Source organism: Artibeus jamaicensis, unplaced genomic scaffold, assembly GCF_021234435.1.
Source record: "Artibeus jamaicensis isolate MK-2021 breed Jamaican fruit bat unplaced genomic scaffold, CSHL_Jam_final contig_525, whole genome shotgun sequence".
Classification (NCBI taxonomy): domain Eukaryota; kingdom Metazoa; phylum Chordata; class Mammalia; order Chiroptera; family Phyllostomidae; genus Artibeus; species Artibeus jamaicensis.
In genome coordinates, this window is record NW_026521874.1 from 10,470,092 (window position 1) to 10,580,909 (window position 110,818).

Genomic DNA, 110,818 nt, shown 5'->3' on the forward strand with positions numbered 1-110,818 from the left:
GACATTGCTTTTTCTCCTACGTCGTTCCTTCCCAGTTCCAGTTTCAGATCCCATGTGAACCGTGGGAGCCGCAAACACGCAGGCAACCTGGCAGGAAGCTCTAGGACAGAACAGACGTCTCGAACGTGCCCTCATTCTTCTAAACCCCATGCAGCTGCCCAGGAAGAATCAGGCAAGGCTGACCCTGAAGGAGTCACGGCTGGAGGCTGGCTGCTGACCACACTCTTAGCAGCGGAGTAACAAATGCTGCCTTGAAGAGGGATCTGAAGGGCACATCTCCCGGGTCTGCCAGAGCCTACTTGAAGCTCTTCTTGGATCCACGCCTCTACTGACGCTCAGGGACCGGCTGCTCCAGGGCTCCAACGGGCCACTCTTCTGGAGGGAGAGCTCAGGGCTGGAGGAGTGGGGTGAGCCACAGCCCCTACAGCCCCTCCCGTTGCAGCTGGTCTCCAGGCTGCAACTGATAATTCATCAGTTCCCTTGTCCACTACACATTCTGGATTCATCTCAGCCTCAGCTACCACCTCTGCTGGCGTTGGTATCTCAGCTGATGTGATCCAGACCCTAGTTGCTATAGCTGAGCATGCAGGAAGTTGATTAGAGAGAGCTCGCAGCATCCACACCCCCGGGGAGGCAAAGGCAGCCAGCTGGGAGGGATGGAGAAGTTGTGATTGATACAGTTGCAACGAGATTTCAGAGCTGAGCTCTGAAGTTGGGCGCACCCTTCAGAGCTGTCTCTGACTGGGGTGAGAGGACCGCACCTTTTTTGCCCCTGACTTGACATCTTCTTGGATGCAGGCTGCCCTGAGGAAGTGGGTATGACGCTGAGCAAGATGGCTTTCTTCAGCAGAGGGCAATTCCCGCAAAGAACTGACAGCTGAGGGCTTGTGACTGTGGGATTGTGGCGTGTCAGCCAGGAGCAGTCGCAGAAGCTGGGGCAGGCGTCCTTCAGTCCCCAAGGGGGGATGGGGCAGCACCAACCACAACATCCCCATCTGTATCGAGGGCCCAACTTGTTCCTCCCTGTCACAGTCTCAAATTCATCAGCAGACTTGCTTCTCACGGACTCCTCTTTCCAGGATTTCTTTTTTCCCGATTGCAGTAAAATACATATAACATAAAACCTGCCATCTTTACCATTTTTGAGAGTACGATTCAGCATAGTTAAGTATATCCAGTGTTATACAACCAGTCTCTAGAACGTCTGCATTTTATATGATTGAAACACTATAGCTGGCCATTAAACAACTTTTCACTCTTCCCTCTCCTCCGAAGCCCCTGACAACCGCCATTCTACTTTCTGTCTCTAGAAATTCGATTATTCTGGGTACCTCACATAAGTGGAATCATACAATAGTTGTCTTTTTGAGACTGGCTTCTTTCACTAAACGGAAGTCCTCAAGTTTCACCTATGTTATAGTATATATCAAAATGTCCTTCCTTTATAAGGCTGACTAACACTCCACTGTGTGAATATATCACATTTGTTTACCCATTCATCCATCAATAGACACCAGGGTTGCTTCCACCATTTGGCTATTGTGAATAATGCTGCTATGAACATGGATATACAAATATAGCTTTATACCTTGCTTTTAATTCTTTTGGATACAAAGCCAGATCTAGGATGTTTTAGCCAAGCTGTTTTTGTCCAAGATGGGCTTCTCTCTCGCTGGCTGGATTCCTTCTAGGCTCAGAGAGAAGCGAGGATGCACTACCTACTATCTTCGGCAGGAGATAACTCTTCCAAATCAGAACACTGTGGTAGGGTCCGGTTGACATCCACCAAACCTGGCCCATGATTAATTATAAGCAAATGTATGCCATCCAAGAGTTTCTGGTTTTCCCACCAAAGAGAAATAAACCATCTGTAAAGGAAATTTCCCACATGCTGCTTAAACTGCTCCACCGTTTGTTATCCTAACCACCAAGGTTAGTTAATCACAAACAGGACTTTGAAAAACAGTCTCTATGATGGAAAAAAAAAAGCTAAGAGACTAGCAGGGTGCCAGCTCATTTCTGCATGCTGAAGGTTGTGGGGGTATCCGTGATGATGAGGGAAAGGTAGGGGTCGACAAAGGAGGGGGAGGCACTCAAAGGTGGAGGTTGGGTGGAGTTGAAGAAAACTGCCCAGAATCTAACGGGACATCATTCTGTTGGCCTGGCGGGAGACTTGGGATAAGCAATGCCTGAGCTCTCAAGCAGCAAGAATGAAAAGTGCATTCTCTACTAATTTTGAAGGACAACCTGGGCTTCTTGTCTACAAATTACAAATTCGGACCAACGCATACACCCAAGGGTTCGTTTCTTCTATGTTTATTAAAGTTAAATCCAATCTGCACAACTCAAATTAAAAGTCAAAGGCGGCATCATATGTCTTTTGAGCTTTTCCTCACCCCAGGTAGCCAGCTAAAACGGGAAAGTGATCAAAGGAAACTTAAAATTCAGAATTCGTTTTCTTAAGGAAGTTCTCAAATCTGCAACTCACCCACACAGAACTGCCTGCGAGCAGATAATTGAAACTGAATACGTTAATGGCAAAATTGTATGCATACTTCCTAAAATAAGCAAAACTGTAGTACTGTGGTTGGAAAGGTGGCTTAAAAAGTAAATAACAGGAAGAGCTTCCTACCACAAAAGGCTCATTCTTAATCATCATTCAAAATAATACTAGATGACTATGCTAGATGCTCCCAAGAACATGTTCTGAAAAAACTGATCAACTCTAACAATTACATTTGTTATGGTTCACTGTTTAGTGAGCTGTAGGCTAACTAGAGTTGGTAACTGTCTTGAGATAGCCCCATTTTTTTCAAATGTATTTATTTATTGTTTTCTTTTTTTTACCTTGGCTTTTTTCTTTTCTTGCTTTTGGTACTCTCGGTGTTTACTAGTGAAGCCTCTTTTAAAAATCGCAGATGATATCATCTTTGCTGAAGGGAACAAAGGAAAGAGAATTTTAAATTTGTCCATGTTTTGGTCAGTGTTTAAAGGGAGAACTACTGAGAAAGTCAGAGATGTACTGGGCTTTTTTTGTTTTGTATCCTTTCTTCCTTTTTTTATTTTTGGCCAATTTCTTTTTCTTGTTGAAACAAACATCAGGCAAGTCATTTAAAGCACAGAATCATTGTGCAACCACATTCAGGAAAACAACACAGGACATATTATTACTTATCTCTGGTTAAATAATTCTATTCACTAAGGTTTTTTAAAATATTTTATTTATTTATTTTTAGAGAGAGGGCAAGGAGAAAGAGTGGGAGAGAAACATCAATGTGTGGTTGCCTCTCATGTGTCCCCCACTGGGGACCTGGCCTGCAGCCCAGGCATGTGCCTTGACTGGGAATCAAACCAGCAACCCTCTGTTTCACAGTCCCATGCTCAATCCACTGAGCTACACTAGCCACGGCTCACTGAAGGGTTTTTTTTTTTTTTTGCAAGTTCTATTTACCAACTGTTTAAGCAAATTTTGTGATTTCTCTGAAATGTATACTAGTGTTGGTGTCATATATTGGCTCATAACTAGAAAGGAGCAAAGCTAAATGCAGCTGGTTCATCTCCTTGCTCAGGTCCCCTGGATCAGCCTCGTATGCACCAAAAGAAATAGTCAGGGTCTGTCCCAGGCTCCGATCAGCATCATTTCATGTCACTCTCCTACCCCAGCCCTTATAATTACTATTCAGCAACTCACCCACACCTGACACCCCTAATTTAGCCCAAGAATTTCCCACGTCTCGCTCAAAATCTTGCAAGTCTTATAAAACCCCTTGAGTTCACACAAAAGCAGCTTTCTTTCTGTAATGGGCCCAAAATTCTTTAAAGGTACAGTAGAGAAAACAATAGACCTGAAAAGGGGCACCAAATAGGCCTATGTGACCCCAAAGTGCTTCTCTTATTGGCCAATCTCAGTCCATTAAATTCTACAATTTGAGAGCATTCCTTTGGATATTGGCAATAAATTTCCAGGAAGGTTAAAATGGATGCGTGTGTAATTCATAGCCATTATCAGTCATGACTTAATTGGGCGATAAATTTTTCATATTGGCTACAGTAACCTTGCCAGGGACTTGCAAGCTGGGTTATGTGAAGGCCAGAGCTTGGGGTACTGCCTGGGGTGGGGGGCTGGCTTTGTTTCTCCGTGGTAGAGAACTCTGAGGGTGCGCAGTGCTTCGAAGTAGAGGGAGAGGCAGCAAAGGAAGAGGTAAGAATACAACCAGAGCTGACTCCTTCACAACCTTGCTTGCATTTGGAAAATAAGAGTCATGCAGATTCCAGTAGAAAAGAAGCACAGGGCTCTGTGAGGTCAGACTTGGTCTGCCAAGAAACCTCATAGGTAATTTCCCACCGATAACAAGACTCAACACTTATATAGTGTTTATGATGTGTGAGGCACTGTTCCAAACACCTCACAAGAGTTTATTTAATCACTACAACAACTCTGTGAGGTAGGTACTGCTTTTAATCTCCATTTTCAGATAAGGGAACAGGCCATAGATGCTCTGAGACACAGTTGTCTGGTCTATGGCCTAAAAGGCTTAGAAATTTGATTTAGCTGGCACATCCATAGCAGCATAATGTTTTAGAATTAAGCTAACATTGATTAGAGCTCAATAAGGCCAGTGTTCAACACCAAGATGCCCAAGTATTAATTTATGATGAGAAATGTAAATTCTCAAAAGGCCACGATGCTGAGGTTGGCATGACTAAAAGCATTCTCCCTTCGCAGGCAAAGAAGCCAAATTGCAATCAGAACACAGCTTTAAAGGGCATATAATTAGAACCAAGAGAACTAGATGAATGAGCTAAAAAAAAATTCCCTCCACTTAGTTTTTTAGCCACACTCTTCCCTTCTTGGGATAGCCTCATCAGTGAGTCTGTAATACTAGAACTCGGTTGCTGACCAATATTTTTCAGTACGATTTCTGATAGTCACCCTGTTATGCTCTTTTTTCTATGCTTCTCAATGACCAACTTCTCTTCTGATAGGCCAAAATTTTTAAAATTGTGTTGAACCCCTAAACTCAAGCCTTGCTTTGGCTTAGGAGTAACACATTGTATATTTATTTTATAGAGCTCTTTTATACCACCAAATTAGTCCTAATTATAAACTCCATAATGCCTAGCATGCAGTCATTACATAAGGCAAGTGTTCAGTAATGTTTGTTGAAAGAATGAGAGTGAAGGAATGAATGAATAAATGCATCTCAATGTCAGATGACTTAAAAATAGCTCTCCATCGCTATGGGAAACATATGGAGATTCCTCGAAACTTAAAAAATAGAATTGCCATATGATCTGACAATTCCATTTCTGGATGTATATTCGAAATAATTGAAAGTAAGAACTTGAAGAGATACTTGTATCCTCATGTCCACAGCAGCATTATTCACAATAGCCAAAAGGTGGAAACAGTTCCAGCGGCCATTAACTGATGACTGGATAAACAAAGTGTGGCGTGTACGGATAATGAATGTTACTTAGTCTTAAAAAGGAAGGACATTCTGATACATGCTACAACATGGATGAACCTCGAGGACATCATCATGCTCAGTGAACGAAGCCAGTTACAAAAGGACAAAAATGCCGTATGATTCCACATACGAGGTGCCTAGAACAGTCAAATTCACAGAGACAGAGGCACAGCAAGGGTTGCCAGGGGTTAGAGGGAGAAGAGAGATGGGGAGTTGCTGAGTAACGGGTACAGACGTTCAGTTTTGCAAAACAAACGGTTCTGGGGATGTTGGCAGGGATGGTAGCACCACAGTGTCAACACACTCAATGGCACTGAATTATACACTTAAAAATGGTTAAAATGGTAAATTTTGTTATGTGTATTTTACCAAAACTGAAAAAAAAAACCCTTCATGCTAATTAATAGCTTATACCTTAGCTTATATACCATAGCTTATATACCGTTTTTAAACCTGAGCTCTGCTTCCATCAAACCCATATAGCAGCTTCTGTATTTGTCTTGGTTTGGTGCAGCAGTTTGCCTATTGAATTTCATTCTGTTTGAGACTCGCTGTGTTGTGATGTCACTGTATCAGCCATACCTAGCGTTGCACAACATAGGACACAGCATCTCAAAATAAAAGCACAAACAATATTGTCACTCCTTGCTCATTAAAAGGACAGACTTTCAATCATGAAAACACAGTATTCATGATTGATAAACAAAGCAGTTTGACACTGGGTTGATATCATTTTTTATCATCTTGGGTGTTTTTTTCTTTCAGATCCACAAGAAACGAATGTACCGGCTGAATGCAGCCGAACAAAATCATTACAGAATTAGTAGTTTTCTGACCCACTTACTAAAATTAAAAAAAATGAAGAAGAAGCGGAATCCTTCCATTGAGACCCCAGGGAAATGTAGATTTATACCTTTGATGTATTGCTTGGTTCTTCTTCAATTAAATTCTGGGATCAGTTTTTGAGTCCTTGCCACCTTCTCTTCTTTTAATAGGTAATTTCGTTTGTCTTCTTCACTATAAGCCTTTGCAAATTCTTGATTTTTGTAAATGTAAATGTATAATAAAACATGCACAGAGGTTTCTTCTGTACAATTATTTTCTAAACCCGTCAAGGGGGCCTGCTTCTCTCCCTAATCCCTTCTTTTATTAGACTGGGACTTGGGGGTGGAGTGGGCTGTCAGGAAGAGAAGCCCAATGTGCTTTGCTACAGATGAGAATCTGGGGAGATGGGGAATGGTCACTTCCCCTATGGTCACACCAATAAAGGAGGGACACTTCTATTTCCACAGGCACGGGGCCATGTTTAGCTCTGTTTCCCACTGCCAGGCCCTCACCGATGCTTTTCCAAACACAGAGAACAACATTTCCCCTCCTGTCAAATTTTCTAGCCTTTCTCCATTCATTACAGTTTCTCTTTAAGAAGCTTTCTTCCAGATAAGGAAACTTTTCCATTTCAAACCCATTAATACAATCCCTGATCAATATCTCATCAACAATTCACTCTTATAATTGCTGTATTTATACTGATTCCATGCTTGTCCTAGGTCTCTGTATATATAGGCCAGCTGTCCTTGGCCATAGCCAAACCAAGGACCTCGCTGCGCAATCACCTCTCTGTCTCTGGGCTTCCTGTTCTGGCCACTGCACTGTCATTCTGTTGTCCAGGGCAGTAGCCTCAGAGGCGCATCTGCACCTCCTTTCTCTTCACTTTTGCTCCCCCACATCCAATCAGTCTCCAAGTCCTGGCGATACTTTCTTTGTAACCTCTCTGAAATCTTTTTTCCATTTCCAGCATAACTTCCATCTTCCAGCAGCATCATAATTGGTCCCTGATTCCTGACTTCCTCCCCCCTGTGGTTCATCCTTAACACCAGCACCAGATTCATCTTGCTGAGGTACAGCTTTATGTGGATCGCTTCATGGTTTTAAACTCTTCATTGTCTTTGGCTTAGCATTCAAAGCTAGGTAGGTAGAAAGACCAAGGTTTTATAAGCAATCTGAACTCTGTTCAAATCTCAACCCTGCCCTCTCTTAGTTACGGGGTTTGGGGGACCAGAGACCCTTAATTGCTCGGAACCTCAGTTTCCTCATCTATGAAATGGGAGTAATAATACCCATCAGGGAGGACTGTGATAAGATTTAAACAAGATAATGTTGGCCAGTCCTTTGGCTGCTCATAGTAGGCACTCAATAAACGGCACCTTTTTTTTTTTTAATCCACAGATATATGTATCATCTAATTGGTCAATTGCGTGTTATAAATAAAAATGTAAAGAATGCTTTAAAAAGAAGAATTATATCAACTTAATTTTATTGTAGAGAATACTTTAAGTTTTAATTTTCAAAAATAGCATCTTTTCTTTTTCCACGAGCCGATGCCAACCTGCCTGTCTTCACAACTTCATTCTCCCCACCTTTTGCTGGTCCCTCAACACAACTTCTGGGCCCCTGCATCTTTGGAGAAGCTGTTCCCTCTTCTTGCTTGCCTTCCATCTTTGTCCATGGAACCCCCTATGTACTTCACTAGCCAACTTCAGGAAGTGCTCCTTGATCAACTTTGTCAACTAATGTCAGTGGTGTACCAAGGGGGGAAGTGACATTATGCTGCCACTGACGTTGTTTAGAATTGCCATCTCACAGGCGTAATAAAAATCGCATAGACTTTTAGTATCATGCCACCATATCTGCTAAAAACTCCCTTCTCTGAATTCCGAACCATACATAGCATAATTTATAAGGCATTTAATATACTGTTAAATGTAATTCAATACTGGTTAGAATGATAGTTATTTCTGTTTAGGTTTTCTACACTTTATTAAATTGTAAATTTTTTAGAGCAAGTTCATAGCATATACATCTTTGTTTCCTGCATAAGATCTAACACCACACCGTCCATAGAATAAATGTTCTGAATAAAGAAAGAGGTTCATACCAACCCCATAGACCATGTTAGCAGGTGACAACACCAGCATTCTGAGATCAAGGTGTTTTTTCTAACATCTTACCAAGTGAGCACCGACTATGCTAGGCAATGTGCTAAGTGCTTTACATACATTATTCATTCATCGTAAAAATGTATCAAGGCATTGATACTCTACTATAGGCAGTACGCTATGCCTTAAGAACACATTAGCGAACAAAATTATTTACTTAAATGATGTCTGGTGGTCAGAGAGGTTAACTATCTTGCCCTTCAGCTAGCAACTGAGGGAGCTTCAACTTGAAATTGGGTCTTACTCTAGAAACCATTCTTAACCACTATGTTACAATATATTTCCTCCGGTTGAGCTATTGACAAGCCACCTGATAATGGGCTTGTTCGACCACACTCCCTTACACAATCAATGATGGAATACTCCTTGAGGATAGGGATTATGTTTTTATAAATGCTAAAAGTCTTATGTAATGCTAATACCAAACTCACACCAACTTCTATTAGTTACTCAATAAATATTGGCCAACTGCCCTGATAACTGTACAATCCATTGGATTTCATTAGAACTCAGGAACTTAAAAAAATTAATTCACCCATAAAAATATTTCATCACCAATAAAAACTTATTTCTACCAAGAGCCAGAAGGATAGTAATAGCAATGATAACACATATGAAAAATAGATTATAAGGCAAAAGTTTTCAGTTGTCCTGACAACTGGATGATATACTATTTATACAATCAGTTTGCACTGAAATTGACAAAACTAAAAAAAAAAAAAAAGGGAAATTCACCTAAGAAACGGTGATAGTATGAGCAGTATCAATACATATAAAAACTTGCCTGCCAACAGATTAAACCAGAATGTGATGCAGACAGAACAAGACATAACAAATGAGTAATTCTTGAAGTGAAATAAAACTAAGAAATGTTTAAATATAGCTTCAGATAAATGATATATATATATATATATATATATATATATATATATATAGCAAAACACATCAGTGGTGTTCTCAGGGCCAAGATCATTGAAAAGAAGCAGAAAGATGTGAACACAGAGAAAATTAAATCACAAATCTTTCTAGGTGTGGGCAGTGGAAGGACAAAAAATAACCCACTCTAGAGCATAAAGCAGTAATTTTCTGATGAATTTGGGCAAAGGAAACAGCCAAAGCATTAAAAGAGGGAGGGGGAGAGTGAGGAGCAATGTAATCAATGTTGGGAGAAAATGAGCTCAAAACAAAAGGTGTTTGTTTGTTTGTTTGTTTGTCTGCCTAAGTGGTATGGCTCTGTTATGGGCTGGTTTCCCAATGGGAATTCCTAGAAGCAGCCAAAAGCATGCTTGGGCTCCCATCATAGACTGCCTTGTGTATAGCCCATTTATATTCTTTTTAGGCAACAAACCAGTGGTCAAATTGAAGCAGCCTGTCATGTCAGATCACAGTTGCTCAATCTCAGCACTACTGTCATTTGGGATCATACAATTCTTGCTGTGGGGCTGTCCTGGCATTGTGGTATGTTTAGCAGCATCTCTAGCCTCTACCCATTAGATGCCAATAGCAACCTTTCCTCCCAGCTGTGACAACCAAAAATGTTTCCAGATAATTGCCCAATGTTCCCAAGGGGCAAAATCAACTCCGGTTGAGAACCACTAGCTTAGGTGATGAAGGATGATCATCCAGCCCAACCTCTTAACATAAAGATGAAGAAACCAAGCAAAGTCCAAGCACATTGAATGCTTTGCACAAATGCACACAGATGCTCAATGTCCGATCCAACCCAGGAACTCCAGATCGCCACTCAGCAGTAACTCTGCCATCCACCAATCTTAGTCATTTGCACACCACCATCATGGTTTTCCCATACCCAATGCCGCCTATATTATTATTTACCATTTTTGTTTGAGTTGACTCATTTTTAACTTAGTAAATTTATTTTAATTTATTTACAAGGGAAAGGAAGACAGATGTAAAAGTTAGGAAAGATCATGGTCTCAGAGGGGGAGAGAGATCTGTGTGCTCAGTTCTGTTACGTACTTAATCTATCGTACACACACACATCGTACCTACTGTGCGCCATGCATGCGTCATTCTAAGTGCTTTAGATATATGAAATCTTGCCTTAATAATGACCTTATTAGGTAAGTACTATTATTATCCTCATATCGTAAAGCAGGATTCTGAAGCACAGAGATTCAAGATCACCCAAGTCATAAGTGGCAGAACAGGGATTCCAGCCCAGGGAGTCCGGCACCAGAGCCCATGCTCTTGATCAGTAAAAGGGGAAGGACTGGAAACGCCTGGTAAGGGAGAGCTGGGTCTGGACCTGAACACTCATGAGTATGTTCTAAGCAGTGAGAAAATAATGGATACAGATTAAAAAGGCAGCCAGACCTGAGGTGTTAAGCAAATGCTTTTGGGAGAAGGAAACTCTCGCCTGGAAGAGAAAAGATGGGCAGAAATGGTGGTGGAAAGGGCCAGAAACTGAGGGGGAGGGACTCACGGGTGTGGTTGGGGGCAAGATGAGACTTTGACAGAGTCAGGTATACCAGGCACTGAGAGAAACAAGGAGCTTGGCAGGGTAAGGAAATGGTGAGGTTGGAGGTAAACACTTAGGCATAATTATGGTCTGGGGAAAACGAGAGTGGGGTATGGGCCGCTGCATTTTAGGTGAGACTGGGAAGGGGTCCCAGCAGGGTGAGCTGGGGCACCCTGATGGGTACCAGAAAAAGCATAGCCCCATGCCAGGCAGAACAAGGTGTCTGCTAAAGGCCAACGCCGGTGAACACCAGCCACTGAAATTAATGTTTTTCCCTCGAAAACCAAATTGAGAATCACTAGGGCTGTACGCACCATATTTTGCAAAATATTGAATCGATTCATCTCCAAAAAATATAAAAAGCTTTTGGGTAACATTTGAGAAAATTTTATGTTCCCAGCAGTAGTTCATAAATAAAATATACAACTTAAAAAAATGCACACACCCTGCTAATCACTGAATGAAAATACCAAGCGTGGAACTGTCTTGTCACATGTTTTGCCAGCTCCTCATGCTTCTTCAACACTTGACTTTTCAAAAACAAATTTTCTGGAGAATAGTTTGTCTTTTACACTTTCCAGGTTTTGCAGATCAAGTTGTTAATAAAACAACTTGGAGAAATTCAATAAGTGTTGTCATATTCGGAAATAGGATTTCTTAGAAGGAACATTCTACGTCTTGCCCTTACTGATATAACAGCACTTATGTAGAAATCCATCCATAGTATGTTATGATTGGTCATATCCAAGTTCAACCAGGATATCCAGGTATCACTAAATGCAAATATATTTAAAGGAATATGCAAATGACAAAAATGTGAATCGGTGCATAGTAGTTAAGAGTTAGTCAGGCCTAAAGCACCAGCACAATAATATCAAGTAATATATTTATTGGGGTTACATACTAGCATTATAGGGTTATTATGAGAATTAAATGAGATGTCATATAGAGAATTTAAAAAATGAAAAGCTACATGTATTTTTAGCTATTACTCTAGTAGGAAGCAGAATAAACTAAACAATAAGCTACTTAGAAGCCTGAGGGTTTTCATAACTTTGCTTTGCTGAGTTTTAAGCCCTGGCACTAATTTTCAAGTAGGCAGGTACTTATTTATTCTTCTTATCTCAAGGCTGACCTAATGGTCTTAAATGGCCGTGGTTTACCAACTCCTGAAGGTCCCCAAAATGCCTTTCACGATGTCTATAAACGCTGTTTTCATAATCATTGCAATAATAGAAATTCTAATTTTATTAATAATAGTGTAACTAATTTCATAACACTAATGACCTAATACTATTTTCATTTTGCACTGTGTGGACATTTGCACCGATGGTGCCAAAGCAATGGTGGGTAACACTACTGATTCATTAGCATTATGATGATGATGATGATGATGACAGACATGTTATTCTTCACTATTGTGTGCTTACATAGGGAAAACAAAGCTAGCTTCAGTTAAGAATGTACCTGATGATAACAGTACTTTTACTAAATCCTCACCCCTCCATACACATCTTTTTAATATTCCATGAGAAGAACCCATAAAGCACTTTGGCTGCAAAGCTAACTATTGCACAATGGTTGTCTTGAGATATTAAAAACACTTGTACTACCATTTAAATTATGAGCTGACTAGCCATGGTTTTCATAGAACACCATTTTTACTGAAGAATGACTGACATGCTCTGACCAGTGTGGCTCAGTGGGTGGGGGTCATCTGGCAAAGCAAAAGATGGCTGGTTTGATTCCCGGTCAGGGCACATGTCTGGGTTTTGGCCCCAGGGTCCCCATAAGATGTGCAAGAGGCAACAGACTGATGTTTCTCTTTCACATCAATGTTTCTCTCCCTCCCATCCCACTTCTCTCTAAATATATAAAAATAAAAAGTAAAATTAAGAAAAAAGGATGATTGACAAACTCTGGTATTCAGACTTGAGTATTTGGTAGACATTTTCTCAAAGATAAATGAAGCGAGCCTGTCACTTCAAGGAAAACAATGACAATATTGTTGCCAGTGGTAAAATTAGAGCTTTTAAGAGGAAATAAAAAAAATTTTGGAAAACTCCTATCTGCATCAGTGAGCTTGACAGTTTGCCAATAAAGACTTTTCGGTGAGATCAATGGTGACATAAATGAATGTGATTTTAAAAAATATAATGACATGTGACAATATTTGGAAGATCTGTATAACTTAGTGAACTGATATTTTCAAAATGACTAATACGTATTGTTACAGAATTTATCATGCATGGATAAAATATCCATTCTAAGTGAAAGATAGATCAATAAATTTCCTTGATATGGTTTTAGGTTTCACGCTGCAATTAACATTTAAGAAGCTATCACTTGTCGAGTTTTGGCATAATGGCAAAGAAAAAATATTCACAATGATTTCAAAAGGCTACCAAAATATTCTTTTTTTCCCCAACCACATCTTTGTGAGGCCAGATTTCCTGTATATACTTCAAAGTGTCACTACATGAATGGAAAAGAAGATATAAAAATCCAGTTTTTTGACTATTAAACCAAATATGAAGAGATTTGCAAAAGTGAAAAATAATGTGATTCCTCTCGTTCATTTTTTTAAATTTTGGGAATATATAGTGGTTTTTCATTAAAACACGTGATGTTAATATGTAATAGGTTTATTATAAGTATTTTAAAACAAAATAGTATTTTATCCGTTAATTTTATTTATTTATTTATTTATTTTTAGAGAGAGGAGAAGGGAGGGAGAAAGAGAGGGAGAGAAACATCGATGTGTGAAAGAAACATCCAGCAGCTGCCTCTTGCGTACCCCCAACAGAAGACTTGGCCCGAAACCCAGGCATGTGCCCTGACTGAGAATCGGACCAGCAACCCTTTGGTTCACACAGGCGGGCACTCAATCCACTGAGCCACACCAGCCACGGTTTTATCAGTGAATTTTAATATGGCAAATATGACTACCTAAACCTATATAAACTAAAGGTTTAGTTTGAGATCTTAAATGATTTTTAAGAGCATAAACAGTGTCTGAGACTAAAAAGTATAAGAATCACTATTCTAAGTAGTTCTCCAAACTTGGGCTGCTCTCCTTTGATTATTCACAGGAAGACAGTGCTTAGGGGAACTGGACACAACAGAAAATGGTCACTTCCCAGTCGGGTTAGGCAGTGGGACATTCATTATGAGGAAGGATCTCTTCAGGAGCTAGAGTTAGCACTGTGATCGTTCATTCTCACAGTAAAAAGTAAGTCTAATATAGAGTAGGAGCACTGAATTCAAGAAAAGCAGGCCAAAGACCTTTTTGGAAGGATGGGCTGTAAGCCTGGATCAAGGAAAAATAAAAACTGAAACTCCATTTGGCTAGGAATTGTTTGCTCTCGATCTGTGTGTCTCTATAAATAGATTAGGGAGAACCTGTCCTTATCTGATCAAAAAAGATGAAAGGTCTCACAGTTCTGCTCAAGAGAGCATTAAAAAAGTATTAGAACACTCCACCCATTCCTGGAATGGTACCACGGTCAGCTTCCAACATTCAGCCCGGAGACTGATGTGGGAACCCTCTGTTGTCTGTCTCCTTTCCAATCAACAAGTGGACAAGACCAGCCCCAGGGTTTTAGGACCTTCCAGATTCTCACCTTCAGTTTGAGGGTAGAAAGTGATGTATATATCTAAAAATTGGCAGGCTCTGAGCTTTTTTTGAACTGAGAGAGGGAGAGAGAGAGATCGGTCAATTGTTGTTTCACTTATTAATGCATTCATTGGTTGATCCTCTGACCAGGGGTCGAACCTCAGCCTATGGGGAGGACACTCTAACCAACTGAACTATCCAGCCAGGGCTAGCAGGCTCTGACTTTAATAAAGAATAAAAGCCATGAGAAACCATCTGACCCATTTCAGCCTCTTGTCCTGAAATTTCCCTCTCACTGTGATGAAAAGAGTCTAGGTATGATCTAACTCAAAAGGGGCTTGTTGTCCAGGAGGAAAGGGAAAGAATAGGGACCAATCCCAGCTTTGGACAGGACAGTTTCTGAACGTAGCAGGCAGACCATCACCAGTGAGGTCAGAGCAATCACCCAAGTAGGCTCTTCAGTCCTTTTGATCATTGCAGATGCTTCCCTAGCACCACCTTCTATATCGACGCAGGCCGCCTTGGTCACAAATTACTACTTATCTTCCCCAAGACTTCTCATATGTGAAGAGAGTCAAGAAAGATAATTTACCTGAACCCTGGAGTCAGCCTGCCTGCATCTGATCCTGTTGTAATCACCCGGACAGACGACTCCATCTCTCGAGGCCTCAGTTTTCTGCTCTGTAAAATGGGGAGAGTGATGGTGCCCACTTCATAAAGTAATGGGTATAAAGCACTTAACACCAAACTTGGCGTGTACTAAATGCCAAATAAACAGAAGTTATTATTAGGGACATTCTTTACTCCATATTCTCCTCTGTGAGCAGTGCTTTTTGTTATTTCTCAACATAACTCCTTTCTTCCGAGGTTTTGGTCCCTTATATCCCTGAGTCATCATCATTAGGATGCTGGGTTTCTGAAACATCATCCCTTTTCACGGCTCTCTAGGGCTCCCACTCCTGACTGCTTAGCTCCCGTGGGGCCCCAGGCCCTAAATTCCGTGACCGCGAGCCTCCCTCGGGTCTTGGTCACCTGTCTTGGAAAAATGTCCCCAGTCCCCTTGAAGGCCAACTAAGAGGCCGCGACAGCAAGGAGCACCACCAAATTTTGAGATACGCCCCACCCCCAAAGTGGGAGGGATGCCAGGGCGGGGCCTTGACCAGAGGTGAGAAGGAGAGCGGGGCGGGGCCTTGCTCCCACGGGAGGAGGAGGCTAGCACTAGAAGGTGAGAGGGGGCAACACCCCAAAGTGAGCGTGCTGGGGGCGGGGCCACGCCCCGAGGTGGACGTGCGGCCCGGGGCGTGGTCGCTCTAGGGAGCCCACGGGAGCCTTGAGGGTGTGCCAGCCGCCTGTGCTGGCGGCGCGCGCGCAGTCGCCCGCCGCCCCCTGCGTGAGGCCGGGCAGGGGTTAAGGCCTCCGGCGCCACCTGGGCGCCGCTGAGGAGACCCACAAGCTGGCGAATCCAGCGCGGGCGCGGTGAACAGGTGCCCGCGCGTCGGGCCCGGCAAGGGGCGGGGACAGGGGGTGCGGCCGGAAGCCCGGGGCGGGGTGCGGTGGCCCAGTGAGCCGGAGGGAGGCAGGAAGGAGCTCGCCGGGCTGTGCGGCGCGCAATGTGGAGCCGCCGCTTCGGCGCCAGCAGCCGCCGCCGCAGCAGCTGCTGCTGGGGCTGCAGCCGAACGGAGGGACATGGAGCGCGGCTGCACAGAGCGGCCGCCGGCAGCAGCAGCAGCAGCAGCCAGCTTCGAAGCAACAGCAGAGCACAGTCCGCCCCGTGAAGCACTGCCCGGCCGACGGTGGCAGCGGCGGCAGCAGCAGCAACAGGGCGGCTGATAACCCGGCGGCAGCGGCGTCCATCCCCGAAACCTCACCTCCCGCTTTGCGGTCCCTCAGTCTTCCCTTTCTCAGCCTTCCCTTTGCCACCAGCTCCTCCGCTGCACGCAGCGAGCTGTTGAGCAGGGGGCGGGGGAGGGGACGCGTGCCGCCGGCGTGGGGGAGGGGTGGGCCGGCGCGCGCCGCGCCCAGGGCTCCGGGGACCCGGGGGGCGCGTGCTGCGGCGTGAGGAGAGGCGAAGCGCGGGGTGGTGCGGCGGGGCCCCTCCCCCCTGCAGCCTGGCGCGCGCCGGCCGGGCCGCACAGCTGCGGGCTCCGCGCGCGGGCCATGTCCGCCTTCTGCCTGGGCTTGGCCGGCCCCACTTCAGCACCCGCCGAGCCGGACAGCGCCTGCTGCATGGAGCTGCCCACCGTGGCCACAGACGCAGTCGGGAGTCCAGCTGCCACCGCCCTGGTCTCCTTCCCCGGGGGCCCCGGGGATCTGGAACTGGCGTTAGAGGAGGAGCTGGCGCTGCTGGCGGCCGGGGAACGGCCGTCCGACCCCGGGGAGCAGCCTCCGGCCGAGCCTGGGCCTCTGGCCGAGGGAGCCGAACTGCAGTCACCGCCTGCCCAGGACCCTGAGCTGCTGTCGGTGATCCGGCAAAAGGAGAAAGATCTGGTGTTGGCGGCCCGGCTGGGCAAGGCGCTGCTCGAGAGGAACCAGGACATGAGCCGGCAGTACGAACAAATGCACAAGGAGCTGACAGACAAACTGGAGGTGAGGATGTCCCCCTGGGATGGGTGGCAAGTTGGGGGAGCTCAGGCACCCGCTAGGCTCTGGGCAGCTTCGGGAATCACTCATCCACCCCACCGCACTCCATCCCTTCCTTGCTCACCCACCTCACAGGAAACCACCTGGAAGGGTGGGGGTAGGATGGAGGGTTTGGGATTATAGGACCAGGGCGCCCATTGAATACATCTGACTTTCCCACCCTGTTTCCAACAAACGGGTCCATGCGCAGCTCCAGCCACTGTGGGCCATTCCATATATGTACTGTACACAGTATCTAAAATAGCGCTTACAGTATGACTAATTTATACAGCACTGAGGTGATGTCTGCACCCAGAGAAATGAGAAAGGGGGAGCATTTGAAATATGCTTCAGGTTTTCAGAGAAGTAGTTAATCCCTAATCAGGGTGTTAGCCTCCCAGTCTGGGCGTTAAGGCCTCCAGATGCCCTTGTCTTAACTTCCTGGCAGCTCAGAGTTGTGGGAAACAAGTGCCCTTAAAGGAGCTTTATATAGCTTTCACATTCTCGGGGATTAGGAAATGGGGCCCCACTGCAGTCAGGCAACGCCGGGCTCAGCATATGACGGTTAGGAGTGGGTTTAATTTGGACCTCAGTATCTGTGTGCCTTTAAACAGTCCTTTTCTGTGCTCTGGGTCTCACAGATTGGATGTGCAGTTGGACAGACAAATAGAACCATATTGCTTCAGCTATTGTTATAAATACCTCTCGAAGGAGCTGTAAGATTCCTGCCATTTCTTGCCCTTACCTAGAAAAGGGTCTTGAAAGTGGCATGGGACACCAGGATTTCTCAAAATTAGATTTTAAAAGGGGAGGCATCTATGGCAGTGGAGCTTATCTTTTTCTGCCTGTGCATTTACTATTGTTAACCACTTTGATTGCGACTAGGTTTTTTGTTTGTTTTTTTTTAATTAGTCGCAAGAGAAATAGTACAGTTGTGAATAAGGTCTGAAATTGACCCTAGTCTGGTTCGGTATCATTGCTGCTGGCTGAACAGTTAGGATGTAGATTCCGAAACTTTTCTATAACAAGATTTAAGTATGTCTGTAGTCCAAAAGCATATCCAAAGTAAATCAGGGAGAAAAAAGGAAACCAGTGAGTGCCCCGCAGTTCAGTTGGCCTGTTAACTAGGTCTGCCAGGCGATGAACTCCTGAGATACCTCTCTGAAAAGTGGTTTGTGAAACCTATAGGGAGACTGCCAAAAAGCAGCCCAATGAATTGAATTGTTGAATTTGCACTTGAAGTAGAGGTCTACAAATAAAAGGGTTGTCTTTTTTTTTTTAAGAGATTTGATTACATGGCTCTATATAGAAGGACTGCTGCAGAGATTTATACTTGATTTGGAATTCCTTCACTGAGGGACTTGATTGAAGAGGCAGCAAACTTAAAAGGACCATCCTATCAGTCAGTGTGATCAGTGGTAGATTTCAGAGTAGTCCCGAGTGTGCAGTTACATGCATCCTGGGTTCCGTGGGGAGCTTTTATGCATTTCTTCAACAAAGGAAGAAAGATTCCAAAATTCGGAAAGGTTCTATTGTAAAAGGATACATTACTTTTGACTTTATAAAATAGTTTAAAGCTCTTGAACTATTTTTTAAAAAATCTTCACTCCTCTGCAGGTCAGCATAGGAACTCTAGTGTTGAAAGTTTATTTTAAATTTCTGAAGGGTGGTTGCACCGCAGTGTGAATGTACTTAACACTACTGAACACTTAAAAATTAAGATGGTAAATTTTATATTGCGTATACCGTCCTCCCCCCTGAACACTTAAAAATTAAGATGGTAAATTTTATATTACGTATACCGTCCTCCCCCCTTATCTGAAGAGATGTTCTAACACCCCCAGTGGATGCCTGAAACCACAGTTAGTACCGAACCCTGTATCTACTATGTTTTTTTTCTGTACATAAATACCTATGATAAAGTTTAAATTCTAAATTAGAGTAAGAGATTAACAACAACTAATAACAAAACAGAACAATGAAGTCGACAGCTTTCGCCTTTTTACTTAGAGTAAACTCTTTCCAGCTTCTCTGGCGTTTCCACATTGCCGGCATCACTACTCTTGAGCTTTGTGCCATTACTGAGTGAAATAAGGGTTAGCTGCACACAAGCACCGCAGTACTGAGACAGTTGATCTGATAACCCAGAGGGCTACTGAGTGACTAACTGGCAGGGAGTGTATACGCTGGACAATGGGATGATTCACTTCCCAGGCAGGACAGAGTGGGAGGGTGAGAGATTCATCGTGCTACTCAGATCGGCGCAAAATTTAAAACTTGTCAATTGTTTATTTCTGGAATTTTCCATTTAATATTTTTGGACCAAGGTTGACCGTGGGTGATTGAAACTGTGGAATGCAAAACCGCAGATAAAGGCAGAGTGCTGTACTTTACCATAATTTTTAAAATGACAATTTTAAAAAGTTTATTTTTAAAAAGCCAAATGATGAGCATTACTGAAGCTGAGTGATAGAGAGTTCAGCTATACTATTTCTTCTAGGTATGTTTAAAAATTACCATTAAAGTGTTTAGTTTTTTATTAAACTACACATACATTTAAAAATATAAAGGTGTTGTCATTAGTTGCTTGTTAATTCTTTTAGTGCTAATATGAGAGTGACAAACCTAATTAACAGGGGCCTATTTCACTTGACACCTGCAAGTGAGTTTTCCCCACTGTATATTTTTTAAGCAGCCTCGATTTTAGAGCGTCTGCTTAGATGAATACTTTCTAAAGTTTAACACAGCCACTCTGTTATAATTTCAATCAAGTTAAACATTTAGAGGTAGAGATCCAAATGCTTTTTTCTTACCTAAAAAGCATTTGTAATTTTCCACAAACTGCCACACAGTGGAGTCACTTTTTTTCACAGGCTGGTTTGAAAGAAAAAAAGTGGATTCTGGGGGAATGAATGTTGGCTTGACCGTTAAATAATGAGACTGGCTTTGTGTTAGTCCCATATGCTTCCTTACTACTTTGACATTGGCACTTTTCAAACTTCAGGGCCACTTTCAAGATCGTTTCTACCTATTCAGTGGTTCCTATTGAATATTTCTCCAGTTGTGTGTACCCAATCCAAGGTTTTGTTTTGTCATTTAAAACAAAGATTTGATCTTGCGCTGCTCTCTTATTGATGGCACACTCTTTAAAGTTTTTCATGGTTTAAAGGTTAACAGACATTTTTTAGCTATACTATTATCCCTTAGAGTTAAAATGAAGATTCAGATTAACTTGAAAGACTAAGGTTTTGGTCATTTTTTTCCATCCTTAAATTATCTACCCTGTATTTTATTCACTCAATCAAATTTTCACATGCTTCGAGTTCTAAAGGCACTTTAAAAATTTATTTCTTTGCATCTACAATTAGCCCATTTGTAGCCAACTAGATCCTTAGGGTTCCTCCCCCACCGGAATATGAACCATGATAGTCACTTGCATTTATGCACTTTTTCCTTCAGAGATTAAATGTTTCATTTTTTAATAGGATCCCCTCCTTTTTCATTCCAGGATCCCCCCCTTATTTCATTCCTGTTGAGAGTCAATCATCTCTTACTGCAGACGTGGTCTTTCCCCTCAAATACTTTTCTTCCCCCCTGCCCTAGGCCAAGTCTCATGATTCTAGTACTCTTTTTTTTTTTTTTAAAGAGGGCAAAACAAGTAAGATGAAAATGATTACTTGATGAGAGTCAGTCGTAGATTCAGGGAAGCAAACCTAGGGGTCCTTATTTGCATTCAGTGCTTGGTCCACTTAAAAAAAAAAAAAGTATTTTTTTCTTTGTATTCTTCAAGAACCAGATCCTGGACTTGAGAGAATAGTGTTGCTTTTTCAGTCCTTTGCAGAAATCCATTTCTATGACAACTAATTTTAGGTAGGCTAATGATAACTAGCTTTCATTTCTTTGGAGTTTTAAATAAACTTCTTCTTTTTTAATGGTTTTAGAATTTCAGAAAAATTGGAAAGATGGGAAAGAGAGTTTCCATGTGCCTTGTATTCTGTTTCCTGTATTATTAACATCTTACATTAGTATGGTACACTTGCTTCCATTAGGAAATGAATACTGATCTGTTATTATCAATAAAGTCCTTAGTTTATTTAGATTGCCTTAGCCTTTACCCAATGTCTCTCTCTTCCAGGATTCCACCCAGGATACCACATTACATTTACTGATAGTTTTCACATCTATTTAGTCTTCTCTTTGCTGTGACAGTTTCTTTGACTTTTCTTGTTTTGGTGGCCTTAATAGTTTGGATACATTTTTCCTCTTTTTCTCTTTATTGAACTGTAATTATATATCACATCATCTTAGTTTCAGGTGTAGCTGTTAACTTCCAAGATACCACATAGTCCCCAGAAACAAAGAATAGTATGAGCTCTACACTTGCTGATAATTCCGCCTAGAATTTATTGGTTTATTTAGCTCTTAATTAGAAATATAATTCTAGGAGAAACCATTTTCTCTTCTTTCAGAGTAGATAAAAGGCTAAAGTCTGTATGTTTATGAATAGGAAGGTCTTAATTTTTTTTTTTTAAGATTTTATTTATTTATCTTTAGAGGGGAAGGGAGGGAGAGAGGGAGAGAGACATCAATGTACGGTTGCCTTTTGTGCGTCCCCTGCTGGGAACTGGCCTGCAGGGAACCGGCCTGCAACCCAGGAATGTGCCCTGACTGGGAAGGAAGGTCTTAATTTTTTTCCCAAGTGTTGGGAAACCTGAATTAAGAAATTTGTCACATGTCCAAAGAAATAGGACAGAGGAGATTGATCAGCACCACCTGTCCCCAAATCCTCCTCCCAAGTGGACTGGATTGTTTTAGTTGCTTGGTCGGGCTGTTCACTAACAGCTGTTTGCTGAATATTTTTAAGGCTCTCTGTTCTTTTAGAACACAAGCCTGATTTATCTGGCCTCTCAGTAACACTGTGATTATTGAGTTCTTGCTGTTGCCTTCTGCTCAATATTTTTCATTTTGGAAAAGCGCAATAAAACCAAGAATCACAATTTTAGGATTGCAATTAGCATTTGTTTCTGAATTCCATCTTTCCGAAGTGTCTCAAACACTCTTATTTTGGAAGTTTAGCAATATGAGGGAAGCTTAGATTAAAGCAGAAAATTCTCATGCTGATGAGTAGAAGTCCCTCCCTTGTCACTGTATTTCCCACATGCTCCAAATTGAGGCTGTATAATGTCACATTATAGCTATAATGTGACTTTTTCAACAAGCGTACTAGTGTGACTATGTCCAAATGAGTTAGCGCCTGAAAGTGGTCAACTCGGGCGGCTGTACATTTATTTTAATAGTTATTAACTATCTTTGTTAACATGCTCAGAATTTGAATTTTGGATCATTGTTTTTATCTTTTGGCATATTACTTAGACTGCTCTATCATGGTAAACTTTTACTTTGGGGGTAAATTCGACTTTCAGAAACATTCCCAAGTCACCCAGAGCAAAGTAAGGGGAATTAGATGCCAGGATGAAATGAGATCATCTCTTTTTTAGACACATCTCAGATGTGAAGTAATGGGACTGATTTTCTTGTATTCTTATACACTGGCCCTTAAGGCATTCTAAAAGAGGCATTTCAAAAAGTACTTGTATGGGGGCAATTTTTCCTGCAAGTCCCCCATCAGCCACAGATGAAGGTAATCTACCAGCACATGATGTGCTTGGGGAGAAGAGGTGGCCAGTCTCTCAGAGGAAAAAGACCAAGAACCTCTTCTTCAACGGCTTTTATTAGGTTGTAATACACAGGAATACAGGTAAAGCTCATCAATCAATGTCAGGAGGCAAGGATCAAACAGTAGATAACATTTCAAAGAAATCTAAGGGCTTAGTCTGAGTCAGTGTATGTCAGGTAAGGGGGTTGCAAAAACTTTGGGAGACATACTCATTTCCTGCTCGGACCCTTATCATAAGAATGAAAGCACTCTTAGCAAAGCAGGCTTCACAGGACTTTAGGAACTCTTTCTTATGCCAGATCACCCTGGATCCTGCTGTAGCTGGCAATGGGCTGCACCAATTTCCCCATCATAGGTTTTAGGCTTAAGTGGATTAGAGCCAAGAAGCGCTTCTCCCAGATGGAAATGGGGACTCGGGCTATGTCAGAATAGCCGGGGGGCCGAGGGTCCATCGCTCCCTCTTTGCTGCAGCCCCCTGAGTCCTTCCTTGAGGGCCTCCCAAATGATTGTGTCTGGCTTGGGTTGCCCCACCTCTGAGGGGTCTTACCCATCTTTGACTAACCGACCAAGCGTTGGGGGCAGGGGATGAAACAGAAGCAGCGCTGCTGCCAGAGACAAGCTTTGTGTCTTTAGTGGCTCATATTCTGGAGGTCGCTCACTCAGCCTTAGCCATGGGGGGCAGTTACAACTCCTGAAACCAGGCAGAGCGGTTCCCAACATACTTGAAAAGTTAGATCTTGGGTAGACTACGAGCATAGATTCCCAAGGTGAAGAGATGACTGAGTGCTCTGAAGAAGGTTCACATGTTCCTCTTAGCCTGTGGAAGTCATTTCATGCTTCATGTCAGCCTTCAGTGCATCAGGATTTCCTGTAGAACTTGGACGGATGGATGCCTAGGCCTCATCCCATTCTTAACTGAATCATAATCTTTGGAATTGGGGCTCTGGTTGCTATATTTTGGACAGTTAGACCAGAGCTTTTCTGAGAGCACCAAAAGTTGAGGACCATTGCATTAACTTGTATTTCATATATTCCTTTAGGTGTAGGCTTGGCTTTTTTGTACATGCTATGCTTTTAAGTAGGAGAACATACTCGCCTCTGAAAAGAGGCATTCATATTTATTCCATAGGAACAAAAAGATGTTATTTTCTTCAATCCAAAAGAATCCTTTTCTGTTGAACTGCAACTTTAAAACCATTTATACTTTCCCTGCATACCATTTATCATATACAACTTATTACTTGTATCAGCCTCTTCCAGTAGAATAAAAACACCATATAGGCAAGCATCATGTCTGTCTTTTTTTTTCCCTCATCACTATGTTCCCCGGCACAGTGGCTGGTCCATAGCAGACACTCAAGAATGAATGAATGGTTCAGAAGTAAATATGCAAGGCTGATAGGCCATGATTTAAAGTAGGACTGAACCTGAACATGCATTAATGATTTTGAAATACAGTGCTATATACAGCAACAAGTGTTTATTGAGTTGTGATTTAGAGCACTAAACAGAGTCAAATAACTTAGACACAAACCCCAGCTCTGTTACTTAACTGGTATTGACCTTAAGCTTGTTCTGTTGCCTCATTTATAGGAAGAGAGAGTTAATCTGAAGGATCTCTGGAGTTCTTTCTGTCTCTGAGGAGTCTGTGATTCTAAGTGCCTGGTATTATGCCAGGTATAATAGAAGATTTCCACAGAAGCCTTCTTAAGGGGTCATTTAAAATTGTTTAAATACATACTTCATCAGTTAATTACACAATACATTTCTAGTGAATTCCTAAGTCTAGTAATGCCCAAGGAATGTCCCGTGCCCGAGGACAAGAATAAACATGAAGGAAGGAATGTTTTCATCACCATGAAATGGACTTTTCCTAAGCGGCAGTGTTTGGTCGTGATGACTAACTGGGAGAAAGAAAAGTTAGGAGAGTGTGCAAAGAGAAAAATGAAAGGCTGTGGAATTTTTAACGTTTTTAAATCCTTTTCCCTTCTACCCAGCACTTAGAACAAGAGAAACATGAACTAAGAAGACGATTTGAGAACCGAGAAGGAGAGTGGGAAGGGCGAGTGTCAGAGCTGGAGAGTGACGTGAAACAGCTTCAGGATGAGTTGGAGAGGCAGCAGGTTCATCTGCGGGAGGCAGATCGAGAAAAAACACGAGCTGTCCAGGAATTATCTGAACAGAACCAAAGGTTGTTGGACCAACTCAGCAGGGTGAGTCATCAGTTAAGAATTAATGGTATAAAATACTAAAAGTTGAAACAGCTTCTTTGTAATGTCAATCATGTGTAGTAATGTCCATGTCTGTTGCTTTTGGTGTTATATCAGCAAGTTAAGTATTTCTCACATACAAGGACTTTAGCTGTGCCAAACCTCCAGTCAGAAGGCAAGACCCCTTCCTGTCATTAGTCAGCTATGAGGCTTTAACAATCACTTCACTTGGGAATTTGGGCCTTTTTTAAATGAAAGATTTCTGACATGCCTTATAGCTCTAAAAATCTATGATTGCTTCACCTAGAGAAACTCTGTCACTAATAAATTATGTTCATGTGTTTAGTCCAAATATTAAATGGTGCCATCTGTAAACTGAAAAGCTTAGGGAAAACTTCTAGAACAAATTATTTTTGTTGATATTACATTTGTGAATGTACATTACTTCATATTATTTAAATATTAAAGGACGTATATGTATTTAAACTTATTCTCTGTATTTTCACATTAAGTAAAAATTCTTTACTTGTACCTTTATAGGGTGGTGTCATGAAAGCATTAGTTAATTAACCAAGGTCAAGACTGTAAAATCATTGTAAAGAAAGAGAGTTTGAGGGCTGAATAGGTGGAAATCTCATTTAAATACAGAACATAGCTTTTTAACAAATGCAGGAATGTTGTTAATGCCCTGGTCTCTAAATCCACTCACTTTGAGTTAAAAGCTGGATTTACCATTACACCTCAGTCCTTCTTGTGTGCTGAAAATAAAACTAACTCTTTAGTTACCAGAGGAAAAAAAGAGCTTCTACTCTGATCTCATCCCTAAGCACTGATATTCCTATGAGACCACTGCTCTTGTCTGCATGATTAGTGTTCGGTGCTTAGGTCTTTGGGAGAGGCTTAACTATTTACTAGAGCAGCGTATGGTAAATTCTTGGTGCTTCCACTAATTCAGAGGTTAACACTCTATGAAGTTATTTCACTAGTCTGTGTCATAGTTGCTTCCGTGAGTTCTCTGAGGCTGGTTAAAGCCTTCGTGCCTCACAAAGAAATGTGAAGTAAATGCCACTACTAGAGAAAGGGAGAGAAGCAAGACAGTGGAAGGGGGGCAGGGAGAGAAGGTGAGAAAGAAAGGGAAGAAGAAAAGGAGAGAAGGAGACACATTCATGTCAGAATGTGTATGAGGTGAGAATTCAGGTGATCCAAAGATCTTATCTTCAGGTTTACTATCTGGGGAAGCGGATCACCGTTTGAATGGGTGGAAAGGAAGAGTTGAACAATTCTTCAGGAAGCCATTTACAGTGCTAGGTCAGTAACAGCAATTCCGAGCCAGTTCTAAAACCATCTTCAGCAACTGGGAAGGGAATTGCGTACCTTGTAAAATGGTATAGGTTTTCCACTCCTCTCTCATCATTCATGAAAGATTAACCAGGTAGGCCTGACCACATTGATTTACTTGTTCAAAAATAATTATTTTATGCTTTTTCTGAGCAAGTGTTTTTTATGGAGACTTAAAGGAATACAACAAACCAGAAAATCAAAGGGGAAATTATTTCTCGATGTCTAAGTTCATGTCACAAAAGAACTCTGCTTTCTTTCTGAAGCATTGGTGGCTAAGAGAGGTGAAGGGAGAAAGCAAACATGAACACGAGGCAGCGAGAAAACCCAGAGCTGGGGATTCAGATGCATGTGGAATCTGGACTCTGCTTCTCGCTAGCTGGGTGACCTTGTTTGTGCCTCCCTGTCCCTAAAACGGCAGTAAAAATTGGTACCTCATGCAAGTACTGTTGACGCGAAAATAAGATCCCGTGTTTACGTTAAGCAGTATATTGAGGGTAAGGATTTGTTTCCGTGTTGATGCTTGTTCTGCTAAAGCAGTGTCTTGATAGTTGAGGTTCCTTTGCCTAACTTCTCTGTAGAAAGTCCTGATAAGCTGCTCCCGGAAGAATATCGGAGGATCGCAATTCCACTAGATCTAGATTCTTCTCGCTGGCCTTGAATGTAGGCCCTTGATGAATTTAGTGCCTTTTTTTTTTCCCTTTCTCTTTTTAAGCAGGACAGTTCCCTGGTGCTTCCATCAGCAGCCAGTCTAGATTGCATTATATTTTAATTTTATTAACTGGGTATTCAGGAACTGGAGTTGAGTGGTACTTTGAAGTGAATTAGGATTCTCTTAGGACCAGAAAACAACCAGCAGAAGTTAATAGAAAGAAGGCCATGCTTTTCTTAAAGTGCATGTAATGTGTTTTTATAAGCACAAAATATATAAGATCTAAAAGGTAGTACAATATTTCTGTGGTGCTTTTGTCCAAAGTACTTTTAAATATATTTTCTTTGCTTTCATGGTTTCTAAGGTTCTTTGGAGGTGAAGAGGTTCTACAAAATTTTTATTTATTTAATAGTAATTCTGTTGAGATATAATTCACATACCATAACATTTTCTTTCTTTCTGTATTTATTTATTTATACCTTTTAAAAGTGTATAGTTCAGTGGTTTGTAGTATATTTACAGAGCTGTGCTCACCATTATCTAATTATAGAATATTTCCCTCCCCCCAAAAGAAACTCTGTACCTGTTAGCCGCCAATCTCCCATTTCTGCTAACCCTCTACCCCACATCCTGACGACCACTGTTCTACTCTGTCTGTATGGGTTTGCCTCTTCTGGACATTTCCTATAAACGGAATCATACATATGTGATCCTTTGTGACTGCCTTCTTTCCCTTACAGGGGCGTCCAACCCACGGTACACGGGCTGCATGTAGCCCAGGGTGGCTACGAATGCAGCCCAGCACAAAATCGTAAATTTACTTAAAACATTGAGATTTTTTTGTGATTACGTGTCACAATATGTTTAATGTGTGGGTCAGGACAACCCTTCTTCCAGTGTGGCCCATAGACGCCCAAAGTTTGGATACCCCTGCCTTAGCGTGATGTTTCCAAGGTTCATCCACGTTGTAGCAAGTATTAGTACTTCATTTATTTCTATGACCGAAGAATATTCCATCAAGTGGATATAACACATTTTGTTTATTTATTCATTACTTGATGGACATGTGGGTTGTTTTTACTTTTTGGCTGCCATAAACATTCATGTGAAATGTTTTTCTGTGACCTAGGTTTTTTTCAGCTGTAAAATGGGGTGCTATGAGCATATGTATCCCATGCGCTTTTGTATCCTCATTATGGTAGAGAAAGGGATAGGTATTGTTCTAATTTTATAGCTGGGAAAACTTGGGGGACAGAAAGATACAGGACTTGATTAAGGATCTTCCTATTTAAGATTGATTCGAGTTCCTGGCCTCCATTTCAAATTTCTGAGACGGCAATTAAGATCATAGACTTTGGAGCCAGACAGCCCTGGGACCAAATACAGACTCTGTTATTTACTTGCTGGGTGGATGGATAGAAAAGTGGTTTTTTTAACCTTTTTTAACCTTAGTTTCCTCCTCCATGTAAAGGAACAATTATATTATTTCTAGTACCTGATAGTGTTAATGAGAACTAAGTGAGATAATGTATATACAGCTCTGATCACAATATCTAGCATATCATAAGCCTTCAATAAGTGGTAGCTATCATGATAATTACCATGTCCTCCTCATCATGTAGATGGGATTTCTACATACGTTAAACATTGACTCTCTAACTTGAGAGTGGAAGAGTCTGAAATGTCCCCAGCACATATCAGTATGTAAAAATGTTTTGTTTAGTAGCTCAGTCTCTGTGCAAAAATACTTGTGTAAATGGATTCTCCGAGGAGTTGGGTTTATTCTGTTGCATCTCTTATCCCCCGGACACTGTTAACGTATACACTAGGGATACTTTATCCCAGTTTATTTGCTTGTTTGTACAAAATGCCCTCTCAAATCTATTCTAGCTTCTAAGATTATGAGTCTTGTTTTATGGAACTTGGGCTGACATATTTGGAGAAAGAATAATTCGCTTTCTAAGTTAGAAAGCAACACCATGATGGTGCTGACAGTGGGTTCCAATCGGGCATGTCAGACGCTTACTGTCCTGGCTACATCGGAAGTGGAACGAGCACCCTGGGTCTTGCTTCCAGAGAGGAGAGACATGGCTGTGGTTGCTAAGGAGAGTGCACACACACAGGTCGTAAATGTGCACCATTTTTCTTTTCCTTTTTTCTTTTTAAACAAAGTGATTTTGTTAATTTTTTAACTTACTATATCTTGGACCAGTTTTATATTTTTAATGATCGTATATGGTAGTGTTCCATGTACCCATGGATAGTGTAACCGCAGTTAGTGTAACCATTTCCTGCTGAAGAGCATGTGTATCAGTTGCCGCGTTTTAGCGTTACAGTCACTGCTGTGATAAACATCCTTGTTCATGCGTCTCTGCACTTTGACCTTAGCATTTCTCTAGGATGGCATCCTCGAAGTGAGATGTCTGGGTCAAAAGGTTTGTACATTTCCATTTTTAATAGATATTACCATATTCTCCAAAATATCTTAATAGTCTGTACTTTCCCTAACATTTATCTTTATTTAAGGCTGAAAGCCTATCATTCTGCATGCATAAGTGGTAAAATTATAAAGAAATCTCAAGTGATTCCATCACGAAAGTCAGGGTAATGGTTACCTGAGGAGTATGTATGGGGGCGGGAGGGGGGTTGTCATGGGCTGATGCTTGGGGAGGAGGCTTTTGGGATGGGCTGCTCCTTGACCTTGCTGGTGATTACATGGGTATTTCCATTACAGTTATTTGCTACACAGTACATTTATGTTGTGTGTATTTGTATTTATATATGTTGTATTTTGCCATAAAAAAGAAAAACATCAGTCATTTACTAAACAAATATTTATAATGTGCACCTACTATATATGAAAGCACCGTTCTGGGTATAGAACTGCTTCAGTGAACAAGATAAATTCCCTGTCCTAGAATAATTCAGGAGGTTTGACAGTAAAGAAGGAACTGCATAAATAATATAAATCAGATAGTGATATGTATTATGAATGAAATAAAGCAAAGTAAGAGGGGGAAAGTGGTAGCTGAAGAGACAACTTGATTTTTTAAATTGAATCTTTTTTTTTTAATGCTCACCCAAGGATGTGTTTTAATTGATTTTAGAAGGGGGGAGAGAGAGAGAAACATCTATTGGTTGCCCCCCCTTAAGCACCTCTACTAGGGATCAAACCCAAACCCACAAGTTAGGCCTGTGCCGAGTTCTTTCCTTTAAAATATGAGGCTATTTTCCCCCCTCATATTTTAACAGAAATACTGTTTGGACTTAATGGGAATGAGAAATAAACTTCTATCATGTAAAGCCATTGAGATGTTAGGGTTTATCTATTATAACGGTTTTATCGTACCTAATATAACCATGAATGGATCTGTTCTACCCCAAGGCAATCTGAAAACGTAACCACTTTTTTAAAAATTGGGGGTTGCTAAGTCAAGTTACAGCTTGAAAGAAATTTACCCAAATCAATGATTACCAGAGGTATTACCTGAGTACAAAAAGGCCAACAGCTTCTCTGCTTAGTACCAAATGGTGCATGTGTATTAAAAAAAAAGTGGTACTGTTACAACTATGTCTGCCATTCTAATGAAAATGGGTGGAATCGTAACAGTCACCCACCCCAAGTCCTTCAGAAAATTGAAGCCCAGAAAAGGAAAGTCCAGGACTCTTTCTTACACTGTTATGGCTGAGAACCTCTAGCTGTTTACCAACCCACTACTCCCTGAGTGCAAAACTGCCCTACACTTCCCGGTCTTTATTTTTAGAGCAAGTGGAAAGGAGGGAGAAAACGAGGGAGAGAAACATTAGCACCCATGTGCGAGAGAATCATGAACTGATTGTCTCTCCCATGCCCCCAATCAGGTCCGCATACCAGGCATGTGCTGTAACAGGGATTTGAACAAGCAGCCTTTCGGTTTGCAGGCCAACACTCAATCCACTGAGCCACATCAGCCGGGGCTAAGTATTTTATAAATTTAAATGTATAAAATTTGTAAGAACGGTGAGGCCTTTTAAAAACAATTCAAACTTGGAGGATAAGGATGATAGTGGCAGCTTTACTCGTATTTGTGATTTTAAAGTAATGAAACAAATTTTATCCACCCAGTGAAGTAGTTGTAAACACCATCAGTTTTTACACAGCTCATCTTCCAATGGCATCTTACTCCCCAGTTCACAGAGAGGGCAGGAAAGGCTGTAGGAGTGTCCTAGAACGCAGCACATACTGAGGCACCGGTGGTCTTTCGTCAGTGAAATGTCGCGTCTGTCTCAAGAGAGGGCATGATATCTATTTGGGTAATGGTTCTTCAAAATATTCTAATTTAACCCCCCCAAATTTGAACAGCCTCAAAAAAGCAAACATTTTATAAACACCTGGCCCAGCCAGGCTAGAAGTTCTTGTTCAGTTCTTACAATGACATAGCATTGGATTATTTTCCTGGACTCCAATGAAGAACAGTGAAGATTCTATCAGAGTCAAAAACATTGCCTGTTTTTCTGCTGATCATGCTTACTCATTGAATATACATATTTTATTTTTCAAGGCAACTAGGACTATGGGTTAACCTACATGCGTAACAAAAGAAAGCAGAGATTGCTGCCAGTTTTTTTTTTTCCTGCCGGTAAACTCCAACCTTCCTATTACCTGCAACCCATTTGCCAGGTACAAAATGTGGAGGCCTGACCTCACATCAGACAGAGGTAGCTCATTTACCTCTGTTTTTGCCCCTCCACTCCAGTATACTAAGCTATCTTCAGTGACTGAGGGTATCCAGATTTCAATGTCCAAAAACAAAATGAAAGGAAATGAAAACAGGAAAAGTTGACTGCCATTGTATTAAGTCGAAGCTAAAAGCATTAATAAGATCTACTCCCATAGTCATTCATCTGAATCTTAGGCCTTGTAACTCCCCAAATTTAGACTTAATATGCTAGAACCTTAGGCTCTCTTCTTTTGAAAAAGATAATCAGAAATGCATACAGTTCTAACTAAGACAACCAACCTGAAGACCCCCGAATCAGGCATGGTTCTTGCTGGGAAAATAATTAAGAACAGGCTCAAATAATCAAGACAGAATCTGCCAATAAAAACACCCATTTGCCAAAAGAATAAGCAATTACCACCCTAATGTATTTAACCTATGAATTAGCAATAATACCAATCTGGAAAAAACTGAAATACTGTTTCCAAAGAGGAGAGCTCCCATCTACAGAAGCCCCTTTTCTGTTCTCTCTAAAGTGATCCTCTCAACAAATCGCTTGCAGCCCTTTTAACCCACCCTTGATATAACAAACTGCTAAGTGTGGATCCCAAACCTCTGGACTCATTTTGTTCAGTGACTCTAAAGTTCAGGGGCACCCAGACAATGCCCAGCCAGTTACCACCTAAAAAATAAGCCAATGTATGGAAATACTTGCGAGGAGGTTTTTATTTCTGATTGATGACAACCCACCCTTGAAAATATACGGAAAACCAATCTTCAAAGCAGTGGGTGTTCTCACTTCATTTCTGATCTTCAGTTTCCTTGTCTGTCAAAGAATAATTACCGCTACTTTCGTCACAGAGTGGTAACGAGATGAGAGGAGGTCCCATATATGAACATCCTTTGGAGATTTAAATTGTTTTTGTTTAATTGGGAAGTAATCTTGTTTTCATTACTTCTTCCAAGGAAAGGCTACTAACTGCCATGTCTTTTCTATAACACACCTGTAAATGAATCAGACTATAAGAAAAAAAAAACAAGTAATGGAATCCCCGCCCTAAAGGCGGAAAAAAAGCCCATTCCGCAATTAAAACTACTTTTGATCAGCAGCTGTTGTTCAATGTAAATTGTCCTAGAAACAAAAATGATTGCATGTCACCCACCAGGGGCAGGGAGTCTGTGACATTAATGGGCACTATTGTAAAGCCTTTAGCCCCGCGAAAGAAACCTGGAAGGAATGTGCTTCAAGCAGTGTACCAGAGGCAGAGCTCTTAATTCCAAATAAGCTGTTTAAAGAACAAGAATCTGTTTATACTCCAGAGGAAAATTGGTCTTTTCGGGGAGGATTAGCTCCAGCTGGTGTGCACACTGTATTTTTTGTGTTTGGAAAAGACATTGGAGGCGGGTTGAAGACTAAAGCTCCAAACAGGCAGGAAAGGAAATACCTGTTTGCATCAGCTTCCTCCCACACATGTCACTGCACAGGCAACGGCTCAGAAGAGTGGCTCTTCCAGGAGCTGACAGTGCAGGGCAGGGAAAAGGGAAAAGTCGGGGGTCGCTGAATCCCTGTCGAGTGTAGGAGTCGGCCCTGGGAGGAGCGGGAGTAGGCACTCGTCTGAACGCAGCTTCAGTGACTCGGAATGAGTCAATTCTTGGGTGACAACTTGCCATAAGGTACTAGAACAGAGTTTCAGGTACTGGGAGAGCTCAGATAGGAAATTTGACTCAAAATTTCACTCCCCTACAACAGAATTCTTATTGTGCTATTTATGTGAAACTAACATGGATGTTTAAAGGGTAGGTCAAATTTAATAGTTCAAAAACTATTCCCTTTTTTATCCCAGCCTGTCCACTTCTTCAGTATCTTTGGTCTCTCAAACTAAGGATGCCAGTATTCCTCCGGTATCTTGAGGCAAAAATCTGAGTCATTTTTTACTTTTCTTTCCTTAACTCTTTTTCATATCCATTCATTCCACTAATGAGTCTTACTGGTTTGACCTTCAAAACATACATCCAATCTAACCATTCTCACCACTTCCATAATCAAAGCTACCATCAGTTCTCCCCCTTTGGAGAGTCACCTCTTCACTAATCTCCATCGTTCCACCCCTGGCCCAGATAGGCCATTCTCCCTCGGTGCTAGAGTAATCTTTTAAAAAATTATCAATCAAGTCATGAGGTTCTCCTACCAAAAAACACATCACTGGCTTCACAGCACACTAATCTGGCGCCTTACAACTCCCCACCCTGCCTCTGACCTCATTCTCCTACATTCTTCCCAAACTGACTACATCCCAGGCACATCAGCCTACTTTTCATTCATTCCTCTTAGCCTGGAACACTCCTTCATTTCTTTTTATCTGTCAGGTGCCTGCTCAGTTTGCCTCTTCAAAGGTTCCTTCTTGACACCACTGTCAAAAATCAAGTGGTCTCGCCCTGGCTGGGTAGCTCAGCTATTTGGAGCGTCGTCTCATACACCCAAGGGTTGCAGATTTGATCCTGGGAAACTTAAGACCTCGCTTCTACCCTGTGCTCTGTCACTTCCTGACCTTTAATAAATCCTCACTGTGGGTCTCAGTTTCTGTGTCAGTAAAACACGGGATTGAATTAGAGAGTAGATGGTCCCTTCAACTCTCTGAATGTTCACATGCATGTATGTAATCTCTGTTAAAAAGGAAATTCTTAAGGGGATGTTCTCACATTATGTGGTATATTGTGATCCTGATAGCTTTGTAACATTAAACGTATTCATCCACACAGAACGTATTTATCCATCTCTGCGACCAGGGGCCGCTTCTCCTCTCACCAAAATCCTATCTAATGAGAAATAGAGAAAGGCTGAGATGATTGGTGCTACAGCAAGATGTGTTTTCCATTTCAGTCTTGACACATTGGGTACTTTCCTTGAACCCAACCGATGATGTGGGCAGTGAGGTGTTTACGTGCTTTTCCTGTTTAAAATTATACAGTGTAATACTCAGGTGTTACGCGGCTGACATCCCAACTCCCCACAAGTAAGTCAGATTTTCCACATCGCCCCTAGCATTATTAGTTGCATTATTAGCTGCCTGTTTTGTCATTTGCAGAACTGGGAGAATTCCCCCTATACACACCTCTCGTCATCAGTTGCTAGGTTACAGCATTTTACATTGTCCCATTCTGGTGATGTTGCTATGGATACCAGTTATTCCTCCTCCTATGACACTGTTCTGGTCAGGTTCAGAGTGCAGACAAGACGTAACTGTGATGTCAGAGTTGTGTTAGAATATGATTTGGGGGATTTCCAGCCAAGATGGAGGCATAGGTAGACACATTTTGCCTCCTTAGACAACCAAAAGGACAACAACAGATTTAAAAGCAAAAAATAACCAGAATTGCCAGAAAATCAAACTGTATGGAAGTTTAACAACCAAGGAGTTAAAGAAGAAACATTCACCCAGACCAGTAGGAGGGGCAGATATGGGCAGCCACGGTGGAGAGAACGCTCCACAAGGCAGCAGCTGGAGGACCCACGTTTGCATGCAGAAAAATGGAGGAACAACTGGGGAGCGACACAGACCCCGAATCCCAGGCTTCAGCTCGGGGAAACAAAGCCTCAAACCTCTGATTGAAAACACCTGTGGGGGTTGAGGCAGCAGCGGGAGAAACTGCAGCCTCACAGGAGAGACCATTGGAGGGAACCACAGGGTCCTAGAAGGTACACAAGCCCACCCACCTGGGAATCAGCACCAGAAGGGCCCAATTCATTTGTGGATAGTGGAGGAAGTGACTGAAAGCCAGCCAAGAGCTGAGTAAGCGTCACTCTTCCCTGTTGGACCCTTCCCCCACAAACAGCACCATAGAGTAGTGATGTGAGTTGCCCCTCCCTGGCAAATACCCAAGGCTCCACCCCTTACTATGTAACAGGTACACTAAGACAAACCAATATGGCCCAAATGAAAATACAGATCAGAGCTCCAGAAAAAAATACAATTAAGTGATGAAGAGATAGCCAATCTATCAGATGCAGAGTTCAGAACACTGGTAATCAGGATGCTCACAGAAATGGCTGAGTATGGTCGCAAAATAGAGGAAAATGTGAAGGCTGTGAAAAGTGAAATAAAGGAAAATGCACAGGGAACCAACAGTGACAAAAAGGAAACCAGGACTCAAATCAGTGGTTTAGAGCAGAAGGAAGACATCAACATTCAGCCAGAACAAAATTAAGAAACAAGAATTCAAAAAAAAAAAAAACGAGGAGAGGCTTGGGAACCTTGGAGACAGCTTTAAATGTTCCAACATTAGAATCATAAGGGTGCCGGAAGGAGAAGAGGAAGTGCAAGAAATTAAAAACTTATTTGAAAATATAATGAAGGAGAACTTCCCCAATCTGGCAAAGGAAATAGACTTCCAGGAAGTCCAGGAAGCTCAGAGTCCTAAAAAAGTTGTACTCAAGGAAGCACACACCAGGACATATGATAATTACATAGCCCAAGATTAAGGAGAAGGACAGAATCTTAAAAGCAGCAAGCAAAAGGGAGACAGTTTCCCACAAAGGAATTTCCATCAGACTGTCAGCTGATTCCTCAAAAGAGACCTTGCAGGCAAGAAGGACCTGGAAAGGAGTATTCAAAGTCATGAAAGGCAAGGACCTACATCCAAGATTACTCTTCCCGGCAAAGCTTTTATTTAGAATGGAAGGGCAGATAAAGTACTTCCCAGATAAGGTCAAGTTAAAGGAGTTCACGGTCACCAACCCTGGTTATGTGAAACGTTAAGGGACTTACCTAAGAAAAAGAAGATGATAAAAATGTGAACAGTAAAATGACAACAAACACAACTATCAACAACCGAGCCTAAAAAAAACAAAACAAGCAAACAACTAGAACAGGAACAGAATCCCAGAGATGGAGATAACCTGGAGGGTTATCAGTGGGGAGGGGAAGGGGGGAGAATAGGGGGAAAGGGACAGGGAATAAGAAGCATAAATGGTAGGTACAAAATAGACAGGGGGAGGTTAAGAATGGTATGGGAAATGGAGAAGCCAAAGAACTTCTATGTATGACCCATGGAAATGAACTAAGGTGGGGGAGTGATGGTGGGGTGGGTACAAGACAGAGGGAAATAACAGGGAGAAAAAAGTGGGACAACGTAATACCGTAATCAGATATATTTTTTAGAAATATGGTTGTCCCTCTACATGAATAAGATCTAAGTAATAGATATCAGTTCCGTGTTTTCTAATACATAAATTCAGGAAGAGCCGAATCCTCGACACAGTCCAGTACTTAGGACCTTTATTCCGTTATTATTCCACAGAAGTAAAACAGATTTGAACTTTGAATAGGAGACTCGCTGTACTGTGTCCACTTCATGCTCCACACAGACCAGCATCCTGCCTCCAACAGGAGTGGCTCTCCATGGAATTTAATCATTACTTTTGACATTGCCTTCGAAGGTTAGAGACATTTGGGGATGCTCTTTCTCAAACTCAGCTGATCAAAGGGATAAAACCTGCCTAAATTGTATTGCCACTTCATATCACACGTGGTTAAGTTCCTTTTCCTCCTAGGTTTTAGCCACTGTGAAGGGAGGGACTGTGTCTTTATCCGGGTTTCACCCCTAGCAGTGCTTAGAACACTGCCACACAAACGGCCGTGATCCAGAAGAGGCTGATCGATTTGTTCTGAAAACTGAAAGAGTAGGCAATCACTAATTTGATTTTAGATTTCTATCAGAATGTTTCAGGATGGGTGAGAACCCCTTCATATTACAGTGGTTGAAGATTGCGCTTAACCCAGGGTGTATGGCTTTTACCTAGTCAGGCTCTTTGATCTCCCAGTTGAAGAAACAGCTAAGGGCCTAAGAGGATGTGACTCATTCAAGGTCACAGAGCAAGTAAAGCTGTGGTTTATGCAAAGGTGTTATAAAAAAAAAAGTCTATAAAAAACAGAGTTAAAAATCTTTGCAGTAAAAATAGTTCTGTTTACTTAAACAATAGTGTTTTGTTTTCTGCAGTTTGTTTTAAAATGGGGCAGACAGACTGTATATTATTAAAGAAAAACTTAAGTGATTCATAGGAGCCCTTGGAGAGCATACCAATTCCTATTTCAGGTCAACTCAAAGCCTTGCCGTCTACTTAAATAGTTGACTTATTCCTTAAAAAAAAAAAAACAACAATGAAATTGAAAATAGCATAGAATTGAGGGCAGCCTTTTTAAAATTAATATCCCATTTAAAAACTGGCAGAATTTGAATGAAAAAAAGTCATCCCGTACATGAGATGAAACTTCCCTAAAGTGAAAGGAATTTATTTACCCAATAGAATTCTTTTGTTTGGGAAAAAAGAAAGTGAATGAAAATGTGTCTTCTGAAACACAGACTACCAAAGGTGTCAGTTAGGGACTTTAACCTTAAGTCAGTGGGAAAGACAAGACACATCCCCCCCCCCTCCCAGAGTCCTGGAAAGTGATAAAGCAGAAGCCCTCGGGAGATGACATGTAACTCAAGGTGAAGCTCCGCTCCTTGCCGGGACCAGAGAACCAAAGAGTCTGCCCCTCCTTCCTCTTCTCACAGCTACATCCCTTGTTGAAGCTCTCTGAACTTTATGCAGTAATTGCCCACGTGTCTCTCTGCTCTCTGTTTTTTCCCATTGTCAGGTTACCTTCCTCCATGGGAATTCTGAACACTGCCTTCAGGGGACTCCCCTTTGCCTGTCAAATTAAGTGGAGACTCTTGGGCATAGCATTCAAAACCCTGTACCATCTGGACCCAGCACACATTTCCAGCCTGCGGCCCCCTACCTGTCTATTTGTGCCCCGTGTTTCAAACAAATTAACCTATTTCCCGAGGATGCCTGGTGCTTTTCCAGCTCACACTGTCTTCCCTCGTTGCCGCCCGTTGGAGTTCTTCACAGCACTCAAGCCCAAGCACAGTTGCCACTTCCTTCTTGAGGCCTTTGCTGTGTTTTCCCCCCAAATTTTCATCTCCCCTTCTGTTGACCGCAAAGAGCATTTTCATGCCTTTCTTACATCATAACCTATTATGGTTAATTCGTGCAATTCATTCTGTTACATCGAAGGCAGGGTACCTCCCATAGGGGGGCCAAGCACCTTGTCAGAAACATAGATATTTAGTAAGCATGAGACGTTACTGACCTTTAATAAATCCTCACTGTGGGCCTCAGACGGTAAAACAAGGGGACTGAACTAGAAAGGAGACTTTTCCTTCAGTCTCTACATGTTTACTACATTCACAGATAAGCATATAGGACGTGCTTCTGTGGTTCACACATGTATATCCAATTTGGCTGTTTACTAAAAGGCTTGACCCACCTAGAGGAGCAATATTTTACTTCCTTTAATGTACACGCCTTTTTTTGGGAAATATTTATCTTTTATTAACTTTTTAAATTATCGAGCTATAATTTGACATAGAACATTGTATTAGTTTTTCTTATATAATGTAATGATTCTGTATTTTCATATATTGTAAAATGATCACCTAGTATACAGTCATTTCTGCTGAATTCACCATGGCTTGTACCACTGGTTCCTGGTCACAGTATGAGAATGCTCATCCTTTAAGTATAATGTGTGGTTCGATTATCTTCTACAATATTTTGAACAGCCGTATTGAGGCATAATTTATAACACTTTCTAAAATTCACCTTTTGTAACATATGGTTATTTTAATAATCGTATAGAATTTTGCAACCATCACCATAGTCTAGTTTTAAAACACTTTTGTAATGCCCTCCTCCTCTCCGCAAAAAAAGTTCCCTTATGTCCTTTTACCGTCAGTCCTCACTCCTGCCCCCACCCTCAGCCCCAGGAAAACACCAGCCAGCTTTCTGTATGTATTGCTGTACATTTTCTGGATATTCCATATAAATGGAATCAGAGAGTATGCAGTTTTTGTTTCTGTCTTCTTTCAGTTAGCATAACATCTGTGAGGTTCACTTACATTGTAGAACATACCAGTAAATCCTTTTGATTGCTGAATAGTGTTTTGTGTAGCTATATGCATTTTGTTTCTCCATTCAATTTGAATTGTTTCTAGTTTTGCCTGTTATGAATAGTGCTTCTGTGAACATGACGTTGATTCCCTGCCTTTCTTCGTGTGGACACGTTTCATTTATCTTGAGCAGATACCTAGGCATGAGCTTGCTGTATGGCGCAGCTGTGTCACTTTTTAAGAAACTGCCAAACTGATTCTACCATTTCACATTCCCACCAGCAAATGTGTGAGGGAGCCAGTTTCTCCACAAGAGGAGCCTTTCTTAAGATTAAAGAAAAAAATTGTAGATGCTCACATGATAATAGATGTCATTTTAGTATCTGCAGGTTAATAAAAAGTATAAAAATGATACATTATTAGGGACTTAGTAATACTTCTAGAAGGATTTATATAAGTTTACCTTGGAGATACTGCAGGTTCAGTCTAGACCACCACAATAAAGCTAGTTGTAATCTTTTTGTTGGTGGAAGGTCTTGCCTTCAATTTGTTTTTTAAAAAATCTATGACGCATAGTACAATGAGGTATGTCTGTATTCAGTGATCACAGCAGCATTTAATGACATGATGTATTCACTCCACAGAAAGTCCTTTGTGTGTACTCTTACAGCAATTTGATGTTCCCCAAGGAGCTGTAGTTGGGAGCTACTGGGCTAGGTTGCTTGTTTAGAAATAAATGTAAACCATCTCATGTCTTTTTTGTATCATCTGTCAAATAGAGACCTACCTCATAAAGTTGTTTGACAAAACATGTCAAGCATTTGGCTTGTAATAGGTGCTCAATGAGTGACACCTATTAGTCCTAGGGATCAGTGGCTTAATAAAGTATAGGTTTTGGAGGCAGGCTAAATTAATAGCAGTCTCTCCTGGAGACTACATGGATTCTTGTAAACATCTGTTTTCATATTTAATCCTTGCTAACTTCAAATATTTCTTTGTATTTAGTTATTATTTTTTAGTTTCATCTTTCTTGGGTAAGACCCTTCTTCTCCTTCCCACCCCCAGTTTATCCAAGTCACTTCAAAAATGTCATTCCTGTATTCTCAACACGTAACTCTTATCCCTGATTGCATGATGGAATCACCTGGGCAACTTTTGCACTGAATACAAATAAATGCCTTGGTCCCATCCCCAGGTATTCTGATTGAACTGTTTTGAGATGTGACCTGGGCATGAAGATTTTTAAAAACAAGTGATTAGAATGTGTGCCCAAGGATGAGAGTGACTATTCTAATGCGAAACCAGGATCGCTGGCAGCTCTTCTGGTCTAATTTAGTATCAGCATCAATGTCACAAGTGCAGGCATACCTCATTTTATTACGCTTCACGGATGTTGAGTTTTTGCCAGATTGAAGGTATAAACCTCCACCAGCAAAAAGATTGCAGCTTGCTTTACTGCAGTGGCCAGAAACCAGACCTGCAGTATTGGGGTGTGCCTGTATCTTAATTCCTTCGTCATGGAAGGCACTGAGCAAAATGGAGTCTCTGGGATACCCTGTTAGAAGGACACCAGGCCACTGGAGGAACCTTTCAGGTCTAAGACTTTCTTCTACCTACGTAGCAAGTCCGTGTCTGAAAGGAGAGTGTGTGGAATGAAAGCAAAAATCTTAAACCTTGCTGAAGTCGGGGCATATTCCATCCATCATCACTCTTTCTAGGAGGCATGTGCATGGTGAAGTGGGTTCAGATTTTGGCAGTGGGTGAACCTGGGTTTTGGCTCTCTTGATTACTAGCTACGTTGGTTGAGCTTCAGAGAGTTTGCAGTTGCACACTGTACTCATCTGGAAAAAAATAGGAGTTATTAAAAACAAAAAGAATTATACACCTTGCTGGGATTGTTGTTGGGATTTTGGACTGTGTAGAGAGTCCTCAGCATACTTCCTGGCTTAGTAAATAGTGGCTGTATTACCATCACTACTCATCCTGTGTTTCACTAACTGGACATTAAAGTCAACGGCTATGAAGTTCGAGACTGTCTCAGACTCATTTGCATCTCTGGTGCCCTGTGCTCAAAGGTTGTAAAACTTGATGTATAGAAAATAGAAAAATTTATTTCTTTTTAAAAACTGACTGCTCGATCTCATAGGTAAATAATTAACAGAGATGCTATAATATTAGCATTCAGCAGGTAAATGTTGCTACACATTTTAAATGTCAGTATCCCTTCATTTTTGTTTAATGAGATGCATTGTCAAAGTCATGCAATGTCATGCAACCCAGGAACAAAAATAGTAGTGCATCATATTTAGCAAGAAATACTTCAGTGGTTTCAATAAGTTTGATATTAGCGAGACAATGGGTATAAGGGACAGCTATAAAGAATAACCAGGCAAGGTCAAAACTGGTTAGGATGGGTACACAAGCCCAAATCAGCACACTGAAGTGCATTTCATATTTTGTTTCCCTAGCTCTGTCCGCAAAGGGCTGAGAAGCAATGAAACACTAGTAGTGATGTGTACCCCTAGTGCCCAGGTTTTACTGTCTAAATATTATTTCATTGCCTGCCAAAAGGAACCCAGCTCCTTGGAGAAATGACTAACTCCAAGTGTGGAGCAGGAACTTGACAAGCGGAGCCTGAGACATCCTCTTGAGCTAGAAGCAAAAAAAGCCTTCCAAGTCTAATGCCATAATTATACTTTAATTGAAAACAAACGGGTGGAGTTGTGTCAAAATGACAGAAAAGCCAGTTTGAAGGGACAATTGGAGCATTAAGGAGAATAATGACTGCAGTTAATTTATATACACGAACATACAAAAATCCATGACTGCGTATCAGCACTCAGAAAAGAGAAAGCTTGACCCCCAATTGCCATTGTTAAAAATTACTCTAATATCAACTTCTTACTCTAAATATTGATAAAATTAATAATGGGGCACTTTCCTAGGAGCAGCTGGTTTTTTTTTTTTAGTTCTAAATAACTCTGGGTAATGAGGGTGTGCTGTTCTTTACAAGAGACTGTTTTAAAGGAGAAAAAGAAAAGGAGCAAAAACAGTAGAAGGTAAACTTAAAGGACCTGTAACAAGGAGATAATATTAGTCACTGAGGCAAAGAAGGTTTCACAGGCGCCTGTAGGAAAAAGAACCAGTCACTGACTCGGCCTCCTGACACTCGTGGGAGTGGGGTGTGTGTTGGAGGCTTTCTGTTACATTGTCACAAGGCTGTTGCTTGTCAGTCAGCTTTTCTTTTTTTCTTCCCTTGTTGTCTCTGTGGGTGCGATTATTAGTCTGAGATCCTCATTCTATGGCCTGACAAACACTTGGGTCTATAAGAAATTGTTGTGTTTCCTATATCCCACTGAGGCGGAGTTGGTATTAAACTGTGGTGGGAATTCCGTGAGGAAACTGGGATTATGTAAAGAAATTATTGGCTATTTCGGTGCTTGAAATGAGAATAATGGAATGATCTCAGGTCCCTGTGGCACCCCTTTGCCTTGAAATTGCCTGTGAGTAACATTGTTGTGCGTTATAGTTTGATCCATTTTCATGTATTATCTAGGTTGAGACTCACAGCCGTGTTGTTAGATATTATCCCCGTTTTACAGATGAGGGAACTGAGACCCAGGGAGGCTGTGCTTTGCCCCGTGTGGATCAGCCAGCTCCTTCACAGACTGTCATATTGCTGTCACTGTGTTCTGTCATGGATGTGTTTTCTCAGACTTCTTTGAGATGTTTAAAAGTCCAATTTGCACTCCCCAGGTATTGTTGAAAATAAGGGTTTTCTTGTGGAAAAATTGATGCCCCAGAATTTTCTCTCGCATATAGTATAGTTAGTGTTCATAGGACCCCATAGGATTTGATCCCCATAGGACCAGTTTAGCTATTTTCATCCAAGACCAAGGCTAACATCACTTAATACCATTATTCCTAACTAACAGATCTGTTTACTCTTAGTTGGCAATTATAGTACAAGATGAGCTAACAGCAAGATTGGGGTTCTGAGCACCAAGTGTTGTTACGTACCTAAGTGGGTATTTGTAAGGCAGACTTTTAATTGAGGCAGTGCTGGGCATTCATCTAACTCCCCCTTAATACCCCTAAACTGTTACTGACTCCGAATTCATCCAGGAAATTGGCTATTTTGGAAGGCTAGCCATTGAATGGCTTTGCTTTTCTCATCATGTCTGATCACCAGACTCATGACTGTCCATTTAGTCAGGAGTCTGCAATTGGAATGTAGCTCTTACTTCCTGGGACTACAGATTCTATTAGGAATATTAGCTCGGTAGTCCCTCCAAGTCTCACTTTCACTAGTTCTGGTTATTAAGAAAACATCTCCGATTCTGTGTTTTGCTGTCTTTTGTTTCCCTGGCTTTTCCAAATGTTTCAAAGGTCTGTTGTCTGTCCCCTATCTGAGAACTGATTCCCCCAAAGAGGATGAATATCAAACATAAGAAATATTGCTACTTTATGAAGAAGGCAGCAGTGGAACCGTAGTGCCCAGAAACCTAGCTATTTTTTAGGCAGAGTCTACAGATTCCATAGTTACAGGTACTCAATTAGGTTGGGAGGCAGCAGGTGACAGGAGAAAAAGAAGGCTGGTGAATATGGATGACAGAATTGGCTGTGACCCAAGAAGCCAGTGAAGAGTCTCTAGCAAAGTGTGCTGAGCGAAGGTAGGCCCTGACTTGAGGGTGTGGGCCGTAGATCCATGACTCTTAATGCTGTGGTCAGAGACCCAAAGCGGATCTGCTCTAAGTCAGGAACGGGTAAGCGTGTTAATCAAGATCACAACAGGTGCGAACACAATGTACTGTGGAGCCCCAAGGACTCTATGCCCCGAATTGCACAGCTATAATTTCACCTGAAGGTTAGCACCATTTTCCCCCTCAGTAGGTAGGACAAAGATTCCCTCAGCTTCATTCTATAGAGCACAGTCTCCAACATTGTCATTATTGTGACTAAGTGTTCTTTTTATTTTTAACTTGGTTGCCATCAGTGGAACCCTGAATTGAAATGGAGATCTATTTAGAATTTCCCAGAGTGTTTACAGCTGTTTTCCCTCAAAGTGTGCCAATGTAGCATCAATCCCAAGAAATATATCTCAGAATAAAAAAGATTCCATGGGCAAGGAAGTCCAGGAAACATTTCACATTATATCTCCTGGAGATTTGCGATGTACATTAACATACTAAAGGCTTTTATAAGCCGTATAGTAAAGAAACCTATATGATCTGATGTGTCCCAGACTTTTTCACCCCAGAGTTTTGTTTTTTGTTGCTAACTTCTTTGAACCAATATTTCTTAACCTGGGACATAGAACGTACATCCCCTTGGAAATAACTATATGCCAGGTGGATTGGACTTGAAACGTGTAGAGAAGATTTAGATTATTAGTACGGCAGCCCTGTGACTTACAGAAAAGTTTAAAACCTCATTAAGGGAATAGATAAACCCAAGGAAGGGACTAGCACTGATGAGATGGTTGTATTTTGGAAAGTGGGACAGGCTTGTGTCCCTTAGACCTAACAGGATGATGAGACCACCTCACATTTGCATTAAGCTTTCAGATTTACAAAACTGACATTTCCGTGATCAGGACTCAGTGACAGAAGAAGGCAGACATCATCTCCATTTAACAAAAGAGAAACACAGATTAAATGACTTTTCCATAGTCACATGGCATGACTAATACGTAGTAAAACCAGTGTATCTAGAACTCTGGGCTTATGAGGCCTGTCCAAAAGGTGGTACCCAGCCACGTAATATGAAAAATAGAGACATTTATTGAAGAAGATAGGAGAGACATTGTACATAGGACAGTGACATCTCAGTCCCGTTCAAAGTAGCACCTTGGGACCTCACACAGTTTTCCCAATCCCCATCAGCTGCCCCATCCTATTTTCCTAAATCTCACTGACGGTCTGAAGTCTCTTCCCTTTCAAAGGTGATTTTAGTTTGGAGGAAAGGCAGAAGTTGCAGGGCACCAGATCTGGGCCGTGGCAGGGGCTGAGTCAGTCACCTGGGTGATTTGATGTTTCGCCAAAAAACTCTGCAGGAGATGTGATGAAGCTGCCAGTCACCAGTTGCCCATGGCTGCGGCCTTCTCAATCATCTGAATAGTTTCCGTGGGGGAATGTTCAAGCTGAACGCAAAATTTGACGCAGACTCGTATCCCTACTCGCTCAGTCACGTTGAATGTGACAACCACGCAGTGCACATGCTCACTCCCAAGGAGTCTGCCGCCCCCACTGACCAGTGCAGTGAAGTCGTCATTGTTCACACATGTGCATTTCAGTCCACTCTCCTTGGCTGTCAGGTTACCTTGATACCATACAAACAGTTCTTGTAACAGTAACAGTGGCTGGACTTTTTCCAGACAGACCTCATAATCTCCAAGTCCAGGGTTTATGCCCACGTCACCAAAGTAGTTGTTCACATCTGTGCTAATGAATGCTTCTTTTATAGGAGTGTATACTTTCTCTTACTTTCTTTTTTTCCTCTTATAAGTACCTCATTTCCACACCTAAGTTCTTTTTAGCCTTTGCTACTTCCCACGGCACCTGAGTGATGAGCAGAACAAAAACGTGGTTTGTCTCTAGACGTCCTACTTCTCAGAGGATCACAAACTAGAAATTTCAGATTTCATGTATAGAACATGATTCCCATAGGAATTCAGAACCTACTGTATGGAACCTTTTTTTGGCTTAGTTTTCATAAAGTCAACAAACATTTATTGAGAACTGACTACCAACTACAGGCAAGGTGTCAAGTTATCCATTGCTCCATTTTATTTCCTGATGCATTTCAAAGTAAGGTGGAGACATCGGTACACTTTACTCCTTAATAATTCAGGATGTGTGTCATTAGTTAGAGTTCAACATTTGTTTACAGTTCCTCTTGTGTCTGTGTGTGTGTAACCTTATGTGTGCCTGGCACATGGATGTGTGAAGGACTCAGATGAAAACGTAAGAGAAGGAAGACTGGAGTGAGCATGTTCATGAAATTAACCGAACCCTGTGTGGTTTGAAACAGCCATGTCTGCTATCTTGACAATCTCAAAATGAAATTCCCTTCCTCCATATCTTCCCTCCATCTCATACATGCACACAGGGCCCCACATATACCTGTGTTAGAACATTCCATCCTCAGAAGCCAGGAAGGGGAAATCTTTTAGGAAAAGGAGGCCAGAATCGGTCAGAGCTCCTCTCCTGATAGCGCCTTTGGGATCATGAGCAATGACAGAAACAAGGAGCAGCTGATTAAGATTTAATGGGAGGCTGGTTTGTTTGTTTGTTTGTTTGTTTGGCCTAAACATCTCATGGCCTAATCAAGCTGCCCTTACTTCAGCCCTGTCACTTTCAGGCTGATTGATGGGTTGGAGAATCCGTTCCACCCATTTTTTCAGGATGAGCTGGCAGTTAGTTACTCTTCTCCCCCTAAAGGCTTCCCTCACCAATCCAGCACAGTGATTTCTCCATCTGGTTGGCACGTCTTACTCACTGCCATGGAGATTTTGTTTTGCCTAACTTATTTTTTAACCTTTTTTTAAACCAAAGTTATATATTGTGCATACTATTTTGTAATCTGCTTTTCAAGTAAGCGATCTGCACTTTTCCACTCCAGTAATTTTTCATTATTCTAAGTCCACATTCATGTTTTCCTAATTGACCTCAAAACATGACCTTTACTCTTGTTTGGCAAATCAGAATCTAATCCCGATTATGCCTTATTTTTATTACATTATGTCTTATCCCTTTAAGTGGTTTTTTTTTTTAATTTTAGTGCAAGTCCCCCTTTTGTGTTGACATGTTGAAAAAAACAGGCCAGTTGTTCTGTAGAAAGTTCCAGCCTCTGAATTTGTCTGGTTGCTTTCTTATGATGACATTTAGCTCCTTCTTCTATTCTGTGTCATTTCCTATTAACTGGAAGTTGTATATTAAAGCTTGGTGGATTCAAATCGACCACTTTTGGCTAGAAGATACGCATTTATGATGCATAACATCAGATGACACGTAGCTGGTGGTCCCTCAGTGACACTGAAGTTGGCCCCACGACTGTGGCAGTGATGTGAGACTCTCCGTCATTCAGTTGGGTTTCCCCTTTCGGATGAGAAAAGTAGCCTGTGAAGGATTCAGGCATTGGCTTTTAAAAGATCGTTCTTTCAATACCACCACATACTGGAACACAGTTTCTCATTCTTCAGAGTCATTGATCATTTTGATGAAAATAGGACATCAGCAGCTAAATTTTTACATGTAAATTTCCAACACGGTTTTGGTCCATACAACTTACTGTTCTGATGCTGGAAATTGAACCAGAAATTACGCTTTATCTCTCAGACTGAAATTAGGAAGACTGCCCTGCTGGTATGGCTCAGTGGATCGGGCGCCATCCCGGGAACCCAGAAGGCGCCTGTTTGACTCCCGGTCAGGGCACATGCCTGGCTAGCGGGCCAAATGCCCAGTTGGGGGCCTCCAAGAGGCAACTGATCGACGTTTCTCTCCCTGTCTTTCTCCCTCTCTTGCCCTCTCTCTTAAAAAAATAAGTATTTTTTTAAATGAGGAGGAGTTTAAATATAACAGATGAGATTTGTCATCTGTAGGAATGACAAACCGAAAATTGTCTTTTAATGAGTATAGGCTTGGGAGCATGTAAAGTACAACTAAGGTGAGTGTAACTTCAGGAAGACATGACTGGACTTATTTTTAACTAAAATTATAACACTGAAATTAACTCAACACCAAGGAGTTCAAGAGCTCCATCTGGCAGTGGGTCTCCTTCTCTGCATCGGGAGTGCTGGGCTCAAACAGAAGCATCTGGTGCTGGGCAGCTGGGAGCTGGATGGAGGGGGCCCGTCAGGTGACTTCACAACCCCATTTGGAACATAAGATCATCCCAGAATCTTCCAAACTGGAGTTAAGCTTCACACGCCTATTTCTCTCAAGAGACACAGGGATCCCTAATCTTGATATTTATTCCTCACCATTGCTGGTGGTCAGGAGTTGGGCTTGAATTAACTGAGCCCTCTGCTCAGGGTCTCCCAAGCCCGTCCACAGCACCGCCCCTTTCTCCCCCCCAGGAGAATCACCATCCAGACTTTTATGGTAATCAGTTCTTTCTAGTGAGTTTTACTTGCTAGGTATATAGCCATTTACCATTTTGTTTATATAGCCAAAACTGTTTTGTTTTTTTTCTGTTTTGGAATTTTGCATTAATGGAATCATCCAGGGTGAATTATTTTGTGTCTGATTTCTTTTGCTCAACAATTGTTTTTACAGTTCATTTATGTTGATACACGAAGCCTAGGTAATTCATTTGCTTTGGCATATTATATCCCGTTATACGAATATACAGGGTCCAGCAGAAGAAGGGCCTGCTTGAGTGTGGTGGGTAGGGTAATAATATGGGCGTCATAATTTATAGTTTTAATTTGAGCATTTCACGTAAAATGTCATATGATGTGCTTGAGTGTGATATCGTTATGTTATAGAACCACATGCTTATAATTTTGTAATAAAAGATTTGGTAATTAAAAAAGGGTGTTGTTTGTGCCGGGACCCTATATGATACACCTATTTTTCTTGGTGATGGTTGTTTATAGGTTTTAGCTATTAACAAATAATGCCATTATAAATGATCTTGGACATATATCCTGGTGAACATAGGCACATACTTCCTTAGGATATACACCCAGGAAATTGCTAGTACATAAATCTTTGACACCTTCTTTAATTATTCCTGAAGATAGATTCCTTGCAGTAAAATTAATGGATCAGAAGATATAACTGTAGAAGATGATTTCAGAACTACTATGATTTTCCTCCATAATCAGTAAGATAGCCTTTATTCTAGTTTTATTCTTTCTGCTACATTGCAAAACAGCTACACTTTGTTCAGCCTGTGGAAACAAGCTACAGAATCAATAACAGTTTCCTTGTACTGGGAGCATCAGACTTGGTTTTCCCTGAAGTTCACCTGGAAATGTACTTCCATGCTGCCCACAGGCCATTCTTTTGGGTTTATGCAGTAAATATGTGTGGTTGGCTGGAAAGCTCAGAACTGTTGGTGAATCTCACTGTATAGAAATATCAACTCAGCATGATCAAATGTATAAATAAATACACTGATTCAGTATGCTGTATTATAGGCTTCACTTTCCAGAACTTAACATCTGTTCGTTGAATGTTTTAATATATGTGCTTTTGTGCTGTTGCCTTTACTTCAAAAAATGCAATCTCTAGTTTGTTCTTTTACGTAGTTCATGTCCTTCCTTGAGTGCAGGGCCTCATGTTATTCACTAACTAGCCTCTGGTAGATGTTCAGTAATTGTATTGCAGTGGTATTGGATCGCTGAATTATTTGGAATTGCTGCCTTTGTTGTATTTTTGCTCTTCCTTAGCATGCTAGGTTTATTCACGCATGATCATTTTGATTTATATTGAGCACCTTCACCACCACCCAGGAGACCTGGGGCGATAGGTTATTTGGATTCTTTTTGGCTTGGGGTAATTATTCTGGCATTTAAATAAGCCTGTGCCTGAATGTGCTCCAGATTTTCATTTCTGTCTTTTCAAGCTTCCTTGCTCCCAAAATTTGTCAGGCTTATAAGACTGCAGTTAATTAATAATCTCCATCTTGGTTTTCCAGATACACATAGAAGTTGACTGACAGAAAGAAAGCAGAATAAATAGAATAGAATTTAGCAGCGAGATAGCACTTTGTACCTGAAAGCCTTCACAGATACTAACTAATCAATTTTCCAATATCTCAAAGAAGCAGGAACCAGGTTTTTATTGTGTATTTAATATCTGAGAAATTGAGATATGCTTTTAATCTCTTAACTCTCTCCCTGAGAAGTTGATGTTCAACTTGGGAACAACTTACTTTTTGTAGCCTGGCTTACCTAATACATTTCTGGGTTGTTGGGGGTTTTTTTGGTTTTTTTTTAACAAACTCATCCTTTGCCTTCCATTTGCCTTAGGAAAAACTGAGTCAACTTCAAAACTTAACTAGTTTCATTTTCACAAAGCCAGTCCACTAGGCAGGTTCTGGAAGTAGTGAGCTACTCTGACCTCCTTACCATCCTTGGAGAAACAAAATGGAACTGATGCCAACTTCACAACACCAAGGAAACTCTAATTACTCCTGAGGATTGTCCAGCAGTAGCGTTAGTTTATCCGCTATTTTTAAAGGCCTGAGGAAAGAGACCAGATTGCTTACCCAAATTGCTTATGTTCACCCAGTGAACCAGGAAGTTAGGGCAGCTGGTCCACGTTCCAATGCTTCTTCCTTAAACCAGTGGTTCTTAACCGCTTTTTCCTCATCAAGACATGTGCTCAGAATGCTTCCGTAGCATTGTTTGCTCTGAGGACTGGCTGCAGCTATACCTTTTCTTCCCCACTCAAGAACAAGTAATGAGTGGACATTTTGAGTTTGCTACTATTTACATTTTTAACTAAAGTATTTACTTCATTACTTAATAATAACAAATGACTTGGAGCATATATCACAACTGATCATGACCAGACACCAATGTGTTCATGGGGACAGCTTTATATTAAATTTTTAATTAATTTTTTTCACAACAGCACATGACATTGTTAGGGGAATAAATCAACAGTCTCTGCCTTCTCACCTGCTTACATCATACATAGTTCTATTTGTTTCTTTCATTGTTGGTTTTCTTCAGATTGTTTATTTGTCAACGGGTTGTCTGCCGTGAGCCAAACCCTTTCTGAAGGCTGGAAAAGCTGCAAGAGGAGTTGAGTCACCCTTTCCTCTGAGCCACCTATAGTTTGGTGCCAGTGATAAGGCTTGTTTTGGGTAAATAGTTTGTCATGCTGGAGAAGCCACCCAACCTCTCCAGAGTTCCATTCCCTCATCTGGGCAGTGTGTTGACAGTACCTCCTGGCAGGCGTTGTCAGGAGGCCTTGATGAGACACTTCTCGTGACAGCACGTGGCACTGGTGCCTGACTCAGGGTGGGTGCTCAGTAACTGCTCACTCAGTTCGCATTTAGGGAACCATGCAAGACGCTGTCATTAGATACTTAAATTATGATGTGGAGGCCATTTGTGAAAAATAGGACTTGAGAGACAGAAGCAAGAACTGAGAGCTGTAGTTGACCAGGAAAAGCTTCAAGAAGGTTGGAGGGTTTGAGGAGGCTGAAAAGTTGATGATCAGACTGTAGGTGTCATAAGGAACAGGTGGACTCGGATTTGGAGAAAGGATTTGGGCTCCCCTGCCCTCCTCCTGCTAGTTTTTTATCTTCATAGGGTATCTGCATTCCTGCCCCAGTGACTCCACAGAAAATAATTCTACACCCAGTGGTAAAATTCTATAATTCTAATCCTTGTCAGCATTACTACTGTTTCCATGGCAACCATCAGATAATATCTCATCTTAGTGAGGCAAGATATAAGTAGCACTTTCATCTACGAATGCCCGAATGTGCTGGTAGAATATCCCACAAGGAGATTACCAGATTACTTAAACTCTGCTTTTCCATATTTCTATGTTTAAACATTTACTAGGAGTTAATTTTAAGAAAAAAATCTTGCATCCTGGCCCCTGTGGCTCAGTTGGTTGACGCATCATCCTGTAAACTGAAAGGTTAAAGGTTCAATTTCTGGCCAGAGCACATGCCTGGGTTACAAGGTTCCATCCCCAGTTGGGGCTCATCCAAGAAGCAACCATTCAGTGTTTCTCTCACACATCAATGTTTTTCTCTCCCTCCCTCCCTCCTTTCCTCCCTCTCTAAAATCAGTAAGGATGTCCTCAGGTGAAGCTAAAAGAAAAAGAAAGGAAATCTCGCTGTAGGTTTTTTTTCTATAAAAGAATAGCATTATACTTGAATTCTGTTTGAATCGTTTTTGCAAAAAGGACATAATAGATAAGGCAAATCTGAAGGTGGGGGAAGGTTTTATATCTAAATTATGTAGTGTTTTTGTGACTACTGCTTAGTAATTACAGACAAAGGTAATAATTGGCTTGATTCATCTTCTGTTTATTTTGTTCAAATGAAAGGCAACATTTAAAAATAAAATTCTTAATATTTAAAAATGAAATTTCCAGATAAAAAGCAAACTCACTTTGTAATATGGGAATTTTATAGAATTTGTTTAGTTCCCTGTGACATTTAGGAGTATGTTATAAACAACTGTAAGTGAAAAATAAGTGACTATATATGATTTCCCTGTATTCATCCAATTTTTCTGCAGTGTGCCTAGCCCATTTCTGAGTACTGGGGTTATGGTGTCAAAGGAAGCAAAGGCCCTGCCGGTTTGAAACTGACATCAAGGTCAGAGAGGCAGTAATTCAGTTAAAGAAGAGGTGTATGTACCAGGTGTGATCAGTGTTGCAGGGGAAAAGGGGACAGAGGAAGGGAATCCGTGTTGCAGGGAATGGCGTGGGGGGGCGGGTAGGGCGAACAAAAGGGGCCTCTCTGAAGAGATGACATTTGAGAAGAGACCTGAGTGCGTGAGAGAGCAGGCCTTGGGAATATCTAAGGGAAGAGTGTTCCGGGTAGAGGGATAGCAGGCGTGCAGGTTGTGACGTGAGAGTGTGCTCTACAGGGCCAAGGTCAGCAAGGTGGCCAGCATGAGTGTGGAGCATGGAGGATGCAGTAGATAAAAGAGGAGACAGAGATGAGGGTGGGGTGGCAGAAGGAATCGTGTACAGTCTTGTAAGCCATGATAATGACTTTATTACGTGTATTCTGAATAAGAAAGAAAGCCTCTGGGCGCTTTTGAGCAGTGACACGTGACTGGGGTTTTTTAAGAATTGCTCTGCGACAGGGAGCGTGGGCTGCAGGACACGGTTGGGAGCAAGGAGGCCAGTGAAGTGATGCCTGCTTTCTGCAGTCAGTGGTCTGGCGGGGAGAGTGGAGGCAGGGAGTGGGAGAGTGCTGGACAGTTCTTTTACTCAACAATACTCACAGAGTGCTCATGTACGCCACGCTGTCTGAACAGCTCTAAAATATCAACTCATTCAGGCTCATAATTTCAAAAGGTAAATTTCAAAAGGACAGCCCCCAGGATTTGTGGAATTGGATGTGGGTTTAAGGGGAAAAAGAGGAGTCAAGGATAATTCCTGTGTTTGGGCCTAAAATTTCTGAGAAGGTAGTTGCCATGTCCTGAGAAAGGGAAGACTCTAAGTCAGAAGACCAGTCAAGGCTGGAGATAAATACAAAACAGGCTCAGAGCATTCAGGAAGAAGGGCCAGCTGGAGGTCTGGTTTTTGCCACTCAACCTAACCGGCCATGGGGATGAGGACAGTCTTTTTCTTGGGTGTGGTCATGTAGTGGCATTTTGAGGTCAGACACGCCTTTGAATACTAGCTCCATCATTTACCAATTTAAGTGACCTCAACTATATGACTTAATTTCTTCTAACCTCAGTTTGTTCATCTGTAAACAATCGGTTAACAGGACATAGACCATAACATTAAGATAAAATGAAATGGTGTATGTTACCTAGAACAGTGCTTAGACATAGAAAGAGCTTAATAAATATTCACTGTTTTCTTTTTCTTCAGGTTTAGTTTGTTGCATTCAACCCAAACTAACAGAACATGGGAAATCAAAATTTAAAGCTCACTCCCACATACACTTTTTCGAAAGGGTACCTATTTTATAATATGTTCCAAAAAAGGATTTCACGTCTATCAACTATCAAAAATAATGACCCTATAGAAGACGATGTGAATGAGGTTTACAGAAGGGTCAGGAGAAAAAGTTGTGGTTCCTAAGTATTAAAAGATTCCACGTGCAAAAGCAAGAGTGAAGGCATGTATAGGCAGCAGCAGCAAGCAGCACATAGGCTGATCAGTCCTGGGTAATACACATCAAAGCCTAAGTGAATCTACTTGGCCATGGCGATGACCTAAAAGAGGAAATAGTGCCCCATCTCGGGGAGGGGCTAGTCTAGTCAAAGGGGATTATGTCACTAAGGGATGACCCTGCTGGAACTCTGCTAAAGGGACATTCCTGGGGTTTAGTGTAACCCCACTTCTATTTTCAACAGTCATAGCTTGACTATCTCAAAAAGTACTCATATAAGGTATTCAGACTTTATCTCATACAGTAAACATTTTAGTACCTACTATGTGCCATGTACTTTTTAGAGAAACAAAGATAATTAGGAGGTACAATTCCTGTCCTTAAGTCCTTCATGGTAGAAGAGAGAAAACAGACATGTAAACAAATAAAATAGTGTGGTAAACAAACAAAATAGAGTATATAATACTCAAAATAAGAGTATTCTAGGACTGCAGTATATATAATGAGGTAATTTTATCCTGGGAGATTATAAAAGCAACATAGTGGTCACCTCTGAGAAAAACTGGGCTGTTAAGAATTTATCAGGGGAGAATTTTCAGGGAAAAGACATTCCAATGAGCAAAATCCTGGAGGCAAATTCCGGGGGTGGGGGGCAGCATTATTTGATTTTGATCCTCCTCCAGCTCCAAACAAGAATGTTTGAACTGTTTAACCCTTCGATGTCTAGAAGAGCCCCCTGGTGAGCCATATGACACCCCCCAAAAAATGCTAGAATTTTCTTTATTAGAAAGAGGATTAGACACAACAGTTATTTTTTGAGAGAATCCTGAATGTGTCCCTGTGAGACCCCCACCCCATCCCCATCACTATCCTAAATTAAAATTTACTCAGAACATCATTCAAATATCTACCTTCCCCTCGCCCTTCCTGTTTGTTATGAAAAGGTTCTCCGTTTTGTTTTTTTTTCCCAAGTACCTTGGGCATAATCTCCTTTGGCAAGCATTAACATTTCACATTCCAGGAACTCCTACCATACTATAGTATTTTCTCCCCTGAGGGAACCCGGAGGCCTGTCCTGAGAGAGACGTGTTCCTGGGGACAGTGCAGTGCCCGATCTAACTGGATAGTCATTCTTTTCCCTTGTTTGCGGTCCCAGGTCCACTCCCCCACTTTTCCCCAGACCTTCCAAGCTTTCTCAGTCATGACCCCACCGCCATCCACGGATGACAGAAAGTGCCTGACTCCTCCACAGCTCTGCCCCAGGGCGTCTCTCCATCCTCCATCCATCCCTATGCCAGATTTTCTTAGACTCTTCAAGATCTCCCCTCATTTACACATAATCTCTCAGACGTTTTTGTGCTGATGACTTCAATGTCAGATGTTAAATCAGGGTTAATCTTTGAGATTATTAGAGCTAGCATGTAACAATGATGAAGAGGACAAAAATAGCAACAGCTAGCACATACAGTATTTAGTGTGCACCAGACTCTGTTCTAAGCACTTTGCATGTATTGTGTTCTCCTCGCAACAGTCTTTTGAAGTGTCACCTCTCTGTCCTCATTTTACAGGTGAGGAAACTAAGACACAGATAATTAAGCAATGCGTCTGAGGTCACACCGTGAAGTAACTGGTAGAGACGAAAGACTGTGTTTTTGGAAGACAGTTTTCCCACAGGAACTGAATCTTACTTATCTCTTTGTCCTCGGTTTAGAGCATAGAAAGCAAGCGTTCTGTCCTCGATGGAACTAATGCGAAGTGCCAGGCCATCAGTTAATACAGGATTGTGTGTCGTTTTGGTTTAAAAAAGAAAAAAAAGACCAAATGAGTCAAAAGCTTTGATTGTGAATATGGGGAGTACCTAGGGCCTATCTTACTGTATGAGTTCTCACAGAACATTGAAAAATAAAATTTTAAAAACCTACTCGCAGCCGTGGCCTGGTAGTTAAGTTGCTTCGCTCATCCTCCAGAACCGCCAAGGATGAGGGTTTGATGTCTGGTCGGGGCCCATACAAGAATCAAGCAGTGAATACGTGAACGGGCAGAACGGCAAGTTGATGTTTCTCTTCTCCCCCCCCCCCCGCCTCTCTTTCTAAAACAAAAAAAAAATTCTCTCTCCTTCTGAAATATTTTTTATTAACTGGCATCAGGAATCTGCAATTGAATAATGGCTCTATGGTAAAATCAAAAGCAGATTAACATTTGTCCTTCTGTCTTTTTGGATTAAGGCACGTGATGCCAGAGTTGCTGGTCTTTCATGCTCAGGGATTACATTGAAGACAATGAGTAAAAGGATTAGGATAATGATAATAAAACTATTATTGTGCTCTACTTTTAAAGTTAATTGCAGTAAAACAGAATTAGACCTGGCCCCTCTCTCCTGGGTGAGAATTCTCTAAATGTCAAAAAGCAGCTTTTACAAACACCTCCTGGAACAGGCCCATTTTACAAACACCTCCTGGAACAGGCCCACTGACGATGCACCAGCTTTGTCAGGCATCCCCTCCTGTGAGTCACAAACACTGCTCGTGGCGTCAGACTTTGCTCTTTCCAGGGGCTGAGTTTGGGGTATCCCTGAAAACTGTCCAGCGTGTGACTATTTCTGTCTGTAAAAAAAAAATTGTAATGAAAGAAACTGATCTTAGGCAGGACCCTAATCTGCACCCACTCAGAGCCTGTGCTGACAGGCCCGACCGTGTCCACCTGTCCCTCAGTTTTTAATCACATGCTAACCCAGGGGTTTGAACCAGAGAGTCTCTGAGGTTTCAACTTGCAAACTGCCTGTTGTTCTTTGAACAAATGAAAGTATTCTGTTTTGAGTTTGCACTTCATCGTAAGTTCTAGTAATGGCTATAACATATTTAATCTGAACTAAACATTTTATCTACATTATTGCATTTTAATGCTGGCAGAACTTTACTTTAAAGGTAGATCTTTTCATCACCATTTTTCAGATGAGGAAACCGAGGTGTAGGGGTTGTATCATTTTCTCAAGGTTCTTCGGCTGTGTACTTTGGTCTTCCTGGTCGTAGGACATTTGCCATAGTCTGTCTTGAGTTACTTGTGCACTCACATCTCAGACAGCCTGCCAGTCCGTACATATAAATATTCTCTGGGCCTTACATTGGCTGCTTTGCGAGTCTACATCTCCTTGAGGATGGAGATTGTGTCTTACACTTCTTTATAAACCTCATAGAGACATGAAACTTTGTAAATTTTCAATTTTGAAACGTAAAAAAAAATAAAAACGTTCTCCTCTCATCTTTCTAAACTCACACTGTCTGAGGTTTGTTGTGATTATCGTATTCCTCTCCCCAGCCTCATTACTGCCAAAATCCCTTATCTTCCTTCAGTGTTAACTGTGCATGTTCCTTTCTTTCACTTTTCTCTCCAGTTTGGTGTATTATGAATTTACCTATTTTTTTTAAATAGAGAGTTTTATTTTTTCTAACTATTAAGACAATGTATACTTCCTGTAGAATGTTCAAAAATGACTGAAAAGAATGACTTTTCCAAAGTGAAAACTGCTAGAACTCTCATCCCCCAGAGGAATCATTAAAATGTTATCAGCAAACAGCCTTCTAGACATTCATTTCTGCACATAAATATATGCACATCATTGTGTGTAAATGGGATCAAATATGCCGTTCCTTCACTGTACATATTACATTGTTGAAATCTTCCCATAGTACTGCAGTAGATTATATATACATATATATATACACATATATATATATATACATATATATGTGTGTATATATATATATATAGATATATTTGCATTTCGTTGCACCGATACATTATAATGTTCTTAATCGAGTCTGCTAACAGTGAACATTTAGGTTGCTTCCAGTTCTTTTACTGTTAAAAACAATGCTGCAGTCAACATCCTAGGGCATAATCCTGGGTACAAAGTGAGTTTCATCTGCCAGTATCACCTTGCTGAACTGAGAAGGTCTTAACCAGTAAGGTCGGACAGCACCTGTCCGCAGCCACACTGCTACCATGTCACAGCAGAAACTTACAAGAACCCAGGGTGGATTCAGTGGGTAAATGCCTGCCTTTAAGGCACTGAACTTGGGTCGTTCAGGAAAACAGATTCCCATTGAACATTAAAGTAAAGTGAAAAGCTTGACTATGAAACAATCTTCAAGTTTTTCACTTGAAGGGATTTTTAGATGTTTGCTTCTGCGTTTGCTTTGGCTTGGTAGTAACATTGGTGCTTTGCACAGTCCCCGAGAGCGTGCTGTGTATAATAAAGAGAAAATAGCACTGATGGGAGAACCAGTGTTTGAATAAGGAAACATAAATCATTCATTCTCCAAATATGTAATAAGTACCAGTTGTGTGCTAAAGAATGTCCAGCATAGTAGCGCTCAGCATCTAGCAGGAGAGAGATTTCCCTTTTGTGGTTAATATTATGGGGAGATACTTTAAGACTATGCAAATGCCTCATTTCTCATCAAAATTTTGCCCACTAATTATTCTCATTCATCTTCTAGCTCTTGCCTACAACAGTTATTACTGTGACACTTGTCTGGTCATAGTTTTTTACTTCCACCATGACTTGCACATGTATTGAATGGGAGTTCTTTTGTAGGGAAGAGCTACCCCATTTCCTTTTCCCCCATTAATTTATTTATCCGGTTATTTGTATATTAGCATGGACTCGTGAATATCGATCGTACTCTATGCAGTATAATTCATTACTGTCATTATTTGCTTTATGGATCAAATGGTCCCAGCCCTCAGCACTGGGAACTCCCTCCGGTTGACTCCTGTGTCCATTCAGTACACGTCCATCACTTTTGGAGCTCTTCCCTTCTTTTGGGCGTGATAAGATGTTCCAGGCTCATTTTGTACTTTTCCTGCTTCATGAAACTCTGGGACCAGTCATTTCTCCAAGGAGCCTTGGTTCATTTATTAGCAATGGGTATTAAGAAATCAAGATCTGAGCAGTAGTGTGCCTGTTGCTGCTAGGATATGGTGATGTTTAGGCCATCTCAGAGAACAGAGCTAGGAAGTAAGTGTGTATACACTCACACACTCATAACCAGACATCTATACTTATTTCCCAGGCTGTCCATTCATATATACATACAGGGTTGGCCAGAGTAGGTTTACAGCTCCCATGGAAAATAATACAATAATTAAGAAAGAATACAAGAATAAACTCTTTTGCATACTCACTACTTTTGCCCCACCCTGTACATATTAAAAACCGTAAGTTCATACTGATATCCAACACTATAGAATTCATTCTAGCCTTCTCTCTTTGTTCTTTGTAACTTCTTTTTCCACACGAGAAAAACCTGGTTCTCATTATCTATGATAAATGTGCTTATTCATTCAGTTCTATTTAAACATACACAGTAATATCAGAATCACGAACGCATAACTCTGGGAAAAACGAACTCAGTAAGCCGCAGTGCAGTATCTGCGTACAGCTCCTTTTTTTTTTTTTTTTTTTTTTTCGGGAACCTCACAGCTGACAGTCAAAAAAGGCTGTTTCCCAAAGTTAGGCAGGTTGGTTATTTCCTTCTCCACCCCCTGGCGTTTACTTATGTTATTCATTTGTGCTGTAGTTGGGTTTATTTGTTACTGTTTGTGTTCCAGTGGTTTGTTGTAACAATTTGCGTGAGTGGAATGTGACATGGTTCTGTCACTATCTAGTCAGCATTTCAATGCTTTTAAGAAGTCTTTTGTGTTTTATCCAGTATTCTTAGCTCTTTTCAGGAGGAGGGTCGGTCTAAACAACCTAGCCCATCATATTATTAGAAATGAAGCCTTTTCTTTGGAAAAGTATTGGTGATCATCCTTTTGTCTCCGTATGTTAAGGAAGAGATACATATATATGACAAGCTTCACCTTTGAGTTTTATTTTGAAAGGCTTTGGGAGGAGTTGGCTACTGAAGCATGATGAGAACAAAAAGGCTATTTTACATTGTTTGCACTTATTTATCATTCAGGAGATGGGGGTCACTTTCATTATTGTAATCAAGATAGTAAAAGGGGGGCTTACATAATGTGGTACCAGGAGGCTCATGGCACCCACTACTGAAGTTGAAAGTTTGAAGCAATAAAACCTTGAAAATAAAAAAAATACAGACTTCTAGGTCCTTGGACTTTTTTCATTTAGCAAAAGGTAATCATAAACCCATTCATATTTTTTTTCTAAAGCGTATTCGTCTACCTTTCTGACACAGTAAAATTGTCCATTCCATTTCTACTCGGGTATAGTTTACCACTACCAATCCAATGATGTGTATTCACTATAATCACACACACAAAAAAAGGGAAAATCCCAGATGCCTTACATTGGGAGTGGTGAAGGAAATTAGGGCATGTGTACTTGATGAAATATTACATAGCACTTAAAATGGTGATTAGAAGAGTAATAATAAATAACATGGAAATGGTTTGATACAGAACCATGTGAAAAAAGAAAAATCTGTAGAAACAGTATGGTCCTAACTAATTGCACACACACAGAAAGACTGGTGGGGGGTCAGCAAAATGCTGGCAGTATTTGTAACACACACACATTCTGCACTGGGGTTCTGTTATCTTCAAACTGAAAAATCAACTATTTTTGAAAGTAGTGTTCTAAAGCAACAGTTTTCAACTGCAGTAATACTTCACCCTCTGTTCTAATTTAGAATTTAAATTAAGGTTGTTGCTGTAGTGTCATTTTCATTTTTTAATTATTTTTGAGAGAGAGCCAAGGACGATGGGAAAGGGGTGCTGTGTGTTGAGGTTGAGGGTACAAGTGTGGAAGCTGCAGGTAGGTCTGGGCAGGGATCCAGCTTGGCACTTAACCAGCACAAGTACGACCTTGGGAAAACACCTTGCCCTTGACACCCTCATCTGTAGGTAGGAGACGTCAGAATGCCTATTCGAGTAAGTAAATGTGAAATGCTCAGACCAGGGTAAAGCCCATGATAGATGCTTGATACGTAAAGCACTGCTGTAGGTCTTGTCATCGTCCTGATTGTCACTCTCACTGCCACCGCTAAGGTATTTCAGGCAGATGCTCATTACTCATCATGCCCTAGGGGGACAAAGACTGAGATTCTCATTCTCATTCTCTCTCTCTCTCTCTCTTCCCAAATACGAGCTAAAGTTTATTTAGAAAGCCATAGAGGTGGAAGTGAGCTGTGGAAGAAGTGAACCTGTTGGGCTCTTTGGTTTCAGCAAAGGAGTCACAGGAGCAGAAGAAGGGCCCCTGGCGGTTGGGAGAGAGAAAGGCCAAGAACACCCTCCTGGGAGAAGGCGGGTTGGGGGTGGGGGGCGGGCACGCTCCAGAGAGGCCGCGAACACCAAGGGTTTTTCTCTTAAAGTTCAGTAAATCAGGCAGAGGGTTAAAATAGTATATTTATCATAATTTCTAAATTAATTGGTTCATTTTTTTTCCCTTCTGACAAATGACAAGTTAAATGAATGCTCATGTGAAACTAATACAATTTCCTCTCCTCCATTTAACAAGAAAGTATAAAGTTCATAGTTCTACTTTGGCCAGTTTAAAGAAATTTAACCTACATGTTCCATGTTGGGGAAATGTTCATTTTTAATCGTGTCAGTAAAAGGGTGATCATGGGACAGCTCTGCTCAGTGGGGAGCAAATAGTCTGTCCAAGCTGGTAACTCTGACCTAATCGAGCTTACTGGGGGGGAAAGGCACATACTGTCAGTTTGTTTTGCCAATATGAAGATTAAATAATAATAATAACCCAAGCGCTCCGATTACAAAAGGAGTTTGTTTCGGATAGCTCAGGGACTGCTTCGGTGTTAAACTCTGCAGCATTCTTTAACGGAATTAGAGTTATTTCTCAAGTGTCTTGTTTTTATAATCATCTCTGTATGCAGTGAAAGTAAAAGAGATATTTTGAGAATATTAGGAATAAGTACTTAAAGATTAAAATGTTTCATAATACCCAGTGGTGGCAAGGTGTTGGGAAGTAGGCGTATTTGTGCTCTATTGCTAGAGGTATAAATTGAGGCAGCATTTGGGGAGGACAGTTTGGTGACACCCATTCAGATGAATACACAGTGCTGCTTCGGCAGTACACACGCTGAAATTGGAATGAAACAGAGAAGATGAGCCTGGCCCCTGCACAAGGATGACACGCAAATTCGCAAAGCGTCCCATATTCTTAGAACTTCTGTGTACGACCCATGGACAGGAACTAAGGGGGGTGATGATGGGGGTGGGTGGAGGTGTGCAGGGTGGGGGGGAGTGAAGGGGGAGGGAGACAACTGTAATAGCATAATCAATAAAGTGTATTTAAAAAATGAATATACATATCTTTTTATCTAGTTGTCCCACTTACAGGAATTTATTCATTTATAGGTTATATTCCCACAAGCACAAAGATAGGTGAGCAAGGATTTCTTTTTTTCTAGCAAAGAATTGGAACACTCTAAATGCTCATAAGTAGAGACTAGTTAAACAAATTATGATATATTTGTATAACTAAATACCAGACAATTGTTAAAAAGAAGAAGGTAGATCTATGTATTGATCTATGGAAAGATGTTAAAATATATGTATTTTTAAAGCCAAAAGTTTTAGTGATGTTTGGATAGATATCAGTAGAAAATTTCGAGAAGGAATCACAAGAAACGTCTGCACTGTGGATGATATTTAGAGCTGTCGCTAGGGAGTGGCTCTGAGGAGTAAAGTGGGGGCTTGAACTTTTGTTTCAGTTCCTTTTTTAACTCTGAAATTCATTATTCTTATTATAGAAAAAAATTAAGAGTTGAAGAACAGCCCTGGCTGGTGTGGCTCAGCGGACCGAGTGCCAGCCTGTGGACCAAAGGGTCGAGGGTTGGATGCCCAGTCAGGGCACGCGCCTGGGTTGCCGGCCGGGTCCCCAGTTTGGAGCCCACGAGAGGCAACCACACATTGATGTCTCTCTCCCTCTCTTTAATTTTTTTTAAGATTTTATTTATTTATCTTTAGAGGGAAAGGGAAGGAGAGAGGGAGAGAAACATCAATGTATGATTGCCTTTCGTGCGTCCCCTGCTGGGAATTGGCCTGCAGGGAACCTGCCTGCAACCCAGGAATGTGCCCTGACCTCTCCCTCTCTTTAAAAAAAAAAAGTCGAAGAACAAGAAATACCTAAGCTAAAACTATATGTGTATGTGTGTGTGTGTGTATATATCATATATATCATATATACCATATATATTTATACTATATATTTATATATAAAGCTAAAACTATATATAAAGCTAAAACTATATATATAAGTAATACATATATTTATACACACATATCATACATATATATAATTAATTACAGATGGCATTCTTTGACACTATTTTGCCACAACTCTTACTGGCTGCTTACTCAGGCGTGGTAGCCAAAAGTCGTCATTCTGGGAAGTAAACTGTAAGTCCCATGCCTGCCATTTTCTACTATCGGAATGAAGTGTCCTAACCTCACTCCTTATCACCACCACCAAAACCTAGAACTAGCAAAGTTTTTATGTCCGAGGGCCATGACTGCTGCCCCAAACCTAGGCAGGAAAATGTGAATCTCCAAGAGAGACAGGTACGGCTCAGGTACGGCTCCTGGAGATTTCCTGGCTATTGAAAGGTCACCAGGAAACGAGACCGAAAAGCATGGCTGCCTCCTATTTCTGTGTGTCCTTACGTTTTCCAGCCTGACCCTCATGATGTTGGCTGAGTCACTCGACAGGCTGTTCCCAGTGCAGCCCCCCGAAGTGGACGGCACCTGCGAAGCACCCAGTAGCACATGTGCGGTGCTCTCGGCTCCTGGTTTTTAAGGAAAATGACTGGTCCTTGGCTTTTTATTGTTTTGCACAGTTGCCCTACATTGGTTGCAGTGCAATTTGTTGCTGCTGTTGTTTCACTAAACTTCAGTGATTTGTTTCAATCCCACAAAGTCCTGAATTAGAAATAAGGAAATGGGCATTCCTTTAGACCTGCCCTTTTTGTGTTACTGTGTAAAGGAGAAATATGTCTATAATTTGGGAAAGAGAGATTTAGAGAGCTTAAATGACACATATAACTCGTACACATATATAGGGTAAAAGAGGAACTCGACCCCTGCCCATCTGACTCTTTTAAGATTTTATTTATTTACTTTTAGAGAGAGGGGAAGGAAGAGAGACACCAAGGACCTGCCTGGCCCACAACCCAGGCATATGCCCTGACCAGGAATCAAACCAGCAACCTTTTGGTTTATAGGCCAGCATCAAATCCACTGAGCCATACCAGCCAGGGCCTGACCATCTGATTCTTAACTTTTTCTTCCCACTATTACCATCCTTCCTCCAAAGAGCAGAGTGAGTTCCTTCAGAAAGACCACTGCCACACTGGCTCACTCTCCTACTTAAAGAACTTTAAAGAAGCTGTGAAATTCATTATGGAGCTAAAACTGACTTTGTAGGCTTCCTAATATTTTGATCAGAGAGCATTTAGAACATTTAGAATTGTATGCAAAGTTACGAAATTATTATTAATGTGCAGAAATAGATAATATTTTGTTAGGTCTAAAGAGCCGAGCCAGATTCCATCTCTGAAAAAGAAGATAGTAATTTTGAAAGGTGCACTAGTTCCTTGCAAAGAATAGATTTATGCATCTGGTTGACCCATCCCCTCCATCATCATCACAGGCAAATGACTGGTCACCTGGTTGGAGGTGGCCATGGTGTGGCAGGGAGGTGCAGAACCCATAGGCCAACCACCAGGCCAATGCGACTCCCTATTTCAGCTCCCACCTCCTTGTCTGCAAAACTAGGCCAGCAACTCCTGCTTCTTAGGCCTGTTGGAGACTCAGATGAGAGGTACAGATTGAAAGCCTTTGAGAACAATACCCTTGGCACACCTGAGGTGTAAGATATTGAAGGAAGCATTATAGCATGGTGGTTTGGAGCGCAGATTCTGGAGTCAGGCTTCCTGGTGGGAGGAGACAAGTCTACAGGAGTACGTCTGACAGCACCTGTGCTGGATGTGTGGGCTTTGGTGCGTGTCTGTGGCCTGATCGTCTCATGATTCATATCAAGGTGGCGATGCTCAGAGTCAGGTCAGCTGCCTGGATCACCCAGCACTCTGCGAATCTGAACATGCCTGAGACACTGGTAATCAACTAAATTCAGTGCAGGCAGGCAAACTGCAGCATTTATCAGATGGAATTTTCCTCGTGGACCCTAAATTCTATGAGAAGAAATTTCATAAGTCTTAAATAAAATGGCTTATTAGTATTTTAAAAAAGAGGAAAGGAAAAAGAAAGAAAAAGACAAAAGCCTTACTAAATTGAACTCGTAAAGTTTGGTTTCAGTAGTGTGCGGCAGAAATGGGAAAAACTCTTTTAAGATGAAAGAAGGCAGTAGTGCACCTAATTCGGGGGTAAAATGGCCCAAAGTTTACCATTCTGATGCTGTCATTTACCGAGATGTGGAGCAAGTCCCTTCACGTCCCGGAGCCTGTTCCCTCCGTCGTAAGTTGAGGGTCCTACAGGCCTACTTTGGTTCTGACAACTGAGATAATGCATTTAAAGCAGTTAGCATAGGTCTCGGCACCTAGTGAGCACTCGGTAATATTACTGTTATTTTTACACAAAGCTGATAACGTATGTCAAAGTGATAAAGAAGTCTAAAACAAGATGGTAGTGTCTGAAGTTAAATTTAGAACGTGAAGGGAAAAAGAGGTGGTTTGACTTTATTTTGTTGTGTTTTGTAATGGTTTTAAAATTAGAACTGTAGGTTAAGATTCTTATGTGCCGCTCTAGTGGTTAGAGAGAAACAGTAGTTGCCAACTCTGTGGAACTAAAAGAAGAAAAGATGGACGATGGGTTATATAGCACTCAAAGGTAAAAAGAACTACTGAACATGTCATCGTGACTGTGTAAGTGTGAAAGCCTCATTGAACAGCTAGCCTACCATTTCAATATTATTACCATCCCACCTTCTCTTGAAGGCCTTTGCTAACCACTCTGGCACACAGTGATCTCTCCTGAGAACCCATAAAGCTTACTGACCCCAGTTGGCCTCAGCAAAGCACTGAGGCAGTTACTTCCCCTGTCCCGTGGCTCTCTTCTCTGCTGGGCAGAGATCAGGGTGCTCCTCAGTGGGGGGGGCTGGGCTCGGCCCTCCGGAGGGGCGGGCTAGAGTCCCTGTCTCACCCAGGGAGCACGTTTTCAAAATACCACCCCTGCATATTCAAGGAAGGCGCTGATACACAACACAGTATTTGGTGTTTGCTGTGTTTCATTTCAGCATTAGAGAATAAACAGGTTAGGGTAGGAAATGAGCACCTGAGCTAGCACTGCCCAGAGAATTAAAAGTTGCAAAATAATGTCCTTGAGGAAGGAAAGGCAAAAATCTTAACAGACATGACAGGAATTTTAAATAGTGCGCATGGTGAGTGGAAGTGAGCGATGCAGACAGAGGTGACTTCCCTGGGCCCTGCTGAGGAAGTGGGTGTGGAAGTCAGGACTTTATCTACAGTTGTAGGTATATGTGTCTTGCTCTTTTTTTGTAATATAGTGAGACTTTCTCGCAGTTCAGTAGATCTTTGCTGAGCTCCTGCGGTGTGCAGAGGAGTGATGGTGATTACGAACACTGTGCAGTTTACTGTTTCTAGACGTGTTGCCTCTGATCAGCAGCAGAGCGGTCTCAGACCCACACAGAGTCGCTCACGGTGGAGGTAGGGGAAGGGGGTTGTCTTGTTTGGGTCCCGGAGAACAGTTAGACCCAGGGGAGGGAGGAAACAGCATCTCACCTTGCACTTCTCATGGACTAGAGAGTTGTGAAGAATGCTTCAGAAGTGAAAGGCAAAAGTCTGAACAGACTTCTTTGCGCAACCTCTGAATCAGCTCTGAAGTTCTCCTCTGCTTACAGGCATCCGAAGTTGAGAGACAACTCTCCATGCAAGTGCACGCCCTCAGAGAAGACTTTCGGGAGAAAAACTCGTCCACCAACCAGCACATCATCCGCCTGGAAAGCCTCCAGGCCGAGGTGAGCCTCCCGTGCCTCACTGGAGGCACCGCATCGGGCCTTTTAGATAAGGAGCCCCCTGAACTGGGAAACAAAACCCTGCTCTATCTGAAATCTCCAGAGAGACCGACCTGTGAGAAACCAGGTGGGGGACACTCGGCCCATGTTCTCTGGGTAGTCTGCTGTCTGGGGAAATCAGGCCGCTCGGAGTGACTGCTGCGTGTTTTGAAATCATGAATGCCCTGCTCTTTACTGAGTATGTCGAGTCCTCCAAAAACATCCTTGCCAATCCTAAACAGAAGGTGGGGAAGGGAATCGTCCCTTTCTCCAACTCCATATGGGGCCTATTCTCACTTATTAAATGAGCATTAGTACCTCATAGGGCTGTGCTGAGGATTTGCTAAGTTAACGCACAGAAAGCACTGGTGTGGTGTTTGGAAGACTGTAATGTCACCGAAGGTGTACGAGGGTCGGGGCCCATGGTCCAGAGCGGGCCTGTGGGAAGAACAAGGCGGCATTCAGAGAGCGCACTGTGAGAATCCGCGTGTGGGAGGTGAGCAGAAGGGGGGGGTCACACCATCAGCCCAAGCAGGGGCTCTTTCCTGGGGAGGCTTCTCTCTAATCTGCTCCTAAGGACCCCTCAGCCCAGTGCCTGAGAGAGCAGCCCTTTGGCTGAGTTAGACTCTGGGGGCCGGACCAGGGCCACACTGTGCACCCCACGGTGGTTAAAGAATCAGCCAACGTGGTCAGGCCAGAGAGGCAGGCTGTTCCCCTGCTTCACAGATGACCTGAAGATGTTTTTCCTAAAGTCTGTCAATGTCTTCTCTTTCCTCTTGCCTCTCGTTCCCTTCCGTCCTCCCTTCCCTGGGAATTCCTGCTGGGACTGAGCAGCAGGTTCTTGAAGTAAGTAGTTTGTCCCACCGGGTTTGGCATGCCTGTCTGACCATTTGTGTGCATGACTTGCCATTCAGCCGCCACTGCCAAAGTCTGACTCCTCCCAGGGGCCTGTCTTCTCTCTCTCCCTGCACGCCCCATCCACTGTTTCTAGACCCTTCTAACGCAGGGTCAGTCCCAGGAATGTTTGTTGCCAGATTCGGTCACAAGTTTCAGGGTGTGCGTGGTGGGTTGAGGGACTTGGTTACCTAATGCCGATTGCTTGCTTCCACTAACACAGCTACTTTTAAAAGCCAAGCGATGAAATTGTTCTTTTCAAATGAGATACTTCATGGGGCACAGGGCTGTATTTCAGAACTGTATTACCTCATTGCTTCACTGAGTGGATCTTGGGAACCAAAGGTGATCCACGGGAAGGAAAATGTAAAGGTCAGAGAATGTTTAAACGAAAATCAGCCAGAGTAAGAATTCCCTTCATGTGGGTAACGTTGCTTCGGGTTAGGGAATAGTGGGCCCATTCACAAAGGGGGCCTGTTCCTTTCGGTCCCTTACCCAGGTGCATACTTGAGAGACAGTATTTCTTTGTTTGGCCAGATACCTGATCTCTCTGGACAAAGGCCACATACTTCATTTCCCCAGGACGGCATCCTATCTGATGGATTGGGGGCCATGGAAGATCTGTGCCCTATGAACAGAATTCTAGCGCAGAGTGAGAGTAGCCAGTAAGCAGAGGGGAGGTGGGTTTCGGAGGACCTGGGACAAGCAGACATTCATTTCAAAATCTCCCTTGGAAAAGGTCTGAGGTTTGTCCTCCTTAGTGAATTGTTATCCACACTAGACTAGAGAGCGTGGAGAATATCTTAACCATGTCAGGAGAATATTTGCAAACAAGACACTGGTTGAGAAATCAGTCCAGCAGGGAACAGATAAGTAGGCGGAGCCAAGGGGACCTGCAGGTCTCCAAAGCCCTCAAAGGCCTCCCGGGGCCCTGAGCAGGGCAGCGCTCTGGGGGAGAAGCGCTGCTGGCCGTCGGGACTGCTGGGGCAGCTTGTCACCCTGCAAACCGTGAGGCCAGAGAAAACTTGGCATCTCTTTTCTCCTTCCTGTTTTCCAACTGAAACTGAAGAGACCAGACAGACCTTCCTAAAAGATTTATCTCTCTCTGGAGACTGTCTCAATGTTCAGTGTACAAACATACCAGCCTGTTTAGTAAAAGGAGAGAATTTGCTTCTGTTCACAAATTACTTGTTCAAGCAAAAAACACCTCGAGTAGAATCAGTTAACTCCTTGTGTCTTTGGCTACTTCCTTCCCAGGACACAGGCTAAAGCGGGCACCGCTGTATTTTCCACTCCCTGCTAGCACCCCTGGTAACTCAGGTCTGAACTGTGAACCCAGAGCCACACCCGCTAGCAGTGGGGAAAGACAGCCGTAGAACATGAAAGCACAGCAGCTCCAGGGGCTAGCTCGGGCCTTGTGCTCATGGCTTCAGAAGGAAGAATGGTACAGCGGGTTAGGCTCCACTCCCTCGTAAACTGTGGGGTTGCAGTCGAGGCTTGGGCAGGCCAGGTGGGGCTCTCCTGTCTTATCTGGGGAAATTCCACAACGCTAACCTTCCCTTCCTCTGCCTGGCATCCCACATTCCAGCTTCCCCAAAGCTCCACTCCCACCCCTTCCCAGACAGGTTTCTAAAGGGGAGGGGTTTCCTCTTCAGCTTAGGAGTTCACAGCTGCTGTCTCAGAGCTGGGGGCACCGAGCCCCCTGGCAGAGCACTTGGAGAGACCCAGGCGTTCACGTTTGGGAGCTAACCCCTCCCTTCTTCCTACTCATCAGCCTGGTGTAACTCCACACCAACCCCCTGGCTCTCCACCTTTTCAGATCAAGATGCTGTCAGATCGGAAACGGGAGCTGGAGCATCGCCTCAGCGCCACCTTGGAGGAAAATGACCTGCTCCAGGGGACCGTGGAGGAGCTACAGGACCGGGTGCTGATCCTGGAGAGGCAGGGCCATGACAAAGACCTACAGGTACTGGGGCAGAGAAGCTGTTCTGTAGGACTGGAGCCAGATAAAAAAAAACACTTAGCTGCCTAGCTAGCACCACCTCCAGGGTCAGGAGTGGGCGAAGTCTCCCTGCAGGCAGCAGTAGTTCTCTACGCACACACTGAGCTAGCTGGTCTGGTTTTGCCCAGAAGAAATGCATCGCTACCCACAGGTCATCCTTTTGTTCTGAGCCACTAGCTCCTCAGGCCGTTTCACAGAGTTCTTTCTGGGCTATTAACGTGGCTGGAACAAGAGACTGTCATTCTGCCTCCTGGGGTTTGTGAAACTGCTAGAGATTTCAGAGGGGCCTGTGACTGTCCGTGCTTGGCTCACAGTGCTCTCTGCTGCAGCTTCCCCGGGCTGATGGATTTAGTTGACATGAACCAAGACGGCTGCCCACTGAATGCGGCAAGACTTTGTTTCCTGCTTCTGCCAATTGCTGGAAAAGGCACAGGGTGACCCCTTTGTGAGCCTAGTTAGCCTCTTTTTTCTCACTAAAGGAAATTGCTTTGTGGCCATATTTTTCCTTATTTGGGAACTGCCACCAGGCCTCAGCGGAATCCCCAAGCTTACACTTAACAAGAAATAACTCTCTGAACAAGATAATCACTCTCAGTCTCCCCAGAAACAGAGTGTAGTGTCAGCTACCACGGAAGCTTTGGAGGACTAGCCTAGGAGTAGCCAGGACCAGTGGCTTGGAGTGCCCTGCTCCCCCTGGGCACCCTCGGGGCCACGCCAGGGAGTGGAACGGATTGTAGCAGCGTCATTTGTGTGGAGCTGGTCAGCCAGATGTGCTCGAGCTCCAGGTGGGCCACTGCCCGAAGACTAGGCCACAGAAAGCCCCCTGGGCTCAGTGGTCAGCTGTTAAGGGAAGCCCTGGGATGTGATATAAGGAAGCATTTTAAGCGAAGATCACTTTTTACTGACACCATCAGATCAGCTACCATCTGAGAGAGTAACCTCTTTAAGAGCAAATTAGCGATTTTTCTTTTATTTTTTTCCTTTCTTTTCTTCTTTTTTTTTTTTTTTTTAAGAGAGAGAGCGAAGGGAAGGAAGGAAAAAGGGAGAAAAACATCAATTTGTGAGAGCTACATCAATTGGTTGCCTCTCACACATCCCCAACTAGGGACCTGGCCTACAACCCAGACTATGTGCCCTGACTAGGAATTGAACTGGCAGCCTTTCAGTTCCCAGCACTCAATCCACTGAGCCACACCAGCAAGGGCTCTCCATGTTTTTGTACTGCAGCTCGAAACTTGGCACATAGTAGGGCCTCAGTTAATAGAAAATGGGGCTGGCTAAAGCCTCACAGCAACTTTCAAGGTGGGAAGGTGTGCTCCTATTTTAAGGTTGATGATAGTAGCAGTGAACGTTTGTATTCTTTATGGGGAACAAAGTATGTTTGCCTACGTTCTAAACCTGAGGATTAGAAAAAATGAACTGTCTGTCCACAGCAGCGCAGGAAGTCTTGGTAGAACCCTCCCCCACCCGCTTTGCTGCCCAGCGATAACTTCTGGCCCGTCACTGGCCTCTGCAAGTCAGTGTTTCCCCAGCATTTGTTACCCCACTAGCACTCTCCTGAGGGCTGCCAAGGTAGAGTATGGAGAGGAGACGGAAAAGAAGTACAAAAAAAAAAGGAAAAATAGCCCCTGTCTAAAAGAAACTTTCAGTCTAGCATGAATTCAGAGATGAAGCATCCTTATTTCAAGTCAGGAATTGGGGACTGGGGATGGGGAAGCACCTGGACCAGTGTGGACCGTGCAGTACCCGACTGGCCCCGGGGGCTGGATGTTAGCTGAGTCCCGAGTCACACCACATTTGCATCCTCGCCATCTGTACATCCTGTCTGACTGGGCTGCTTCAGAAACAGGAGCATCGCTCACTCTAGGACCTACAGCAGGTCAGGCGCTTCCCACTTTGAACTGGAAAATCTGCATTTATGGACTGAATTCTCATCTTTCCCAACTATTTGTAATTCTTGTTCTGTAGTTCATATGAAACTCTCCTTCCGCTGCCACTGATTACCAGTGTCGCCCAGAAAACCCCTTCTGTTGCTGAAAGGGCCTGTGTTGATGCAGAAATAAAAATCCCAGCTTACTCGGGTTGAATGTGGCCTTGGAATGTATGTAATCCCGTGACTTTAATCCTTTTACTCAGGAATGAGAGGAGGCCTGAGCGGGTGGGGTCCTAAACCTGCCACAACCAGAGTAGCTGGGACCCGGCTCACTGTGTCACTGGGGTTCTGCTGTCAAACACAGATTTTTAAACCACTGGCCAAGTCCAACTTTGTTTGGTTTTTTTTCCCCAAGCTAAGAGTAGGGATAAATATTATTATCAAGGGCCCAATAAATTTTAAAAATCAAGCATTTTGCTGAACTCTCTTAACACACGGTAAAGACTGTTGTCCCTTTAAAGGCCTCTTAACTGCCCTATTTCATGCCCAGCTGGGCATCGCACAGGTGTGTGCAGGGGCCTCATCCCAGTGAGTGGGCGGGTCAGCAGAGAGTGCAGGCCCCGCTGTGCTGCGACCCGAAAAGCAAGTGACCTGGAGTCCAGACCTTGCTCCGACATCGAGTGTATACTGTTAGGCAGAGCACTTGATGTTCACCATCTCAGTTCCCTTAGTGTAAAATGAAAAGAGTGCCCCCACTTCTGCCAACGTTAGAAGCATGAATATTGTGAACTTGAACGTGTACAAACAAAAGTCATTTATTTTCTTTCTTGTTCTTACATATAAATACAGTTAGTGTCATCTTAGTTATATAAAGGATGATGTTTCTGCCCTGGCTGGTGTGGCTCAGTGGATTGAGTGCTGGCCTGGGAACCAAAGGGTCACTGGCTCAATTCCCAATCAGGGCGCATGCCTGGGTTGCGGGCCAGGTCCCCAGTTGGGGGCATGAGAGAGGCAACCACACATTTCTCTCCTTCTCTCCTTCACTTTCCCTCTCTCTAAAAATAAATAAATAAAGCCTTTTTAAAAAGATATTTCTATTTTTAGAGGGTTCTTATATTGAATAGACTCTGCTCTGGTTTGATTCGGTTTTTCTACATAAGTCTGCGGACCAGTTATTTATTGACCAGAGAGGGCAGACCTATCCTGGTCTTTTGTTCTCCTGCTGCTATAATTAATTAAGCACCTTTGAGTGTGCATGAGTAATTGAACTAATTTTGTCCAGTGTAGAAGAACTTGTACTTGTCTGTGCTGAACTTTTCCTGCTGAGATGTATGAGGAATTGTCTAGAAAATAATTGTAAAGCACTGTGCCAATTTAGTATGCCATTTGTAATCATGCCAAATGCTTCCGAGGAATGTCTTTTTTTTTTTTAAACCCTAATTTCTTTTTTCTCCGTTTCCTCAAAACTGGGGCTGGAGGAGTTCCCACTGGACCAGTGGGGATTGCTGATCCATGGAAACCGTGCAGAGCAAGCTTGCCTGTTCCCTCTTTATTCTCTGAGCAGCCAGGTTTCAAACTCTTCTTAGTTAAGGCACATGCCGACCACTGGTTCCATTAACCAACTGCTCTCCAGTACTGACAGCGGAGGTGAGGCTCTCAGGGCACCTAACAAATTGGTTGAAGGCTCTGCAAGGCAGCTGGCTCCGCCGTTCTCGAGAACTAGAGTTCGGAGTTGCTGCCTGCCGACCCTCAGTCTCCACATCTCTGTCGGAGCCACAGGCCTGCCTGGCCAATAGTCTGAGAAAAAACAGTGAAGTGTCTACTCTATTTTTAATGAATGGAGGTGACCCCAGAAGAGGTATTTTATAAGGGGATAAATTATTTCAGTTTAAATCCCAAGAAGGTCTTTCCCCCACCCCAGAAATAAAATAGGAGGGGACGGACGTAAGGGGCAATCTACGAATACAGGAGTAGGAAGCATCATTCCTGTGCAGGTATAACATGTGGACATGTGCACAGCGGTGAGCAGATGGGTTAAGATGCTGCAGTTAAGGTCTCATGTTAGAAGTGCAGCGATGGAGTGTGCTCATAAGAGTGCGGCCTAGAGCAGTCGTGGTGGAGTCAGTCCTTACGTTCGGCAGTAGCAACAGCACGAGGTAGCAGTGCCCTGTTTGGACTCCACGGGGAAGGGGCCACGGAGAATACAGAGAAAGGCAAAGTAGCAGCAGCAACAGAGAGGGAAGGAGCCCGGTCTGTCAGCCATGACACCTGCGCTGCTGTATCCCCCTCCTTCTCTGAGCCCCAGGCGCTGAGAAAGGCGCCCCCAAGACTAGAGTATGATGCAGAAGGTGGAGACTGTTTGTCCCATGGGTTTGGGAACACTTGGTATTACTGCCCAGATGTTAGTCCAAATCCCACCCGATTCTCTTTTCCAAATAGCCTTAACTTTTTCATCAAAACACGTCATATATATAGTAAAGCATGCAAGTCTTAAGTAGACAGCCCAGTGAATTTTTGGAAGTATTGTGTGCACAAGTATTGTGTACCCCCCACCCAGCTCAACATAAAGCCCCTCACCAGCCTCCCACAAGCCTCCCTCCCTGCCCCCCACCACTTCCTCAAGAATAAACCTCTATTTCAACTTTCATCTCTTGTATCTCAGTAAAGTTTGGGCACTTTTTATAAATGCATTCATATACATATATACATATATATATATACATATACATATACATTATATATATATATATATATATATATATATATATATATATAGTTTTGTACCTGGCTTTTGCTCAACATGATGTCGATGAAATTCATCCACACTGTGACATATGGTAGCTGTGTGTTCTTGGTTTCACTACAGCACACAGTACGGTATTCCAGCGTGGGAGTATGTCCATGCTGTCCTTACTGGCATTTGGATTGTTTCCCATCTGTGGCTCTTAGGAATAATGCTGCTGTGAACATCGTTTGTCTGTTGTTCACGTATGTGGCATGTGTGTTCGGTCTGCACCTCAGGCGGGGAACTGCGGGAGCACAGGGTCGGTGTGTACTCCGCCCGTCAGAAACTGCCGGTTTTCCGGGGCGGCTGTGCATCTTCCACCGCCACCCGCAGTGAGAGTCCCAGTTGTTCCACGTCCGCATTAACACTTGGTATTATTATTTTGTTGTGATTTATTTATTTGCTTTAGCCATTTTTGGTGAAAGCCTAATGGTATGTTACCTGTATGTGTGCATGTTTAATTTTTTATTATGGAGAGTTTCAGGCAAACGCAGAAATACAGCGGTATAATGATGCCCCCATGTACCCCACCGCCCAGCTCTACAAACCGTCGATCCCTACCCAGTCCTCGTTACATCCACTTGCTCCTCTCTTGTATTGTTTTAAAGTAAATCCAAGAATTTTTATGATTTTGTCTGCTAATAACATATACCTCTAAATGGTAAGAACTCAAAAAATGTAGCCACAGGCCTTATTATACCTTAAAAATGAGCAGCATTTCCTTAATATCATCAAACATCTGGTCAGTGTTCTCATTTCACATGTCTTATAAATGTCATGATTACCTTTCACATTTTTATTTGAATCAAAACACAAATTAAAGTAGGGCTGCAGCCTGCCAAGTAGTTACAGAGTCAGGACGGCGGCACAGGTGAAGACGGCTCGCTTCCTTGAACAACCACATCAAAATCACAACTGAAATACAGAACAGCCATCACTCAGAACCGTCAGAGAGCGAGTTGCATGGCAGTCTGGCGAGTATGGAACTAAAGACACCACATCCACCCAGACCGGTGGGAGCAGTGAAGATGCGGAACAGACTTGTCCCCCATCCACATGCAGTGGGTGAAAACTTGGACGGGATTATCTCAGAAGTGAGGAGTCTCAGCCCCGCACCAGGCCCCCTGGGCCAGGGTTCCAGTGCCAGGAATAAGTTCCCATAATTCCTGACTGCAAAAGCCAGTAGGGATTGAGTCAGAAGAAAATTCTAGAGTCCTAAGCAGTTTCCCTGAAAGAACACACACACGGACTTACTCAAAATCACGGTCTCTCAGTTCGAGCCCCGAGTAGGAGCTGGAAAGGCACCAGTGGCATATGGAGAGGAACCGAAGTGTCTGGCATCAAAGCGAGAGCTGAGGGACAGCTTTCTCCCAGACAGAGAGACAGGCAGAGACCATTGCTTCATTCTGAGCCCTGCCGCCACAGAGCCACAGAGCTGGCAGGATGGTGCCATCTCTGAGACTCTATCACCATGGCTGACACTGCCCTGCACTGGAGATCCCGTGAGACTTCATCTCACCCAACTTACGGGCCCACCCAACTTGTTAACTATGACTTTTCCATGTGAATGGCAGGTCTTGGCTCATGCTTCACTTCCTAAATCCTATCAAACAAACAATAGCGCAGCTCGGTAAGCCTCCAGCCCTCACACCTCTTGCTAAGTGGTCGCAGGCACAGCACTAGCAGCAGCCAGCCTAGATTCACAGATTGGCTTCACCTGGGACTCTCTAAGCCCAACCCAAGTAGCCAACATCTCAATGCATTATGCTCAGGCAGGGTGGCCCTGGGCAGAACACAGGTGGGGACTGACTTTGGCCTGCACAGCCAGTGGTCAGTGGTCACAGCCAGTCCTTGCAGCTGAATGCCTGCGTAAATCCCTGCTGTTGAGCTGTCAACAGCAGTCAAGTCTCAACTACAAGAGGAGGGTGTACTCAGCCCACATGGAGGGTACACCTTGACTACCCAGAGTCCCAAACAGGATAGAGGCAAAGAGGCCCACACCAAGACACATCATAATTAAAATGCCAAAAGTTAAAGAGAGAATTTTAAAAGCAGCAAAAGAAGTTAGTTATCTACAGGGGCATCCCCATAAGACTGTCAGCTGGTTTCTCAAAAAAACTTTGGACTTCTGGACAAGATGGAGGCGTAGGCAGACACACTTTGCCTCCTTGCACAACCAAAAGGACAACAACAAATTTAAAAACAAAAAATAACCAGAACTGCAAGCAATTCCAGAAAAATCAAGCAGTATGTGGAAAGTCCAACAACCAAGGAGTTAAAGTAGAAACATTCGTCCGGACCAGTAGGAGGGGCAGAGACGGGCAGCCGGGGCGGAGAGGACTCACCAAAAGGCAGCAGCTGGAGGACTGGGGCAGGCAGGAGATCAGCTGGCGAAGCAAGTAGACCCACACTCACGTTCAGAGAAACTGGAAGGAACAACTGGGGAGCGACACAGACCCCGAATCCCAGGCTTCAACTCGGGGAAATAAAGCCTCAAACCTCTGATTGAAAACACCTGTGGGGGTTGAGGCAGCAGCGGGAGAAACTCCCAGCCTCACAGGAGAGACCATTGGAGGGAACCACAGGGTCCTAGAAGGTACACAAGCCCACCCACCTGGGACTCAGCACCAGAAAGGCCCAATTCATTTGTGGGTAGCTGGGGAAGTACCTGAAAGCCAGCTAAGAGCTGAGCAAGCGTCACTCTTCCCTGTCGGACCCTTCTTCCACAACCAGCGCCACAACGCAGTGATGTGAGTTGCCCCACCCTGGCAAATATCTAAGGCTCCACCCCCTTAACACATAACAGCTGTGCCAAGACAAAAAAAAATATGGCCCAAATGAAAACACAGATCAAAGCTCCAGAAAAAAATACAACTAAGTGATGAAGAGATAGACAACCTATCAGATGCAGAGTTCGGAACACTGGTAATCAGGATACTCACAGAAATGGCCGAGTATGGTCGCAAAATAGAGGAAAGTATGAAGGCTGTGAAAAGTGAAATGAAAATGCACAGGGAACCAACAGGGATAAGAAGGAAACCAGGATTCAAATCAATGGTTTAGAGCAGAAGGAAGACATAAACATTCAGCCAGAACAGAATAAAGAAACAAAAATTTTAAAAAACGAGGGGAGGCTTGGGAACGTTCGAGACAGCTTTAAATGTTCCAACATCAAAATCATAAGAGTACCAGAAGGAGAAGAGGAAGAGCAAGAAATTGAAAACTTATTTGAAAATGTAACGAAGGAGAACTTCCCCAATCTGGCAAAGGAAATAGATTTTCAGGAAGTCCAGGAAGCTCAGAGTTCCAAAAAAGTTGTCCTCAAGGAAACACACACCAAGACACATCATAATTACGTTACCCAAGGTTAAAGAGAAGGAGAGAATCTTAAAAGCAGCAAAAGAAGAGGAGATAGTTTCCCACAAAGGAGTTCCCATCAAACTGTCAGCTGATTTCTCAAAAGAAACCTTATAGGCAAGAAGAGACTGGAAGGAAGTATTCCAAGTCATGAAAGGTAAGAACCTACATCCAAGATGACTCTTCCCAGCAAAGCTTTCATTTAGAATGGAAGGGCAGATAAAGTGCTTCCCAGATAAGGTCAAGTTAAAGGAGTTCATGGTCACCAAACCCTTATATATGAAAAGTTAAGGGACTTATCTAAGAAAAAGAAGATGATCAAAAATACGAACAGTAAAATGACAACAAACTCACAACTATCAGCAACTGAACCTAAAAAAAACAAAAACAAACTAAGCAAACAACTAGAACAGAAACAGAATCACAGAAATGGAGATCATGTGGAGGGTTATCAGTGGGGAGAGGGAGTGGGGAGAATGGGGGGCAAGGGACAGGGAATAAGTAGCATAAATGGTAGGTATTAAATAGACAGGGGGAGGTTAAGAATAGTATGGGAAATGGAGAAGCCAAAGAACTTCTATGTATGACCCATGGACATGAACTAAGGTGGGGGGTGCAGGTGGGAGGAGGGGTGGTGCAAGGCAAAGGGAACTAAAGAGGGGAAATGTGACAACTGTAATAGCATACAATCATTAAAATATATTTAAAAGAAAAAAATTGTCAGGCTAAAAGGGATTGGCAAGAAATATTCAAAGTCATGAAAAGCAGGGATCTACAGCCAAGATTGCTCTACCCAGCGAAGATATCATTCAGAATCAAAGGACAGATAAAAAGCTTCCCAGACAAGAGAAAACTAAAGGAGTTCATCATCACCAAACCATTATTATATGAAATGTGAAAGGGACTGATTTAAGAAAGAGAACAGGGTCAAAACTATGAACAATAAAACGGTAATAAATACATATCTCTGTACTATTGAATCCAGAGAACAAACTAAGCAAACAAGGACAGAACCACGGATATGGAGAGCATTTTGAAGTTTGCCAGGTGGGAGGGGGTGTCAGGGAAGGGGTGAAGAGGGAGGGGATTAAGAAGTACAAACAGGTACAAACAGGTAGTTCCAGAACAGCCACGGGGATATACAGTACAGCATCGAAAACGGAGTAGCCAGAGAACTTACACTCGTTACTCACGGACACGGACCAGTGATGTGGTGACGGCCTGAGGGGAAGGTGCTGGGTGGAGCGGGACAAAGGGGGGAAATGGGGCAACTGTAATAGCATAATCAATAAAAAATAATTTTTTCAAATTGGTACTTGCAAACCAGTCATGGGGAAGTAAGTAAAACATAAAAATACAGTCAATAATATTGTAATAACTGTGTATGATGCCATTTGGGGAACTGGAAATAGTGAGTGGAATGCTATGTAAAGTATAAGACTGTTTAACCACTAAGCTGTCCACCCAAAACATCACTCCTAGGTAACAAAAAATAAATAAAATAGTGTAAAAAAAAGAAAATAGGCCTACACATTGCAGTTGGTTGGGGTGTCTTAAACCTCCTTTAATCTGTAGGTTCCCCCTTTATCTTTCCTTTTTCCCTGGATGTGTATCTGTCGAAGTAATGGAGCTGTTTGTCATGTAGAATTTCCTGAATCTGAGTTCCACAGACTGTGCCCCCCTCCTGTAGTCGAGCGTGTTTCTCCCGCTGTATTTTCCTGTAAATTGGTGGTTGGATCTGGACACACGATCAGCTTCTGGGTAGCATTCTTCGTTCGTTTTGGTTTTGAGAAGCCTTACTGCCATTTGCTGTCTCCTTGAAAGCTGCATCAGAGCCAGCTGGAGCTCCAGGAGGTGCGCCTCTCCTGCCGCCAGCTGCAGGGGAAGGTGGACGAGCTCACCGAGGAGAGGAGCCTGCAGAGCTCTGCCGCCACCAGCACGTCCCTCCTGTCCGAGATCGAGCAGAGCATGGAGGCCGAGGAGCTGGAGCAGGAGAGAGAGCAGGTGCTGACATCTCTGTCACTCTGGCATGCGAGGCTGCCGCGGGATGGGGGCAGGCCCTGGACCTCAGGAGCCCAACAGCCCACCTGTTGCCCAGCGCCTACTGCTTCAGCATTAGCCTGTGCACACCCCTAGGCCCGCAGGCTAGAGCCGACATGAGGCGGGCCCTGAGCGGAGCATGTTTCTGGCTCATTCTCACCCTAGTGCCCCTCAGGAAATGCTTGTTAATTAGTCATTAGCCTCATATCTCTTACACTTGCAAGGTTCTAGATCATTCATGATCCATCCACTTGGCTTTTTTTCATACTACTCATAACAACTCATTCTGCTAATCATTCACTGACTCCCACCAAAGTAGGTGACTATATAAAGAGGTGCTTTGTTTGCAAAATGGTAGGGGACTGGAGAGCAGGGAAAATAAGAACTGGGCGTCTGTGTAGGTGTCCCAGGCCCATATAACTATTAGTATTTCTTGAAACAGGTGATTTAAAAAAAAAAAAACCTTTCTCCTAAAACAGTATCTTACTTAGTTAGACACTCGGGTTCACATCCTGGGGAATGGATGACCAGGTGGCAGTATTTTCCAGAGCCCATAATTGAGAATAATTCTTTGTGGGCAGCTGAGACTGCAGCTCTGGGAAGCCTACTGCCAGGTTCGCTACCTCTGCTCACACCTTCGAGGCAACGACAGTGCTGACTCGGCCGTCTCCACGGACTCCTCAATGGACGAGTCTTCGGAAACCTCGTCTGCCAAGGACGTGCCGGCCGGCAGCTTGCGCACCGCCCTCAGCGAGCTCAAGAGGCTGATCCAGAGCATCGTGGATGGCATGGAGCCCACGGTAAGAGGCCAGGCTGAGAAGCTCCTTACCCCCAGGACCCGGCTAGTGGGAGTTTAAAACCGAGCACAGAGAGTGAGGCTGGCCCTGGAACTGGAACCTTTATAAAACCTGCAAGAATTTCTTCTGTGCCCATGTCATTTGAGAGCATTGAGGGGCTGAGTGCCAGGGAACAGGAGGCATCTCCCTGCAGACACCAGGACACAAATCGAGTCCTTTCTCCATGTAGTTTGTACAGGCCATGGTGGTCTCAAGTTCAAGGGCTTTCCTCGGAAGCATTAAATACAGAACTTTGGATCCAAGCAAAAACCGCAGGTTTACTTTTCTGCAGCCCGTTGGACCTAGTGGTGGGGTTAAGCTATGAACAGGCACACTTAAAAAGTCCTGAAGCTTCTGCTTAAAAAATGTGAGCACGGAGAGTTGAGAAGATGAACAAGAAGGGCCTTTTAGAGTTCCAGATGTGGCTCCTCTGGTGGAGCAGAGAGACGTTCCCAGGGGCTCCTGGCAGACTGGCATTGCTTCTGGCTTCACGGCAGCTCTCTGCCAGCCCTACTGTCCATTCACATTCCTGCTGCTGTTCTCAGGTTTCACCCTCCTACAGAAGAGTTGTGTCTTTTCCTACCTGTGCTTGGTGAAGGAAGATGAAAGGGTAGCTGTCCTTATCTGAACAGGCCCTGTCGCTGTGCCGCGTGTTGCAGTAGGGAGGCGGGTCATTGTGGGGAAAGGGAGCTGTTCTGTTCATGCCGCAGTTTCCCTTTCCTGAAGCCTGAAACAAACAAAACAAAAAGCAAATGTGTAGCTGCTGTTTGCAGATTGAGCAAGAGATTTTTCTCCTCTAACCCTTTCTTTCTCTCCTTCCTGCTCTCCATCCCATCTCCTGCTGTCTTGCCCCCCCTCCACCCTCACCAACCCTGCTCTCTCTCCACCTCTCCCACTAACCATCTCCCTGGTCCCCTCCATTCTCACCATCTCCCTGGTTGTCTGGCTCGCTCTCTTTTGCTGTCAGAGCTCCCGGAGAATTGACGATGACTCCTTAGAAGAACAGATAAGGCAGACCAGTGAGGATTCGAGAGCCCTAAGGGAACTCATGGAGGGAGAGAGGGGTAAATTGAGGCAAAGCCTAGAAGAGCTGCAGCGACTCCACAGTCAGGTGAGCACCCGTCCTCAGCCCAGTGTAGGGGACGTGCATGTCTCCCCGGGCTCTGGGGACGCTGGTGAGTTCCACTCACCCACATCTGTTTGAGAAGCAGGTTTCCTCTGACAGATCCTCAGGGGACAGTGACCTAAGGTTGTATGGAGCTGGGTATTTAAGAGAAGAAGCCAATCCCCTGGTTTAGCCCAAAGTAATTGTCTGGGATAAGAATAGCTGCCTCCCCATTTCCTCCAGCAACACGCTGCCTTCAAGAGAGCCGAGTAACCTGGTGGAGTCTGACGGTTGACCGTGCCACAGCTCCAGGGCACTCAGGGGTGTTGTCCCAGCAGTGCTTGAGCAGGGAAGTTCGCACATCAAGGCTTGATCTTTGCAGGCCTCCTCTCTGTGTAAAGACTGCCACCGCCGCCAGCCGCTTCTCAGCTTTAGCAGCGCTGCCGCTGCTCTTGCTGCCGCTTCCCTGTTTGATCGTGATTTCATCTTAGAGAGAACGCTGGAGAAAGGACATCTGTGTCCTGAGCTGAGAAGTGTTGAAGAGCTTAGGAGCCAGCCCCACCCAGATAGCTGTTTCTAAAACGTGCCCCAGGAGAAAAAGGCAGGCTCTTCCTTGTGACCAGGGTCACATGTAGAGGTTCTGTCCTGCTTGTGGACATCAAACAGGCAGTGTGTTTAAACCCTGCCCCCTCTCGTTCTTGTCCGAAGCTGGTCTTCCCTCTCTGCTCCACAAGACTTGTAAGAAGTGGAGTTAAAGCCTGGCTTTCACTTCAGTCCATGTTACTTAACGGATCGTGCAGAAATAAACTCCTGTCTTTTGGGGGGCGTTGTGCTCATTAGTCTTCCTGGTAGCATTCTCCTGGCAGACGCAGGGAGTCCCACCCACAGCCATTGCTGCACTCACGGTGGTGACCAGATAACAAGGGCAGAGAGAAGCTGTTGAAAGCTGTGGCAAGCTTGGGGAGTGGTCTAGACAGCCCAGAGATATTCTCATGCCTCAGACCTGGCCCTCCGGTGGTCATTTGGCCAGGAAGTGGTTCAGACTCGGGGACAGATTTTTGAAACCGGAAGAATAAAGTGCAAGAGAATGTAGATCTGAAAGTTCTTCAGATTAAGAGAAGTTTATTTTAGTGGCTATTTAAATTTCTGTGGAGTGCTTCTACTTATCAGCTGTCTAATATCAGCTGGTGTTTTGTTTTGTTGTCTCTTGGAACTATGAAACTGGAAGCACTAGAGGGCATTATTTCTTCAGAAGCATAAGAAGGTGTAGGTTGCTTTGTCTGTGAGGTGGCTTAGCCAAGTCCCAGGCCAGGAAGCCAGGTTGTAGGAGGTGCACTGAAAAACACAGTCCCAGTGTGGTCCTTTGGCTCTCTCAGGCTTGACCAGAGTGCACGCCAATTACTTCAGAAGGGGTGTGGAAACACGAGGAGCGTGGGCTGGGAGCAGTCGAGGTCTCACTGATGAAATTTTGGTGGCCCTCCTCTACAAAGGCTCAGTGTGTTCTCTCCCCTCCATCCTCCTAGCAACTGCTCCTAGCAGCTCCTTCACACCTCCAGGTCTGAGATCCCTGGCTCTGTCCATCACTTCCTCCAGCCCAGTCACCCTCCACAGGCTTTGGAATTGTCTTCCTGAAGCTGGACTTGAAAATGAGACACCCCTGACAGGTTCTGGGTTGACGTACCATCATCAAGTAACTGGAAGCCTCCAGCCCACGTGGCCCCCACTGTCTGGCTGCACCCCAGCATCTGCCTTCCTTCCTGTTTTCACTCTACCTCCTTTGCTTCAGCAGAACTGAACGTAGGGCACGCAGTTCCCCTTCCCACATCGGGGTATCTTCTCTGGCTTTTTCCACCCTGAGGACTCTCCTGCCACGCACGCCTCTCAGCCTTCCCCATCTTTCAAGTTCCTGAGAAGGTTTCACGTCCTCCTTGAAACTCTGATTCCCTTCCCCCTGGAGCTACCCTGGTCCTGGTCCACATTTCACCTTCCCAGTCAGACCTTAGACCCTGACGCAGACCGACCCGAATCTGATGTGTCTTCATCTTCTTCCGAAGCATCTGGCACAGAGCCTTGCCTGCAGTGGGTCCTCGGGTAATTGTGAAACCAAAGGGCAAATAAAGCCCTAGACAGAAAACTCTGGGGTCTTTTCTCTGATGGCATTCAATCACAAGGACACCCACCTTATTTGGGAAAAGTGGATTCAGGAGTAGCTGTAACTTGTCACTGTATCCTCATAACTGCCGGCGGCAAGCAGGTCCCTGTGGTGGGCGAGGAAGGGCTGGAGCCCACAGCCGTGTGCGCTGGGTTCCGGGTGTCACTCATCTTATTCAAGCCTCCCAACAGCTGGTTCGTGGGGAATAGCTACTTTCATCCCCGCTTTTTATGAAAAGTATGTGTAACTCAGAGAGGTGAGTCCCTTGTCATGTTTAGAAAGCTGGTTGGCTCTGTCTCGACCAGCCAGGTTTTCCAGGTCAAAGCAGAGTTCTTGTTGAATTTTATCTGGAGCATGTTGGCATTTCCTGCCTAACATGTATTTTTATCTGTCACTCGGCTGACAGAACACCTGGCTGGCCCACGCCGGCCCAGGTCACGTCAGGGCTTGTTTGTTCTGCAGAGGCCTGGCTGCCTCTGCCAGGTGCTTTCTGGGTCTTGGGTTCTGGGCTGCCAAGCTGCAGAACCTGCCGACAGATAGGGTGGGCTAGGCGTCTCACCTGCTGCCATGTCTGACTCTGGGTCAGCCGTGGTGCGTGCCGCGGCCTCTGCAGAGGCCCCTGCCTGTTCTGCGAAGCCGCTCGCCCTGCCCATCACAGCCATCCCCACCTCAAAAGCCCAGAGCACCAGGCACCAAGCACTAGTTCCCCAGGTTCTGATGTTCCCTCCCAGGCACCTTTGAGTACAAAATGCATTGCCCATAGTGACAACAGATTGTCCTCTCTCCCTTCTCATTGGGTGTCCTCTGATTGCCCAGTGAGGGCTTCCCCAGGAGCTGGCAACTTCGCCGTCCCAGTCTGGGGAGTAGGAAGTGTCTACGGGGACACTTGATCTTCAGCCTCAGTCCTGGGGTTTTTGCTTGGTTTTATTCTGTCTGAGGATGACGAGGCCTGGGACTAGAAGAGCAAAGGAGTAAACCGAAAGGTGATGTCTCTCCCCAAGTTGGAGAGACAGACCTCAGGCACGGATCCTCCCTTGGAAAAATGTCAGCAGCATATGTAATATTCGACGAGAGGCCAGGGCCCGGCGTCTTGACTCCAGTCCGATCCGATCAGCTCCAAGCAGGAGAGGCGCCCAGTCTTCCAGTCGTTCAGCGAATGCTCACCGACAGCTCTGCCAGTCAGGGTTTCTGGTTGCAGACGACAGAAATCACTCGGCTTAATTTGAGCAGCAGAATGTGTGGGTATTGAGTCTGACAGCTTACAGGATAACAGGGCGGTTGGCGAACTGAACTTCCAAACAGGAAGGACCCATGGGAAGGAGGGCAGCAGGCTGCTGTCGGTGTGCTAATTTCCCAAAGGCCTGTGGCTTTGCTGCCCCGTCACAGGCTGCGGTCCCAGGTAGGCGGCTGTGACAGGCGAGTCTAGGGTTCTTACCTATGTGCCTTGGGAACAGGCTTTCCCCCCTTTGGACTTCCTTAGTGGGGGGAGGGCATGTCCTGTCTCCCACTAAGACGCATGCAACCAGGAATACCCCCAGAATAGGGAGGATTCAGGGTGATGACTAGCCAAAAAATCACGACCATCCACTCTGCACAGACATTTTGGGATTAAGCATTATACAGAGCCCAAGGTCACAGGGTTACCACACAGTGAGTGGGGGTGAGCCGTGGTCTCCAGGGGAGCCTCACCCCCACAGGACACAGTGTCTGAGGCAGGGAGCACAGAGAAGGTGACAGGTGTGAAGTGAAAGGTGGTAACATCAGTTAGGTGTCTGACTTACACATGGCTTTGACCTGGAGAATGGGATGAAGGTGATAACCGGGTCCCAGGCTTTAACCTGCTTAACCCAGGCTAACCTGGCTTTAACCATCCGGGGCCCTGTGTGTGACAGCGCTCCTTACTGGAAACAAAACTTGCGTTTCTACCCCAGAGCCCTGATGCATGTGTAGTCTTCACTCATCACTTCCCTGGGATTTCCTTGAAACGGAAGAGGCGCTGTGACAGGCTGTGTACGAAGAGGGTCCAGCCCCATGGCTAGCAGTCCAGGGCCACCGAGCTCCAGCCTAGTGTGCGGCATCCTTTCTCCAGGAGAGACGGGCCTCCCTCAGGGCAGAGGGCAGCTACTAGCCTTCGAGTCCCACAGGCTCTAACCTGCCTGGGCCCCCTGCTCCTTCCTCCCCCCAGAGGGAAATAGCCCAGAGCAGCCGCAGTGGTGCCATCAAGTTCATCCCTCTGGCCTCCCTGCAGGTAACTCTGCTGAGTGTGGAGATGACTGCACTGAAGGAGGAGAGAGACCGACTCAGAGTGACGTCTGAGGACAAGGAACCGAAGGAGCAGCTTCAGAAGGCCATCAGGGACCGGGATGAAGCTATTGCGAAGTGAGTGAGCATGGCTGGTTTCGTTCTACTTTAATTACAAGTACCATGAGTGTATGGTCAGTTTTAAAAGTTAACTCACACAGAAGACTATGAAGGTGCCACCGAGCGCTCCCCTGCTCCCCACCCTCCCCCAGTCCCGTTCTCTCCAGACGGACACTGCTGGTGAGGGGTGTTCGTTTTTGCGGGCCTTTCCCTGTGCACACGCAGGTGTATATGGAATGCAGTTGTCGTGGGCTTTTTTGAAAAGATGTTACTTGTTTACTTCTAGAGGGAAAGGAGGGAGGGAGAGAAACAGCCATTGGTTGCCTCTCATGCCCCCAGCTGGGGTCCTGGCCCACAACCCAGGCATGTGCCCTGACGGGGAATCAAACTGGAGACCTTTCAGTTCGCTGGCCGGCACCCAGGCCTCTGAGCCACGCCAGCCAGGGCATCATGGGCTTTTAAAAGCAGCAGTGGGTGATGCTCTCCATGGCTTGTTTTTTCCCCCACCTGCATCTCAGAGAACCTTCCAGTCTACCTCACCTTCCTTACTTTAGGGGCTTTTATTCTTTTATTATGGACATTTTCAAGCATACACGAAAGGGGGGGGGCTGCTTACCCATCTCTCCGTCCCAACACTAATCAGCTAGTGCTTCACATCTCTGTCCTCACCCACTTTCTCCACCTCCCCACTGGTCGGCGCTAAGGAAGATCAGGAGACATCCGGTCCGCCAGTCTGTAATCACTTCAGCGTGGGTCTCTACCAGAAAACGACACTTTTTGTAAAATACTGAACCACAACGCACTTACCACACCTGAAAAAACTTACAATTTCCTACGTCATCTAGTGCAAGGGTCCGGATTTCCCCAGTTGTCCCATAAATGTCTTTATAATTGATTAGACTCAGGCTCCAAAGCCCGAATATTTGATTGACTTGCTGTGTCCCAAAAGTGGGTTATACTCCGCTCCATCTCCTAGTGAGGCCCTGCTTCCGGCACTTTCTGGAAGAAGGCCCCCTCCGCGCCCCCCACTCCGGAGCAGCTGCCGCCCCTCCGCTGGGCCTGAGCAGCGGGATGTGCTGACTAACGAACGCTGGCCCAGCGTTCGTTAGTCAGCACATCCCTGGGTCTTCGGGTTGCTCGCGGCGCCGCCTGCTGGGAGTTCCGGAGGCTGCAGTGGGGCGGTTCGCTCTGGCTGGCTGGGCGTCCATGGCAACCGGCTCAGGAAGATTTCCGGTTTGCCACTGGCCAATGGCAGCGGGCGTGACGTGGCGGCCTGCCGCGTCCTAGCCTCCGCGCTCATTGGACAGGCTCAGTTCCAGTCCCTGCAGCCGCAGTGCGGTGCGGCCCAGCTGTGTGGGCCGGGCCGTCCTGAGTAGCATCTCCAGAAAGGAGTGGCGGGGCGCTGTTCTGGAGCGGTGGGGGAGTCGGGGAGGTGACTAATTGCACAGTGGACCAGGGGCCAGTGAGGACCTGCTGGTCACTGTGGTGGCCTGAACTGGCTTTTCCCCAACTGCCCCGCCTCGGGCCGCACTTCGCTTGGTACTTGTTGGAGTAGTTTTCTCAGGCTGCAGCTGGGCTGTCGCTGCACGCGGGTCCTCTAGCTGTCCTTGGGCGGTGCATATTGGTCGCTGGCCCTGTGCAGCAAGGACACTTTTACTAGTTTTTGTCATGTCGAATGCAAAAAGTGACAGTTGACGAAGACGAGGACTAAACACTCGTTTTGGCAGAGAGGCAACCACTGCCACCTCTGGGGAGGCGGCGCAGTTCCCTGCACTTTCTATTCTTGTTCCCATCCCCCCACCCTCCACCCCAAAAATCAATATTCTTTTTCACTGAACTGTGATGTAGCAGTGTTGGGGAAGTTTTACAAAGTAATGTGTGAAACATGTCAAAATGTAAAAATACAGAGTGCGTGCAAGTGGATGGGAGCAATTACCCACCAATGGTCATCACCCGGAGATTATGCCCTTTCGTCTGTGACCTTTGAGTACACACAGGCCGTTTTTCTTTAGCAGAGCAAGTATTTCAGACCTTACTTTTTGGCGCGCTTTCATCCCCTAGGCCCAAATACATTGTAAGTAATTTAGCACAAGCCCCTTAGCCCCTTGTTGGCTACAATAATTAGCTAAGAGGTGGTGATCTCCATTTTGTGACCACCTTTGCATACAGGAGTATCGCTTAGATCCCTTAAGAGGGGTATTGCTAGTGAAAAGGAGGGGACCAGGAGGACAAGGTCCCCACCTCCCACAGGGATTAGCTTTGGGGGGGCAAGGATCAGCAGCTCCCTAATGCTGTGAGGCCTTTGATCTCCTTCGGGTTCTGGTCCTGATTTAAGTATCATGCCCTTAACCACTTCATCTGTGAGATGGGCAGACATATAACCTAGGTCACTTAGGGAAGATGCAAAAAAAGTCTGTGAAAATATGCTACAAACTTTCCAGCTTTCTACAAGTTACATCATAGTTACTGTTTGTTGTGAGTTTAAGGTCAGAGCGTCTTTCCTCATCTTGTGGACCCCAGGTGTCCTAGGTAAGAACCGCTGCTCTGGCACAAGGTATCCATGGTCACTCTGGCGTGTCTGTTTTCAGGAAAAATGCTGTGGAGCTGGAACTCGCCAAATGCAAGATGGACATGATGTCTCTGAACAGCCAGCTGCTGGATGCCATTCAGCAGAAACTGAACCTCTCACAGCAGCTTGAGGCTTGGCAGGTAAGGGAAGGGAAGACGAGGCTCCAGGAGGAGTCTGTGAACACAGGCAGAGTGTAAGAAGGAGGTAGTTCTCCTGGAGGGTCCGGTGTGCGTGGGGGAGCAGCAGCCCCAGTCTTCACTCGCTGCTGAAATTCAGAGCCGTTGCTCCCCCAGGTCCCGAAGGATGCCTGAGGATACTGTCAGAGCAGTGAACCCCAGGTTGTGCTGCTTGGGTCAGGGGCCTCCTTCAGCTAATCATCACGGCTTTGTTTAAATTTGACAGAAACAGCCGTTAACTTGGAGGGCCCAGGAAGCCCTATAAGGCTGAATGACAACTCACAGGGGGATGTAGTTCAGCAACCCTCAAGTTGCCGGCAGCTGCTGTCCTTCCCTCTCTCAAAGGCTAGCTTCCTTTTTCCGCAACACGCTGTCTAGCGTGGGCCTGGGGAGGAAGGGTCCGAGTGTCCCTGCAGGACCACTCTTTTCAGAGCCCAGGCAGCCCCTCGGGTCTAGCACGGCTCTCTGCTGGACCACAGCTGTACTTGCTGTTTGTTCCTGAGGTTAGGGTGGTGCAATTTCAGGGTATGGGTGTAACCATTTATGTTGCTCCCCAAGAAATCCTAACCAGGCTGATGAAAAGCCACCTGCAGCTTTATCAGGCAAGCCCCGCTGTGGGGGGCAGGTTATGGGTGACTGTTCCCCTCCAGGGGTCCTTCTGAGCTTTGCCCCACCCCCCACCTCCACCCCCAGAACTGGTCCCTGGCTTCTAGGCCAGCCTCGCCCTGGCTTACCGTCCTGTTCTTTTCTCTTCTCTCCTGGCTACAGTTTGCTTCCTCAGGGCTTTTTACTATCTGGCTCCTTTGGTTTCTGATCTAGTGGCCTTTCTCAGTTCCTGTATCAACAGCTTTAGTTGTACACCCCTCCTGCCTTTGAGGTGAGATTGGGCCCTCATCCCGCCCACACTCCTCCCTGCTGCCATCGAAGTCCCATCCCTGCCACCCCCTCGTGGCCCACCGTGTCGTGTGTGCTGGAGTCTGGCATCATGTCTGTGCAGTGTGCCCTGCCATCCAGTCCCGGCCTCCCTCCTCCCATCACCATCATGTCCAGTGAACATGGCAGCACGTGGCCCAGCACTGACTAGCCGACCGACCCCTGGTTCTTGGTGCCACCGCCTCATAAATGGGTTGCTTTGGCCGCAGACGTAACAGCAGGCGTGGAATTAGGACCAGCTCCTGGGTGTGCCTGTATGCTGTTCTAAAGTGATATATGCCATAGGATCAACGTGAGAAGTTTTAAAGTATAAGAAAACACAGTTTGCAATGGGCCAGAATAAACACTGGCAGCTCTGAAAGGGTTTCTTTCTGAAGGACGCTCTAACAGTGCACTGAATGTTGCACTTAACAGCGCAGACTTCATTAAGCACGTCCTAAGTGCAGGGCACTGTGCTGAGGGCTCGACACTGGGATGCTGCAAGTAGGGAGGCTGTGCCCTCTTTCTGTAAGGAGGGATGAAGTCAGGACGATGAGCATGAAGGAAGATGGGCATAGGAAGAGAGGAAGGGGAAGGAGGAAACGAGAAGTCCACACCCACTGCTGCCTGGTGATGTGGCCAAGAGTCTGTCTCACACTGCAACCCGCGGACACTCACTCGACACCCAGTGGTGAGGGGGTGGGAGGTGCTGGGCAAGCTGTTCTGGGAGGGGGCCGGCCAGCCCCACTTCCTGCCCTCAGGAGCAGCTGACTCACTCCAGGGTTTAGCCTGTGGCTCACTGCCTTTTCACCAGGACATTCCAGAGCCTGCAGAGTTCAAGGGTGAAGGAATCAGGCAGCTGCTTGTCACGTTCCCTGCTGATGTGAACTAGACAGGCTTAACCAATAGTCTTCAGTGTTACTGGCAGAATTTCTGTGTCAAATGGAGTCTTGCACAGAACCGAAATCTAGCAACTAGAGTGCGGCTGCTCTGTCCAGAAGCTCCTCTGTGGAGTCAAAGCTGCTGTCCCATAAGGCGGAGTCAGTGAGGGGGGCTTTGTCCAGGCAACCTGAACAGATTGGAAGGAAAGGTGCTACCCCAGTGAGGAGGCTAAGGAAACAGGCCTAAGTTAAAGCAAGACAAGCCCTGAGTGGTGATGCCCAGGTCTCTGCCACAGATGGGAATCTCGAAAGCAGGGGGCTGATGCGTGTGGTTGTCCTTGTCACGTGTAGCTGCTGGTGGTACCTGGGTGTCGGCAGCTCAGGCCAGTAATGATTATCGAGGCTGAGCACTGGTATGGAGCTGGCGGGCAGAGTGGAGAGACAGACAGGAAGGGACCAGCTGCAGCCTGTCTGCGCCCAGAGGGACAAACCCTCTGCGGGGTCGGTCAGCCGAGGGCAACACTGTTGAGGAGAGGCCAGCCCCAGTCCTGAGCCGACGTGTCATGAGGCTCCCGTGCGTCCTGGCATCTATACTCGCCGCTTTCTTGGTTGTGGTCAACCAACTTTCTTGGTTGACCACAGTCACTCACCATGTCATCCCTCATCCTCATCTTCCTTCATCTCTTGTCCTTCAGTCCCTCAGATATTTTTGTCACCTCCCTAGCCAGGGTCAGGACACTGCTCTGCTCAGCTCCCTCCGCTGTGTTCTCTGCAGGATGACATGCACAGGGTCATTGACCGGCAGCTGATGGACACGCACCTGAAGGAACGGAGCCGGCCTGCTGCTGCCCTCTCCAGGGCCCATGGCGCGGGCCACGGGGACGAGCCCAGCACCACCGAAGGCAAACGGCTCTTCTCATTCTTCAGGAAAATTTAAGTTGGGAGGAGTCAGGCCAGCGAGACGGGCGGACTGGAGGCAACTGAAAGGAGTGCGGGTGTTTGCATGCAAGGGCCTCCCCTGGGCCAGGCAGGAGCCCTGTGCCCACTGCCCAGCCAAGCCCAGCCTGGGCTTCCCGAGGATCCGCTGTCGTTGAGCAGGGGGCTCAGGCCGCCTCCAGAGTGGCCGGCCCCGCTCGCCCCTCAGTGGCTCCCTGGCCCAACCCCAAGCACTGCTGCCCTCCAGTGTGGAACACGGGGAACAGGAGAAACAGAGGCCCTCTCTGCATGCCTCAGGGGGCTCCTGCTGCCCCGCTGGCCTGAGCCTGCGTCCCTCCCCCAGCCCCTGGCCCAGGGAGTAGGGGGAGGTGGCCCCTCACCCGTGTGCATGCATCTCTGCCGGGAGCACCGTGGGCAGGAGACCCAGCCTGTGGGGCCTGATGGCTGGGGCCGTTCTCTTGCGCTCAGCCACGGTGGGCTCTGCTGCGGCTTGGCTGAGGCCATTCTGAGCCCAGAAGGAAGACAGGCCTGCCCCCTGGCATCACTGTTCTCCCTCCCTGGCCTCCGCCCATGCAGGCCAGGCTCCCGACAGGCCCTTGGCAGGCTTTAGCCATCCAGTCCTTTCCCCTTCACAGAGCCAGGGCTGGGAGGGGTTCTCCTCCAACCACAGTGCCCTGCTCCACTCACATCACAAGTTCTTGGTTCAGCCGAGCAAGTCCAGGCCACAGAACGGCCCCAGAGGGGTCTGTGGTCAGCCACCTCCACCTCAAGGGCAGCACTGTCACCACGGGGTGGATGCCTCCAGATACTGCCCACTAGGCCTGCAGGACGAATCCTGCAACCTGCTGCTCCTGCTCCCTCAGCAGCCGCTGCTCCTCCCCTGCTGAGGCCGCCCTCCGGGCGCCCAGGCTGAGCAGCCCGCAGGCTGCTGCCCAAGGATCGTCTCCCTCCCTCACCTGGGAAAAGCACAGCAGGGAAGAGTGGAAAGAATGTACCTATAGATATGTACATACCACAGTGCTGTACTTTTGTATGTAGCAATCATGTAAATACATGTATGGATTTTATAATATACATATTATATATAAAAATCTATAAAGGCATATTTTTAGAAAAACAGCGCACCACTGCTTCTTTTGAAAATAGTATAAGAATAAATTGAATTTCTACAGAGCTTCCTGCCTTGGTCATTGGGTGCCTGGAGGGGTGGTTCGGTCAGAACTCGGCTTACCTTTAGAGCTGCCACTGGCTGCCATGAAGATGCAGAAATAGTGAGTCCCCCACACACCTGGGAAGTCATCTCACACACGGGGACCCAACCCGTGGATTCAGCCAGGAAGGGGCACCTCCCCGGAGGGTGTAGGCATCCTGTGACAGCCGTTTTGGGAGCAGTGGCCGAAGGCACAGCCTCCACGCCCACCCTGGCCTGGGCTCCCTGCCAGCGAGCACTGCGGTTGCCCGGCCACAGGCCGGCCTTCCAGCTTGGCAGAAACTTCCAAGTCAAATCGCTGCAGGCAAAGCTTCTACTGCATCCTTCCGGGCGTGCAGAGAATAAACGGCACTTCCCCTGGCATCTCACCACACATGATCTCGGCCAACGTAACAAACCAGAGAAGCTCAACCTGGACCAGCCTATCATGGGGAAAATGAACTTGGTTTCTCAGAGTGTCCCTGTGCCTAAACCAGAACAAACGAGCTGGACACAATGGGTGGAAGAAGCCAAGCCCACCCAGAGCACAGCTGGAGGAAACAGACCCTAGAAGAAAATTTGGCAGCTTGAACCTTTATTTTTAGTACTTTTTTTAAAAAGCATAATTAGAAACTTTCAATACAGAAATAATCCTAGCAAACCATTAAAAGTTTTGTTGTTCGACAGGATTTCTTACCAGGTCCACCAGGACATCGGTCCAGCCCTGCGAGCCCCCCACCCCACCCCCTATTCATGCGCACTAACACTCAGCGGGACAGACACACTGTCGTCACCAAAATCACCCCACCACCTGGGTCTGCACATCCCGCTGCCAGAAGCCATGAGGGTTTCTGGCCTGGGCTGGACGCTTCCAGGGCCCCCTCCTCTTGCTGCTTGAACTTGAAAGCACTGCCTCCCCACTGGCGGGACCTTAATGCTCAGAGTGGCAGGTGCTGCCCACCGCGGGACCGATCCTCAGCCGGGACGGTCTGAGGGTGCACACCTCGCTTCGGCTCCTGGCCCCCCCACCAGACAAGACCGCCTGCTGGTTGGCCACAGCCCTCCCACCCCCACACAGCACCTCCTCCCCGGGGCCCACAGAACCCCACCCCCCACCCCCCATCCTGCGACTCCAGAGGGAAGGCCTGTCACATGGAACCCCGGCGTTTGGCAGTTCGGGGAAGTGGGGAAACAGGTCAAAGGAAAACCCCCATTTTGATTAAAAACCCCTCAACAGTGTTCTCGAGGCTAATCTGCAGTGTTCTGTGATGTGATTGTCCAGTCAGGGCTTCGCCTGGAAATCGCCTAGGGAAGGAAATCTAGAAAAACACATCATGGTGTTGAAATAAATTATTCCCAGGTTACATGATCCTTTTAGGGGAAAGGTGAATGAAATGTCCCAAGGAGGAGGGAAGGGGACAGTAAGCATGTGCACTGAACCCTGGTTTTCCCTCCAAGGGACCAGGGTAGGTCAAAGCGGCCGGCACCCGGGCCCAGCTGCCGTTCCCTCCCACTTGCTGGGAAGCCCTCGAGCTACCTCCATACCGAAACCGCTGTCCGTGACTAGAGGCTGCGGCCGCCCTCTGAGGCACCCTCCCCGCACTGAAGACGCAGGAACTAAGTGGGAGGCCCTGGGCCCACACAGACAGGGGTGAGAGGCTCCTCCTTTCCCACCAAGAAACGCCCCGGAAGGCAGAGCTGCCCTGCCAAGAGCCCAGCCCCATAGTGACAGGAAGCCATTCACTTTTTCTAAGAACACTGGGCTGGGGGGGCGGGGAGGGGCCACCACGTACGCTGCTGTGCCAATCAAACCTCAGGAAGAGAAGTGTGAGGAACTTAATTCATTTGATTTGGCTTCACTTTCTCTAGCTATTAAAATAATGCTCCTACACCCTGTCCCTGCATGAACACACCATCTTTCTGCTGGACTGAAACAGGTTGGTATAAATAGAAGCCACAGCTCCCCTGGGTGTGTAGCTTAGAGGCATCTAGAAGGCAGGACAAGAAATCTGTTGGCCAAAGGGCAGGAGTGACTCCCGTGGAACCCAAGCGTGGGGCCAGCTGCAGGCAGGACCTCTAACGGGAACCCCACGCCTACCTCAAGGCCAGGCCTGCCCCGCTGGCAGAACAGAAAGGGAAGGGCAGGGAGCTGGGCCGGGAACACAGACGGCAGAGGCCCTGGAGATGGGCGAGACCCTCCGTGCCAGGGACAGAAGTCACCGACGGCCTGCAGGAGAGAACGAGTAACGTGGAGCCCACTCCACCAGCCCAGGTTGGCAAAAGACGTGGGCAGAACAGGATCCTGTCTCCTCGGGAAGCTGCTGGCGGTAAGACGGGACGGGGACGGAGGGTCTGCTGCAGCAGGCTGGCACCAGGGAGGCAAAGCCAGAACAGGACGAGGGGGGACGGCTGGTTAAAGCAATATACACTATGTACAAAATGGTTAACCGGTCCGCTCACTGGCAGCGTCCTCGCTGGGCCCAGGCGCCTTGGCCAGGGGCAGGGGCATCAGAGGGGAAGGGCAAGCTGTCCAAGCCCTTCTCGGTGCTCGCGGGGAAGGGGAGGAAGTGCACGTGGCGCCTCCAGATACAAAAACGTGGAGAGAATTCTTTAAATAACGGCACGAAACTGAGACTGTCCCCCGAGGGGCCCCACGGGCCTCGGGCCAGGGAGTGGCCGCAGTGCAGTCTGTGCAGTGGGCTGGGGGAGGCATTAGCAGCAGCGTTTCTTTCGTTTACTGTTCCTCGTGAGCTTCACCACATCATTCTGTTGCTGCTGCTGCTGTTTCGCTAGGTTGTCTTTCTTCGCTCGGAGGACCAGCTCTGTGATGCAGTTGAACATCTGCGAGGACGAAGGAGGCAGGCCGGGCCTCAGGCCTCGTGCGGAGGCCGTCTCGGCTGCGCCACCTCTGCGGCCACCTCCCACCTCCCGGGGCCTCGCTTTCTGTCTCTCCTCATGAATGTTTTTGGTGTGTACGTCCTCACATCCTTTCGACAAGGAGATGGGGAAGCATCAAGGTCAATCCCGCAGGGTTTTCCGGTCTGCCCCTATGTACGTCCCCACCCCTTCCCTTCAGCTGGAATCTCCGGACCAGACAGATGAAGGTTCCCCTGCTCTGGTGACAGGCTAGAGGGACCCAGAGCCTGTCCACTCCATGGCACCCACTGCACATCCTGCCCAGAACCTTCCCCAGACCCCAAGACATCCTTGCCCTGCCAGAATCCACCTACCAACCCACATTCCTGTCCTCGACTCCACTGGGAAAGATACCATCGCGCACTTGGCAAAGCCTGCTTCGCTTTTTGTCCTCAGCACCCAAGGAGCAGGGACTCTCACCCCACCCAAATCTAGAGAAGAAACACATGGAGTCTAGGGACAGTAGGCCACCGCCCAAGGTGGTGTGGGCCCCACCGCAAGTCCCCACACGGAAAGGCCCACATTGCAACCCTAGCCTGACTGAGGCACCCAGTGTCCAGGATGCAGCGAGGATCCCGCACAGCAGAGGCAGGACCCACCCAGAGCCACGAGTGCAGCAGAAGGGCCGCTTCTCCCCCACAGACGCCCGAATACTGTCCTGCAGCCCCGCAGAAGGGACCGGAGGCTGCGCTGGGGCCAGCGGCTCCGCAGCAGGTGCCACCTGAGTCCTGGACGCGGGGGCCCCAGGGAACGCCAGATGGCTGGGGGGAAAGTGCATGGCTGTGAGGGGCGAGGTCCACGTCCACATCAGCCTCTGACAGTCTGGGTGACAGTCCTTGAGTTGGAGCTTAGTTTCCCACGTGAAATGTGGGAACAACTGACCTCAGAGGACCGCTGAGATGGGAGGTGACACCTTCAAAGGGCCCGGCAGTTACTACAGCACCTTCTGTCGGCCCCTGGGCGCCCCGGGCGGGCAGGCAGAGGATGGCTGGGCCCCAATCCATCCCCACCCCTGTTCCGCCCAGGCCTCACCTCTTCCACGTTGACATTCTCCTTGGCACTGGTCTCAAACAACTGGATGCCCATCTGCCCGGCGAATTTGTAGGCATCTTCCGTCTCCACCACCTTCCGCTCAGGGTCATCGTTCTTATTCCCCACTTCGAGGCAAAGCAAAGTCAGCTGACCCTGCAGGGACGCCCCAGCACCCTCCACCCCACTGTCCCCACCCGACAGCCCAGTCTCACCTAGTATTCGGCATACATCGTCACAGTTCTGGTTAATTTCGTGAAGCCACCGTTTGACATTGACAAAAGACTCGGCGCTAGTGACGTCATAAACCACGATGACCCCGTGGGTTCCCCGATAATACCTGTAGGGCCAGGGTCTATGTCAGAGCTTCAGCCTACACAAGACCCGCCAGCCCTTGTCCAGAGAGTGGCCAGGAGCCGAGGGGGCGACTAATGCTTCCCAGCAAGACACCCAGAGTCCCCCTCCGGTCTGCCTGACCTCGCCCGGACTTCTTCGATCCGGGCCTCAGCCAGCAGGAGGGGTTCTCAGCAGGCGAGGACACGGAACCTCATGCTGTCCCCAGGCACCAGTGAGCAGCGAGTGCTCAGCCCTAACGTGGGCAACCAGGTTGCTCAGAGTCTGCCACTTGCTCGAAACTTCTTTGAAGTTCTGGTTTTATTTTTAAGACTCAGCAAGTTCTGCACCTGACACTGTACTATCACTATCCTTGTTTTAACAGTCAGAAAACGCTCCCTCTCAGATCTCAGTGAAACGCCCAGACAGGGCACCGTCTGTGCAGCCCCCCCTAGGTCTGCACACCGTCCCCTGGGACAGATGAGCACCTCCTATCCTGCCACCCATCCATGCTGCTGGCAGGAAGAGCGCGGAGCCAGTGTGGCACGCAAGCGTCCCACGCATGCCACCATCCGGAGGTGCAGACCCCTCGGCCTGCGGTCAGCCCGAATGTCCAAAAGGCAGCGGATGTAAACATCCCCCTCGGAAACTATGTCCCCAATTCATCCACATGGTTCAGTAGGACAGATGGAGGACATCCACCGGGAGGAAGAGGACAGGGCCTCGCATGTCCCTGGAGAGCCTTCCCAAACCAACAGCCAGGTGGCACCCCTGCCCGACACTGTGTGACCACCCAGGGCTGCAGAGACTCCCACCCTGCAAAGGAAGAACCACTGCCCAGAGCCTTGCCAACTCCTAGCAGTTGAGCTGTCCAGGCACTGGGCCCTGAGAACCAGCCCCGCCCCCGCCCTCTGGCAGCTGCTGCTGAGAGCGCCAGATTATTAACAGTAGTTCAGCTTGGTGGACACCCACCTGAGCAGGTCCAAGTGCAAGCCAAGAACCAGGGGAAGAGATGACTATCCCCTGCCAGCTAAGTGTGAGCGGTACAGTGTGCTTCCAAACTCTCCTTTGCTAAAGACTGCTGGAAGATGCCACACGACACCTACAGCTCTGGCCCCAGCCCAAAGCCCCCTGCTCCTTGGGAAACTCCTCTCCTCTGGGGCCCAGGCAAGGCCTTTATCAGAGACAGAGAGGCCAGAGAGAGGCGAGGAGGGCTCCAACGCCTCGGACCCCTGCCACCACCACCAAACAGCAGTCACTCCCACTCACCGCAACTTCGCTCTGTGCTAGCACAGCACCCAGCGCTTTCCATCTAATTAACGTCTGCAACAGGCCGGTGTTACAAACAGGACAGTTGCCATTTTACCAGTGAGGACGTGAGGCTTAGTGACACCACCACCGTCAGGGAGCCCGGGCAGAACTCCAGGGCCAGGTATCGCAGGGGCTTCCCTTCCTCATCACCCCTGCCTGTCAGCTCACTGCCCCACTCCTCACCCCTCCCAAACCCACGCCACTTGGTACCACTTGGTAGGCAAAACCCAGTGACCAAGAGACGAGAAACTGAGACAGTGGGGCTCTTCCCTGGCAGGCCAGCAGGATGCAACTTTAGTTTCCCTTTTAAGGCCCTGAGTTAGGAAAAGCCGCACTATTGTACCACGACCACCCTAACCCCTGAAAAACACACTCCTGGCCTCTTCCGAGCCTCCTTCTTTCTTCACCAGCTGCCACCACAGGGTGTCAAGTCTTTCCGTGGCCCCTCAGCACAGACGGCAGAGCCTCCTGCCTCAGGAGGGGCAGAGTCGGGGGCCCCGAAACAGAGCCACCCTCCAGAACGGAGCTCTCCTCCCCAGACACACAGGACGGCCAGCAGGGGCTGACCCGGTGCCCACAGTGCCAGGGCACAGCGCTGCCCCTGCTCAAGCAGCCTAAAACAAACACACTGCCCTCGGGCAGCTGAGTGACTCTGGTCTCCCCAACGACTGAAGGCGGCCACTCACCCCTCCCCCGCCCTGAAAGGAGCTGAGGTCCTGGCAGCCAGGGGGGAGGGGCCGCAGCTCTGCTGCTAACAGGGCCCTGGCACCCCAGCGCCCACTGCCCTGGCTGCGGCATTTCTCCAGGCCACAGGCCCTATAATCTCAGCCGCCCTGAACCTCATGACTGGAGCATCTGCCATCTGCCCCAGCCCAGTCCCCTGGGGGTGAAGGGTCAGCAGAGAGCAGGTTAAAGGCAAGAGCTTTGACATCAGACCTCAATTCAGCTCCTGATTAACCATCAACCTAAGTCACTTCACCCTCTCTGGGCCTCACTCTTGTTCATAACATGGAAATAACCACAGAACTGTTTTATTAGGATGAAATGAAATGAAATGAAGTAAGTAACGTCCTTAGCGACAGTTCCAGCCCAGAGCAAGGACATCTGAGGTCAGTGCTTTGGTCTGACCAAGAGGTCTTGGACGTGTTCGGGCCTGGACACACGGGCCACCTGAAGACATCCGTCCCACCTCGAGAAGCCTCGGACCCCAGCTGCCTTCCTAGGGGCCTGCTAACAGTCACTGAGACACAAGGGGAGTCAGGCGGCTCATCAGCAAGTGGCTGAAGAAGGCTGCACTGGGCGGCCGCCAGGCTGGGACCCCTGGGGCTCCGGGGTGTCTCAGCCCAGAGGGCACGAGCCCCACTGCAAAGGTAGCCCAGGGGCAACACCCCAAGAAACTGCTTGGGGCCCGCCCCTGACCAGAGCCACCCAGCCAGCACCTCCTAGAGTCCCCCATGCTCCTAGCCACCACTGCAGGGGCTCTTCACCCCTCACACTGCCCACCCTCAGAAGATCCTGAAGCCAGCCTGGGGTCCGACCCATTTCCATGTGACGGGAGGAAAGGGATCTCTGGCCAGAGAACTTCCTCACCCGCTGTCCCAAGAGCCCCACTCACACAGGGACCACGGGGGACAGCCAGAGGGCAGGCCTATTGCAGAAGCAGCTACTGAGAGGCTCCTGCTCTGGTGCACACCAGGCTATGTGCGCTCCAGGCTCTGCTGCCCCCCGGGAGCAGAGACCCCGGCAGTCCCCTCATCTGTAAAATGAGGGCAGGCATGGTACGCCCACAGAGGGCTCAAGAAGAGCCCGAGTGCAGACTCCCTGGCACACAGGCCTCAGCATTAAAGCGAACCCTAAAGACAAAGCACAGGTCATTTGGGCAACCTGCCCAAGGTCGCACAGTAGAACAGAAATGTAAATTCTGAACCATTTGCCTTCAAAGCCCTGTTCTTTCCTGGAACCTGTCCCATTAACAGCCTGAGAACCAAGAGCCTGTCCACAGGACTCGGCAGCTCTAGCTGGGTTCTCCTTCTGTCTGCAGCTCAGAGTCACCAAGGTGCTGCGGCAGCGCAGGAGGGCGGCCCGTTGGGTGAGCGGTCCCCAGTAACCAGCTCTGGGGAGGCCAAGCAGTGGCCTCTGGACAGCCTCCTACGCGGCAGCTCCACGTCCAGGCCTCCCAGCAGAAAGAAGCCAGCTTCAAGAAGCTGGGGAGGGTAACTCGAGGCTGCACAGCTGACCCCAGCTGTCACTACTGACACCCCAACAAGGTAGCTGTCACTGACTAAGTGAACACCAAGTGAAGCCAGCATCACTATTATCCCATTTTACAAACAGAACCAAAGGCCAGACAGCAGGCTGACTGCCCCGGACTGTCCTGCCCGCCCCAGAGGCAGGGTGCTCAGCCACCGCTCAGCCACCGCTCAGCCACCACCCACCCCTGGGCAGCAGCCACACCTCACCCCCTTCCTCTCACATCTTCAGGAAGAGGGGGGCTGGCCAGCAAGGAGCTTCCGTCCGGACAGCCTCAGGGGCCCACCCCAGTGACATTTCTACCATGACCGGACTAGTCACTCGGCTGTGCCCCTGTGTTGGTGGCGAGGGGGCCTGGCCCGACTCACGTGGAGGTGATGGTGCGGAACCGCTCCTGACCCGCCGTGTCCCAGATCTGCAGCTTCACTTTCTCCCCGTTGATCTCCACAGTCCGGATCTTGAAATCCACGCCGATCGTGGTGATGTAGCTGCCTGCAGACACACTCACGTTAGCGAGGCCCACAGGCACCCTGGTCAGACCAAACTGCCCTCGCTCTGAGCCCAGCTCAGTCAAGGTCCCAGGGACATAATGATGAATGAGGAAGATGGTCCCTGCTGTGACAGAGCCCCACGGACAAGGTGGGGGCACAGACAGGACACAACGAAACAGTGACAAAGAAGACAATTTCAAGAGTGATGAATGCCACAAAAGAAATAAAGCCAGAGATGTGACTCGGGGGAGGGACAGGCTCTTTTAATTAGAGTGGCTGGGCTGTTTGTTAGCTCTGGTCCTAGAACTTATCATGCACTCCGTGTTTTTCTTTTCTACTCTATTCCAAACATTTTAAATGACCCACAAAATTAACTTCCTAACACACAAGTCATGACCTGCACTTTGAAAACAATGTTTCAGGCAGAGGAGACAGTAGCAAAAATAGCAGTGGGGGGAGGGGGTCGCATGAGGTCAAGCACAGAGTCAGAGGCAGGTAGGGGTGCAGGCTGTCTCAGGGCATCTGTGGCACTTGGAGAGCTTGGACTTTCTTTCGTATGTGACGGGAAGGCACTGGAGGTTTTAATCGGAGCATGAGCTGCATTATAAGCAGCTCTCCTGGGGCGTCCATGTGGAAGACGGAGTGAAGAGAGGTCCTGGCCAACACAACAGTCCTGTCTAGGCTCGTAAAGGCCCGAGTGCTCGGAAGGGAACGGCGTCCCTCCAGTATAACACTGCTGCAGACCAGACGGGACACACACACAAGGGAATCTATATCGTGTCAAAACCGCAAAACTCTAAAGGAAAGGTCCAAGTTCAAGGTGGGGTGGAGATCAAGGAAGGCTTCAGGGAGGAAGTCATATTGGGGCCTAGTTTGAAAGAACAGGTAAAATGTCAAAGGCTGAGATTAGGTGGGAAGACATCCCACCCAGAGGAAAAAAGCAGAGGCAAAAGACAGAGAGAAAACATCCGGAAACGAGCCAGCCCGGCTCTGTGCGAGCGCTGGAGGATGCAGGGGAGAGCGGCCCAACACCCCCCGCAGCGGGCACTCAGCAAGCAGCTGGTGGCAGAATGAATGAGCAAGGGAGCTCGTGAAACAGCAGAAGAATGAACAAACAGCAGGGCCACGGAAGCTGCAAAGATGAGCTGGAAATAGATGACGAAGGCCAGGTTCTCAACAGGAGGACTGTGTCCTCACAGAGTACACTGGGCAGTGTCTTAAGACATTTTTAGTTGTCACAACTGCGGGGGGAGCGACGTTACTGACATCTGGTGGGTGGAGCCCTGGGATTTCGCTCCACTTCCTCTACAGAAGGGCCCCCACAACATAGGGTCACAGGGCCCAGAGTGGCAGTGGTGCTAAGGGGGGACCTGGCCACACAGGCTCTGCTCACTGCAATGTTGGCATGGGCAAGCCCCTGGCAGAGCCGTGCACTGGCAAGGAGAATTCAGCAGTCTGATGGGGTCAGGGCAGGGGCTGCTGCAATGCTTCAAGCTAGAACCAACGAAATACTGGTAGCAGACGTGGGAAGAGGGGCAAGACTGCAAAGGAGAGCCCTCCAGGAGTGGAAGCGAACAGCACGAGGAGTCAGAGAGGCATGAGGAGGAAGAGGAATATTATTCAGCATGACAAGCTGGCCCTTTAGTGACCATTCTTAAACGGAAGGCGCTGGCAACAGCAACCTGCCGGCATGTGCTGAAAGGTTGCTGAGCCCCAGGCACTACAGCCTGCCACGTCACAGACGACCGTCGCAATAACCCTTCACGGAAAGGGCCACGATCGGCCCTCCTTTACCGATGAGTCGAGACTTAGTCAGGCTCATGGTCACACGGACAGCTCTTTCCACCTCATGCCACCAGTGCTGCGGACAACTGCTGGGAGAAGCCCGCTTCCCTGCTGAGATGGGCGTCAGCCCTGTGATCACTTCCTAGTTTTAGCTGCCCCAACCACATCATAGGGAATTCCCGACAGGTCAGCCACCTCCATCTGTGATCGGACAGGCCAAGCCAGCCTGAAGCCTCTGCAATGAACCAGGTGTAGTGAGCAAACGAAACACATCCACCTCAGCGGTGATCAGGGAAACACACAAACAAGACAGCACTTTTTGCTGGCTGGCTGAGCGAAAATGAAGACTACCGAGACCCAGCACTGATGGGCACATCCCCCTGACCTAGTGGCCCCTCTGCTATGCAAGGATGAATGTACGATGTACCCCGAGAAATGCGGCACCGCTGCAACTAGAAGCTGCGGGGAAGCACCCACACATCAACAGCATCATCAATGAACCAAGGGCACCCATGCACAGCCCAGGAAACTTCAGAGCCATACAAAAGCACCAGAGGTCTGCCGATGGCTGTGGAAGGGTGACGCCCAATATGCTGAGGGGAAGGCCGGCTGCTGATGCCCCGAGTGCGGTGTGGAGAAGCAAAGTCAGAAAGATGGATGCCATGCTGACTGGTGGCTAGCGGGCCACCAGAGAGCGCAGATGAAGGGACAGCTTTCACTTTATGGAATCTTCCTATTTGAAATTTTACATAGTCATGTACTAACTTGTAATATTTTTTTTTAACTTGTTTGTTCTTTTTTAAATGTTGAGCCCAGAAAGACCCTGGGTGGCCAAAGTACAGGCCTGTAAAGGACTTTTTTGAACCAGACAGATTAAGACCAACCACAGAGGCTTCTAACCCGGGCCTCCCCACTTCTCCCTCCCTTGGCGTGCAGTTGGAATGACAAGGTTTCCGACACAAGGCGGAGGCAAGTGTGCTCTGGCGCCAGGGAAAGGGATTTCAAAACCCAAACACCCCAGCAGCACCCCAAGGGCACACTCACCTGAGAAAGTGTTGTCTGCAAAACGTAACAGCAAACTGCTCTTGCCCACACCTGCAGGAGAGAACGCAGGAGATGAGAGGAGGCAGGTGCCCTCCCTCCACCCCAGTCCTCCTTGCTTGGGGAGATGGCAGCCGGACCCTAACTCAAGCTCAGCTCCCTCCTCAGCGCTGCTCTTGATCTCAAGCAGCCACACACCCAGAACATCTCTCCCCCACCCGTTCTCTGACCTTTTCCTCTGTCCTCGTGTAAGACAAGCTGGCCCCCAAATGCCTGGGGGAGATGTGAAAAGGGACTCGCGCCAGGTCCTGTGCTGGGGGCTAGCCCCAGCAACCCACAGGAAGGGACCAGATGACAGAAATAATGCAAGGGAAGGTCAACCAAATGACATTGGCCCCAAAGGGCATCTCAAACGCAGTCTCTAGAAAACTGTGCATCCTGTGGAGCTCAGTTCATGCGCAGTATGAAGCGAGGACCTGCAGAGCTGAAGAGAGCCCTTGAGATCATTGGGGCTATTTTGCAGATGAGAAAACTGAGGCCCAGACAACTCAAAGCAACTGTTAGCCATCTTACCCCAGCTGATGTCACTGCCAGCTGGTCAGTGAGGAGAGGCTGTCTGCCACACGCCTGTCAGCCCGACAGCCCCCGTGTGCTCAGAGCACTTCACTTGCCATGGCGTCGGCTGGCACACTCATTCCCAGAACAGGCGGAACGCTAAGCTCAGCTTCCCTTTACTCCAGCACACAGCAGCTTTAGCCTGCCAGATGCAACTGTCCTGTGTCCTTCTGTCCCGTCCCCTACCCCCGCCACCCTTAAAGCCAGCTGGGTCAAATGACCACAGTAGGAAAGAATTAGCATGCACAGAGCGCCATGTGTGGTGGGCATTCTGATGCGCCTATAATTCCAATTGCGTCTCTTAAGATGAGGCAACTGAGGCTCCAAGGAGGTAAGCAGCTGGACTAGGGGCCTCTGCAGGAAGTGTGAGCTGAGATCTGAACCCTATTCCAAGAGCTACAGCTCCTTCCGATACATAAGGCTCCTGGAGTCTTCTTGCTTCTGTTTCAGGAAACGAAATACAAAGATCCCAAAGGGGCTCCTGCATCTCAATCCTGGTGGACTTTTAGCAGCAGTGCTATCAAAGCCAGATGCTAAGAGACCTTAGCCTAGCATCTGAGAAACCCCCAAACCAAGTGCAAATTTTGAGTACAGGTGCATATTTATGGGGAAGAGCCCAGAGTGTTCCCCAGCTCCTCAGAGAGGGCACTACCTGGGCCCCCTCCCCAGCTGTGCTTCCCTCACCCTAACCAACCCAGACATCCTCTCTGATGACCTCATCTGGAGACTTCTCCAAATGAGTATGCTGTCCAGGGGAGCCCGGGAGAACTGGTTTCATGGGGTAAACCTGGGCCTGACCTTCCCGAAGGCAGGCCCCGAAGGCAGGCTGGGGGCGCTGTGCCCACAGTACCTGCCGCTCAGCCGGTGCCTGCAGCACTCTTACTCAGAACCACTTCCTCATCGCTGCCTCTGAGAGGCTTCCTGCTGAGCCCAAGGAGAGCCCAAGTCCTGGGCTGGGTCCCTCACAGCACTCTGCCCAGCGCCAACACCCCACAGGCCCTGCCGGCTCCTTTGCTTCCTCCTGGAGACTCCTGGGTCTGCTTACTCAGCTAAAAGCTGTGTCTGGGCAACTAGGCTTGAGTTCCTCTAGAAAGGAGATCTCGCCTCCCATACCCTGGACATTCAATGTGCTGGAAGCCAGGCCCAGCACCTAGTAGGCACCAGCAAAACACCGTGAAAGAAATTATGACCAAACGGACACCAATCACGCTGATGGCCATGCGATCTAACGCAAAGACTGCAGCATGAACAGGAACCAAAACAGCAGTTTTCAAACTTTTGGAGGCAGCAGAACACTTGTAAAATTAAATGTTATCTGACTCCAGATTAGCTGGAACAGACGGGAAGTGCTCTCTCTGCAAGAAGCAATGAAGCAGTAGTGTCCCTTCCAGCATGGCCTCTCCAGGTCCCCTTCACTCACCCCCTGGCTCCTCTGCAGAGCTTCTGAAAACCACAAGGCTGCAGACAGACCACTACAACCAACACACTCACAGCTCCTCCAAGCCTTACTCTGGGCCTGACACCAACCTCCAGCACTGCTCTTCCCTTTCCGGAGCAGACACCCACCTTGAGAAATGTCATCTCCAAAACACCCCTGGGAGTGGCCTCTTTGGAAAACACACTGCTACCATTTATCCCACAGCACTGGCCTCAGGGAGGAAGTGACAAGTCCCAATCTACCTTTGCTACAGCTGAAGCCAACAGTTTCCCTAGGGCCATCGCTAGTATGAAACCAAACCAGTCCACGCCATCATCCTCACCCTGCAAGGAGCAGAGGTTGGCACTCTATGCCTCTCGGTAGCCAGGAGACAGATGTATCCTGTAAAACTCTCTCACACCACCCTCAGTCGTCACTGCGCACTCTCCCCACATTCTGCCTCTTGGGCTACACAGATGCTCCGGCCCTCAAAGAGCCACCACAGGAGTCCCCACTCTCGGCCACACTCCTCCCTTGGGCTATAGTTCCCTCACTCCTCTTTGCTTCACTTCTAGACTGTTGAAGACCTTTAGACCGTCAAGTAAAGTGTTCTCAATTTTAAACCTGGCTCAGTAACTAATTTACTGTATAACTTCAGATAAGTTACTTCCCTTCTCTGAGCCTCAGTTCAATCATCTATAACATGAAAGGCTTTAACTAGACTTCTAGGGGCCATGCCAGCCTCCTGGTTCTAAGAACGATGGCTGGCCTCGTGGAGCAGATGAAGTGCTGTTACAAATCAGCCAATACAGACCTTAAGAGAAAGTGTAGGACCTCAGGCATAAAGAAGAGCTGCAGAAGCTGAGGAAATGTATTCTAGAGGCACATACAATGTGGCAGAATGGGAAGAAGTACTCTACATTTATAAAGAAAGAAACGAACATTCATCAAGGGCCTACCACTTGCTAGGCCTGACACCAGCTGCTCACACATGAATCTACGTGTGTTAGTTGACTCCTGGCCTTGCCTCTGATGAGCTTTCGTCAAGTCGGTGAGCTCCTTGGAGCCTTCATTTGCTTATCTGACAAACCACACAGGTAAAGAGTGAGAACCAGATGAGAGAGTGTCTGTCATTGATAAACCTTCAAGAAGGATCCACTCAAGGAGCCCTGGTCAGGGGAGAGGATGCTGTTCGTCTCTTGCCCAACTGCCAAAGCTTACTTTGAACTCCCCTAAGCATTCAACTTTGAGCATCAGCTCGCTGTCAGGAGAAATTACACTACAAAGCATCTGCGTCCTCTTCACAACGCAGTCCTCCACGACAAGACTGAACCGGGAGCCAGATAACATCAATCCTGACCCAGTGAGTCTTCCCCCACACCTGAGTTCTGAGTGAAAAATCAATACACCATGCAAAATGTACTGCGAGAAAGGGGGCCAAAATCATCCCCTGGGTTTTACAGAACACAAAAACCAACGAGCCGCATCTTCTTGCTGAGTTCATGCTTCTCGTTTTTGGGTATCGACACAGGTCCTGGACGTCTTGCAAAGGGATAAGGACCCCTGACCATAGTGGGCTAACTTTAACTCCTAAAGCTGAAAGAAATCACTCTGGGGCCAGCCCCTCATAACCAAGGTCAAGGCTGAAATGAAATCCTGTAAACTAAAGACATAAGCCTAGGGACCCAGAGGAATGCCAGAGGCCATCTCCAAGAGCAAGTCTACATGGCCCATCTGGTTTTCTTTCATTCAAACCACAACCCCCTTCTTTCTGACTCCTTCTCCAACCACAGCTACTCTTCATCTCCATAGTTAGCCCCTAATTTTTTCTCTTACCTCTCCCTTCCACCAGTAACCACGGAAACCTCAGCCATCCTTCACCTGATCCAAACCACCAACCACATCCCAATCCAGCTCCACAGTGAGACCAAAACCCACCTACTTCCCTGACCCAGCGATGACACTGTCACCCAAGACTCCGACATCAGGGTCTTACAACCCCTCTGATTTGGTCCCCTCTTTGCTGAGCAGTCCATGGGCCCCACCACCAACCTGGTGTCTGCCTCCCGTCAAGTGACCCCCTTGCCCACATTCAGCTCAGGTCTGGTCTGGTCTGGTCTATAAATTCTGCATTCCCCAGCCTCCTTCCCCATCATTTAATCCCAGCGCCTCAGTTATGCTCCCACAAACCTCCTGAGGCCCGCCTCCCTGACCTCTTGGTCACTCCATAAACCCACATACCTGCCACACTCCAAACCTCTAAAACCCTCCACCCCTTCCCAGAAACCAGCCTATCACTTCTAAGGATGCTTAATATTCATTCATTCAACACGTATGTGTTAGGCACCTTTCAGTGCCAGGCCCTGCACTGGGCACTGGAGAGGTGGAAGTGCCCTGAGCTACGAGCTCTCCAGGAGTGTGGATATGGTCAGCACCTGGGCAACAGTGGCTGCCCACCTCCAATACCTGTCTCGCACACATGCAGCATGTGCAAGCAATCAACCACTGAATCCACACCATGTGCCAGGCCCTGTTCCAATCACTACGTGTGCGTGTATGCGGTATCTCCTTGAACACTCAATCAGCCCAGTGAGGCAGATCCCATTATTCCATTCTACAGAGGAGGAAACAGAACCGCAGAGATCGAGCCATGGTAAGGAGGCAGGAAATGTGCCAGGCCCCGTGTGGAGTGTGTTACCTGCCTTACCTTATTTAAACCTCAGTCATCCCATGAGGAAGGTTCTGGGAACATCCCCATTTTGCAGAGGAAGAAACTGAGGCTTAGGAGAATGCTGCTAACCACGTCAATAGAAAACATCTATGCCAGGTCGGTGCCAAGCACTTTTCCAGCTTTATCTCATCAAATACTCACACCACCACGCAAGGCAAAGTGCCCACTTCTCAGATGAAGAAACTGAGGCTCAGAAAGGCGCAACAACTTGCCCAAGGTCACACAGTGAGGAAGCTGGTAGTCAGTCCCAGGACTCGAACCGAGGACTCGAACCTAGGTCTCTCCAACTCCAGAGATCGCGCGACTTGACCAAGGTCACACGTGAGGCAGCGGCACAGGCGCGGCGTGTGGACTGGACGCCCCATCCAGACCCCTGCTCGCCTGGCTCCTCCGCCTAGCAGTCCCTCGCCCCAACCTCTCCTCGGCGCGCCCCGGAGCCCCTCGGCGCGCCCCTGGGACGAGCGGCCGCCGGGCAGCCTCGCCCGCCCCGCGCAGGCCGGCACCTCCCTGCCCGTCTGCCCGCCCCGAGGCCCCCGCGGGCCGCGCCCGGCAGGGCCCACGCCGCCTCCGGCCGCCTCGGCCCTCACCGCTGTCGCCGATGATGAGCAGCTTGAAGAGGTGGTCGTAGTCCCGAGCCATGGCGGGCAGGGGAGGCGCGGACAGGCGGACGGGGTCGGTGCTGGCCTCGCGATCCGCAGCTCCCTCTGGGCTGCTCCGGCAGCGGCGGATCCACTTCCCGAACAAACAGCCGGAACTGACAGAAACACCTCCCTCAGCTCCCCCTCCTCCTCCTCCTTCTCTTCAGCAGCCACCACCGAGGCCGCCGCCTCTCTCCTTCCCGCCCCGCCCCGCCACTGCGCAGGCGCAGCGTCTGGCACCGCCTGTGCGCAGCCGCAGCCTCGGCCAGCCGCGCCCTCTCCGCGCTCGCGCAGCGCGCGTGCGCTCTAGCAGTTGTGCGTGCGTGGGCCAGCTTGTGCGCTGCCTGTTTTATGATCATTGCAGCCCTGCCCGCGGCCCTGAGAGCTCGGAGAAGTGAGTTGCTCCCGAACCCTAACTGAAAGGAGCGGAGAGTGCCGGTGAAGCCCGCAGTGGCCCGGGACGGACTCGCTCCTTCCTCTGCAAGCCCCGCAAGTGCTGCGGAGAAGAAAAGACGGGCGCACGGCGGCCGTGGGGGCGGGGCATACGCAGAGCTTTTGGTTCCTCGAGAACGGAGTCTCGGATACTCCGCCTCCTTTCTGCGTCGACACCGCCCCTGGGTGCTGGCGCCAGTCTCCACCTTGTCCTGAGCGTGTGGACTGAACGCTCAAGTGGTTGGTGGCTGCTAAATTTTACAGGACAG

The 110,818-nt window shown here is 46.2% G+C and overlaps 2 protein-coding genes, 2 long non-coding RNA genes and 1 other non-coding gene across 7 annotated transcripts; 3 read left to right on the plus strand and 2 right to left on the minus strand.

Moving 5' to 3' along the window:
- The first annotated feature begins 1,995 nt into the window (after positions 1-1,995).
- LOC119057412 (uncharacterized) lies at positions 1,996-7,352 on the plus strand. Of its 2 annotated transcripts, none has more exons than XR_008392394.1 (3): positions 1,996-2,064; positions 6,237-6,466; positions 7,267-7,352. It is a non-coding gene; the product is annotated as an uncharacterized LOC119057412 (long non-coding RNA). The 2 variants fall into 2 exon arrangements; XR_005084079.2 differs by lacking the exon at positions 1,996-2,064 and adding an exon at positions 2,179-2,299.
- Positions 7,353-15,897: 8,545 nt separating this feature from the next.
- BICDL1 (BICD family like cargo adaptor 1) lies at positions 15,898-93,530 on the plus strand. Of its 2 annotated transcripts, XM_037156122.2 has the most exons (10): positions 15,898-17,151; positions 24,859-25,074; positions 67,340-67,456; positions 70,206-70,352; positions 80,228-80,407; positions 81,025-81,243; positions 82,247-82,390; positions 86,785-86,915; positions 89,486-89,606; positions 92,211-93,530. In XM_037156122.2, the coding sequence occupies exons 1-10, from the start codon at positions 16,723-16,725 to the stop codon at positions 92,370-92,372; spliced, it is 1,866 nt and encodes a 621-aa protein (XP_037012017.1). In that variant the 5' UTR covers positions 15,898-16,722; the 3' UTR covers positions 92,373-93,530. The 2 variants fall into 2 exon arrangements, with proteins under 2 accessions (XP_037012017.1, XP_037012020.1); XM_037156125.2 differs by lacking the exon at positions 82,247-82,390 and having other exon boundaries at positions 15,902-17,151.
- On the plus strand, positions 62,520-62,625 carry LOC119057494 (U6 spliceosomal RNA). Its single transcript, XR_005084099.2, has one exon. It is a non-coding gene; the product is annotated as a U6 spliceosomal RNA (small nuclear RNA).
- On the minus strand, positions 79,943-89,492 carry LOC128628070 (uncharacterized). The gene is made up of 3 exons (XR_008392410.1): positions 87,724-89,492; positions 82,207-82,272; positions 79,943-82,006 (listed from the first exon to the last, which is right to left on the minus strand). It is a non-coding gene; the product is annotated as an uncharacterized LOC128628070 (long non-coding RNA).
- Positions 93,531-94,138: 608 nt separating the features above from the next.
- Positions 94,139-110,301, minus strand: RAB35 (RAB35, member RAS oncogene family). Its single transcript, XM_037156126.2, has 6 exons — positions 110,067-110,301; positions 104,720-104,770; positions 101,768-101,891; positions 97,721-97,845; positions 97,509-97,633; positions 94,139-96,401 (listed from the first exon to the last, which is right to left on the minus strand). Exons 1-6 carry the CDS (start codon positions 110,116-110,118, stop codon positions 96,273-96,275), a joined length of 606 nt encoding a protein of 201 aa, XP_037012021.1. The 5' UTR covers positions 110,119-110,301; the 3' UTR covers positions 94,139-96,272.
- Positions 110,302-110,818: the final 517 nt, after the last annotated feature.

Coding starts and splice junctions, on each gene's coding strand:
- RAB35 (XM_037156126.2), bottom strand. CDS start 110,118: ATGGCTCGGGACTACGACCACCTCTTCAAGCTGCTCATCATCGGCGAC. Junction 104,771..110,066: donor GCTCATCATCGGCGACAGCG/GTGAGGGCCGAG, acceptor TCTCTCCTGCAG/GTGTGGGCAAGAGCAGTTTG. Junction 101,892..104,719: donor TGCAGACAACACTTTCTCAG/GTGAGTGTGCCC, acceptor GTGTGTCTGCAG/GCAGCTACATCACCACGATC.
- BICDL1 (XM_037156122.2), top strand. CDS start 16,723: ATGTCCGCCTTCTGCCTGGGCTTGGCCGGCCCCACTTCAGCACCCGCC. Junction 67,457..70,205: donor TGGAAAGCCTCCAGGCCGAG/GTGAGCCTCCCG, acceptor CCACCTTTTCAG/ATCAAGATGCTGTCAGATCG. Junction 80,408..81,024: donor TGGAGCAGGAGAGAGAGCAG/GTGCTGACATCT, acceptor CTTTGTGGGCAG/CTGAGACTGCAGCTCTGGGA.